Genomic DNA, 143,016 nt, shown 5'->3' with positions numbered 1-143,016 from the left:
TATCCTCTTCTGAGCTGCCTTCCAGAATCTGGAGGCCTCTGCTGCTGAATACCAAAGAGATTCTGAAAGGAGTTTCTTTCCTTCCTTACAATTGTGTTGAAACCCTATCCAAATGTTTGCCTCTGGGTGCCTGGGTGGCTCAGTCATTTAAGTTTTGGACTTTGGCTCAGGTGGTGATCTCGCCGTCTGTGGGTTTGAGCCCTGTGTCCGGCTCTGTGCTGAAGGCTCAGAGCCTGGAGCCGGCTTTGGATTTTGTGTCTCCCTCTCTCTATGCTGGCCCTGCCGCCTGCTCATGCTGTCTCTCTCTCAAAATAAAGAGACATTGAAAAAACAACAAGTGTTTGCCTCAGTTTCACAGAATATCAGGATCTCTCTCTGCTGCTGAATACACTAGAAGCATTTATGTTCCCCTTTGAAGGTGCTTGAGGGCACCCTGGTAATTGCCAGTAAAAGACCATTGCTTAGACCTTCTAAAGCATTGTTAAAATCTTAGGATTATAAAATTCTAACAGTGAGTGCATATTTTAAATGAAAATTGCCAATTATTTATTTATTAAATCAAAGCTGAAACAACTTAATCTAATCCATATGAATTGTTTCCCTCCATGGACTTGGGTGCCTTGTCACTGTACACATTGAAATCTCATATAAAGAGGTTGTTGGTTTAGGCTTCTGTCATCTGTGGAAGAAAAATGAATGGTTTGAATGTTGACTCTTATGCTGTGCTTCAGTGCAAGGAAGTGTCAATGATTGAATGTCTGGACTGATAGGATTCATTGCAGAACTTAGAATGTGATTTTTGAGTCCTTAGCTGCCAGGTCCAGGTCGTCAGGCTTAGTCTGACCACCCCCTGTAGTAGAAAAGATTCTGTGTTCATGGACCCCATCAGTGGAGCCTTTCCAGTTGTTTTTAGTGGTGCTAAATGCCTCAGGTCTTTGGTTACTCATTCCTTTTGAGAATGGCTGGGTGCCCAGACCTACCGTGTGGTTTTTAGGCATTCTCTTGAACTTCAGTTCTCTAACTGGCTTTTGTGGTCCTTGGACAGGAAGGGGAAGGAAATCAAGTTACTGTGTTTCTATTGTCTGCCAGACACTATAATGATTCTCTCTAATCCTCATAACAACTCCCAGAGGTAGGTGGCGCACCCCCTTTTTTAATAGACAGTTGAGCCTAAGAGCGATGCCACTTGCTCAGGAGATACTTGGTAGGTGGCAGAGTTGGGTTTTGATCTCTGCTCTGTCTGGTTTCAAGGCCCAGGCTTTTCCCACCTTTTCATGATGCCACTCCTAGGAAGCCTTGTGTTGTATGAGGGTCTGTGAAAGTAGGCTGTCTCCTTAGTAGGAAACTGCCCCCACTTTAGCAGAGCTGTGTGGAGACATTGAATCTATGTAGCTTTATGCAAAAACACCAGTTGCAGTTTTGTAGTGTGTGAGTGAGGCAACGTTGGGATAAGTGTCCCAAGTTCTGGCTTTCATCCAGTTTGTGAATGCTTTGGTCAAGTTTAATGTTGGGGAAAAAAAATCGTACCTATGGTGTCTTTTTTCCAACACCCACTATTTCTTTGACACTGGCTGGGTGTCCTACAATTCATTTCTGTTCTGACACAACCCAGAGTTAACATCTGTCCAGAGGTTTAAGGACTCCATCCTGCAAGACTGCCCTCCCTTCGGGTGCCAGCTGCAAGTTGGAGGTACATAGAGAACCCCCCCCCATGTTTCTGCCCAATTTGTGTACAAATTCTGGGGTTCCCACAACCCTCCCTCAGGTTAGATAATTTGCTAGAATGACTCCATTTAGGAAGACATTTTACTTGTTTACTGGTTTATTATAAAGGATACGATTCAGGGAAAGCCAAATGGAAGAGATGAATAGGGCAAGGTATGGCAGGTGGAAGGTGGCACAGAGCTTCCATGCCCTCTCCAAGTGTTCAGCAACCTGGAAGTCCCTAGAGCCATGTTGTTTAGGGGCTTTTTGAGGGTTTCATTACCTAGGCATGGTTGATTAAATCACTGACCTTTGGTGATAGAACTCAATCTCTTAACTCCTCTCCTTTGTCTAGAGGTTGGAGGTGGGGCTGAAAGTTCAAACTCCCCTCCCCCATCACTATATTAGCATACGGAAGATACTCTTTATTTTTTTTAAATTTTTTTAATGTTTATTTATTTTTGAGACGGAGGGAGACAGACCATGAGTGGGGGAGGGGCAGAGAGAGAGAGGGAGACACAGAATCTGAAACAACTCCAGGCTCTGAGCTGTCAGCACAGAGCCCAATGCGGGGCTCGAACCCATGAACCGTGAGATCATGACCTGAGCCGAAGTCGGATGCTTAACCGACTGAGCCACCCAGGCGCCCCCAAAAGATACTCTTTAACACTTAGGGGATGCCCCAAGAGTCTTAGGGGCTCTGTGCCTGTATCTAGGGGATAAAGCACCAGGAGCGAAGGGGGTGAGGGAGAGAGAATCTTAAGCACGACACAGGGCTCACATAGGGTTTAATCTCATGACCCTAAGATTGTGACCTGAGCCAAAATCAAGAGTAGGACGCCTAACTGACTGAGCCACCCAGGTGCCCCCTAAAATAACCTTTTTTTTTTTAATTTAAAGTTTATTTTGAGAGAGAAAGAGAGCACAAGTGGGGAAGGGGCAGAGAGAGGGAGAGACAGAATTGCAGGAGGCTCTGTGCTATCAGTGCAGAATCTGATGCCAGGGTTGAACTCCCGAACCATGAGATCATGACCTGAGCTAAGATGAAGTGTGGAACACTTAACCGACTGAGCCACCCAGGCGCCCAACCCCTAAAATAACTTTCTTTTTTCAAATGTTTGTATTTGAGAGACAGACAGAGACAGTGTGTGAGCAGGGGAAGGGCAAAGAATCAGACGGAGACAGAATCTGAAGCAGGCTCCAGGCTCCCAGCTGTCAGCACAGAGCCTGACGTGGGGCTTGAACTCAAGCTGTGAGATCATGACCTGAGCTGAAGTCCGATGCTTAACTGACTAAGCCACCTGGGTGCCCCCCTAAAATAACTTTCTAACTCCAGTTCTATTACCTACTGTGCTCAAGTCCTCTGTATTTTGGAAGAAAAGATAATTATATAACACGTTTGACTATTGAACTAAAACATAAATTCTGATAAGCTTTTAACTATATCCCTCTGTTTGATAAGCAAATATAATCTCATCAGAAAATTATATTTCTGCTTTGAAGGAATGATTGATCCACCAAGATTATATAAAGATTAGGAGATGTTCATGGGACCTGACCTAATACCTTATATTTTGATTAGCGAATATTGTCACATATGCATTCACAACTCATGTCTACTTCATTTGGCTGTTTGTCTGATCTTTAGTATAGCTACAGTCTTGTTGCAAGTAATTTACTGTATTTTTAGAAGTTCTGTATTTACTGTATTTTACAGTATTTACTGTAGTTTTTAGAAGTTCTGGTTAATTACCACATCCTACCTTGGACTTGGCATTAGTAGATGACTGCATGGTATAACTGGTTTGATTAGAATTCGTTATTTAAAAGATTTCCTTACCCTCTTGGATTGGAGAAAGTTCAAGTGAGCTTTGAAGGAAGATGCTAAAATGACGTTTTTCCCGGCACTGGTCTCCAGCTGAGGAGGCCAGCCCACAGTGGGCTTGGCACACAGTCCTTCCAATGCGAACGTTTAATGAGCGTGATGCTTTGTTCTTGCCTGCGCACCTTGGTCTCTGTAGTCTTTGAGGAGCACACATTCAAAGAACTCACCTGCTTGAAAGTGCATGGGAGCCTGCAGATAGGCCACCCAGTGCTGTGAGCTCATTACAGCTTTTCATTTAAGCTGGGTTGTCTGGAGAGAGGAACTCCAGTGGGGTGGCAGGGGCTCCTGCATTGATTTTTCTATCAGCATCTCATCTTAAGGGCAAGGGGACTGCTTATTTAAGGCTTGAAGTTCTTGGCCAAGATCATAATCCCATTACTTGATTCCCTTGGTTTCTGATTTTTTTTCTCTCCTCTGGAGTGTAAGTCCATCTTTAGTTTTTCCCTAGACCACTGTTAAGCTGGGATAATTAGGAAACACTAATGACATTTTCTGGGTAGGCCCATTTAGGGGTTCTCAAGCAGTGGTGATTTTGTCCCCCAGGGGGCATTTGGAAATGTCTGGGACATTTTGGGTGGTCCTGATGGGAGGGGAGTGGGGAGCGCTCCTGGCAGCTGATGGGTAGAGGCTTGGGATGCTGCTAAACATCTTCTAATACATCAGACACATCTCATAACACATTATGATTATCTGGCCCCAAATGTCAGTAATGCTGAGGTTGAGAAACCCCGTAATTTAGTTGCTATCTAGATCAGATTATCTTTTCTCTAAACACACCCCCGTCCAGTTTAGTTGGACAGAATGATCCTGCTTTCTTTTCTGAAAATAAATCTCAGACACACTGGGTAGACCGAGGAGAAACTTCTTTGAAAGAAACCTTTATAAAACAACATGCACCTAGAATAGGAACCTCAGTCAGCTGGAAGTGCTCAGAAACCCCAGGCTTCCCATTTGTCCAGAAGTTGTGGGGTGGTAAATGAAATGTGAATGTACTTGGCCAAGGGCCTGATACAAAGTAGGTGTTTTAGTCAGTGTCATCCTTCCTTGCTTGCTTGTGGTGTTGCAATTTTGTGGTGAGTGGGTAGGTTTAACCACTGTTTGCAGAAGTGAGTTTAAGCAAGACCTTTCAGGCGTGCCTGGCTGGCTCAGTCAGTGGAGCATATGACTCTTGATCTTGGGATCATGAGTTTGAGCCCCACGTTGGATATAGAGTTTACTATAAATAAATAAATAAATAAATAAATAAATAAATAAATAAATAAATAAATAAAGTATAGTAATAAAATAACTTAAAAAAGAAAAGTAAGACCTTTCAAAAACCTTGGAGTTTCAGAAATTGACAGAAACCCAGTGACAGCTATCTCTGTGGTTATCCTTATATTCATTCCCTCCAGGATTTTGCTAGAAACTCCAAATTCTATGTTAGGCTGCCTGTGATTTTATTTCTTTTTATTTTTTAAACATTAATTTTTTTTTTTTTTTTTTTTTTGAGAGAGAGAGAGCAAGCATGGGAGGGGCAGAGGGGATAGAAAGAGAGAATCCTAAACAGGCTCTATGCTCAACACTCACCATGGAGCCTGATGCGGGGATCGATCCCAAGACCCTGGAATCATGACCTGAACCAAAATCAAGAGTCAGCAACTCAACTAACTGAGCCACCCAGATGCCCCAAGTCTGCCTGTGATTTTAACAGTAGTTCACTTGACAAACATTTATTGTTCACTGTATCCGTATTAGGCACTGAAGTCCGTCATTGTCCCTCACTTTATGAAATCTCTTTCTGGGAAGATATACACTGAACATACAATTATGTACAGTTATTAGTTCAATGTTCATAAATGTTACCAAGGAGACATATGAGATGTAGGAGAGAGGTATTCGGATGGGGGGAACCCAGCCTAGTCTGCAAATTCAAAGCAAACATACTTGAAGAAATATTTTAGTATTAGGTTGAATTGGCCAGGTAAAGAGAGAGTGGGTTGGGGTGATGGAAATGTAGGGGATGGAGCAAACACCATGTGAGATATCCAGAGGAAAGGAGCCTTCCAGAAAAAGAGAGGGATGCAGTGTTATGACATAGTGAATGGCCAGGTGTTATGGGTGGGCAGGCAGTGTCACGAGGTGACTGTGGATACAGACTGGACAAATCGTGTAGGGCCTGGTAAGCCATATTGAACATTTTGGATATTAGCTTCAGACTTCTGTGTAGCAGGGTCGTGATGTGATCAGATTTGCATTTAAAATTTTCAGTTTTTAGAGAGGTTTGTTTGGCCACTTAAATTTTCAAACCACTTTTAATTAAAGTGCTATCCACATTTAGATATGTAAATATATGTTAAAAATAACCTTTACTGAGATATGTATAGTTCACATACCATAAAATTCATCCTTTTAAGGTGTATAGTTCAATGTTTTTTAGTACAATATATTTACACAGTTGTGCAACCACCATCACTCTCTAGTTTTAGAACGTTTTCATCACGCCAGAAAGAAACTGCGTATCCATTGGTAGACACTCCCCACTGCCCCCTGCCCCCAAACCCTTGGCAACTGGTCTACTTTCTGTCTCTGAACCTGCCTATTCTGGACACTTTATGTAAGTGAACATATCATTTGCGGCCACTTGTTACTGGCTTCTTTCCCTTAGCATAATGTTTTCACAGTTCATCCATGTTGTCACCTGAATCAGGACTTCACTGCTTTTTATGGTTGAATAATCCATATTCTGTTGTATAGGTCAGTCATATCTTGTTTATCCATCAGTTGATGGACGTTTGGGTTTGTTTCCACTTTTTGATGATTCTGAATAATGCTGTGGAGTTGGCATTTGTATCATGCAAATGGTCAGGAGGAGCATGGGTTTCAACTTTTATATTTATTTATTTTTAATTTATTTTGAGAGAGAGAGAGAGAGCGTGTGCCCGTGAGCTGGGGAGGGGCAGAGAGAGAGGGAGAGAACCCTAAGCAGGCTTGCACTGAAATCTAGAGTCAGACACTCAACCCCCTGGGCCCCCCAGGCACCCCCAACCTTTATATTAAGAATTTTTTCTTTAATATTTATTTATTTTTAAGAGCGAGATGCACGCTCAAACACACACACACACACACACACACACACACACACACACACACACACACAGACACACAGTGTGAGCAGGGGAGGGGCAGAGAGAGAGGGAGACACAGAATCGGAAGCAGGCTCCAGGCTCTGAGCTGTCAGCACAGAGCCTGATGCAGGGCTTGAATTCATGAACTGCGAGATCATGACCTGAGCTAAAGTCAGACGACTGAGCCACCCAGGCTTTCCACCCCCCTCTTATACAAATTTTTTTAATGTTCCAACCTTTGTCTTTAAAGAGAAGGGCTTTACTCCTTCTCATTCCATAGCACATTCTGTTCAGTAAGGAGTTTCTTTTCTGAAGCACTTGTATAGCTGTAAAGGTTCAACCACATGTGTCAGTGAATTGAGAGAAATGCTGTTAAGAACTGGAGTTTTCCTCTTGGCACTTGAAAGCAATATTTGCAGTTAATGATGCCAAGTCTTACTTCGTTCTAGAAGTCAGAGTCCATTGTTGTTCTAGTTGTCCATTTACAAGTGGATGCCAAGGAATTCTTAGCTCCTCTGTTTCACTTGAATGACTTCTTGTCTGCACTAATAGAATGTACCTGATTGCCTATTACTAAGGTGATGGCTTTCATCTTGATTAGTCATTTCAGAAAATAAAAAATAAATAAAAGTCAGAGTAGCCTCAGTATCACAGAGTTCAGAATGTGTACCAGGAGGTTGTGAGTATAATAAAAAATGGTTTATGACCTCTACTGGGGCATAACTTCAGGCACAGTGAATATTAAGAATTAATGATTAAGCAAGAACATTTTCAGACCAAGGAAGAAAGTATAGGCAGTAAATATAAGAAGCGTATCATGTAGAGTGGAAAAAGTAAAAATAGTTATCAAGTCCAAGCAGTTTTGGTAACAGTGTTTAAATGGTAAATGAACACAGGGGCTCCTGGGTGGCTCAGTCATTGAGCATCTGACTCTTGATTGTGACTTGGGTCATGATCTCACCATTAGGTTCGTGAGATGGAGCCCTGCGCTGGGCTTTGTGCTGACAGAGCAGGAGCCTGCTTGGGATTCTCTCTTTCCCTCTTTCTCTGCCCCTCCACTGCTTGGGCAGATGCGCGTGCTCTCTCTTTCTCAAGATAAATAAATAAACCTCAAAAAAAAAAAAAGGTAAATTAACAAATCAATCAACAGATGGGAAATTTGGTATCTAGTTTGGGTATAGGGTTTGTAAAAAAAAGATTAGTTAATCTTTAAATTTTTAATGTGCCTATTTGCTTGCTTGTATTGGATTATAACTGGTTCCTTTCAATGTTAGTGTCAGGAATGTTACCCAAGATTTGTTTTAACATTTAGCAAGCTTAGGATGACTGTAAAATTGGCCCACCAATTGCGTAAGCAGTTACAGGATGCCTGTTGATAAATGGTCATATTTGTCAGGGGGAAGCAAATTACTTTTTTTTTTTAATTGTTTTAAATATTTATTTATTTATGAGAGAGAGACAGAGTGTGAGTGGGGGAGGAGCAGAGAGAGGGGGAGACACAGAATCCAAAGCAGGCTTGAGGCTCTGAGCTGTCAGCACAGAGCCTGACGCAGGACTCACACTCATGAACTGTGAGATCGTGACCTGAGCCAAAGTCGGACGCTTACCGACTGAGCCACCCAGGCGCCCCGGAAGCAAATTACTTTTGACGAAGGCTCTCTTTATTGGGAAAGATTGTTTTTTTAGCAGATAATGGATTAATAATAACTGGTCAACCCTACAGTTTCATCATTGTAATTAATGGGCTTACTCTTATTTATCAGGCCATGTTAGAGGAATCTCGTTGCTATTATTATAGGATTCTTCTGTGTGTCTGGTACTACATTGAGGATTTGCCTGCATTACCTTATTTAATCCTCTCAATACCCTACTAGGATGAATAGATACCAGTGACATCTCTAGTCTACAGATGAATGAACAGAGGCCCAGAGATTAAGTGACTTGTCCAAGCTTACACACGAATGGCAGAGCCAGGACTTGATCATGGAGCAGACTCTAAAGCTGACATACCCTATGATTGACTTCCCTCCCTTCCCTGGTACACTAACTCTAAACGGAAAACATTTATTATAGAAGGTTAAATTTCATCCACAGTTGAAGCTCCTGAATTTTGTTCTGAAAAGTACGTTCAGGTTAGAGCCTGTTCCCAGAAGTCTCGTTCTCAGCATGTTATTACCTTGTCTTCTCATCGATTACGATGTGACCTTAAGTAACTTCTTGATCTTTCTCAAGCACATATTGCCCCCGGTCTGTGAGAATGTTCTATGACCTGGTAAAGCGCACCTCAATAATTCTAAAGGCCTCTATATAGCCTACAAGAAGAAAGGCAGCTTTATCTGGTCACTGGAGTGGTAATTTCTGCTGCTTTACTCTGCCATTGATTTGTTTGCTGGTTTTGAATTAAACCATTGCGTTATGTGACTGTTTCCTTATCTAAAACAAGGTTAGTAATGCTAGTTACTGCCTTCTGATGTTGATTTTCAGTGAAGGAGAGGCCAACTGAGCCTTCCTAGATCTCAGGGTCCTGGGGATATAGTGACTGAAATATTGGGCAGGGGGTCAGAATACAAGGACTGTGTCCTGGCTCTGTCACCTACTAAACTGCCTGACTCAGAAACCTCTTCCCCCTGCGCCCCCTACATTATGAGAATTAGATGAGAAATTATGTATGTGGAAGTATTTTACACTTTATAGGTCATCTGAGTGTAAGAGATGATGATTATCCTCCCAGTGCCATGAGATTATACCATTTAGAAATACTGGATTTGATTGAGTCTTCTGGCTTCTGTTTTTGGACTTCTTAGATGACACTCAAGTTGTGTGTTTTCACTTGTTCTTCTTTTTTTTAGTGGTACGTGTGCAACAGAGAGAAATTATGCGAATCACTCCAGGCTGTCTTTGTTCAGAGCTATCTTGATCAAGGAACACAGATCTTCTTAAACAACAGTATTGAGAAATCTGGCTGGCTATTTATCCAATTATATCACTCTTTTGTGTCATCTGTTTTTAGCCTGTTTATGTCTAGAACATCTATCAATGGGTAAGTGAGTCTTGTGTATTTTTTCTTTCTCCTTAGGTTTAAAAAAAGAAAATGAAAGAGAAAAGCTATTTTGTTAAAGGTATTGATCACCTCAGCTACAATACTTGTGCTCGTCAGAATCCTTGGCAGTGGGTGGGTCCAGTGTCTTAGCCTTCTGCAGCTGTGCCTTTTATATTCATCATAACTTGAGGCATCTGGGTAGCTCCGTTGGTTAAGCGTCTGACTTCGGCTGAGGTCATGATCTAATTGTTCGTGGGTTCAAGCCCCGCATCGGACTCTGTGCTGACAGCTCAGAACCTGGAGCCTGCTTCGGATTCTGTGTCTCCTCTCTCTGCCCCACCCCACTCATGTTCTGTCTCTGTCTCTCTCTCAAAAATAAATAAACGTAAAAAAACTTAAGAAAGTAAATTCACCATAACTTGATAAATAGCCTCATTAGTCTGTATTTCTACGGTGGGAGTTACTTGGAGCAGTGCTTCCCAGCTTCGATGTGCACAAGAAACAACCCGGAGATCTGGTGAAAATGCAGATTGTGAATCAGTAGGTCAGGGACCTAGGATTCTGCATTTTTAAAAAAAATTTTTTTAACATTTATTTATTTTTGAGACAGAGTCAGAGCATGAATGGGGGAGGGTCAGAGAGAGAGGGAGACACAGAATCCGAAACAGGCTCCAGGCTCTGAGCTGTCAGCACAGAGCCCGATCCGGGGCTTAAACTCACGGACTGCGAGATCATGACCTGAGCTGAAGTCGGACGCTTAACCGACTGAGCCACCCAGGTGCCCCAAGGATTCTGCATTTTTAATAAGCTCCCAAGTGATGCCCATGATGCTGCTAGTCCCCTACTGTAGAGAGTAGCAAGAACTAAGCCCTTAACATGTGGTGAAGAGTAAAATCTTTGCTTTAGCACACTTCCCAGGAACAAGTTTTTTTTTTTTTTGAGAGGGGGGGATTTAATCAACCCAGCAATGTGTGATGGCTTGTTTCGAGTGAAGGCCCAACATCTGTTCTTAACATAATGTCTAGGCGCACCAGAATTTTGTAAACTTGCTGTGGAATGCCCATCTCTAGTGTGGTTCTCTCATATAAATCCATGGAGAAAGCTTTAGGAGTACAGATTTTTTTCAGTCTTTTCTTGGCCAAATTTTCAAAAATCCCCAAGGCCCAAGAATCTAGAATGCCAAGGAGAAAATCAGTAGAGTTTAGTGTTTACAAAGCCTTATTGGACTGCTTAAAGCCACTGGTTGGGCCCACTTTTTTTTCCCCCCTTGAGGTTTCGAGCCAGCTTCTCTTGACTGTCTGGATCCCTGGTCTATCATCTGGTCCTTAAATATGTTTTTAGGCACCATGAGCCATTTCTCAAGATTTCTTTCTTGATTTTCTTCATTGTTTATATGAAATTGCCTTAGGTTTGCTTCAGCAGGCAGTTGTTATTTTTGTCTTGGTAGTTGAGTTTATACAACTTGGTCTGACGTTTTGTTTCTAAAATTGACTACACTGAATTTCTGTTCTATACCATTTTATTTATTTTGGAAAGCAGGCAAGTCATTGTAGCAGTGATTCTTATCCTTTATGAGGTCCTTTACCTTTTGAAAATGATGAAAGGTAGGAATCTTCTCTTCAAATAGTATTTTCATTCAACATTTCACATACAGTTTTGGGAGATTTCAAATTCTGAACCACCTCCCCCCTTCATCCCCCACCCCTACTCCCAACCTCTGCCCCATGGGACTCTGGTTAAAATTCCTTGATTTGGAATTTCACGGTTTGGTCAAAGAGAGGCAACGCAATTAATAAATTCCTTTGGATTCCCTTATCTGCAGCTCTTCTGTTGTTTGTTTGGTTTTGTTTAACTCTCACCTCCCACTCTCTCAAAACATGTCCTGTGTCTTATTCTCACCAGAAAGCTTAATTTTGAGCCTGCTGGTACTTTCCATCCATGGTAGATTATTACCATGAATTGCTGTGTCTTAAATAACTATAGGCATCCCTCATTGCACTTCACAGATAATTCCCTTTTTTTTTTAATTGGAACTTTGTGGTAACCCTGTGTCATGCACGTCTATCAGTGCCATTTTTTCCAGTAGCATTTGCTCACTTTGTATCTGTGTGTCATATTTTGGTAATTCTCCCAGTATTCAAACTTTTTCATTACTGTATTCTGGTGATCTCTGATTAGTGGTTATGACTCGCTGAAAACTCAGTTGATGGTTAGCTGTTTTTTCACAATAAAGTATATTTTAACTAAGTTATGTACATTGTTTTTTTAGATATAATGCTGTTGCATACTTTATAGGCCATGGCGTAGTGTAAACAACTTTTACATGCACTGGGAAACCAAAAAATTCATTTGGCCTGCTTGTGATACTTGCTTTATTGTGGTGGTCTGGAACTGGACCTGTGGTATCTCTGAGGCACCCTGCACTGTGGTGCCTTGTTGGACTAAGAAGATACTTACCAGACCTCCTTTATGTTAGAAAGGGAAAGGCTAAATAAGGAGAGACCTGATAGCTGTTTTCAGAGTCTATATTATAAGGAAGATACCTGTAAGGAGACACACCTCCTCTACAGATTCTAAATCTGGAGAGAACTTAGATTGTGGCCAGAGAACCTAGGATGGTTAATAAACACAAACCCCCCACTGCCTATGGACATCACTACCTTTAGAAATTAAAGACAAATTAGAGAGCCATACCTGATGTTTGCTGGAAACTTTGTATTGAGCGAGGTCAGTGTCTTGGTATTTTAAGTGGGATAATTCTTTATCGTGTGGGACTGACCCACTTCTATCTGGAAGTCTAGCGTTTCTGGCCTGATTCACTAACCAGCGGCACTCCCGGGTCATGGGGATGACCCCAGACTCTCCCACCTACTCGCAGTGCCCCCTAGAGGGTGGAGTTGGTCCTGGTTGAGAAACACTGGGCTTGGTGATTTTTTTAAAAATTTTTATTTACTTTTATTTTTTACACTTTTAATCTTTTTTGGAGCCTCTGTTGCTCATGATCTTTGGGGATAGACAGTGCTTCCGTCTTTGATGCCTTTAAATGTAGACAAGTCAGATGACCTCTAGCTCTAGAGTTTTATTATTTATAATGTCAGGAGTCCTTACATCCCAAGAAGGTGGCTAGGGGAAGCGTGATATTTTATAACCGGGAAAGTTTGAGCCAAAAAACTGTTTTGCAACTTACTTTTGATCCTATGGCAAGTCAACACCAACACTGCATCCCCCACACCGTGCTGCCTGTACCCTCTTCCTCCTCTGACGGTGGCTCCTGTGTGAAGTTTTGTAAAGCTCTTTCAGTAAGTTCAGTCTCTTTTCTCATATTTGCTTTCTGTAGCCTATTTTTCCACCAGAAGATTAAAAAATAGTGGTCTTGGAGGAGGTAACACTTTCTCAGTAAGCAGTTTGAGGGATAGCATCATGTTTAGCAATCTGATGTCTATGCCCCCCCCTTCCCTAGTTTTTTAGCATTCTGTGGGGCAGGAGGTTTACTGTAAAGACATTATTAGATCTGCTTAAACTCTCCTAAGGCCTTAATGGGAAAAGTGGAGAGAGAGGGAGCCTGTTATATGAACTCTGCAATTTTAATTCTTTCCTAAAACTGGTCTTACCAGGAGCACCAGGTTGCACACATCTTTCCAGTCACTGTGTGACATACTGTACCATATGCTTATTTCCAGAAAGTAGCAGTACAAACCAGATTTCCCTGCCATTTCCCAGACTGGTGCTTTTCATTAAAAAAAAATTTTTTTTAATGTTTATTTATTTTTGAGAGAGAAAGCGCAGGTGGGGGAGGGCCAGACAGAGAGGAGGACAGGGGATCTGAAGTGGGCTCTGTGCTGACATCAGAGAGCCCACTATGGGGTTTGAATTCACGAACCATGAAATCATGACCTGAGCTGAAGTCGGACGCTTAACCAACTGAGCCACCCAGGTGCCCCCAGAGCGGTGCCTTTCAAACTGTGTTCCAGGGTCTGAAGGAAGTGCCCCAGGAGCTGCTGAGGGGGGAAGGCCCAGAAGTGGCCGCTTCTCCCAGGCTTTCTGCCTTCTTTCTGCAGCAGCTCGCTATTTGTGGTTCTGCGCTATCTCTGAGCTCTGCTTCATTTCAGGAAAGGGACCTGGAGAATCCCTGCCCTGGAGAGAGTAGGATTTGAGAGCTAGAAAACCGAGGTTGAGCAGGGAGTGCATTCTGTTCCCCACCGTGATGCTTCCTTGAGACTTGGTTTGGCCCCAGCCTGTGTCTGTTCAGAGAGTTCTCTCTGATCTCCATTTAACTCCTCTCAAGGTTTTTTTTAAAAGGCGTTACCAGGGGCGCCTGGGTGGCACAGTCGATTAAGCGTCCGACTTCAGCCAGGTCACGATCTCGTGGTCCGTGAGTTCGAACCCCGCGTCGGGCTCTGGGCTGATGGCTCAGAGCCTGGAGCCTGTTTCCGATTCTGTGTCTCCCTCTCTCTCTCTGCCCCTCGCCCGTTCATGCTCTGTCTCTCTCTGTCCCAAAAATAAATAAACGTTGAAAAAAAAAATTAAAAAAAAAAAGGCGTTACTGTGGTTTTGAGTGTTTTTCAGGATCTTTAGAAATAATAAGACCCAGATGATCATGTAATATATAAACTGATGGAAGTATGAATCTACTTTTTTGGTCTAAATTAACTGATATTGCAGGGACCATTTTTTTCTCTAGTGTCTCTTAAAAATCTATGATATTGAAGTTACTTTTTTTCTCACGCATTGTTTAGTTTAATAACAGCTTTTTTTTCCTATTTGATTTTTCTGCTTAGTATTATTGGCTAGTGCTGTAATCGGATTCTGTTGGGCTGTCATCTTTTTTAACTGACAAATATGTTTTCTGTTACTCTATCTCCATCTCTCCTTCCTAGTTTGACATAAATTCTTCACATTAACCTTTTAATCTCTTACTCATTCTTCTTCCCTTCCCTTCCTGTCTCATCCTGTTTCCTTTCTACCTTTTACTCCTCTCCTTTGCCGACTCTTTATGGGGTGTTGTCTGTAAACTCAGCGCCAAATGATATCTGGAGGTATTTTCTTATTTTACTAACTTTGCTTTTAATCCTGTAAATCATATAAAAAGTAGTACATAGGGGCGCCTGGGTGGCTCAGTCGGTTGAGCATCCGACTGCAGCCCGGGTCACGATCTCGCAGTCTGTGAGTTCGAGCCCTGCGTCAGGCTCTGGGCTGATGGCTCAGAGCCTGGAGCCTGCTTCCGATTCTGTGTCTCCCTCTCTCTCTGCCCCTCCCCCGTTCATGCTCTGTCTCTCTCTGTCTCAAGAATAAATAAACGTTAAAAAAAAAAAAAATTAAAAAAAAATTAAAATTAAAAAAAAAATAAAAAGTAGTATATAATTTAACCATATAATCACATAAGATAAATATTTTGTAAGTTCAGGAGGCTATTGGTACTGAGTTACTGCAGTCACTCTGAATGTATGTGGGGGTGCTTAATTTGCATAGACTCTTCTATTTTTGTCTTTTTTTTTCTTCCAGGTTGCTAGGAAGAGGCTCAATGTTTGTGTTTTCACCAGATCAGTTTCAGAGACTGCTAAAAATTAATCCAGACTGGAAAACCCATAGACTTCTTGATTTAGGTGCTGGAGATGGAGAAGTCACAAAAATCATGAGCCCTCATTTTGAAGAGATTTATGCCACTGAGCTGTCTGAAACTATGATATGGCAGCTTCAGAAGAAGAAATACAGGTATAATTTTTAGACATGGTTTGGGGTATATTTCTTGGTTTCGGATGTATTTCTTCTTGAGAGTATATTACTTAAAGGATGTGAATCAGAAACAATTTTCCATGATTAGAATTTTTTAAAAACTTTCCATATTACAGTTAAGTAGAAATTTAGAGAGAAATCATCTTTCCTCATCAGTATGTTTCTGGACTAGAGGAGTTGGCACTGTGGAAGAAGGGTAGGTGAGGAATAACTTGGAAAAGAGGAATCAGATGTAGAGACTTTTTCGGGGCACCTGGGTGGGCTCGGTTGGTTGAGCCACTGTCTCTTGATTTCAGTTCAGGTCATGGTCTCACAGTGGTGAGATTAGGCCTCACATCAGGCTCTGCTGGGTGTGGAGCCTGCCTGAGTTCATCTCTGTCCCTCTCGCTCTGCCCCTCCCCCTCTTACTTGCTTAAAAAAAAAAAAAAGGTGTAGACACTTTTCCTGTTTGGAATCTGGCTTTTGTTTGTTTGTTTGTTTTGTTTGAGAGACAGAGTGTGAGCAGCAGAGAAACAGGGAGAGAAAATCCTAAGCAGGCTCCATGCCCAGTGAGTAGCCAGGCTCAATCTGACAATGGTGAGATCATGACCTGAGCTGAAATCAGGAATCAGGAGACTACTGACTGAACCACCCAGGCACCCCTGGAATCTGGCATTCTTTTTCTTTTTTTTAATGTTTGTTTATTTTTGAGAGAGAGACAGAGCATGAGCGGGGGAGGGGCAGAGAGAGAGGGAGACACAGAATCCGGAGCAGGTTTCAGGCTCTGAGCTGTCAGCACAGAGCCTGACGCAGGGCTCGAACCCACAAACTGTGAGATCATGACCTGAGCCGAAGTCGGATGCTTAACTGACTGATCCACCCAGACGCCCCTGGAATCTGACATTCTTAAAGTTTATTTTTTGGTTTTTTGTTTTTTGTTTTTTTTTCAATTAAAAAAATTATTGTGGTCAACTGCATAACACAGAATTAACCCTTTTAATCATTTTTAAGAGGACAGTTAGTGATATTAAATACATCTACATTGTGTAACCATCACCACTATCCATCTCTAGAATCTTTCTGTTGTCCCCACTGAAACTCTGTAATTAAACACTAATTTTCCACTCCTCCCCCCCACCACCCTGGCCCCTGGCAACCATCATCCTACTTCATGTCTCTAGGAATTTGACCCTTCTAGGAACATGAAATAGGAGGAATTATGCATTAATTGTCTTCTTGTGAATGGCTTATTTCACTAAACATAATGTCTTCAGGGTTTATCCTTGTGGCATGTATCAAAATCACCTTCCTTTAGAAGGCTGAATAATATTCCATTGTATGGATGTACATTCATTCGTCAGTGGACACTTGGGTTGCCTTCATCTTTTAGCTATTGTGAATACTATTGTGAACGCGAGTGTACAAATAACTGTTTGAGTCATTGCTTTTGCTTCTGGGTATATACTCAGAAGTGGAATTGCTGGATTATAATATAGGACCCTGTTTAATTTTTTTAGGAATTGTCATACCATTGTCCACAGCAGCTGCCCCGTTTTACATCCTGGCAGCAGTATACAAGGGCTACAGTTTCCCTGCATCTTCATGAGTACTTGTTATTTGCTTATTTTTTTGGTAATAGCCATCCTAATGGGTATGAACTGTCAAATCTTGGTTTTAAGACCATCTTCTGCTCGAGAGACTTAGAAAGAGAGCTGTTTTTTATTCAGTATGGATTCTATTGAATAGGAGAAGAAGGTGCTGGGTACAGAATGGGCCTGCCTCCTCCTCTGATATTTTGGAAGCCAGGCTTAGCCTTAGAAAGAAGGAAAAAGGAATTATGAACTCACTTTTGTATCCACCTAAGTTTCTGCTTCTACAGACAGTATTAGAGTAGCTCTTGGAGCACGACTTGATTGAACATTGGCAAAACATGGAAATTTTAAGTGTGGAGAAGAGAAGACCAAGTAGGAAGGGGGTGGAAGGGAAGATTACGATCAAATGTAATGGGGTTTTATATGGAAAGAGAGGAGTAAGTGTAGTTTCTGGTATAATCATGCACAGCTAGGTCTCAGAAGTTGAGGTAGAGTTAAGGGACACTCACCTTCCTAACAGCTCAAGTATTCAAGTCCTTGCCCCTCTCAGTGTTTAAATAGCTATTAGGGATGCCATCATAGGAGACTTCTGTCTGTGTGAGGTTCAACTGTGTGATTTGTAAGATCCCCTTTAGCACTAGCAGTCTGTCTCAGATTAGATCCTGGAGGGCCTGTGTAGTGATAACTGAATTCTTCTCTTTTCTTTTTTCTCTCCTCTTTTCTCCTCTTTTCTCCTTTTTTCTCTTCTCCCTTCCCTTCCCTTCCCTTCTCTCTTCTCTCTTCTCTCTTCTCTCTTCTCTCTTCTCTCTTCTCTCTTCTCTCTTCTCTCTTCTCTCTTCTCTTCTCTCCTTTTCCTTCTTTCTGAGAGAATCTTAAGCAGGCTCCATGCCTAGCACAGAGCCCAATGTGGGACTTGATCCCACAAACTAGGAGATGATGACCTCCACCGAAACCAAGAGTCGGACACTCAACCGACTGAGCCACCCAGGCGCCCCATGAATTAATTTCTAATTAAAGAAATACTTAAGTATTTTGGGGTGGTTCAGTTGGTTAAGCATCTGACTCTTGGTTTCAGTGCAGGTCATGATCTCCTGGTTTGTGGGATGGAGCCCCACATTGGGCTCTGTGATGACAGTGCAGAGCCTGCTTGGGATTCTCTCCCTCCCTTTCTCTCTGCCTCTCTCTGTCTCTCAAAAGAAGTAAATAAACTTAAAAGAAATTAACTCATCATTTGAAAACTTCATGCCAAAGTCCTAATCTGACACTCTCCTCCCATGTAAAAAAAAATCTGTTCAAAAGTAGATATGGGGAGGAAGGTGTTTGAAATGTTTTCATTCCCCTCCTACTCACCCCTGCTCCTTCCCTTGCTTGCTTGCCATTGAAGCCCTTCTTAAGACTAAATGCCTAAATGGAATTATCAGTGAAATTTAGATATCTGAATTAATAATTCATTGTATCTAGAGTTTACATGCTGTGTAACCTACTAGTAAACTTACTACCCTATGAAAAATACTTAATTTTTTTCCCCTAATACGTAGCACATATGCCAAAATCTGCAGTTTGACCTAAATAGGGAATTCATACTGGTTGATATTCTCTCCACAATATTATTAGTATTAAATAAGAACATACTCACAAAAATGGTGTTTTTCAGCACAGTCTGAGATGTTTTTTTAATATGAAATTTATTGTCAAATTGGTTTCCATACAACACCCAGTGCTCATCCCAATGGGTGCCCTCCTCAATGCCCATCACCCACTTTCCCCTCCCTCCCATCCCCCCATCAACCCTCAGTTTATTCTCAGTTTTTGAGAGTGTCTTATGGTTGGGCTCCTTCACTCTCTGTAACTTTTTTTTCCCCTTCCCCTCCCCCATGGTCTTCTTTTAAGTTTCTCAGGATCCACATAAGAGTGAAAACACATGGTATCTGTCTCTCTCTGTATGACTCATTTCACTTAGCATAACACTCTCCAGTTCATCCACGTTCCTACAAAAGGCCATATTTCATTCTTTCTCATTGTCATGTAGTCTTCCATTGTGTATATAAACCACAATTTCTTTATCCACTCATCAGTTGATGAACATTTAGGCTCTTTCCATAATTTGGCTATTGTTGAAAGTGCTGCCATGAACATTGGGGTACAAGTACCCCTGTGTATCAGCACTCCTGTGTCCCTTGGGTAAATTCCTAGCAGTGCTATTGCTGGGTCATAGGGTAGCTAGTTTTTTTGAGGAACCTCCACACTGTTTTCCAGAGTGGCTGCACCAGTTTGCATTCCCACCAACAGTGCAGAGGGTTGTTCCTGTTTCTCCATATCCTCTCCAGCATCTACAGTCTCCTGATTTGTTCATTTTAGCCATTCTGATGGCACAATCTGAGATTTTAATGAGGAAGTAATATCTTAGGTTGGGGTTTGTCCAACCTGCTGGCAGGGCAGACTTTTAGCTTAATACCTCGTTTTCTTGGCTTGGGAGCTAACTATTTTTTGTTTCTCTTCAATATCTGAGTTCATGAAAAACACACAGAAAATGGTTGAGTTCTTTTTCTGTGTTGCCAAGGTATTCTTATTTATGCCAAAAAATCCAGTTGTAAAATTTAAGGATCTGGCTTTGATTTCTAAAACAAAACAGCAATTATTTTATACTGTTGGTGTTTTGCTTTTTATTGAGGATTTACCAACATGCCGATTGCTTTGTCACTTCTGTAAGGAAAATATGTTTTAAATCCTCCCGGAAGATAAACTATTACTTAACTTGTTTTCTTGAAAATAGTAATTCCAGGGTTAGAAATACTGTTTTGGAAAAGCCACAGGCACAGGAAAGGATTATATAGTTAATTTTTGATTAGGTGTACTAATGAACAATTCCACAATTCAGGGGACAATAAATTTTTTAAAAAAGATTCTGTGGCAGGAAAAAATTTTGGCAGCATGTTTTCCTTCCTCAGTCTGCTTCACCAAAAGTTAGTGGTAAAATTGGTTGGTCTGAATGGTAGTTAGATGGTAGAGGAAATAAGGGTGTGGGAAGATGCTGAGCTGTAAAGGGTGTGGGTTTAGAATTAAATCTGCATAGACCTTTCACACATGCGTAATCAAAAAGGAATCTTATGGGGCACCTGGGTGGCTCAGTTGGTTAAGTGTCCGACTTCGGCTCAGAGCCTGGAGCCTGTTTCAGATTCTGTGTCTCCCTGTCTCTCTGACCCTCCCCTGTTAATGCTCTGTCTCTCTCTGTCTCAAAAATAAATAAATGTTTAAAAAAAAATTAAAAAAAAAAAACAAAAAGGAATCGTATGTACGTGTTAACACCAGAGAACAGAGATTCTCAATGTAAGTTTGAAAGCTACTTGACTTGAATCCATTATCTGTAGGTTTGGGATCTTTCTTGAAAAGAAATTATTATAGTTTAAGAATTCTATTTCTCTGGGTGCCTGGGTGGCTCAGTTGGTTAAGTATCTGACTTCAGCACAGGTCGTGATCTCATGATTCGTGAGTTCAAGCCCCATGTCGGGGTCTGTGTTGGCAGCTCGGAACCTGGAGCCTGCTTCAAGTACTGTCTGTCTGTCTGTCTCTCTCTCTCTCTGCCCTTCCCCTGTTCGTACTCTGTCTGTCTCTCCCTCTCTCAAAAATAAACATAAAATTAAAAAATTTTCTATTTCTCATGCTAACATCCTTTATTTTCTTAAAAAATTGTTTTAATGTTTATTTTTGAGAAGGTGGGGAGAGATTGAGAGAGACATGGAGCACAAGTAGGGGAGGGGCAGAGAGAGAGGGAGATCAGGTGCCCCTTTATTTTCTTTTTTTAATGAAAAGATGTTGGAGACTGAAGTGCAGACTGCTCTTCACTCACAACCCACCACCCGGAAAGCATCAATTCACGGACCGGTTGTCAGGCTCTTTCTCCCCTTAGCTGGGGAGAGTGGGTTCCTTGGCCTGAATAGCTCATTAGGAGTTTCCAAGTTGCAATTTTTACTCTGCCAGTGACTTACAGTATGATTTGGACAAGTGACTTCTTCCACTGTTCTCATAAATGGAGGAAAGCTTAACCACGGGTCTCAATTCCTGGGCTAATACACAGTTCGATTGGGGCCAGTACATTTGTCTTCATCGGTGGAACTGAGTTTGCAAGTGAAAAGTCACCATACAAAGATGAAGAAGGGCTTCTAAATGTGTAGCTGTAACTGTCCCTTATTAAAGCCATAATTTTTTATTGGAGCATGTTTTTCTTTCAAAATCTGCAAGTAATTCGGAGATGGATTTGGTGAGATTATTCTATATTAAAACATGTTGATAAAAGTTTGGCTTCTGCTTCCTTATAGATGAGCCTAAGACTTTTTTTGTTGTTTTGTTTTTTTAAATCAAGTGTATCATTTGGTTTTTTTGTTTGTTTTTTACAATTTATGAATTTAAATAGGCTGTTTGAGGTATTAATATCTAAAATAGCCCTTTTCAATTGTTCATTTTGGTTTTTAAATTTTTTTTTCAACGTTTATTTATTTTGGGGACAGAGAGAGACAGAGCATGAACGGGGGAGGGGCAGAGAGAGAGGGAGACACAGAATCGGAAACAGGCTCCAGGCTCTGAGCCATCAGCCCAGAGCCCGACGCGGGGCTCGAACGCACGGAGCGCGAGATCGTGACCTGGCTGAAGTCGGACGCTTAACCGACTGCGCCACCCAGGCGCCCCTCATTTTGGTTTTTAAAATGAGAATTGATAGTATTTAAAAAATTTTTCTTAATGTTTATTTATTTTTGAGAGAGAGACAGACAGACAGACAGACAGAGTGCAAGCTGGGGAGGGGCAAAGAGGGAGACACAGAATCTGTAGCAGGTTCCAGGCTCTGAGCTGTCAGCCCAGAGCCCGATGCAGGGCTTGAAACCACAAACCGTGAGATCATGACCTGAGCCGAAGCCCGGCGCTCAGCTGACTGAACCACCCAGGCGCCCTGGAATTGATAGGATTTTTATCCCCAAAGTAGGACCTTTATAGTTTGAATGAACTAAATCCAGTTTCTAAAATAATCATTGCACAATAAAGTGATTTTGTAGCCCTAATGCCCTACTTATTTCAAGCAACAAAGGATTCTGACTAGTCCCTTGAAGTTGGTTAGAGCATTGTTTTGGAGGAGGGTTTAGTTATTACAAAAAACCTAGACTGAAAACAAGATGCAGCTGAGTGGTTTGTGCTCCTTTATTCTATTTGAAAATGCTCTCAAATATCACTATGCTAATGAGTTTTTTAAAACAGCCCTCATTATACTTTCAGAATTTTCTAAGTTAACTCTACTGTATCTACTCAGCATTATCAAAGACTTGTTTACCAAAGATCCTTTTTCCTGCTCCCTTTTCTTCCCTGCCTCTATCATAACATGCCCCATCTGCCACATTCTGATTGTCACAACCAAGCAGGAGTGAGTAATTTACAGAATTGCCTTAATGGTGTGGCTGACAAAGACTCTTGATAAGAGAACTCTTCCTATGGATAAAACATTGTAAAGGACTTAGAAATGTTCTGAGAGAGGGATGGTAGGAGAGAGAGGGGGAGGGCTGAGAGTAGTGTGTTAACTGTGCTCTTCATTGACTCTTTTAATAGGATGCCCCATGCTTCGTCGTTTCTATATAGTTATTCAGATAGGAAATTCTAGAGTATGAATAGTACCTGTCTCCTGGAAACAGAGATGTGTGCTCAAAGGCCATAGGTTGTAAGTGGAAATTACCTTTTTAAGAAGATACCCAGCCATAAGAATACCCCTAGCCATTCTTAAAAATAGAGGGGACTCCAGGAATATAAACCATGAATATGTGATGTATTTTATGATTACATTACAATGAAGTAAAAAGTAGGATTTTTTTTGGTTCATTTTATGTTCAGGAATTTGATGCCCTAGTTGTATAACCATTTTTAGCGCCTTGTAACTCATTCTTATTAAACATATGTTTTGTTCTTATAAAGGAAGTATATGTTTTTAGATTTGGAAATGGGTGAAATGCTAAATTTAAAGAAATAGAGTTGCTGCTTTTCTTTGCCTGGCCATCTTATTATTGCAAATATAAATTATAAATGAAAGATCTTGCGTTTATTTTGATTTAGAAGACAAAGTTAGAGCCTGTGAGGCATCCCAATTATTTTCAAAGATGTCTTTAAGGGCGTTAATATCAATCAAGTTCTTTCTGATGTTTTTAGAGTGCTTGGTATAAATGAATGGCAGAATACAGGGTTCCAGTATGATGTCATCAGCTGCTTGAATTTGCTGGACCGCTGTGATCAGCCCCTGACTTTGTTAAAAGATATCAGAAGCGTCTTGGAGCCCACTAGAGGCAGGGTTATCCTTGCCCTGGTTTTACCCTTTCATCCCTATGTGGAAAACGGTAAGTGTGGTCAAGTCATTTCCTACCCAACATAGATGTCTTTTGGTATTTGTGATTCTGTTTTCTTAGAATAGCCTGGAATTTAAAGGAATATGGTTAACCCATGCACACCATCACCTTGGTTAATGTTCATATTAATGTGGATTTTGTAGAACCTGGTGTCCCCTTTGCAGTGGTAATAGTGAGTACCCAGCTGGGTCTGCTTGCGTGGAATTGAAAACCTAAAATGTGGCCATATTTTCTGTTCTGAAATGGAGCCTCAGCCATTTGTTTATCAGCTTAGAAGCTGAGCCAAGAAATAAGTGATGCCTTTTAATGTACCTGGATATAGTTGTCGAGTGCCACAGCTGTTTTGTGTTTTACATCTCTTATTCCAGACTCGAAAAATGGTAAATGTCGTTACCTGTTTTACCCTCATGAAGACCATTTGTGTTCCAGCATGTGTCATTTCTTTGTATGACATTGGGTTTTTGGTTGCAGAGTCTTGCTCTTCCACAATCCCGAGTGAAGAATGTATTAAAAGAAATGGTTTGATTTCGTATTACTTCATATTTACTGTGATCTGGTAGTAGCCACATTAACTCATGGTTTTAGCTCACGTGGTTTGCATTTCAGGTCTTGTTGGAAGTTATGATTTTAAGCCTCTCCTTTGCATTTTCATTAGTTAATAACGTGCAGTAATACAAAAACTATTTATTAAGTAATACATGGTAATATTTGAAAATCTTTAGTTTTTCCATTTTACTGCCTGGTTCAGCCTTGGGTTCAAAAACTCTAGGAGCCTGCAGACATTTTTAAGACCTGCATTAATATTTCATAAGCTTCATAGTTCTCAAATATCCGTGAAAATCTGTCTTAAGGAATAATATTCATGTTTGCTTATAACCATGGATTTGACTTGCTCCTTTATTTCTTCTTGTCCTTATTTTTAGCCCCCTCAGGTCTTAGTCCCTTCAGATTAAATGCTTGTTTTAACATTTACCAAATGATTTTAGATGTTTGTTGATGATGGGGAAAATGCAGAATTCTTTAGACATAGGAGGGTGGGAAGGAGTGCAGATAGACCAGATCAAGCAATTCCTGTTGGTGAATCACCTGGTCGTGGTAAAGAAAAAAATTGCTTTCAGTGTGAGTGCCCATATAGCGTGTATGCATGTGTAAGTGTGTGTGTGTGTGTGTGTGTGTGTGTGTGTACGTGCAGTACAGTGAAGATCCTAGGAAGTGTCCTTGGTAATTCAGCAACCTGACTTGTCAGTGCTGTTCCCTGTGTAATTAAGCCTTAGCTCCATCTCTGCATTGCAATCACTAGTCATCAGATTATAAGGCCCTGGTTTCCTGTGTCCTGTTGGGCAACCACATGATAGAATTTTAGTGCTATTTCCTGGCATAGCAGGAGGTGGAAGAGAGGGGAAGAAACATTAATCTAACCATGAATTTTATTTCCTTGTGTTTCTCACACTAAAAATTGAGAGGAAATCCAACTGCACAAGAGAGCAGTCCCCAGTAAGGCCTGAAAACAAGCTCCTTGGTTGTGGACATGCAGTTGCCTACTAAGTCCCGGGAATCTGGCACGTGACGTGTAGCAAACCTGAATACAAGAAGCTTTTTTGCTGTGGGTGGCCTTTATTGACCTATCCATTTTGCATATTGCTCCACGGCATTCCGTTATTGCTTCCTTTCTTTAAGTCACTAATTAGATCCTGAAGATTTCCATGTGACACAATGTGAGGACTGTGAGCTGCAAAGTGACCTTGTTGTGTGTGTGAGTTCGTGAATACTGGGCTGTTTTAAGGAAATAGGAGTGTGCTTTGCATACTTGGCCCAATTTATATTTCAACAAAAAGCAATTGTAGATGAAATTATTTTTTGCACTTTTTTGATTTGTCTTTAAGTCCTGTCACTGCAATTTTGTTTCTTAGGTTAATTTGGAAAAAATGTAAAATGCATCTTTCTAATTTCAATTTCCATTTATTTGGTTTCCTGACCCAGTTTTGGTTATGGGGTCATTAAATCTATGTGAGAATTGTTCTAAGCATCAAATAAGGGAAGAGTAGATAAAAAGACAATTAGGGGCGCCTGGGTGGCTCAGTCAGTTAAGCATCCGACTTCAGCTCAGGTCATGATCTCGCGGTCCGTGAGTTCGAGCCCCGTGTCAGGCTCTGGGCTGATGGCCCGGAGCCTGGAGCCTGCTTCCGATTCTGTGACTCCCTCTCTCTCTGCCCCTCCCCCATTCATGCTTTGTCTCTCTCTGTCTCAAAAATAAATAAAACGTTAAAAAAAATTTTTTTTTTAAATTAAAAAAAAAGACAATTATATTGCAAAAATGAAAATTTAGTGGCATGCTTAATTTTTTAAAAAGTATAATTTTATAAAAAAAATAAGTCATGGTAAAAAGAGTTCAAGCAGCTAGCAAGAGGGTATACAATGAGAATTTTCTCATCTGTTCCAGTTCTACAATCTTTCTCAGGTCTCTCGAATATTCTTTTAAAGATCATCTATGTAAATATAACTGCACATGAAAAAAATGATTATATTATTAAACCCCACTGTAAATACTTTTGTTGCCTTTTTCCACTTAAGCGTATCTAGGAAATTGTTCCTTATCAGCACATATGTACCTGCATCATGGTCTGGATATAAGCAATGGTATGTTGGAGTCAGTTTTACTGGCTCATGAGAGCAGATTGTTACATTGTGAATTTAGTGAACTGGTTTTTAAACATGGCTGTTATTGAAAGTGACCACTGAGTGGTCAATGGGAGCACTAAGGTCTTGGAAATTGGCAAATACTATGATAGCCTCTCCTTTCTCCAAGCTGGCTGGTAAACATTTACCAGCACATCACTGGGTGTAGAACTTTCCTTGAGGAGGCCCCTGTTGTACTTTTAGGGACCAGCAGTTTGCTTTATAAATAATAGTGAAATGAACACTCATAGGCAGGTCTTTTCATATGTGTAAGTATGTATCAGAATGCTTTCTGCTTTAAGAAACAGAAGGAGCAACCCAAATTGCTTTTAAAAAATAAGAGTTTATTTTAGAAAAGCAGTTCCATGGTTGCATGGTTGCGTTAATTCTGTGATACAGCTGCTCTGTTGAAATTGAGAGATTGCTTTCTTCATCTTCAGTGTGGTGATAGTCCCCTCAGAATTGCAAAGTGGCAGGGGCGCCTGGGTGGCTCAGTCGATTAAGCGTCAGACTTCGGCTCAGGTCATGATCTCGTGGTCTGTGAGTTCGAGCCCCGCGTCGGGCTCTGTGCTGACAGCTCAGAGCCTGGAACCTGCTTTGGATTCTGTGTCTCCCTCTCTCTGCCCCTCCCCTGCTCATGCGCTCTCTCTCTCTCTCTCTCTCTCTCTCTCGCTCTCTCTCTCGCTCTCTCTCTCGCTCTCTCTCTCTCTCTGTCTCAAAAATAAATAAACATTAAAAAAGAATTGCAAAGTGGCAGATACAGTGCCAAGTGTCCTGTGTAGGCATGACAAAGTCTTGAAAAGAGAGGATCCCCACACATCTTTTTTTTTTTTTAAGTGAGGGAAACCTTCCCCAGAAATCTTCCCATCACTTTAGGGCCCGTTGGCAAGGATGGGGCACATGTTCCTGCTCAGCCAGCAACTGGTCAGGGGCATAGAACAGTCACGATGCACTCTCTGGGTCTGGAAGGGAGTCGTCTGCCCTCAGCCTATTTACATTGTTGGGTAAGCTTGCAAAGAAGGTGGAAGGGAATTGGTGTTGACTGCTCTTATGCCACAAAATATCTTCATTCATTTAGAAAGTGTTTACTGAGTGCCTAGATGCTGGAGATACAGTACGTAGAAAGCATGTAAATATCCTTGCGCTCATGGAGCTTACCTTCTAGTGAGGAAGACAGGAAGCAAATGGCATGCTGTTGGTGATAAATGTTAGGGAGAAAATAATAAAAGCAAGAACGGGGCATCTGGAATTGGGGGTTGGGTTTGGGTGCTATAATTTTAAAGAGGATACTCAGGGAAAGGCCTTACTGAGAGGGTGACATAGAAAAAAAAAAAAAAAAGGAAGTCAGGTGTAAGGTTTTCTGTACAGTCCATTTCTAGGAGTGAAACTGCTTGTGAAAGAGTTGTCCTGATAGCTAGCCTGCAGTCCTAACCCATTTATTGAATAGTCATCTTTTCCCCAGTGCTTTGAAACTCGACCTTTAAAATAGACTGAAGTCCCCTATGGATTTGGTTCTATTAAGATGTATCCTTCCGTGTATGCCAGTACCCAACTATTTTAATTACTGTAGCTTATCATACATTTTTAAAAAATGTTTATTTATTTATTTTGAGAGAGAGCGCACATGTATGAGCAAGCATGAGCGGGGGGGGGGGGGGCGGTGGGCAGAGAGAGAGGGAGAGAGAGAGAATCCCAAACGGGCTCCGCACTTACAGCTAGGAGCCTGACAAGGGGCTCAATTCCACAAACCAAAAGATCATGACCTGAGCAGAAATCAAGAGTTGGATGCTTAACTGACTGAGCCACCCAGGGGGCCCAAGCTTATCCTACACTTTAATGTCACAGCATTAGCCCCCTTTCATTAGTTCCTTTGCAGATTTTTCTTGGCTTATTTATTTAACAGATCAACTTCAGCACTAGTTGGTCTAGTTTAAATTTTATAGATTGATTTAGGGAATATTGAGTCTTCCTAGCTAGTAGTAGGATGTGTCTCTTATTTAAAAAAATTTTTTTTTAATGTTTATTTACTTTTGAGACAGAGACAGAATCTGGGTTGGGGAGGGGCAGAGAGAGAAGAAGATACAGAATCTGAAGCCGGCTCCAGGCTCTGAGCTGTCAGCACAGAGCCTGATGCAGGGCTTGAACTTACGGACCATGAGATCATGACCTGAGCCCAAGTCGGATGCCCAACCAACTGAGCCACCCAGGCACCCTGAATTCTTTAATTTCCTTAGTAACAGAAGTTTTTCTTCATAAACGTCCTGCACAGTTTTTGTTACATTTATTCTAATGGTGTGTTTGTGTGTGTGATACTGTTAAATAGAAATTTTCCTTCTATCATTATTGTAACTCTTAAATTTTTTCCCAGCTTTTTGGGAAATTGACAAATAAAAATTGGATGTTTTTAAGGTGTACAGCATGATAATTTAATATACCTGTATGTTGTGAAGTTATTACTACAAATTAATTAATACATCCATCACCTCACATAGTCTTTTTGTGTGTCATAACACTTAAATGATCAATTCTTTCAGCAAACTTAAGGTGTACATTGTAGTATTATTAACTATAGTTACCATGCTATACATTAGATCCCCAGAGCTTACTCATAACTGGAAGTTGGTGACCGTTGACCAATATCTCCCCATTTTCCCCACCCTCCAGCCCCAGGCAACCATTGTTCTAGTCTCTGGTTCTTCAAGTTTGACTTGTTTAGATTCCACATATAAGTGAGATCAGAGATCATGCAGTATTTGTCTTTCTGTGTCTGGCTTATTTCACTTACCATAATGCCCTCCAGTTTCATCCATGTTGTTGCAAAGGGCTCTTCCATCATATTTTAGAATGAATGGTAGGTGTACATAACATAAGCAATTGAATTTTTGTGTATGTACTAATTTTTTAATCGGTTTAGATTGTTGAATTATTTTAGTGTTTCTAGTAGCTTCTCTATTGATTCTCTTGCGTTTCCTTGATGCATCTACAAATGATTTTGCTACTTCCTTTTCATTTTTAGACTCCCCCCCCCCCCCCCCCCGCCTCAGTGAATTGGTAGTTAATTCCAGAAAATGTTTTTTTAAATGGTGGGCGTTTTTGTCTTGTTTTTGACTTTAATGAGAATATTTCTGCTTTACATGTGATGCTGTCTTTTGGCTTGAGATTGCTGTTGATTGACTTGAAATATATATTCTTTTATTTATTTTTTTTTTTAATTTTTTTTTTCAACGTTTATTTATTTTTGGGACAGAGAGAGACAGAGCATGAACAGGGGAGGGGCAGAGAGAGAGGGAGACACAGAATCGGAAACAGGCTCCAGGCTCTGAGCCATCAGCCCAGAGCCCGACGCGGGGCTCGAACTCACGGACCGCGAGATCGTGACCTGGCTGAAGTCGGACGCTTAACCGACTGCGCCACCCAGGCGCCCCAGAAATATATATTCTTTTAAATCTCGTTTTATTAAGAGCTTAAAAGTCAGGAATTGCTGTTGAATTTTGTTACCTGTATATTCATCATCTGTGGAGATAGTCATTCTGTTTTTTCTCCTTTGACTTGTTAAATTAATAGTACTTGTATAATACATATCCACCCTTGCATTTCTGGGCTTAGATGGGATGGTCTTGTAATGCATCACTGGGTTGTACCTACAAAATTTTTAATTTTTTTTTTCAACGTTTATTTATTTTTGGGACAGAGAGAGACAGAGCATGAATGGGGGAGGGGCAGAGAGAGAGGGAGACACAGAATCGGAAACAGGCTCCAGGCTCTGAGCCATCAGCCCAGAGCCCGACGCGGGGCTCGAACTCACGGAGCGTGAGATCGTGACCTGGCTGAAGTCGGACGCTTAACCGTCTGCGCCACCCAGGCGCCCCCAAAATTTTTAAATAAAAATATTATATCTATCTGATATTTTATTTATTTGGAAAATGTTATCTTTGTCATGTTTTGGTATCCGTGTTCTGCTGACTTTGTAAAAAGTTATTGGGAAGTTTTTTCTTCTGTGCTCTGGCACAGTTTAAATTGCATGTGGCTCTCTGTTCTTGCAAAGTTTGGTAGAATTCTCCTGTGAAAGCAGTTAGGCCTGTGCCTTTGGAGAAGTAGCCTTTGGCAACTTTCTCACTTTCTTTTAGGGTCATTTTTCTGGTTAAATTTGACATTTTTAGTCTTACAACTCCCAAAAGTCTAAATAGAAATCAGCAAGACTGATAGGACTGTTCACAGAAAAAGCCTGGGCTTTGAGGACTGGCCCTGTTTGAAACACGGGCCTCTCATTAAGGTTAGTGTTTCATCTGTGAGAGCGGGGCTAACGCTTATGTTGGGGTTTGTTGTGAGTATTAAATAATCTCATTTATGGGATAGGGCCCCACCGCATCTGTGTCAATGTTGATATTTTATACATGTTAGACTTCTTTCATCCCATTCTGTTCTGTTACTTCATTTTTGTCTGTGGCTTTATTAATCCTATTTGTTCAACAGGCCTTTAGTGTGCAATGTTCATCAGTGTCCTTCAGACCTACTTGAGATCTCTCCCTTTTAAAATAATAATCACAGTTTGATACATTGTAATATTTATTCATTTAACTGCACCCAGGCTTGAACTCACGACTCTGAGATCGAGAGTCTCATGCTCTTCGACTAAGCCAGCCAGGCGCCCCTGATGTCCTCATTGTAACTTTGTCTCAAAGTGTGCATTCTTCATCGCCTCATGTGACTTGACTCCACAGAGACTTAACTATATGCCTGTTAGCCAGCGTCTCCAGTTCACCCAGGTTTTATGTAGTAGAGAAAAAGAAATTACTTATTCTGAAAATCCTGCTGACATCTTTTGGTATGTAGTTTAAGTGCTCTTGTCTAGAGGGTAGTGTGTAGACACTAGAAGCAGGTCTTTGTTGTTTCCCTCTTGTTGGGATTTCTTTCAGTATTATTCTTCTTTCACTGCCATGGGAAACTCAAAGCTGAACAGAAAGCTGTAGCTTAATTTTTTCCAGTGAAAAGCCTGGATGCTCAGCTAGTAGGAAAATTAATATTGCCAGGGATTCAACAAACACTGCTTATGGAGAGGGGTGAGGATCGATGGCCAGGGAGTGAAGTGTGCTTCATATATCAGTTGAGGGGCTGAAAAAATATTTTTCTATAGAAACAGCGTTCAGTTGTTTTCACATAAAGGTGTTGGAGAGCCTAGTTTTTACCAGGCAACGAACACTAGGCAGTGGAAATACAGATAATGTAAAACTTGCTTCTGGTCTTGAGATACTTGAAGAATCATACAGAAGATAAATGTAAGCAGACAATGGCAGGATAATCTGATAAGAAATGTGACAGAGTACTCTGGGTTTAGAGAAGGAAAGACCCATTAAGAGCTAGGTGAGGTTATGGTAGGTTTCATGTAGGAGGTGACATTTGAGCTGTGCTTGTATCTGGGAAGTATTTTACCAGGCAGAGAGAACAGCACATGCAAAAGCAGGAGAGTGTGAGCAAGGTGGGATTAGGGAAGGACAAGGTCAGTGTGATCCAAGGGTGGCATGAAAGAAAGGCCTTTGTATAATAGTGTAGCACCGGGACGCCTGGGTGGCTCAGTCGGTTAAGCGTCCGACTTTGGCTCAGGTCACAATCTCACTGTCTGTGGGTTCGAGCCCCGTGTCGGGCTCTGTGCTGACTGCTCAGAGCCTGGAGCCTGTTTCAGATTCTGTGTCTCCCTCTCTCTCTGACCCTCCCCCGTTCATGCTCTGTCTCTCTCTGTCTCAAAAATAAATAAATGTTTAAAAAAAATTAAAAAAAAATAGTGTAGCACCTAACAGCTGTTGTTGGTTAGATGGGTGAATAAAAGGATGATATTAATATATACATCATTCACTGTGATGTATGACCTGAGGGAATGTAACTACTTTTCCAAAGGAGAACGTATTCTGAATTTGAGCTTCAACAACAATCTTGGAGACACAGCCCTTGCTTGTGTTGGGTAAGGCTCCTTCTAAATCAGATACTGATGTAGCTCAGGGATTTTGTCTTCTCATTAAGTTACACAAAGAACAGCAGATTTTCAGCCCTGGGAGTACCAAAATGTAAGGACTCCCAGAAAGGAAAAGTAAATTCTCTAATCCACCTCTTTCTATTCACCTAGATAATGCTTACCTTTTTTTGCCATGTAGCTTAGAAATTCATTTATTTCATCCAGGTCAGTGGTCTCAAAGTGGGACTATACACCCAGGAGAACACAAGACTGTTTATTTTGGGTTATAGGAAGAAAATATTAACATGTCTATTAATATGACTTTTATGCCATTTTAATTTCTACTTTTGTGTAGAAGTTACACATATATGCACACATACATGTACACACTATACCCAACACACAAGTATACAACATAGGCATTCACACGTACATATACAAACACACAAAAAGAGTTCATGTGTTCCTGCTCGCTTTCCATTTTTTCCTGGCACATGTGATTATGTATGTTGGAGACCACTGATTGAAGCCATCATTGCAAAACATTTTCAAAGGGTTCTTAAAATATTTCATTTATTTATTTTTAATTTATTCTTGAGAGAGAGTGTACACGTGTGTGAGCAGGGGAGGGGCAGAGAGAGAGGGTGAAAGAGAGAATCCCAAGTAGGCTCTGTACTGTCACCATGGAGCCCAATGCTGGGCTCGAATTCACAAACCTTGAGATCATGATCTGAGCCAAAATCAAGAATCGGACGCTTAACCAACTGAGGTACCCAAGTGCTTTTAAGATATTTTAAAATTCTGTCTGGGTTTTAAAAATAGAATACACTTCACTTAATACCACTTTAAAAGAAACACTTTAATGAAATAAAAACAGATCGTAATGCATTTTTAATAACAAATGTACACATGTGGGTACTTAAAATAGATTTCTACAGTGAGGTAGCTTTCAAAGAACCATCCATAGCATGTTTTCTCAGTGAGATGGTAATGATTCCATAAACATCTTTGCTGTACCCAACCCCTTATCGAATCTTTCCCTCCTAAATCAGTTAAAAATCAGTATTGCCTTGCCCACTGCTTCGCTGGTGCTGTTACTTGGCACAACACTGACACCTAGGGTTGGTTGTGGCTTATTTGTTCTGAGGTTCTGAGGTTTTCTGTCTAACCTTCTGCGTTGGATCTTCTATATTTTAGCTCATCTTCTTACTCTGTTCCTTACCAGAAGAAATAATACTTGCTCCAAGGTACTTTTCAAGATGGCTTTTCTTTCTTTTTTTTTTTAAGATGGTTTCTCTAATTACGATTTTGGCATCTCGCTTCCATCTTCTTCCCTCCCTTCCAGCTTAGTCTTAATTGGCCCATCACTGTCACACTCACAAAGACAGTTCTTCCACTCAGGACAGAGGGATGTAGTGTGACCTCTAATCTTTAGTGTAACGGTCATCATGCATCTCGTATGTTGAATGAAACAAATACAGGATATGTGTTATGAAAATGGAAGTTTTTAAAATGTTAGACTTGGGGCGCCTGGGTGGCTCAGTCGGTTAAGCGTCCGACTTCAGCTCAGGTCACGATCTTGCGGTCTGTGAGTTCGAGCCCCGTGTCAGGCTCTGTGCTGACAGCTCAGAGCCCGGAGCCTGCTTCCGATTCTGTGTCTCCCTCTCTCTGCCCCTCCCCCGTTCATGCTCTGTCTCTCTCTGTCTCAAAAATAAATAAACGTTAAAAAAAAAATTTTTTTTTTAAATGTTAGACTACTCAGAATTCTCCTGGCAAATTAGGAAAGTATTTTTCAGTTGTGTTTTGTAGGGTTTTAGTTTTGGTAATTACTGTTAGTGATAATTTTCTTGTACTGTGGCATTCTTCCTTCTAGGTAATTATCTTTTCCATTTACCTGTGATTGTTTTTGTAAAGCCCTGTGTGTCCATTAACACTGCCACGGCGTCTGGATTCGGATTTTCAGTGACTTCATTGAAAATTAAAACATTTCTGTGGCTTTTCATGTTAGAAAGTGCTCTTCTTTATTCATAAGTGTTGCCTTTCTCCTGCAATAGTAAATAATAAGCCATAATTAAGATTATATAACCAATGATGCCCCACTGCAAGCAACACAAACTACTATGCCCTCTTGCATTCTGTGTCCCAAGTACCCTCCAGTAATCTTAAAGGTCCAGTTACTAGTGTCCCTGTATTTAGAGTAAGATTTGGGAACTGAAAATCAAATTTCTTTTCTTTCTTTCTTTTTTTTTAAGCATTTTTCATTCTTTATTATATTTTGTTAAGTGTATTAAGATTCCATTCATCGCATTTTTATTGTCAATGTTGTTGTTGAAGTAACAGGGTTATTTGGCCTGTAGTGTTTTCCAGTCTGGGCTACACTGATGTTCTTCTGTGCTCTGTTGAAAATTAATTTTCTTGTTCACATGCTTTTGTGAGAGCCCTGGCTTACAGTACTCACTTCTAGACTTGTCTTCAGGACACTTATCTTTCCCTGTTTGCAGAAAAAGATGCTCCAGCCTCAGCAAGAAAAGCGTGAACAGGCATTTATAATTATTCAGAGTGGTGTCTTAGGTAATTAGACCATCTCTTTTTTATTTTATTTTATTTTACTTTATTTTATTTTATTTATTTATTTATTTATTTTATTTTTGTTTAATGTTTATTTATTGTTGAGAGAGAGAGAGAGACAGAGTGGGAGTTGGGGAGGGGCAGAGAGAGAGGGAGGCACAGAATCTGAAGCAGGCTTCAGGCTCCGAGCTGTCAACACAGAGCCCAGTGCGGAGCTTGAACTCATGAACTGTGAGATTGTGACCTCAGCTGAAGTCAGATGCTTAACTGACTGAGCCCCCCCAGGTGCCCCTAATGAGACCATTTCTTGATGTATTTGTTTTTTAAAAATTTTTTTTTTCAACGTTTATTTATTTTTGGGATAGAGAGAGACAGAGCATGAACGGGGGAGGGGCAGAGAGAGAGGGAGACACAGAATCAGAAACAGGCTCCAGGCTCTGAGCCATCAGCCCAGAGCCCGACGCGGGGCTCGAACTCACGGACCGCGAGATCGTGACCTGGCTGAAGTCGGACGCTTAACCGACTGCGCCACCCAGGCGCCCCAACTTGATGTATTTGTATACACACTGAAGTATGAAATGACTACTTAGACTATATTCTCTCCTGGATGAAAATCCTTTTTAAAAGTTTGGATAAAAAAAAAAAAAAAACACCTGGTATCAGGCTCTTAATTTGCCCTCTTGGCTCCTGTTTAGGAGGAAAAATCCTTAGTAGTGTATACATTCATTATTTTGTCTACATTTTAATTGAAATCTGAGCAGCCTGACTGTGCATTGTGGAAACTGAGTATGTGCTCTGCTAGCACTCAAACAGCATCTTGTTTGGAAAACCTGTTATATGGGACTTTAAAGGGACCCTGTTGGATGTATTATAGATAACATAAATGCTTGTTCTTGCCACTCCAATCCTTCAGACTGAAGAAATACTTAATTTTTACTTTCATTAGCTCATCTTAAAAAAAATTTTTTTTAATGTTTATTTATTTTTGAGACAGAGACAGAGGCAGAGCATGAGCGGGGAGGGGCAGAGAGAGAGGGAGACACAGAATTCCAGGCAGGCTCCAGGCTCTGAGCTGTCAGCACAGAGCCTGACGCGGGGCTTGAAGTCGTCAACCGCGAGATTGTGACCTGAGCCGAAGTCGGACACTTACCGACTGAGCCACCCAGGCGCCCCTAGCTCATCTTTTCTAATGTGAACTTATTTCTGCCTTACTAGTAGTGTTTTCTGTATAATTTGACCCAAGTTCCAAATGTTTGGAACTTATTGCCCACTACTGCATGCAAGATATTTTACAAAGGGTCTCAGAATCCACAAAAGCATCCTTGTCTGAATCGAAAACACTGCCTGTATCCACTGTGTTTCTGAGAGATTCCATGTTACTAAGATGCCAGCCTGGTCTGTGTTTAATACTGTGGCAAATGTCCTTTGTTATATATTTATCAAAACATGTTCTCTATAAACATGCATCATATGTGAAAGTCCCTTTCAGACTCCTACTTTATAGGAAAACATGATTATTGACAGCTCGTTGGCAGCTTAGCTCTTTTAGCCAAACAGATATATATGCTTTATATCTGCATTACATCTTTGTGATATTTTACACTTATAGATTGTTGTCTTGTTTCCATGCGTCTCTTATTATATAGTTCTTGAGCAATTTCCTGAAAAATACGCCAGGCACTCTTCTTCTATAAACACAAATGAGAAAAAAAATGCCTGTCTCTCTTAGGACTAGAAGTGATTATTATTGTACATCCTCTGAACTTTTTCTTTCATTATTGCCTCCAGTCTGAGGAAATAACCCTCCACCCCCAGCACGTCTATACTTCCCATTAACTTTTGTATTCTGAGTATGTGAGGTAGGGTTTGTGGTTGAGAATAATCTAATTTAAATCCTAGTTTACCACGTGAGATTATCCTCGAGTTTCTCAGTAATAAGAAGTGGTATCTAGGGTGGGGGGCACATGGCTGGCTCAGTTGGTTAAGTGATTGACTTCGGCTCAGGTTGTGATCTCGCTGTCCGTGAATTCGAGCCCCACGTCGGGCTCTGTGCTGACAGCTCAGAGCCTGGGACCTGCTTTGGATTCTGTGTCTCCCTCACATTCTGCCCCTCCTCTGCTCATGCTGTGTCTCTCCCTCTCTCTCAAAGATAAACATTAAAAAAAGAAATTAAAAAAAGAAAGAAGTGGTATCTGGGGTGCCTGGGTGGCTCAGTCGGTTAAACGTCCAACTTCAGCTCAGGTCATTATCTCACACTTGGTGAGTTCAAGCCCCATATCAGTGCAAAGTCTTCTTTGGATCCTCTCTCCCTCTCTCTCTCCCCTCTCAAAAATAAATTAAAATATTAAAAAAAAATAAAAGAAATGGTATCTGTGGTTGAAAGTTACCGTGATGTTCTCTGTATTTAATTATTGTGGGTTTGAAATAGTTACAACCAACCACCATTTTAAAGGCATTTGACAAGCATTGGTCTGTACCTTTTGTGAGTCTTCTGTTTCTTTGTTTCTTAGAGAGTTAGATTTTGACTGTCAAGAGGAAAAGAAAAGTCTTATCAGACACTTTATGCACTCAAAACAGTTGCGGCAGATATCTCATACCATATTAAGATTAAACTAACTTAATATTTAAATGATATACAGTAAGAGTTAACTTCTACAAAGCATTTCTGAGATGCTTTTATTATACTAATAACTCAGACTGATGTTGATTATAGGATTTGTAGTAATCCTAATATAACACATATGTACCCCCTCTTATATGACTAGCCAGCCTCCTCAAAACCTTCAGGCCTTTTAAAAGTATTTTAAGGCAGCTTCTTTGTTAACCCCTTTTTGCTCTTAAAGGCTATTCTTAGGCTTTTTTAAGATAACTGTAATGCTCCGCAGCAGAAAGATAGCATATAAGATAGTTATAAAGAAGGATCTCTTATTCCCATATTACTGGTTGTAAAGAGGAAACATTGTAAGTTGTGTACTCCAGTTAATAATAACTTCAGTGATGAAAATTTACACTTCTATAGACTACTCCTGCAGGTGGTGTTTCCTGCAGATGTACAGGAGGATGTTAATTAATTAGGTAAGCTAATTCTGAGCCTCACGTGTGGAGAGGTGAAAATTATTTCCTTATGATAATATTCAAGGCTACAGGGACATCTAGAGCAAGGAAATTTGACTTACTTTGGAGAGGACCACGAAGATCCCGAGAACAACAGTCATGTAGATAGAGAGCAGTGATAGAACAGCTATCAGGAGACTGTGGAGCCCCTTCATTTCTTTGTTAATTACAAAAACAAAGAACTACAGTTACTATTGAAACTATTGCAAACACATGTATAAAGTACAACTGGAGCTACAAGTGTTAGAGATAAGACATGAACTTGCTCTGACTGTTTGTGTAAAAATTTATTCAGGGTCTCTTAATTCAAAAGATACTCAGGTATATTTAATTAAAACCAGTTCATCAGTTCTTTAAATGTGTTATACCAAAACTGTTTCTCATTTTGAAAACTAAAAAAAAATTTAAATTCAATTAATTACTTGTCATAATGCTAAGAATATAGCATTTTATATAACCCATTATGTGAAGTTAGGTAAACATTTCAGGACAGTTCAAGAGCATTTAACATTTCTTTTGGTAGAAATGTACGAGTGTCACCAACAGTCTGTTCATGGAGTTAAGATATTTTGCTATGCATTTGTTAATGCTGACGTTTATAACCTTGAACTGTTTAGTATACATAACGGAATAGCATAGTCTGCGAAATGACCTGATAAGGCCATTCACTGAGGATCTTAGGGCTTACTACATCCTTAAAAGACACATTGTTATATGTGCCCCTTCTTTCTAATAAAGTTTGGAAGTAGAATTATTGAATTCATTTTCACAATCTGATTTTCTCTCTCCTTGCGAGTATCTCATGCTCTAGGTAGAGAGAGAGTAATCTGCCATGTCTTCAATTACCTGATTATTTGAAGCACAAAATACAATTAGATTTGTAACTTATCTGAATAACCTGCACTTTTTAACTAAATATGCCATAGATGCTCATCCTGTGAACTCGGTTTGTATAACATACATTTTTGTTGTGAAACTAACAAATTAAGCATATCTGTAAAATTTCAAAAAAATGTTTCAAGGGCTAAATTAGGAGCTTGGTAGAAAAGGCAGGAAATTGCCAGGTCTCTCTTAGCAATATTTTCATTTCTTAGCAATACTTTCATTTCTTCCTAGAGAAGAATCTCTTTTCACATGAGCTTGCAGTTTTGAGACCCTCTATCTCTTTACAAACTGTTTTTAGTTTTGGCTAACATTTTTAATAGAAGACTAATGCAGTGAGATATACTACACACACACAAATCTCCAAAGTTGCGTATTTGTTTTAATATCTGTAGCTGACATTTATTGAGTACTTGCTATAAGCCAAGCAACATTGAAAGTGCTTTGTGTTTATTAACTCATTTATAATTTATCTTATAGGTGAGAATAAACTGAGGTTAAATGACAATGGAGATAACCAAAAGCCCATTAGAACACCACTAATTAAAAGCAGGGATTATAATACAGGATGATCTCAGGGTGTCCCTAAAGTCCTATTTTGAAACCATAAGGCTTGTTGATTTTGAGTTAGTATTTTAGTGATCTCAGTGATCATACCAGAGTCCTTTTTAAGGGAAGAGATCAAAAAAGGTCAAGGATTTATTTCCCTTCTCCAGGTGAAACTTTTTTCCTGAAATTTCTTAATATCTTAATTTGTAAGATGTAGCTAGGTTCAGTATCCTCACTTGAAAAAGGAAATGGTCATAGGTTTTTAGCAAATCTCAAGAAGACAGAGTCACACTGATCCCTTTCTGTTCTTCTGTCCTACAGAACGGGTAAGGTCGGAGGTCTCCCCATGGCTCTCCTCAAATTTGTGTTTATTCTCCATATTGCATATTTTTCCCCGGTCCAATTTATTGGTCACTTATGCTTTGTTCTAGATGGCGCAGCGCCAGCCCAGTTCCTGAACAAGCTGTTTGCTAATCACCCCGAGTTTCCCTTTGGTAGATCACGCCCTTCACTGGTTAGTGTACTGAGTTAGCACATTTATCTCTTACTCTCCACATATAAGCAATTTCATGCATTTAAAGAGCCAAGCAAAGCCTCAGCTGACTGACCTCTCACCACCAGCATGGTCCCTTCTCCGGTCCGCTTGGCTCCTGGTTCCTTTGAAAAGGGAAGGACTATTCCACAGATGTAGATGGCACTGTCGTTGAGAGTCACCCTGTTCACAGTGAGGGAAACCTGATTTTGTGTCAGGGCTTCCTTCACTGTGAACTTGCCCGCATCGCTGGTGCATCCATCCAAGCAGAGGTTCTCCGGCTGGTGAGCTCCATAGCGAAACCACAGGCTTCTTGGTTGCTCTGCGGGGCACCCCACATGGGAATAGGAACACTGAATGGTTATGGCTTCTTGGGTGTGGTCCACTTCGAGGTACTGTGGTTGAGAGACCGAGACTAGACAGGCACGAGCAGCACCTGTGGGCAGAAGCAGATGAGCCATGTTTAGTGGGCTTCTCGCTTCCCTTTGCCTGTGCTTTTTTATTTAACTGACATTTTGGGGCTAGGGAACCCCAAACAGATTCCTTTCTTTCCCTGTTCTCAGCACAAGTAAGACTATTAATAAAACCCTGGTGGTCCTCACTTTTCCTGACTCCCCACATTTCCTGACCTTCACCTGCTGGTTTGCTGTGACATCTGATTACTTGAGGACAGAGAGGTGCCAGTGAAATCAGCGTTGCAGGCTGAGGTGGCTGCAGATCCAGAGTCAAAAAAATTGGGGTCCCGTGTTTACTCCTAGTGTGATTACAAGCTTTCCTTTGATCTCTCAGAGCCTGTTTCCTTATCTGTACCCCTGGCCTCACAGTGTTGTAGTCACTGTGGTGATGGGTATCAAAGCCCCTCAATGCAGGTGTCGCTGCTGATGACTGGGCACAGGACACAGGAGCACAAGGGATTTTTTTTTTTTTTTTTGCCTTGTGGGGGTTGGCATTGCTAGGAATTCATGGCAGTTCACAATTGTTCCTTTGTAAAGCCTGGTTGTCCCTACGGAAAACATAAAAGACAATGGTGCACACCTGCCGAAATACATCCCTGGCTTAGCCTACAGGGTATTCGGTTACTGAGCGGAGGCCTAATGAGCTAGCCTGGCCACAGCTAAGCAGACATGATTTCTTCCTGTCACTGATGCCCTGCTTTGTAGTCCCCGGTAGCTTCTATCTTGTTCAGTGAACAGTGTCGTAATAAAGAGCACAGACTTGAGTTTGGATCCTAGCTCTGTGATGTGTAGCAGAGTGAGGACGGTATATGCAGCTCGTGGAGTTAGTATGAAGTCTAAGTGAGACCATTGATGCATAAGCAATGTTTCCTTGGCTAAGCCTTAACAAGTACTTAATGAAAGGAGGCTATTTCTGCTGCCACTGTTCTCACCACTTCAGTTCCCATGGCTTTAGATGCCCATTTTAGAGATAACTGTGGGCGTTTCAGCAGGTGTCAGCAGGGCTAGGACCAGACACACACCCAGTCTACTGCTCTCTGCCATGCGCTTTGGCGAAGTTACGCTGGCTGGGTCCCCACCTTGGCCTTCTGATCTCAGGCCCGTGAGGTGGAAAACCACTCTGGTGTTTATAAATGGGAAGATCTGCCTGAACCCCTTTTGGGGTGAGGGAGGGCCTACATAAAACAGTATTGGTTGAAGCAAATTGGAATTCATGCAGGTTTTTAGCCTGACTTTAACCAGGTCTTTAACCTAACTGGTTATGTGTTCCAGATGATCTTATTTGTCTGAGTTTGTCCTTTCCTGCTGTAAATGAAATAGAAAAGTAATCCAAGTGGTCTGATGGCTTGAATTTCAGACAGGCGTTTTGTTTTGTTTTGTTTTGTTTTGTTTTGTTTTGTTTTGTTTTGTTTTGCTTTGTTTTTTAACTTAACAATTTTCCCATACCCTTAATCCAGAAGAGGAATTAAAATTTGAATCTTGGCATTTGTGATGCAAATATATTCTCACCATGGTTTAATTTCAGTATATGTACAGTTTGAGATGAGCTGGGAGCTTAGGCCAAATGAGAGGGGGAGGTCACCTGGAGAAGCAGCAGGCTTCTCACTGGTCTTCAGCTAAGGGATTGGATTCACTCCTATGTCTGGTAAATGAGCCTCACGTCTCCTATTCAGAGGCGCCCCCTAGAAGTACAAACACTTCACAAGGTATAATCATCAATATGTACTGGGGATTTGACTTGGAGCTGGACCCGCCATGATGTAACAGTTTGAAGTCCTTTCAGGTAGCATTTTAAAAGGGAAGCTGACTTTTAAACATTTTGGAGAACTAAGGCCCCGGGGAAAAAGAAATATTTGCAACTTTGGAGTTGTGTATCTCCAATGATTTCCAACTTCTACACTGTTAGTCTGAGAGCCGAGAGCGGTCAGCCGTTTCCTCTGTCAGCGCCTGACTGGTGAGGAAACTGCCGTCCCTCCCCTGCACCAGTTAAGCAACATCTTTGCAAAAGAGAGAAGTTTGGATAACGGGTCACAGTAAGCCTGGTCCTACGAAGCTCTCTTTAAGAATTCTCATGTTCCATAGGATTCTGTCTCTCTCTCTCTGTCTCTCTCTCAACTCAGGACCCGCTGAAAAGGTTGAAAGTTTATCTTCTTGGTGGAGGGAATAAAAAAATATCACTTTACTGTGATTCAAGCTGGAAAATAAATAGAAAACTGATTTTCGACACTAATTATGGAGAATTTCAAGCTTAGGCAGAAGTAGCAGGCTAGCACACACCCCTGCTGTTCTTTGTCCCAAAGTTGTCTGTCTCTCCCCTGACCTGGTCCTTTGCTCCTACATGATTTTAGGTAAATCTTAGTTATCCTCTCTTCACATCTGTCAGAGGATATCTTTAAAAGATAAGGATTCTTGTTTAAAATAACACTAATGAAGGGAAGCCTGGGTGGCTCAGTTGGTTACACGTCTGACTTCGGCTCAGGTCATGATCTCATGGTTTGTGGGTTCGAGCCCCGCGTCAGGCTCTGTGCTGAAGGCTCGGGGCCTGGAGCCTGCTTCGGATTCTGTGTCTTCTTCTCTCTCTGCCCCTCCCCCGCTCACTTTGTCTCTCAAAAAATGAATAAATGTTAAAAAAATTTCTTTTAAAAAAACACTAATGCGGGGCGCCTGGGTGGCGCAGTCGGTTAAGCGTCCGACTTCAGCCAGGTCATGATCTCGCGGTCCGTGAGTTCGAGCCCCGCGTCAGGCTCTGGGCTGATGGCTCAGAGCCTGGAGCCTGTTTCCGATTCTGTGTCTCCCTCTCTCTCTGCCCCTCCCCCGTTCATGCTCTGTCTCTCTCTGTCCCAAAAATAAATAAACGTTGAAAAAAAAAATTAAAAAAAAAAAAAAAAACACTAATGAAAATAGTTTAGGAAAACCATATATATGGATTAGGGGAAAAAATCAGAATATTATTGAAATCACCCATAGTCCTTTTGCCCAAAATAACCACTGTTAACATTTTGATCTATTTATTTACAGATGAGAAAAAAATTAATTTTAAGAGCTTTGCCACCTTCCCTGTCCTATGACCCAGACTTTGTGAGCAACTGAGATTATTAGCTTTATCACAACTCTGATAAGATAGATTATTAAAGCCACTTTCTCTTTCCTAGACAAAAACCAGTATAGGCAGAATTTTAAAAATAGATATAAGATGGTTATGCTGTATGGAAGGAGCCATGACAGCTTTTTTTTTTTTTTTTTTAAATGACAAGTATTTTTTTAAGTTGCACCGGGTTGGCTTTTCAGAAACATTGTTCTTTGAAAATATTCTCAGCACATATTGTTTAGTGCCTCTCATGTGCGGTGCGAGTTTGCCTGTATGGAAACTACATTGTTGATGACCACATGCAATTAAAAAAATTTTTTTAATGTTTATTTTTTAATATTTTTTAATGTTTATTAATTTTGAGAAAGAGAGAGAGAGCACATGCAAGCTGGGGAAGGGCAGAGAGAGAGGAAGACACAGAATCTAAAGCAGGCTTCCAGGCTCCGAGCTGTCAGCACAGAGCCCCCAGCGGGGCTCAAACCCAGAAACCATGAGATCATGACCTGAGCCAAAGTTGGACACCTAATTGACTAGCCACCCAGGCGCCCCGCAGCACATTCGATTTTAAGAACATTTTCAAGTCTTTTGTTTTTTGAGGTGCTCTTCCCTAAGGCAGCAAAGGGAATTTTCGAGGTTAATCTGAAACTTTTTCTCAGCTGTTCTTTTATTAACCTGTTTCTCTTGGGGGAAAAAGACCATCTCCATAGTGTTAGACATTTAAAAATTAATCTGTAGGGGCTTAAACTATAAATGCATTAGGTGAGAAGTAGCGATTGATTAAATAAAATGGAGGAGGAAAGAAAAGACCTTACCAACATAAAAGAGAATCAGATTGATTTCCAGGCCGAGGACGGTCTTGCCTCTCTTCACAGTCTCCATTTCGTTGTGTGTGAGCGTGTGGTGGTGGGGAGTGTGTGTTTGAAGAGAGTTGGCTTTTTTTTTTCTCTCTCTTTAGAAAGGAAGAACTAAAGAGAGGAACTCTTACTAAGGAACCACAATTGGGAACTTCTTGAAATTGTGTAAAAACTGTTTGTAACCCAGTTTCACCATTGAAAGTTGAGATTTTAGCCTAGAGCACATTTCTGAATGTTTATGTGATAAATTTTTTCTTAGATTTTACAAATCCTCATAGGTGTTAGGTGTTTTGAGTGGGGTTTTGGTTTACATGTAGTGTGTATTCCCAGGAAAGAGCGTTGACAGGTAATTCGTGCTTTAAACTTTGAGTAGTTCAGTCACTGGCCCTGGGGCAACTGCTGTGTGCTCAGTGCTAGGCCAGTAACTGCTGGCAAGCTGGAAGAAGCAGAGGAAGTGTCTTCATACAGAGACAAGCGAAAAATTAGTGAACAATGAGAACTATGTTGTGTGACGGGAACTAGTTGTACCTTAGTTTTGTGTAACTAACCCCTTTGTGCTGTGTTGTTGGAATAAAACGTGGGCCCTGTGTTCGGCTCCCTCTTCCCCCACCTCCTGCCCCGTGGAGGCCTCATCGGTCAGGTTTTCCCTTGGAAGCAGCAGAAACTGACTCTGGCTGATGTAAATGAAAGGGAATTTATTGAAAGGATTCGGCGGGGGGCTCACATAGTCACTGGGAAGACTGGAGAGTTGTGTGGGGTCTACAGCCAAGCAATAGACACCATGGCATGGACCACACTCTGTTGTTCACGCCACTTAATGCTGCCCTAGCTGCTGGGTCTCATGGCCACTGCTCTCCCCCCCCCCCCCCCCCCCCCCCGAGAAGGAGCCTGAGTCCAGCTTTTCTCGGTCACTAGCTCTTCATTTCATGTCTCAGGTGAGTGTGTCTGAGCTTAGGTCATGTGCCAGTGCCTTAGCTGTAGGGAACAGTGGGGAAAGCTGCTTCCCCAGGCTTTGCCTCCTGTAAGACTCTAGGAAGAGGGTGAGGTGCTGGGCCACCAAGAAGAGTGAAAAATGTTTCCACTCTAGTATTTGTACTCTAGGCACCTATTGGTCTTATATTTTCTCACAGAAAGTTATTCTCTATCTGAATTTAGTAATACTTTTAATATGTGTGCATTTTTAAGACCTCACAATACCTTAAAGCACCCCCAGAAATTACATATACCATTACCTGTGTGGGTCTGTGTGTCTGTAGTCACTGCTTAGTGTGTGAGCTTGAAGACCTAAGACCTTACCCAGCCCCCTCCCTCGCCCCCATTCAGGCATCTTAAATGACTGTACAGACTTCAGCCACTATTCCCAGAAATGCTAGGTTGACTCCCCTTTCTAGTGTTCTACATCTCTCTGGTCTTGGAGCTTAACTTTTTTTTTTTTTAATTTTTTTCAACGTTTTTATTTATTTTTGGGACAGAGAGAGACAGAGGATGAACAGGGGAGGGGCAGAGAGAGAGGGAGACACAGAATCGGAAACAGGCTCCAGGCTCTGAGCCATCAGCCCAGAGCCTGACGCGGGGCTCGAACTCACGGACCGCGAGATCGTGACCTGGCTGAAGTCGGACGCTTAACCGACTGCGCCACCCAGGCGCCCCAACTTTTATAAAATTGTTATGAAAAGTTAAGAGAGTGGATCAACTTCCTTAAAAAACACACTGATGATCTTTGTAAATTAAACGCCTTCGTTGGTCTGTTTGCAGCCTGATAAACCTTTCTGGTCAATGCATTTCATACATATATTAGATCAGGAGTGTATTTTCTTGCATTTATCCCAACCCTTCCTTTACATCTTATGGGTAACTCTCTTCTTCCATATTCCAGTACTTAAGGAGCAGTTTTCCAAGACCCATTAACTATTACAACCCAGTTGGTCTAACGGAGGCTAATACCTAAATCTGTCAGGGAAGGTAAATGTATGCGCTCTCGATCGAGATAAACCCGGAATTACATTTCTGCTCTCACCCTCAGTAACCTGGTTCCAGACTTCATCTTTTTGTCCTCATGCCTCAGGAGGAATCCTTCATCGAAGCACCAATTGTTTGGCACATGCCAAGTCCTTGGCCAATACCGTTCTTCCTCCCTTCTCTCTTTAAATAACTTGTTTGTTCAAGAATTTAACTTAATGTTTCTATTTGTTTTAGTAGGTGGCAAGTGGGAGAAGCCATCAGAAATTTTAGAAATCAAGGGACAGAACTGGGAAGAACAAGTGAATAGTCTGCCTGAAGTTTTCAGAAAAGCTGGTTTTGTTATTGAAGCTTTCACCAGACTACCGTACCTGTGCGAAGGCGACATGTACAACGACTACTACGTTCTGGATGATGCCGTCTTTGTTCTCAAACCAGTATAAACACGCGGAGGCCCAAGTCTTCAGAGCCCAACCCAAGAATGTACACTTCAGAAGAGGGTCTGCGTTGGTGATTCTGTAAAGGGAGGACCTCTGGGGACTGCCATTCTAAATATCATGTAGGAATTTAAAGAGCCAAAATACTAATTATTTCTTTGTAGTGTGTAAAAGGAATGTTTTTAAAAAACAAAAACCCAACTCTTTGAGGATTTTTATCAACTCTTTACTCAGTAATACAGGCCACACTCCAATTATGGAAGATATTTTTTATACTTAATTGCAGTAGGGACTCATTCTCAGTCAAAGCAATAGTCATGACTTCACATGGAACCAATAAATATGGATTGTTTTTAATAAAATGAAGACTGGCAATAAAGCTGTCCATTCGATTGCAAATATTTGGTTATAAGGTATAGCCACTGATACTCTTTCATGTTTAGAAATTCTTTCTGTCATTATTCACAAAATGTTTTTAATCATGCTAATAAACTTTTTTGGAGATGACTCTGGCATTCTGTTTGAATTAATGTAAGGCTCCCCCGGGATCTTCTGTTGTTTTGGCTTCAGGGGTGCCCAAACAGTAGCATTGTGTGCAAGGTGTGGTTGACTTGCCGTAGAAAGGCTTCTGACTGGGACTGGGTGGGACTGGGTGGGGGCCTGCGAGGATTATTGCAAATTGTAGTGAACCCTGAGGCAGTCTAACCCTCAAACAACCTCATGCAGGTCACATACTTCAGGGATCACCCCCCACGCCCATGTCCTATTGCTTTGGCAAATGCAAAACACTGGCTTCTGTCTCTGTAATAACTTCCACCCTATACTCAGAATTGTGTTTTCCTAGACAATCTCAGGCTCTCAGAACTGAAACATTCACTCGCCTGCTGACAAAATGCAGTCTGCCTAAAAATGTTTTAATTCAACTTCTCACTCCACACGTGTATACCTCTTTCCCAGAATCTGGTTCTTCCTAAAATCCTTTCCTGACTTTATTGGCCAAGAATATGGATTGATGAAGAAAGACCATGTCAGACTCATACATTCTAGAATCCGTGAGTGCCTCCAACCATATACCCACAAATGTTGCAATAGAGGAACTCATTAGCAAGATCAATAACCATTGTGCACATTCCAAAGAGAGCAGAGCACTTAACCCGGAATCTAAAATCTCAGTAATAACAGAGACGTGGATTTGAGATGGTGGTTATTAACAATATGTTATTCTCATGACTTTGTTCCTTTTTTTGTCAGCCAGGTGTTTCATTAAATATTCTCATTTATATGCTCATAGAAGTCATCAAGTCAACACATTTACTGCAACACCTGGGTATAAAGGAGAATTAAAGCCTTGGGAAGAATTACTTTATTATTCATTAAGAACAGCATTCCCACATCCTCACACCAGTATCTGTCACTGTTATCGTGTTGTCATAAGAAGAGTTGGGTTATGTGACTTATGCAAAATTTTTATTGGTTCATTCTAGTGCTTTTTTCTGTGGAATTCAAATAAGTGAAGTGCAAATACTTAGCACCCTAGATTATAAAAATAGAGGAAATGAGTGAACTTAATGTAGTTATTACATAGTTGAGTTTTGTTTCTTTAGAAATTGTCATAATCTTGCCGTTTAGACTGTCAAGCAAGAGTGCAAGAGTGATGGATATTCAAAGAGGCAGGTTGCTGCAAAGTTTTATAATTTGGAAATCAAGAATTAATTTGATGGTCTACTTAAAAAAAAAAAAACCCTCTCTTTATCCAAAAGAAAGCAGGGCAAGCACATTCATTTATGCATTGCACGGATACAAATCGTTTCTCAAAATCTGAGGTTCTCTGAAGACCAGCGTATTAAAAGTTCCGTTTTATGATGAAAATTTAAATAAGCAAATCCAATCACATTTGTGAACCTGATCTTGAAAGTCTTGCTGGCGTGTGACCACTCCACTAGGTGGCAGTATTGCTTACTGAGTATCCTTGGCTTTCCTCCCCGCCCCCCCCTTCCCCCACCCATGGAATCCTGTTTTTTCCCCAAAGTGCAATAAAGCTGCCTTCTTTTCTGCACCATTCCTTGTGTAAGTGCTTCGTATCAAGTTTAAGATTGTGCTAGAGAAATTAAGAAGAGCCATATTTGTGGTCAAAGCATGTTAACCTATTGACCTGGAAGGTCATGGGGAAAGTTAAGGCAAGCTGCACCTGTGATTCCCAGCTCCTTGTAGCTGCAGTGTAAACCCCTTGAGTGTTCAGGCTGCTGATTACAGAGGAGGGAAGGAGAGAAGATACAATACCCTCAGCCATTGCTCCCTTGTGCAGAGTAGTTAACGATGATAGTATATTTTACCCTTCTGTATGTCTTCCCGGTTTTTAGAGAGTTGACCTTCAACAGAAAAGAAGCTGGGCTGGGAAATAAAGTAAAACTTAGTTGGTTCACGTCCTCTTGCTGATTAAAGCTTTGTTTTCACTTAGATCTGAACACAGTGTTTAAATTGATTCATACTGAAGTTATTTGCATCAGTTGCTTCCCACTACTTGGTTACTGATAGACATGTTTCATGATCCTTTTTTCTAACAACTACAGCACATACTCAACGTGGACCTCCAGTGACTGAAGGTGATCTACCACATTTGTGCGGATAGCTGAGTACCGTCCAAATAAGCTTCTAGCCGGCACATCCATGTTCCGGTTGGAAAACGAAGCACTGAGTCAGGGCCAGTCTGGTCTGACTCGTACCGCCTGGGCACCCACTGAGCACGTACTGGGGCTTCCAGTTGACTTGAAACCAGATGCTCACAAACTTACAACCAACTTATCAAAGATACGCCATCATGAACTGGCAGAAGAAGTTCATACCGTAATCACGCGAAGAAACATTTGTAATCTAAGTGGAAATACACACCCAGAATCATTAAGGAAATATTGCTGCAATATAAAATTCGACAGCCTGCCTTTTTGCAGTTAGTGGATGATGAGACAATAGTTAGGCAACAGGGAACAGCACAATAAAAATTAAAATTTTATATCTACTGTAGCTATGTATAGGCATTCATATTTCACTGCTTCCTTTATCGATTCTAATATACGTGTTGTCTTTGTCTTCTATGTATGAATTAATTTGAAGTTTTTCGAGTTGTCACTTTAAAAAAACTTACTAAAAAAATTTTTTTAATATTTATTTATTTTGGGGAGGCAGAGACAGAGCATGAGTGGGGAAGGGACAGAGAGAGGGAGACACAGAATCCAAAGCAGGTTCCAGAATGTGAGCTGTCAGCACAGAGCCCGACGCTGGGCTTGAACCCACAAACCGCAAGATCACAACTTGAGCCAAAGTCGGACACTTAACTGACTGAGCCACCCAGGTGCTCCTAAAAAATTTATTTTTAAATAAATTTTCTATATTGGTATAACGTTGGATTTAGAGAAATTTTGCAGAGATAGTACAAAGAGTTCCTGTACACCTTTAACCTAATTTCCCTAATGTTAACTTTTTTTTTAATGTTTATTTACTTTTTTTTTAAATTTTTTTTAACGTTTATTTATTTTTGAGACAGAGAGAGAGCATGAACAGGGGAGGGTCAGAGAGAGGGGGAGACATAGAATGCGAAACAGGCTCCAGGCTCTGAACTGTCAGCACAGAGCCCGACACGGGGCTCGAACTCACGGACCGCGAGATCATGACCTGAGCCGAAGTCAGCCGCTTAACTGACTGAGCCACCCAGGCGCCCCAATGTTTATTTACTTTTGAGAGACAGAGACAGAGACAGAGACAGAGTAGGAGCGGGGGAGGGGCAGAGAGAGAGGGAGACACAGAATCGAAGCACGTTCCAGGCTCCGAGCGGGCAGCACAGAGCCCAATGTGGGGCTCAAACCTACGAACTGAGATCATGACCTGAGCCGAAGTTGGACACGTAACCAACTGAGCCATCCAGGCGCCCACCTAATATTAACATTTTATGTAGCTATGGCCTGTTTGCCAACGCTAAGAAATTAGCATTGGCATAATCTACATAAACTACAGAGCATAAACTACAGAGCTTTGGGATTTTGCCCATTTTCCCACTAATGAACCTTTTCTGTTTTAGGAGCCAGTTCAGAATACCGTATCCCATTTAGTTGCTTACTTTAAAAATTATTAGTGTTCCCTGACAACAGTACCATTATTTCTCTTCCAATTTCTTTTAAAGTTTATTTATTTGAGGGGGGAGGGCAGAGAGAGAAGAGAGAGAAGCCTATGCAGACTGTGCTGATGGCTGTCTCACAGCACAGAGCCTTCTGACAGACGTCAGCACAGAGCCCAATGAGGGGCTCAATCCCACGAACTGTGAGATCATGACCTGAGCCTAAACCAAAAGTTGGATGCTTAACCTACTGAACCACCCAGGCACCCCTCTCTTCCAATTTTTTAAGATGTAGTAAAATACACATAACAACATTTACCTCCTTAACCATCTTTAGGTATATAGTGGTATTTAGTACATTCATGCAGTGCAACCATCACCACCGTCTGTCTTTAGAACTCTTCATTTCATAAAACTGAAACTCTGTACCCATTACTTCCCATTTCCCCTTCCTCTAGCCCCTGACAACCACCATTTTGCTTTCTATGAATTTGACTATTCTAGGTTCCTCATGTAAGTGGAATTATACAGTATTTGTCCTGGCAGAGAGAGAGGGAGACACAGAATCCAAAGCAGGCTCCAGGCTCTGAGCTGCCAGCACAAAGCAGGAGAGGGTTTGAACCCACGAACCGTGAGATCATGACCTGAACCGAAGTAGGATGCTCAACTGACTGAGCCACCCAGGCGCCCCTGTTTTTCTTGATAGTAGCCATCCTAATGGATGTGAGGTGTTATCTCCTGGTTTTGATTTGGATTCCCTAATGATTTGTTTTTACAGCACAACTGGTATGGCATTGGGTTTCATTTACTAGTAATTGGTGCTTTGTGGCTTGCTATTTATATTGATATCACTGAATTGGAATCCGTGCTGATACCAAAGTACTTCTTTTTAGCTAGGAAATTGTATACTTTTGGAGAATTAGGAGAGTATTATTACATAACTAGAACTTAAGATTTCCCTCTGGATTTTAGAGTCAATATGCTGTATTCTCATGAATTAAATAGTGCATTGTTGTTACAAGGCCATTTAAGAATCATTTTCAATATTGTATATGTAAAAATGAAAAGATTCCCACCCACCCCCCCACCCCCCGCAAATAAATGACCATGTAAAATTGGAATGTCTTATACACCTGCACTTCTAAAGTCCTAGAAAATAATTAAGAACAGATACAATACCCAGATGCTGTTTTCTTATATCCTGTTTAGGAGTCAATGCAGAATATGTATTTTTTTAATGTTTATGTATTTTTGAGAGAGAGAGAGAGAAAGAGAATGAGCAGGGGAGGGGCAGAGAGAGAGGGAGACACAGAATCCAAAGTAGGCTCCAGGCTCTGAGCTGTCAGCACAGACGTGGGGCTCGAACTCACAAACCACGAGATCATGACCTGAGCTGAAGTCAGACACTTACTTAACTACTGAGCCACCCAAGTGCCCCCAGAATGTTGGTTTTAAATGTCCTTGAACCCTCAAAAATTGTCACATGGTATTAGAGTTGAGGTAGTTGAGAATATACTGCAATCTTTTTTATACTCAGCAGAACAAAACAGTTTTTCCTACACTTGATTTTGCCACCTTTTTCCTTTTTTTTCTTTTTCTTTTTTAACTGTCAGCTGTACACCCAACATGAAGCTTGAACTCACAACCCCAAGATCAAGAGCCACATGCTCTACAGACTGAGCCGGCCAGGCACCCCTGCCACCTTGTTTTTATTATTTATAAGGTGGCTGTGACTGATCATAAAGCCTTTGCTGCTTTTTGTATTATAAGTGACATGTTTGTTACCAAAAAATAAATCTACAGAAGGCGAAATGAAGAAAACACAAATAAACTACCAATCTACAAACCTGAGAGAACAGTATTAACATTTTGGTATGTGCTCTCCTGGACTTTTTTTCTATGCCGTGTATACCCACACATATACACGTTTATAAGCTTTTAACATTAGAAAATGTAAAAATGAAATGTAAAAATGTAAAAATTTTATCCTTGCAGGATGAGTTATGTGAAACTCACAGATAAATCTAAAGTTGACAAAGTTTGTCAAAGTTTGTCAAAAGTTGACAAAGGATGGAAGAGATTTCCCACCATTTAAGGCTTGAGAGTAAGCTTCTTGGTTAAAGGACTAAACCAAGGGATAAAAGGATTTTTTGGACAACGCTGAACACTAGTATTATATCGATATCAACCAGAGAGCAACAGAACAGTACAGGTGGCCATTTCTGAAGAGAAGGTCTAATTTTGCTCTGAGAAAATAATGTCAGCATTAGGCATTTTAGCTATTTAAAAATGTTCATGTATTGAGATGTGTTTCATTAAAGTTGAACGATTGCCAGAAAATCTCTAGAGTTCACAATTATGTTTTCACTAGAAAAGATGTAAAACAGTTCTGTAGAATCCCACCATGCAAACCCAAGACTTCAGTGTACTTCCTCCCAGTTTTAATAAAAGTGCATGCACATGGTACTTAATATTTGGCTTTTTTTAATTATAAAATCATTTCCTTGAATTACTATTACATGGTCTTTGTTAATGCCCATTTAAAAATGTTTTTAACATTTACTTTTTTTGAGAGACAGAGCGCGCGAGCAGGGAAAGGGGCAGGCAGAGAGAGGGAGACACAGAATCCGAAGCAGGCTCCAGACGCTGAGCTGTCAGCACAGAGCCCTACACAGAGCTGGAACCCACAAACCGTGCGATCATGACCTGAGCCGAAGTCAGGTGCTTAACCGACTGAGCCACCCGGGTGCCCCATGGGATTAAAAAAAAAAATTTTTTTAATGTTTATTTATTTTTGAGAGAGTGAGAGAGACAGATTGTGTGTGAGCAGGGGAGGGGCAAAGAGAGAGGGAGACACCAAATCCGAGCCTGCTCCAGGCTCTGAGCCATCCACACAAGTCCCCACATGGGGCTTGAACCCACTAACCAGGAGATCATGCCCTGAGCCAAAGTCAGATGCTTAACTGACTGAGCCACCCAGGCGCCCCCAAAACATAAGGACTTTTAACAGAACCACATTACAATGCTCACAACTAAAAAACGTAGCCTTTACGTATCCAGTGATCACGTTGCTCCGACAGTCTTATAATTTGTTAACAGTCTGTTTGCATCTGGATCCGAATGAAGTCCCTACCTTGCAATTGGTGGCTCTATCTTTAACTTTTCAACCTCCCTCCCTGGCTGCAATCTCAGAGAGGGGCGGGGCAGAGTGCATTTCGCCCGTCCTCAGGCGGCACACCGGAGTCTGGAGAGAAAGCCCCAGACTCCGGCTGTGACCCCGCGGCTGCGGCGTTTCTACTCTCCCCTGCGGGAGTGGAGGTCGAGCCCGGCAGATTGGCACCGCCCCCACCGCTCGCCCCCGCCCCTGGTGAGCCCTGTGGCCACGCCCCTCGCCCCTCACGCGCGAGTCACAGCGGTGGAGCCGGCACCGCAGGTGAGGCGCGCTTGGCGGGCCGGGGCGCAGGGGTCGTGCGCGGGCCGGGGGCGCGCCACGGGGCCTCCCCAGGGAAGGGGCAGAAAAGGGTGCTTGGGGCTGGGGTGGGTTGCAGCCGTGGGGGCCGCGAGAAAGGAGAGCGAGCCAAGGGCAGGCACAGAGCCTTTAAGGGCTCTTGATGGGGTGTGTGTGTGTGTGTGTCTGTGTGTGTAAACTTCCAGGAAAGGGATTCAAACCCACTTAATAATAGTAATAAGAACAGCAATGATGGAAACGTTTGTAATAATGACAGCAGCTGCAAAAATAATAGCACTAATAATAATAGCCATTATTCACTGAGTGTTTATATGTGCCAGTGCTGGCTCAGTTCTTTACCTATTTTCTATACAAGGCTACTCTTTTTTTTTTTTTTTTAATTTTACTTTTTTTAAATTGACATCGAAATTAGTATATAGTGCAACAATGATTTCAGGAGTAGATTCCTTAGTGCCCCTTACCCATTTAGCCCATCCCCCCTCCCACAACCCCTCCAGCAACCCTCAGTTTGTTCTCCATACTTATGAGTCTCTTCTGTTTTGTACTTCTCCCTGTTTTTATATTATTTTTGTTTCCCTTCCCTTATGTTCATCTGTTTTGTCTCTTAAAGTCCTCATATGAGTGAAGTCATATGATATTTGTCTTTCTCTGACTAATTTCACTTAGCATAATACCCTCCAGTTCCATCCACGTAGTTGCAAATGGCAAGATTTCATTCTTTTGGATTGCTGAGTAATACTCCATTGTGTGTGTGTGTGTGTATATATATACATCTTCTTTATCCATTCATCCATTGATGGACATTTGGGCTCTTTCCATACTTTGGGTATTGTTGATAGTGCTGCTATAAACATTGGGGTGCATGTGTCTCTTCGAAACAGCACACTTGTATCCTATACAAGGCAATTCTTTACATATTTCCCATATTTTACCTCTTGGCTGTTGTGAGCAAGAAATGGGAAAATGCACCCAAAGCAAATAGCACCTACACCGACACTGCTTGGTATCAATTGATGAACTTTGCAAATGCTAACAACAGCCTTCCTGAGGGAGGTACTTTCGCCATCCCCATTGTATAGAGGAGGAAATGCAAGCCCAGAGAGGTTAAGGAGTTTGTTCAAGAGCACAAATTGGGTGGTTCAAATTAAAGTGGAGCTCCATCCTTGAGATGGCACTGGCCACCTGGAGTTTTAGGTTCCAGGTGCGGAGCAGAGAGGCTGGGGGGCAGAGCTGGTCAGTGCTTGGGATCTGGGCTCTGGGTTTGGGCACCCACCCTTCCACTCAGTAGCTGTGTGACCTTGGGCCGGTGGTTTGACTTCTTGTAACCAGTTTCCTTCTCTGAGAAGCAGAGATAATGGTAATATTTGCCTCAAAGGTTCTGCAAGTATTCAGTGAGACCGGGTATTTAGAGGGACGCGTACTTAGTTCTCTCTCATTCGGTAGTTGCTGGGATTATGACTAGCCAGGCAGCCCCACATTGGGACTCCCTCTCTGTTATCTGCTTGTTGTGTGACCTCGTGTTTCCATGAACTCATTTGTGAAACCCAGGAAAGTAAACCTTCGGTGTGTTGGAGAGAGTAAGTGGAGGGGAGGGTCTGGCGTGATGCTGGCACATGGTAGGTGCTCAGTGAGACTTTTCTTCCTCTCCTTTTATCTCAGAATCCCAAACCTTCCATTTTGTCCCCCTGAGACTAAAAGAGGAAGGGGAAGGTCTGTCCAGAGTCTTCCCCTCAAAGGCAGAGCTGGGGCAAGAGCTCAGGCCTCCATGCCTCTAGTCCAGAAAGTAAGCAGTCTTTTGACTTGTGTGCCTGCTGTGAGCCTGGCCATTCTAACACCAAATCCAGTTCAATCAGCCTGTTATTCTACAAGCCAGACAAGTCCGCCCACTTTGCATTAATAGCAATGAAAATTGTACCGTGATTTTTTTTTTTCGCTGGAAAATCTCCAAGTTAGTATCTGTATGGCCCATATATATGCACCCATGATGCAGACCTTACATCGGGCTGCTTTGCAGACAGTAAAACTCCATATAATTGTGAATTGTTAGTTTGTGTTTGGGATGGGATGTGCCAAAATTGGGGGAAATTCCCAGCATTTCAGCAAGTTTCATAGAGGATGAAATGTTTCTCATCTGTAGGGTGACCAGCTTATCCTGCTTTGCCTGCTACTTATCCTGTTTTTTTTTATTATTTATCTTTTTTGGGGTGGGGGGGAGTGCAAGCAGGGGAGGAGCAGAGAGAAGGGGACAGAGGATCCCAAGGAGGCTCTGTGCTAACAGGCTGACCCCAGAAAGCACGATCTGGGGCTTGAACTCAGAACCACAGGATCATGACCTGAGCCAAAGTTGGATGTTCAACCGACTGAGCCACCCAGGCGCCCCACAACTTTTCCTGTTTTAAAGCTGAACTGTGTGTCCCAGGAAACCCCTCAGTCCAGGGAAACTAGGATGGTCGGTCTCCCTGTTCATCTAAATTCTCCCTCGTGGTTTCTGGGGAAACTGTGTTCCTTTCTGGTTTGTGGTTGTTGTTGCTGTTTTTCATAGGTTCCACCAAGGCGGCCCTAGCCTGCCTGATTTCCACCAGTCTGCAGGTGGCTGGGCAGTGGTGGGACGGGGTGGGGGTGGGTGGGGAAGGGGAGGGGCCCTTGGAGAAAGCAATCAACTCCCAAATCATTATTGCTCTGCACACTCCATTCAATCCTTTTGGCCAGCCTCCTGAAAGAGAATGGCCCAAAGAGCTTTTAATTAAAACCAAATCCCGTACTGGTGATGCTCTGGGGTTTCCTTGGAACGAAGACATTATGTGCAGCAGAAAGCAGGGCATCTGTTTCAGTAATCATATACCTCTCCGTAGAGTTAATAGGGAGATGCTGGCAATAAGCACAAGAAGGCTCATTGTCTGGGAAACTGGAGAATTGTGAATGAGGCCAATGCCCCAGGGCAGCTGACCAAAAGGGAAGGGAGAAAAAAGGGCCAAAGTTTCCCCAAAGCCCAAAAGACCCAAACCCAGAAAGAGTTATTATGAGAGTTGAATGTACCAGCCTTGGGGGTGGGATTGGTGGGGCAGAACAGGTCTACAAAGTGCTTTGCGATCCTCTTCCCTCCAAACCTGTTGGCAGTTTGCACCTTCTGGTGTTTGTAGGTTTCAAAAGTTTCAGTTTGTTTTTGCCCTGGGCGGTAAAATGAGCATAATTGTTTTCAGAGCTGGTTGTGGAAGTGCCCTTGGGGGTTAAAGAATCTGTTTGCTCAAGAAAGCTAGATAATACCAGGGAAATCTGTATGAAAGAATGCTGGGGGGCCTATAAAATAATCTTAAGAATCCGTGCGTGTGCATTATGGGGGTTCCCTTCAAGTTCCTGTTAGTACCCCCAAGAGGATGGTGTCCTGTAATTGGGGTGTGCGTTGCCTGAGAGTGAGATGAAGCAAAACACAGTTCCCAGTTTTTATCTGATGTGACCTATAAATTTTGAGTGGTTCCCCCTCCTCCTTCCACTTGACCTGAAAGACCCTCCTGTTTTGCTGGTGGTGCCCACCCTATCAGCCCATCCTATCAGCTTCCTTCCCCTTTCCCCCTCATCTGTCCACCCTCTTTTTTTTTTTTTTTTAATTATTTATTTAAGAGAGACAGAGAGCTCCAGAGGGACGGGAAGAGTGAGAATCCCAAGCAGGCTCCACATGGATCAGAGTAGAGCCTGATGTGGGGCTGGAACTCACAAACCATGCCCTGAGCTGAAACCAAGAGTCAGAGGCTTAAGTGACTGAGCCACCTAGGCGCCCTGCTCTCCACCTTCTTTCACTAACATCACACAGTCTCCTCTGTTGCTTTCTCTTTTAAAAATCATTTACACGGGGGGCGCCTGGGTGGCTCAGTCGGTTGAGCGTCCAACTTCGGCTCAGGTCGTGATCTCACAGTCTGTGAGTTCGAGCCCTGCGTCGGGCTCTGTGCTGACAGCTCAGAGCCTGGAGCCTGTTTTGGATTCTGTGTCTCCCTCTCTCTCTGACCCTCCCCGCTTCATGCTCTGTCTCTCTCGGTCTCAAAAAAGTAAATAAAGGTTAAAAAAAAAATTAAAAAAAATCATTTACATGGAAAATTTCAAACACCTACAAAAGGAGACATAAGAATTTAACGAACCTCATGTACTCATCACTCAGCTTCAGTTGGCAACCCATAACCACCTCCCACCTACTTCCTCCCCTATTATTTTAAAGCCATCTCCAACACCACATTTCTTCTGTAAATATGTAAGTGTGTAGCTCTGAACGCGGGCTTGGCAGACTTTTCAGCATAGGAACAGAGAATAAATATTTTCGGCTTTGTAGATCGCACAGTCTCTGTGGCAGTGTGCAAGTGGCCGTAGACAATACAGAAATGAACGGGCATGGCCCTGTTCCAATAAAACTTTACTTATGGACGCTAGCATTTCAATTTCACACGTGAAATTGTCGTGGGTCAAGAAATACTGCTCTTTTGTTTTTTTTTTTAATTTTTGTTTTACATTTTATTTATTTTTGAGAGAGAGAGAGAGAGAGAGTGAGCACAAGTGGGGGAGGGGCAGAGAGAGAGGGAGACACAGAATCCGAAGGAGGCTCCAGGCTCCCAGCTGTCAGCGTAGAGCCTGATGTGGGGCTCGAACCCACAAACCATGAGATCATGACCTGAACCGAAGTCAATTGCTTAATTGACTGAGCCACCCAGGCGCCCCTCTTTTGTTTTTTTTAAACACTATTTAAAGATACAAACACCAGGGGCGCTTGGGTGGCTCAGGAGGTTGTGTCCAACTTCAGCTTCGGTCATGATCTCACAGTTTGTGAGTTCGAGGCCCACATAGGGGCTCTCTGCTGTCCGCATAGAGCCTGCTTCACATCCTCTGCCCACCCCCCCTCTGCCTCTCCCCCTCTTGCTCTCTCTCTGTGTCTCAAAAATAAATATTTAAAAAATATATATAAAAGCCACTTTTAGCTTGTGAGCCACGCAAAACCAGGCAGCTTGTTTGAATTGGGGTGTGGTTTGGTGACCCCTTGTTGGAGAGGATCATTTGAGAGATGACATGACTGTCGGTGGACCTGTGAGCTGGTGCCAGGTAATCGGAGGCCCCGCATCCCCTGCCCGCTCCTTGGAGTGTCCTCTGTGGCCCCCTTTCCTGCACTAGGAGCCATTTCAAGGAAGCCGACTCCAGGCAGCTGCCTGCAGCACTTCGAGGGCCCAGCATGTTTGTGTTTGTATAAGGGGGAACCTCAGTTTTCACTCCTGAGTAGGGAAACCCAGTTCTCCACCTCCTTTTTTGTTCTTTTTCTTGTGAGTCTTCGAAACCCAGTGTCTCCTTTACCACCCGCACAAAGCACGAGACACGAACACTTCTGACGCTTCTGGTCACGAAAGATGCGGATGTTTTCCTTACACCACGCGATTCCGTAATGCCAGCTGGGTGTCCTGCAGTTTAACTCCGTTCTGACACCATCCACCTGGAGGTACAGTCCTATCCCACAGGTTAAAGGCTCAGTCCCAAAAGACTGGTCCCCTCCTGTTCCACTTCAATACCAGCTGCACGTAGTAGGTCTCCAGGTTACCTACAACTTCTGTGTGATGTGGCTACATTGCCAGGTGAACTGGGGAGACCCCGGGCCCCTGGGATGTCAGCCCAGCCAGACCTGGGTCTAGTCTTGTCGGGACACCTGGGTGGCTCCGTTGGTTAAGCATCCGACCCTTGATTTTGGCTCAGGTCGTGATCTCATTGTTCCTGAGATGGAGCCCCAGGTAGGGCTTCATTCTAACAGCTCAGAGCCTGCTTGGGATTCTCTCTCTCTCTGTCCCTCCCCCACTTTTGCATGCACGCGCTCTCTCGAAATGAACAAATAAGCTTAGAAAAAAAGAGGTTCTTGTTCTTGTCATGAGAATGAATTCAGGGACAGACACGCAGCACGGCAGATGAGCAACACAAGCGGGAAAGTTTATTAAGGCGAAAGCACACTCGTGAGAAATGAGAGCTGGGAAGCTCAGAGAGCAGTACGGCTGGCGGGTTGGGTTTCTATCTTCAATTGGCAGTTGCTAATTTGTGGTGGGGGAGGGGACATATTCATTTCTTGGGGTGGGAAGCAGGGTTTCCCGCTTTTTCTTCCTAATTTGGCCAGGGGTTTCCTGTCATGGCTTCTGCCATCTTGGGCCTGTCTGGTTGGATCCGGTTTCTTGTGGAGTGCTGCCTGGACGGGGCTCTGACCTTCCCCATGGCTGGCCAGGACTTCCTTGTTGCTGGCCTCCAGGCGTCCTGTCCCAACCTAACTAAGCCTGTTCGAACAGCTACAAATTGGAGGTTCCCACAGCTGCTTCCTCGGGTTTGGTCAATTTGCTAGAGCAGCTCACAGAACTCAGGGAAACACTGACTTTCACCAGTTTATGGAAAGATCAGACAAAGGATGCACATAAACAGCTAGATGAAGAGATACGTAGGACAAGGTCTGGGAGGGTCCCAAGAGCAAGAGCTTCTGTCCCTGTGGAGTTGGGATGTGTCACCCTCCTGGTGTGGATGTGTTCATCAACCTCAAAGCTTCCAGACCCTCTACTGTTGAGATCTTATGGAGGCTTCCTCACATAGGCACCATCAATTATTAAGTCCCTTTTCAGCCCTTCTCTCTTCTCTGGAGGATGGGGGTGGGGCTAGAAAATTCCAAGCTTCTAATCATGGCTTGGTTTTTTTTTCTGGTGACCAGTTCCTGGCCAGGAGCCAACCAGGAGCCCACCCAAAGGTGCCTCAATGGAACAAAAGATGCTACTATTACTTTTTCCACTTAGGAATTTACCAAGGTTTTAGGAGCTCTGTGCCAGGAACACAGGGCAGAGACTGATTTTTTTTTTTATAATCTCAGTTTCCCTTCTCTTAGGATCTCAGCCTTGTTGTTGGGCAATGTCTGAAAACCTTTGCTTCATTATTTTGATTGGTTTTCGAATTATTTAAGGCAGGAGGGTTTAGCTACTGCCAATTACTTCCACCTGGAAGCAAAAGTCCCAACTTCCTACTTATTGGTGAGTGATTTTCCACTGAATGGTATTTGTTGAAAGTTTCACCTGTGCTTGGACATTTGGGTTGCTTCCAGTTTTTGGCTATTATGAATGAAACTGTACAAGTATTTGTGTAGACATAAGTTTTAATTTCTCTTGGGTAGATACCTAGCAGTGGAATTCCTGGATCAGAGTATTGCATGTTTAACTTTATAAGACACTGCTGAACAATTTTCCAAAGTGGCTGTATTAGCAGTGCATGAGTTCTGGTTGCTCCATCATCATCGACCCTTGGTATTGTCAGTCTTTTAAACTTTTAGCCATTCTAGTGTATGGAGTGGTATCTTTAAAGAGATATTTTATTTTTTTAATGTTTATTTTTGAGAGAGAGAGAGAGAGGGAGACAGAGTTCAAGCAGGGGAGGGGCAGAGAGAGAGGGAGACACAGAATCTGAGGCAGGCTCCAGGCTCTGGGCTGTCAACACGGAGCCAGGCACGGGGCTCAAACTCACGAACCGAGAGTTCGTGACCCAGGTTGAAGTCAGTCGCTTAACTAACTGAGCCACCTAGGAGCCCCTAAGATTTTGTTTTTAAGCAATCTCTACATCCAGTATGGGGCTTGAACTCACAACCCCGAGATCAGGAGTCTCATGCTCTATTGACTGATCCAGCCAGGCGCCCCTATGTAGTGGTATCTAATTGTGAATGTAATTTACATATTCCTGATAACTAATGATGCTGATCATCTTTTATGAGTTTACTGGCCTTTTGTTGTTGTTGTTGTTTAAAATGAAGTTTAGGTTTGTATCTTTTCTTCCCTCTGGCTTATCTTCTAGTTACTGAATTGTAAGAGTTCTTCTTTATAGTCTAGATATAAACCCCTTGTCAGATATAACAGAGCCCACTCCTCTGCTGGATTGAGGAGAAAGGAGCAGGTATAAGAATATAAACAGGCCACTGTTGTCATCAAGGAGAGAGATGATCATGTCTTCAACGAGCATAGGGGTTTAGATGGAACAAGGTACATGGAATTTAAATTTTATTTTTATTTATTTTAGTTTATTTGTTTATTTTGAGAGAGTGTGAGTGAGGGAGGGGCAGAGAGAGAGAAAGAGAGGGAGAGAATCCCAAGCAGGCTCCTTGCTGCCAACGTGGAGTCTACGCTGGGCTCAAACCCATGAAGTACAAGATCCTGACCTGAGCCAAAATCAAGAGTCAGATGCCCAACTGACTGAGCCACTCAGGCACCCCTAAAATTAGTTAATTAATTAATATTACTACTATTATTTTAATGTTTTTTTGAGAGTGGGGAGGGACGGAGAGAGAGGGGGATAGAGGATCCAAAGTGGGCTCTGCACTGACAGCAGAGAGCCTGATGGGGGGCTTGAACTCACGAACTGAACTCACAAGCTTTGAGATCATGACCTGAGCTGAAGTCGCACACTCAACCTACTGAGCCACCCAGGCGGCCCCCGACTAAAATTTGTTAAAAAGAACCTCAAGAGGGGCGCCTGGGTGGCGCAGTCGGTTAAGCGTCCGACTTCAACCAGGTCACGATCTCGCGCTCCGTGAGTTCGAGCCCCGCGTCAGGCTCTGGGCTGATGGCTCAGAGCCTGGAGCCTGTTTCCGATTCTGTGTCTCCCTCTCTCTGCCCCTCCCCCGTTCATGCTCTGTCTCTCTCTGTCCCAAAAATAAATAAACTTTGAAAAAAAAAAAAATTAAAAAAAAAAAAAAAGAACCTCAAGAGATTCTGGATCTATTTGTTTTTCCCTTTTGTCTTCTGAACATTCTTAATTATATTTAAAAAATACAAACCTGAATTACCTCTGTGCTTGCATTAACTACAGGAGGATGTCCCGGGAACCTAGGACATACATTCTTTTCCTGTTCCTTTTTCTGAGCCATGGAATGGCAAGTCATAGAGTTCCAGATTCCAGGCAGGGTAAGTCCTGAGGGAGGAACAATCTGTCATAGTTTCCACACATTTTAGGGAATGTAGTGGGGGTAGATCAACGTAGGTACATGATACTGTGAAGTGTTTTGGGAAGTGTGCATATGTGTGAGTGTGTGTCCATCCACATATATATGTAGGATTTTCAGGATTATTCTAAAAGGGTTTTTCTTTTTTTAAAGTTTATACTTTATTTTGAGAGAGAGAGAGAGAGAGAGAGAGAGAGAGCAAGCAAGCAGGGAAGGGTCAGGGAAAGAGGGAGACAGAATCCCAAGCAGGCTCTGCACTAATAGCTCAGAGCCCGACTCAGGGCGCGAACTCATGAACCATGAGATCATGACCTAAGCTGAAGTCAAGAGTCCGATGCTTAACTGACTGAGCCACCCAGGCTCCCCTAAAAGGGTTTATCAAACCAGAGTTTTCTCACACTGGGCATATATTGGCACAGGTAAAATTAAAATTCACTAAAATTTTCCCTCATGAGTGGCTCTTTTTTTTTGGGGAGGGGGGCTCTTTTCCTAACCCATGTTTATATTTCTGAAGATTATACCATTCAGTTCTAGTTATACCTCCAATGGCTTTCTTACAGATTTGTATCCCCTGTTGCAAAAAATGGCGGTGAGTATCCCGTTTTCTTTGAATCAAACTCTCCTTTACTGGAACTGCCAACTTTGGGTGTTTTACTTGACATTATTTCTTTGCCTTTTAGGAAGAAATAATAGATGGAAGCTATCTGAATGGTAATGTCCCTAATCTGTCCCCACTTTGCTGCTTCTAGAAATTTCAGACAGAATGTGCCTGTGATCTCTCTGGAATGATTCTTTTAAAGTTGTCTTTTCATTTTATTCCCATGTAGCCTTACTGGATCTCATACAGTTTCAAAGGTAACCCACCCTAGAGGGGAGGGGAAGGGATGGAATAGATACTTTATAAAAATTCTTAAATGGAAGTCTGTTAATTGTAAAAAGTAATACCTACATACTTATTACAAAAAACATAGCAACCAGTGCACAGGTGTTTGAAAGTAGATATGTTTGCTTCACAAACTTTTATTCCTCTCTGCTCTGGCACAAGTGCTAACCTTTATTGAGGGTTTACTATGTGGCAACAACATTCTTAGTGCTTTGTGCATAGAAACATGTCCAATCCTCACAAGCACCCCCAGGGAGGGTCCTGTTGTTTCTCATTGAACAGAGCAGTGAAAGGGAGGCACAGGAAGGGTGAATCAAGGTCACGTAGCTGGGCAGTGTGGTGGAGCTGAGTTGTACATCCAGCAGTGGGGCTCCAGGATGCGTTGCCCTGTCATGTTTTATACTGCATGTGGGCTGGTGTTAGATACTGAGGTTGTGGGACAGGGCACTAGAGAGTGTTGTGAAAAGACAAATATTAGCAGATAATTCTAATATGATGAGTACTGTGAAGGAGAAGAAATGGGGCTTGGGAGCCCATGAGAGGAGCACTCAATTATATTAAAGAGGAGGAGTGCCCATAAACACTCTTCTTCCTAATGTAGCTTTAACTTCAGTTGATAGTTTTGGATATATTCTTTCAGGCTAAAATCTATCTATCTATCTATCTATCTATCTATCTATCTATCTATCTTTGTATTCACTTATTCATTCATCTACTTATTTAATAACAAAAATTTACCAATTGTTTAAGGCAGAAGGATTTATGTGCTGCCCATGACTCCATTACAGCCGGAAGCTGAAGTCCAGCTCATTCCTTTTATATGGTTGGGTGACACTCCATTGAATGGATGTACCATACCATTTCTAAATTTTTTTTAACGTTTATTTATTTTTGAGATAAAGAGACCATGAGTGAGAGAGGGGGAGAGGGAGAGGAAGAGAGAGAGAGACAGACAGACAGACAGACACACAGAATTAGAAGGAGGCTCCAGGCTCTGAGCTGTTAGCACAGAGCCCAACATGGGGCTCAAACCCACGAGCGGTGAGATCATGACCCGAGCTGAAGTTGGATGCCCAACTGACTAAGCCACACAGGTGCCCCTGGATGTACCATAACATTTAACAAATGTTAAAACATTTGTGTAACCTTTTACTTGTTGGACATTTGAGTCATTTCCAGTTTTTGGATGTTATGAACAAAATTATGCATTTTCTATGTGTTGGGCACTGTTTTAAGCACTTAAGATGTGTGAACAAGTAGAATCCTCACTATTTTTATCTATATTGCATAGAAAGGGAAACTGAGGCAAAGGAAAATTCAGTAAACTGCCTAAGACCACACAATTAAGTGACAGAGCCAGGATTCAAGTCCCAGTTTTGAGCTCACACTCTTAAATTGTGCTATTCCAACCTCTCATGGTATACACTGTTTCTGCTCTTTAAGTTTTATATAGTAAGGACATCTTTCCAAGTGAGTCTGTTTGGAGTGTAGATAACACACGTGGAATGTTATGGGAATTAGAATATTGCACTTAGCTCAGAAATTGATAATTGTCTTTGAGAGAATGGGATCCAGGAGGATTCTTAGAATTGGAAACTCCCCCACCAGTGTGCCAGGTTAACAAATCTCCTACCTCCTCCAAACACAAAGTTCCTAGCATTCCTGGCCCATTCCCCACATCCTCTCTTAACTCTGGTCCCCTGGCCTCTTGGCAAGTAGGGAAACTGCTCATCAGGGGAACCTATCATTGTGACCTTCTCCTGCCTGTCTTCAAATGAAGCTCCCATGGGTGGACAGCAGACCTGTCCCACAGAGTCCTGGAGTATCTGAATTCACGGAACGTTGCCTTCACCATCCCCAGCCTGCAGGTGCGTACCTGAGACTCATCCCTATCATATATTCACCTCTCAGTGCTCAGTCAGGAGTTGTAAACTCAAGGGCCTGGTAAGATGGAGAAGTGGGCCAGGTATGGAGATAGTCTTCACTTCTGCAAAGAAACATGTTCTGTCCAGTTGTTTTGAAACTTTTGTGTTTTTCCACCCTTCCACCTTTGATGGAGACTTGGCGTATTAGGGTGTAGGGCGGACCTACTGTAACAAAGAGATCCCAGATTCTAGCAGCGTGAACAGTTTTGTTTGTTTCTTTTTTTTATTTAATTTTTTAAAAGTAATCGCAGCACTCTGGTAGCGCAATCAGTTAGCATGCGGTACTTATAAAAGTAATCTCTACATGCAACACGGGACTTGAACTCATGACCCTGAACTCAGGAGTTGCATGCTCTACGGAGCCAGTCAGGCACCCCCAATTTAGTTTCTTTCTATCTCGTGTTATAATTCAGAGCTAGGTGGGAGATCCAGAGAGGAGAGGAAGCTCTATTTCAGAAGACCATCCAGGGGCCCAGGTTCCTTCTGTCTTGTTGCTTTGTCATCCTCTAGGGAGTTGTTGCCCACGTGACTGAAACATCACATCCATTCTCCGACCTAGGAGGTGGGGTGGTGGGAAAGAGGAAGTGAAGGGCAAGCATCTTCTCTTTCAAGGACATGAGCTGCAAGTTGCACACTTTGTGCTGCTCCCATTCTGTAGGGCTCACAGTCCACAGTCATGCGTTACTGCAGAGAAGTAAGAAGAGAGGCCTTTCTGAGAAGCCATGTAGTCAGCTAAAACTTGTGGGATTCTGTTGCTAAATGGAATTACAGGAGACTGGATCTTTGGGCATAATTATCAGTCTCTTGATCGTGGGTCCAAGAAATGTTTTTCTTCCCTTTTAACTCTATTGTAAGAGAAACAGTAGCACAGGTATGTTAATAGATGGTAATGATATTTGTAGAGCAGTAGGGCATGGTGGGGACTGTGGCAAACTGGACAGCATACCTCATCAGCATGAGCATCAGCCCAGTGTGGTATGTCATATCTTTGCCATTATACTGTGAATAGCACAGAAAATTGAGAAAATATTCTTTTGGTATTCAAAAACTATTTGATTTAGGAAAGAAGTTGGTCATTGATGAATGAAGTCCTGATGTCTTTATTGTTTCACTTTTTATTTATTTAATTTTTTTAATGTTTATTTTTGAGAGAGAGAGAGAGAGAGAGAGAGAGAGAGACAGAGACAGAGCACAAGTTGGGGAGGGGCAGAGAGAGAGGGAGACACAGAATCAGAAGCAGGCTCCAGGCTCTAAGCTGTCAGCACAGAGCCCGATGCGGGGCTCAGACTCACGAACCGTGAGATCATGACCTGAGCTGAAGTCAGACGCTTACCCAACTGAGCCACCCAGGTACACCTTATTTACTTTATAATGAAATGAAAATATCAACCAACATTCACAATGAGAACTACATTCAGAGAGCTGGTTGCTAACTAGTTACCAGGACACCCATTAGCTGGAGGTGGCTGTTGACTTCATGGCATTTGTTTTATTCTGTTCATCAGTCTGTGGCAACCTGAAGGGAATTAATGCCTGCCCCTTTTCTGGCTAGTAGTAAGTTTTCTCATGAGATGTGTGTGTGTGTGTGTGTGTGTGTGTGTGTGTGTGTGTGTGTACATACACATGTATATATACAGTTATATATACATACAGTTATATATATATATACACATATACAGTTATATATACATATATATATGTACAGTTTATTTATGTTGAGAGAGTGTGCACACACATGCAGGAGAGGGGCAGAGAGCAAGAAAGAGAATCCTACGCAGGCTCCACACTGCCTGCGCAGAGCCTGATTCAGGGCTTGAACGCAAGAACCGTGAGATCATGACCTGAGCCGAAATCAAGAGTTTGGATGCTCAACAAGCTGAGCCACCCAGATGCCCCAAGATGTGTATATTTTAACCTGATTAAAATTGTCTCTCTTGCTATGTATAAATTTATTTATTCATTCAACATCTACTTATCTAGCCTCTATTCTCTTCCAGGCATAGTTCTAGACATTGGAGACGCAGGAGAACAAGGCAGTCACATTACTACCGACATGGGCCTTTCATTCTAGAGGGACAGTCACAGAGTAAATAATTATTCAACTCATTCAGGATAGGGAATGATGGGTGGCACAAATTGACCACTTACTGTGTGCTAGCCAATATTGAAACTGCTTTACACACACTAATTTAATCCTCATAACAAACCTACATAGTAAGTCTCTATTGTCTCTGTTTTTCAGCTGACAAAATTGAGGTCCCAAAGTACTGTTGCTCATTTAGCAAATAAAAATACAGTGTTCCTGGAGTGCCTGGCTGGCTCAGTCGGTGGTACATGCAACTCTTGAGTTCGGGGTTGTGAGTATAATTCCCATGTTGGGTGTAGAGATTACTTTTAAAAAATATGGTATTTCCCATTAAATTTGATTTGCAGATGAACAATGAATTTTTTTTTTTTTAGTATATGTCTGTCCCATGCAATATTTGGGACATACTTGGGCTCAAAAATTATTCACTATTTAACTCCAATTCAAATTTAACTGGGCATTCTGTATTTTATCTACCAATGCTAGGTAAGTAACTTGTCCAAGGCCACACAACTGGTTGGTGGCAAAGTGGGGATGTGCACATGGGTTGTCTGGTTTTAGAGCCCACCTTTTGCCCATGACATCACAGTATGCTGCCCTTGTAGAGCACCTTTGTTTAAGAGAGATTTAGAAAATAATTCCCCAGACAGCAGAGTAATCTCTTTTAGGAAAGGCTGCAGACCTCTGCTTCTCACTTTAGAAAGGATACCAAGGGGGAGTTTTTACATGCTGCCTGAATTTTGCTTTTTCTCTGATAGCTTGCAGCGTGGGAGAGGGTTTGAGCAGTGCCAGTCTGGGGGTGGTAAACTTCCTGGACAGAGGCCAGCGGCTCTGGACTTGAAACCTCAAGCACCTATAGGAACCTGGCAGGGCATGGGGAGATCGGCTGGCTGGGTGGGTGGTGAGCAGGAGTGTAATTACAGGGAGCAGCTGGCCCTTGGCTTGCTGATTATCACCAGGAAGAGGATGCATGCCTAGCGTTGCCAAATCTTTGTGTTTTCCAAGAGAAGTTGGAAGTCTGGATTTTTGTGGGGAATCCCTGGACTTCAAAATGTTGGCAGCTAATGAAAAATTTTGGAGCCAGCCAAACCAAACATGGCTGCAAGCTGCCAGCTTGTGGTCTCTGCAGGGAAGTAGGTGGCCTGGCTGGGCTGCTGGCCGTGGTGCTGATCAGATGCTCCGGTCCCATCCTCACTGTATCTCTCAACACTCCCTATCAAGGCAGCCATGGAAAACCACCTGGAGCAGCGTCTGTACCAGCCCCAGAAGCTGCTGGAGGACCTGAAGGAAACAGATGCTCAGCAGTTCCGCACCGCCATGAAATGCCTCTTGGAAGACAAGAAGGACCGCCTGGTGAGGCATTCTTGGCACCCCGGGAGTAGGGGAAGTCCAGGGCCAGTTGACATTTGTTGAGTTGAATCCAACTGAGCCTGACTTAGACCCTTGGCCCTTCTTTATGTCTTCCTTCCACCTTCTCCCTTCGCAACCCCTCCAGGAGCTTGGAGACCTTGGTTTTCTCACTTCCTTTCTCCAAAGTTCAAGTGAAGAGCCTTATAGCTTGTACTTTTATAGGTACTAAGAAATGAGGGGTACTGAGGAGGTTCAATTTATTTGGCCTGATAAACACCCATGAATAATTACTCTGCATCAGTGGACACTGGGTTCAGAGACAAAGGACTAGCCCTGCCCTGAAGGAATTCACAGTCTGGGAGAGGGGGCGGGAGACAAAAAACAGAAATAGATACATTTCCAAAAAAACAAAGTTGGTGATCTAAGAGCATCACAAAGTAAGGCCTGTGAGACCCAGGAAATCTTGGGACACAGATGAGGTTTTGAGTTTTCCTTATCAGACCATTTAGTGCACAACAGTGTTTCCCAAAAGGAGTTGACCCATGTAAACATTTTAATAGTCACATTTTATTTTATAGTGTCTGTTATTAAAATAGAATGGATACATCATTCTATTGAGTGAGTTTGGGAGAGATGTGATGTTTCCTTTTTTGAAATGCATTTAAGTTTAAAAGAAAGAGTCCGTTTAAAAAAAATCCTATGAGGTAAATAATAGTAAAGGCAGCACAAAGATGGCAAAAATGAGGATGGTGGTCTATGAAAATGATACATATTTTTAATATTTATTTATTTACTTATTTTTTTTAAGTTTATTTATTTTGAGAGAGAGAGAGAGAGCGTGTGCGCCAGTGGGGAGGGGGGTTGGGGTGGGGTGCAGAGAGAGAGAGAGAGAGAGAGAGAGAGAGAGTGAGAGAGAGAGAGAATCCCAAGCAGACTCTGCACTGTCAGTGTGGAGCCTGATACAGGGCTTGAGCTCACAAACCACGAGATCATGACCTGAGTCGAAATCAAGAGTCAGCTGCTTAACCAACTGAGCCACCCAGGTGCCCCCTAAGCTGCACTCTTACTCACTGTACTGTTTTAGCCCCAGACAGTAAATTACCAAAGTTAAAGAAACATTTGGTCATGGTTAGAAGTATGGGCTTGAATGCAGATACACCTGTTACAGAACCTAGCTCTGTGTAATTTGGGCAGGTTGCTTATTCTATCTTTTATTTTCATCCCCTGCAATATTGGGATAATAATAGCATGTAACATTTGTTGAGCGTTCACTAGGTGCCAGCCAGTCTACACTCATTATCTTCTTTAATTCTTATGCAAACCTAAGAGATAGGCACTGGTTTTATCTCCATTTTACAGAGAGGGAAACTGAGACTTTAAAAAGGTAAGTGACTTGCTTGGGGACACACAGATAATAAGGGGACGACCTGGGATTTGAACCTAGGAATGTCTGGCCTTCGGATCTATGGGGCTTAACCTGTAGGACTGTCATGAGAATTACATGAAAAGAGACATGTTTGCTTCATGCCTGGTATGGTGCCTAGTATGTGGTCATTGTTCAATAAATGTTATGTTTGCAGGGTGTGCTGGCTGAAAGACTGAGTGCCAATCAAATTGGGACCAAGCTCTGTCAGCATTCTTGGATTCTGTGGTTCAGAAGAGCCATTCATTCATCCATCCATCCATCCATCCCAATATGCTTTCTCAATATCTTCTGGGTACCAGGCATTCCACTAGGCACATGGCTTGGGCCTCGAGGACTTTCCTGGCTCAATCCCAGCTGCACACTGCAGTCAGGTGCCTGGGCTCCACCACAGACCAGTTAAATCACTCTGTATGGTGGTGCTGGGATCACTCCCCCAGTGATTCTCATGTGCAGCCAGGGTTGAGAACCATTGTTGTGGAGGAAAGAAAGATAGGCCCATAAGCATCTTTAATGCATCATAGAGTTGGGCTCAAGGTGATTTGACCAAAGTAGAAGGGCATTCAGGAAGACTTCACCAAGAAGGTGATGACAATTGAGCTTACCCTTGAGGGATGAGCTGGATTTCGCTAGGGGAAGGAGGTGGGGAGAGAATTCCAGCTTGAGCGATTGCCTGAGGTGTGAGTCACATGGTATATCTGGAAAGTGAGAAGTTGCCTAGTGTGGGTGAAGCAAGTGAAGGCTTCAACTTTGTTCTGTAGGAGAAGTTCTAGAAGGTTTGACATAGCAGCGTGGTGTTAAACGGTGGTCTTGAAGTTCCCCACTGTTAAGTGTGGTCCCTCTCAGGGCTTCCAAATCCAGAGGCTGCTCTCAAGACAACCCTAGCTTCTTTCTTTACTTTAGGAGCTGGAGGATGTCGTTATTGACTTGGGAGAGATTCGGAAACAAGCCTTGCAGAGCCCTGGCGTGAACCGCAGCCTATTTCTCGTCACACTGGAGAGGTGTTTCCAGGTGCTGAACTCCCTGGAGTGTGTGGAGATCCTGGGCAGGGTACTGAAGGGCTCCTCAGGCAGCTTTCTCCAGCCAGACATCCCAGGGAAGCTCCCCCGGCACCTGCAAGAGGATGCTTTCAAGAACCTGTGAGTGCTTCTCCCAGCCCTTGAACCCCACTTCCCATTCCTCAGAGGTGATGCATGGCAGAGGGGAGAAGGCAGGGGGAACAGGTTAACATCTGTGGAGTTTAGAGATGGATGATTAAAACAGTGCCTCCCAAATGTTAGTCATTCTGGTACCATCCTCACAACTTTTGCCCTATGTGTACACCACTTGTACTATTTTTTTTTTTTTTTTGCTTATTTGTTTTTGAGAGAGAGAGAGAGATGGGGAGAGAAAGAGAAAATGGGGGAGAGGCAGAGAGAGAGAGGGAGACAGAGGATCCAAAGCAGGCTCTGCGCTGACCGCAGAGAGCCTGATGCGGGGCTTGAACTCACAAACCATGAGATTATGACCTGAGCCCAAGTTGGATGCTCAACGGACTGAGCCACCCAGGCACCCCCTCCACCCACTGGCACTGTTCTTCATGTTTTTTCTTTATAGTGACTCATTCTTTTTAATTAACATTTATTTAAAAAGTAACTTTGATATCATTACTATAAGATCAAGTCTTATTTGGACCAAATGGGACTGCTGCATATGACAACAAGGAAGTCGTTGTTGACTGGGGCCACGAGGAGATGTGTGGTGGGGAGGGGACCAGGCTATAGTGGTTAAACGTGACCAAGACACTTCACACCCAGCAGAGTGTCTATAATCAAAATGTCAGATAAATATTTGCAAATGATATATCTGAGAAAAGGTTAGTATCCAAAATATATAAAAAACTTATAAAACTCAATACCCCCAAACCAAAAGATTCAATTAAAAATGGGCAGAAGAGGGGCTCCTGGGTGGCTCAGTTGGTTAAGCATCCAATTCTTGGTTTAGGCTCGGGTCATGATGTTAAGGTTTCATGGGTTCAAGCCCCCTGTCGGGCGCTTTGCTGGCGGCATGGAGCTTGCTTGGGATTCTCTCTCTCTCCCTCTCTCTCTGTCCCTCCCCGACTTGCGCTGTCTCGGTCTCTCTCAAATAAACTTAAAAAAAAAAATAGCAGAAGACATGAATAGACATTTTTTCAAAGAAGACATACAGATGGCCAAAATACTGACACATGAAAACATGCTCGACATCACTTATCATCAGGGAAATACAAGTCAAAACCATAATGAGCCATCACCTCACACGTGTCAGAGTGGCTGAAATCAACAACACAAGAAACACTAAGTGTTGGTGAGGATGCAGAGAAAGAGGAACCCTCTTGCACTGTTGGTGGGAATACAAACTGATATAGCCACTCTGGAAAATGGTATGGAGGTTCTTCAAAAAGTTAAAACTAGAACTACCCTATGATCCAACAATTGCACTGCTAAGTATTTGCCCAAAGAATACAAAAATACTAATTCAAAGGGATATGGGCACCTGATGTTTATATTTATAGCAGCATTATCTACAATAGCCAAATTATGGAAACAGCTGGTGTCCATCAATTGATGAATGAATAAAGAAAATGTGTGATATATGTATATATCTCTATCTATCTATAATGGAATATTACTCAGCCATAAAAAATGAAATCTTGCCATTTTCTTTTTTTAAGTATATTTATCTATTTTGAGAAAGAGAGAGAGAAAGAATCCAAAGCAGGGCTTGATCTCATGATCTGTGAGATTGTTACCTGAGCCAAAATCAAGAGTCAGATGCTCAACTGACTGAGCCACCAAGGTGCCCTGAAATCTTAACCATTTTCAGTGGTGTGGATGGAGCTAGAGAGTATTATGCTGAGTGAAATAAGTTAGTCAAATAAGGCAAATACCATACGATTTCACTCATATGTGGAATTTAAGAAATAAAACAAATGAGCAAAAGGAAAAAAAAGAGAGAGGGGCAAACCAAGAAACAGACTCTTAAATATAGAGAACACACATAGTTACCAGAGGGCAGGTGAGTGGGGTACGGGTTAAATAGATGATAGGAATTAAGGAGAGCACTTGTGATGAGCACTGGGTGTTGTATGGAAGTGTTGAATCACTATATTGTACACCTTGAAACTAATATTACACTGTATGTTAGCTAACTGGAATTTAAATACCTGCCCCCCCCCCCCCCGCCTGCCGAATGTCAGATACTAACCAGTGTTGGTGAGGATGTGGAGAAATCAGCACCCTCATACACTGTTGGTCAGAGCATGAAATTGTGTAGCCTCTTTGGACAACAGTCTGGCAGTTCCTAGAAAGGCCAATCACAGATTTGCCATGTAACCCAGCAATTCCACTCCTGGGTTATCTACCCAAGAGAAATGAAAATGTCTGTCCATACAAAAACTAGTACATGAATGTTTACAATAGCATTATTCATAATAGACAAAAGATGGACACAACTCAGAGGTCTGTCAACTGATGAAGAGATAAACAAAATGGGGTGGGATATGGGCAATGGAATAGTATTTGGCAGTAAAAAGGAACGGACCTTGGAAACATCACACAAAGTGAAAGAAGCCAGACACAAAGCTGGCGTATTACATGCTTCCACTTGTCTGAAATGCCCACAACAGGCAAACTTTGGAGGCAGAAAGTAAATTGTGGTTTCTAGGATTTGAGGTGACTGACTAATGGTTGGGAGGTGGTAGCCTGAGGATATAGGGTTTCTTTTCGAGATGCTTAAAATGTTCCAAAATTGACCGTGGTGACAGTTGCGCAGTTTGGGAACAACGCCATTGAACTTTACATTTTCAGTGGGTGAATTGTATGGTGTATGAAGTGTATCTCCATAAAACTGTTAGAAAAGAAGAAGAGGAGGAGGAGGAGGAGGAGGAGGAGGAAGAAGGGGAAGAAGAAGTAGCAATAGCAGGAGCAGTAACAGTGGTATCAGTATAGTAGTCGTAGAGTAGTGACCAAGAGTTGAGGAAGTGGAGAGCACTCTTTGGAAGGAAGGCGTTTAGTTGTGAAGGAGAAAGAGAAATGCGAAAATAGCCGAACACAGCAAGGGAATGAGAAGGCTTGTTAACACAAGACAGACAGTTTTGGGGACACTTGCTGCTTTGACCCATCTCAAGGCCTCCACCTGTTTGTTCCTTAGCTGACGTCCACATTTGTCATTTAGATCTGCGGTGTTCAGAGATCTCTACGACCAGACCTCGGCTCATTCCCAGAGAGCTCTCTACACCTGGATGACTGGGATTTTGCAGACATCCTCCAATGCTACTGGTGAGCCCGGGCTTTGAGGTGGGATCACTTGTCAGGGGGAGCCCATCCTCAAAAGTGGTGCTTCCTCTCTGAAGATAGATTGATTTCATTGTCATGTATGATTTTTCCTCACCCTTCCCACCTTCCAAAAAGGGTTTGATGTGAGTTTTGGAATAAAACACATACCCCATTTCATCAATTCACTTTTCACATGCTGAAGGGGTGTCTTGGTTTGCAGGTGGAACAGAAATAATGACTGTATCTTAGCTTCGAAGAGAACCTTTACAGTAGAGTCACGAGTTCAAAATCTGTATCATAAATCTGTATTAAAGTGGGACATGATAAATTTTTAAAAGGAAATCTAAGCAATAAAGCACAGAAATTTAGTGCCGAGTTTCCTGGGAACCAAAGCAGAAATAGGTCAAGATTCATTTATTTTACAGATGTGTATTAGAGGAGTCAAATTCGTGGAGATGGAACGTGGAATGGTGGTTGCCAGGGGCTGGGGTGGGAGGGAGGAATAAGGAGTCGTTGTTTCATGGGGACAGAGTTTCGGTTTTGTGAAATGAAAAAGTTCTAGAAATAGGTAGTGTCAATGGCTGCCAGCAAAGTGAATGCACTTAATGTCACTGAACCATACACTTAAAAATGGTGAAGTTAGTAAATTTTAGGTTATGTTTATTTTACTACAATTGAAAAAAAAAAGACAAAAAGGATGGTTATATAGGTTAGTAATGCAGACAGAAACAGTATTTTTTTGCTGAGTATTTTTTTTAAAAAATTTTTAATGTTTATTGATTTTTGACAGAGAGAGAGAGACAGAGCATGAACGGAGGAGGTTCAGAGAGAGATGGAGACACAGAATCTGAAGCAGGCTCCAGGCTCCGAGCTGTCAGCACAGAGCCCGACGCGGGGCTCGAACTCACGGACCGCGAGATCATGACCTGAGCCGAAGTCGGACGCTCAACCCACTGAGCCAGCCAGGCGCCCCAATTTGCTGAATATTGTTAAAAGTTTGTTAAAAATTTATTTTGAGAGGGGCACCTGGGTGGCTCAGTGGGTTGAGCGTCCGACTTCGGCTCAGGTCATGATCTCGCGGTCCGTGAGTTCGAGCCCCGCGTCGGGCTCTGTGCTGACAGCTCGGAGCCTGGAGCCTGCTTCAGATTCTGTGTCTCCATCTCTCTCTGAACCTCCTCCGTTCATGCTCTCTCTCTCTGTCTCAAAAATCAATAAAGGTTAAAAAAAATTAAAAATAAATTTATTTTGAGAGAGAGAGAGAGAGAGAGAGAGAGAGATGAGTTGGGTAGGGGCAGAGAGAGAAGAGAGAGCAAGAATCCCAGTGCAGAACCCAACGTGGGGCTCCATCCCATGAACTGTGAGATCATGACCTAAGCTGAAACTAAGAGTTGGATGCTTAACCAACTGAGCCACGCAGGTGCCCAATTTAACAGAAGTAATGTAAACAAAATAAACTTTTTAAACACTTACCAAATTGTATTATGTGTCAGCCACTGGAGATACAAGAGGAAAATAAGACAAAGTCTCTGCTCTCATAGAGCTCTTGTTTTATTGGGGGAGAGTAGGTGGAGAAAAGTTTTAAACCAGCAAATTAAAAAGAGAGAGAGAGAGAGGAGAGAGAGAGAGAGAGAGAGAGAGAGAGAGAGAGAGAGAGAGAGAGAGAACTCAGGTACCAGTAGCTGCTATGAAGAAAATAAAATGGATAAATGCTATAGAGAGGCTGAGTGTTTTCGACCAGAACAGGACTTGGCAAACGTTTTCTTTAAAGGGTCAGAGTAAATATTTTAGGGTTTGTGGGCCTGTAGTCTGGCTGGATTATTCAACTCTGATGTTCTGGTGCTAAAGCAAACATTGACAACAGATGAGCAGGAGTGGCCGTGTCCCAGCAAAGCCTTATTTATGGACACTGAAATTGGAATTTCAAAATTGTCACATGTCACAAAACAATCTTCTTCTTTTGATTTTACTTCCAACTATTTTAAAGTGTAAAAACCAAGCTTGCAGCCTTTATAAGAACAAGTGATGGGCCAGATTTGACCTGTGGGCTGTAGTTTGCCAGCCTCTGAACTAAGAAATCAGAGTTGACATCTGAATTGAGACCAAAATGAGACATGGAATCAGTCAGGTGAGGCACTGGATGAAGGGCATGGCAGGCAGGGGAACCAGCAAATACAGAGGCCCCGAGCCAGGAATGAGCTTTGCGATTTGGAGAAACGTAAAGGAAGCCTGTGGGGTTGGAGTGTGCTGAGGGCCAATCAATCCTCTTCCTGGAATTAAGCTCTGAGATTTGTACATAAGGAGCATTCAACAACAGAATAATCAATGTCTTCAGTGCGTAGCAGAATTCCCTCTGCCTGATGCATAATTACGGCCTCTAAATCTCACACTGTGTAACCCTAAGACAGCCACTCAACTCTAGACTTCCAGAATCCTTATTGCCAAAATTTAATTAGAGACAGACTTTCTTCTAAAATTCCTCGACGTTATGTTTCATTATTATACTAAAGTGAATTAAAACAAATTCTGTTTAGACTTCAAGCTTTTTATTTTTCATGAAGTTCCTTGAGGTACCTGGAAATACTTTGAGTGTGAAAAATACTCAAAGTATTTGAGGGGGCACCTGGGTGGCTCAGTCGGTTAAGTGTCTGACTCTTGGTTTTGGCTCAGGTCATGGTCTCATGGTGCATGAGTTCGGGCCCTACATCAGGCTCTGTGCTGACAGTGCAGAGCCTGCTTGGGATTCTCTCTCTCTACCCGTCCCCTGCTAGCTCTCTCTCTCTCAAAATAAATAAATAAACTTAAAAAAAAAAAAAAAAAGTCTGCCTCTAAAAAAAGAAAATCCAATCTTGGAGATCCTTGGACTTCAGAAATACAGTTTATGCTTTATAATTAATTTAAAATTAACAACTCACCTTGGTTCTTGATGAATTTAGTGGTTCCCCCCTCTCCCAAACTCTCTAGTCTTCTGGGACCACCCTTCTAATAACCAATTCAGATGTCCAGAGTCTTTATCTCATCTAGGGAATCCTAGGGTGTTTACCTGTGCTCACCCCAACAGCTCTGATTCCTGGGTTGGGGAGACACCCTGTTGTTCTTGTGACCCAGCCCAAGCAGCGGCCGACTTCACCATCTCATCTGGGCATGTGAGTCATTGCCCATGGCTTTTCGCAACAGCTCTTGGTAATGGATTCACTGTGCCTTGAAAATGCTCCCCTGCTTCTTCCATTTCTCCGAAGTGCCACCAACACAATGTTGTTGTGTGTAAAAGTCTTTTACTGGAGGATTAGAGGTAATGGGGGCCGATTCTAGCTTAGTGAAACTTGAAGTCCAGATAGATCCTGAACATGATTGTTCTTGAAGTCCCACTGACATCCCACTGATGAGCAATTTCAAATGCCTGAACAGAGTGACAGAGGGAGTCTTCCGGGATTTCAGAGGGAGAAATTACTGATGACTGAGGAGACAAGACAAGGCGTTAAGAAAGAGGAAATATTTGAGGTCGTTTTTGAAGGTAGGATTTCAGAGCGGAAGAGTTAGGGCAGAGGCATTCTGGCTGATAAGAAGGGCGCACGTGAGAGAAGATTTGGAGAACGTTTGGGGTGCATATGAGGAAGGAGAAGTAGTTGGTTTGGCTCAAGTACAGGAACCTGGTGCTAATCAATATGGCTGAATAATGATTGTTACCGGTAGTAAGAAAAGAGAGTCAAATATATTTCAAGTTGTGAGACTATTTAGTAACTAAGTGAACTGGAAGAAAAGCTTATTTTGTGACCTTAACTATTAAAGAATAACCTGCATTTTTAATAAGTTCCCAGGTGATGCTGGTGCTGTTGGTCTGGGGACCACACTGATGACTTACAAACAAAGCCTCAGATGGCTGGCATCTGTGATTTGCCTGCGTGTAGCATAGCATCTCATAGGTAGGAGGTGCTTCATGAATGGTTATTGAATGAATTAATGAACACAGGAAGGAGGTCCTGACATCAAAGATACTTTTGACTATCACATACCAGTGCAAAAGCTTTTATTTGTTTATTTATTTACTGATTTATTTGTTTATCATATTTCGTCATTTATTTTTTGCAGATGACTCTGTTTCATGGGTCAGTGCAGAAAACTTATGGATTTTGGGCAGATATATGGTTCACCTATCATTTGAAGAAATTACGAAAATTAGTCCTGTAGAAGTAAGTTGGAAAAGTACATTTACATGTCCCCATCACCAAGCCATCTGGGGAAAGGTGTGTTCTAAACCTGTCGTGTTTAGCCAGCTAGTCCAGGTGCCCTGGAAGATTGGGTACCCACCTCAGCCAATATATCTTGAGCCTCTAGAGAAAACTCTCATGTGGTTGGTCATCAGATTGTGTTTAGTGCAGAAGGGCCAAGAAAAGAATTGCAGACAACCAAGATAGCTCTGATGTGAACAAACATGGTATAAAAAAAATGTTGGCTGTGAACCAAAAGTCATTTTAGGGTATTTAAAGGCCAAGGACGACAGCTATAGAGTTTCCAGTTCTTGGAAGCGTGAACTCCAATCAAATGAAACATAGATTACTAGCAACTTGTATTTATAGCTACTTCTACTGATTGCTACTTCAGCATGAGCAATGATTGGATTTTAACTATAGACTTTACAGTTGAGAAATATGTAAGTTCTAAGGTTACTTAACTCACTGGTCAGCCTGTCTCTGTCTTCCTGATGTTAACCCAATGACACTAAAACCCCTGGACATCATGATTTTGGAAAGCAGTCTCCAAAACACGCTGCCAACAGAGAGGCATTCATAAAGACTTTGGGGCTTGCCTCCAGTTTTTATCTTGTGTGCCTTGACTTTCTTCTGGCCAGTGAGAGAAGTGTTTGTATCAGATGGCTGGCTTGTTCAAGGGCCAGTTGACCCAACGATGTCTGGTTATTATGAAACTGGAGGCAGAGCCAAGTTTTTCTTTTCAAAAATTTTTGAAAAATTTTTTAACTGCAGTGTGGTTGACATATGTAGGTTCCTCTTTTTACCTAGGAGGCTGAGAATACTTCACATAAATTTTTATTTATTTATTTACTTATTTGTTTATTATTTTTGAGAGAGAGACACAGAGTGTGAGCAGGGAGGGGCAGAGAGAGAGGGAGACACAGAATCTGAAGCAGGCTCCAGGCTTGGAGCTGTCAGCACGGAGCCCGACGTGGGGCTCAAACCCACGAACTATGAGATCATGACTGGAGCTGAAATCGGATGCTCAACCAACTGAGCCACCCAGGTGCCCCTAACTTTCAATTTATAATCCTCAGTTATCAAATGGATTAAACCTCGCTTTTACTCTCCCAATATTGAGTGAATTTCCAGAAGTTAGATAGAGATTAAATTTTTATGGAAGCTGGGCCCCTGGGGAGGAATTTCTAAGATCAAGAGGCCATTTGCAACTTTTCTTCATCATCTAAAAGTGTAGAGAAGAGAGGCAAAGCCACAGAGGACCAGCACGAAGGGGGAATTTATCTGGAGAAAGAGTAGAATCCTCAAAGGAGAGACAACTTTATAAGCACAGAGTAGCAGTGCATAGAAAGATAAGACTTCAGCTTGACACCCTTGGACACATAGGCAGAAAATGAACAAGAACAGAAAGAATCTGAATGGTATACGTAATAAAGTTGAATCTATTTATCTGTATCTTTCTATATATTTGTATCTTACCGTGGGAACACACACTCTTTTTCATCACCTGAGGCCCATTTGTAAACTCATCTACTTAAAAAAAACCTGATTCCCCAAAGTGAAACATTTGTGGACCACATTCTCTGACCTCCATATAACAAATCTACAAATAAGGGTGCAAATATTAGCTTTCAAAGAGTTCAACTGCTCCGATATTAAAATATAATACTTTCCTAAATAGCATTTGGGTTGAAGAGGAAACCAAAACAGTTGTTACAGACTGTTGAGAAATCAATGACCACAGGAACTGGGCATCTTGGAATCTCTGAGATGGGGTGCAGTGTGGACCGCAAGGGTGGGGCTGTTTGGGGTGACGTCAACCCCCTTCCTGTCCTTGTCTACCAGATTGGGCTGTTTATCAGCTATGACAATGCCACCAAGCAGCTGGACACAGTTTATGACATCACCCCTGACCTGGCCCAGGCGTTTCTGGAGAGGATCAGCTCCTCCAGCTTTGACATGAGGAATACCTCCACCATCCACAGGCAAGGGGTGGGGGCTCTGGGTCCTCGCAGCTCTTTCCCAAGATGTGATCTAAGCACCAACTTCCTCTGAGCAGCAGAAGACCCTGGGAGGGAAGGGAGGTGGCTGGTCTATCTCTTTATATAGCCCCATGTCTTTGTGCATGTGACGGGAGGCGTTTCCCCAAAGAAACACCCTTTGAAAGGGTTGGGAGGTGGGGTGAGGTAGAACAAATGCTTTCTGAGCATCTCCTGTGCCAGGCGTTTAATGCAACCTTATCAAGTGCTAAGATTCCAGCTGTGGGCATAGAAATAGAATATTTTAAATACTCAGTACTTGGTCTATTCCAAGGTAAATGTGTGGTTTCCATTAGGGTGGGTAAAGTATTAGAAATAGCTTTTGGCTCCCCATATTTGTGAACCTCTTGTTATCCAGCTTCTCGGGTGGGGAGTCCACAGATGATGTCGGCTCTAGAATTTAGTGATTGTAACATGATCCTCCAGGAATGCTTTCCAGCAGAGGCAGGCCTGGAGCTATGTACTTGGTGACCCCAGAAAGGATTTGAATGTTAGCCAGAGGGAGCATGCAATGGGGAGTGCTGTTCAACCATCTCTCCGTCTCTCAAGGACACATGTCACAGTGCTTTCCCTGACGTCACTGTATTATGTTAAATTTTATCAGAGTCGCTTATAGGGAATGTTCTTATATGAAACTATTACACCTTCTTCCCCCATCCTTACTAATTTTTATCCATTAGCTTGGGTCCCCTTTTTAGGGGTACACAAAAATAGCTTACTGGTTAAGAACATGAGAGTCTGGAGCCAGACTTCCTGGGTTTAATTCTGGCTCTGCCACTTACGAGTTGCGTGATTTTGGCTGTGTTACTTTACCTCTCTGTGCCTCCACTCCCCCATCTGTAAAATGGGAGATAATAACCTGCCTCCCTTTTCAAGGTCCTTGTAAGGCTTATGCACACCTGACACATAGTAAGTGCTCAGGATAGTAGTTCTTCAGCCTTCACTTCCCTTGAGTATTCTTTTTCTCATCTGACACATTTTCAAATCCTTCCTGACCCGGTTGCTCTTCTGTGGACATGTCTGAGCATGTCGCTGTCTTTCTAAGAGGGTGGATCCAGGTTGAGCATGGTCAACCAGGTGGTCCAGCCATGCTGAATTGAATAGATTTAATACTAACTCTACGAGCATCCATTAATGAATCAGTGCCTGGTGTCTACCGGGAAGGATGCTAATCAAGTGGTATGGCTCTTCCCATTGAACTCTCACAGTACTCCTGATGCCTACATTCATCATATTTATTGTGATGTGCTGTGATGAACAAAGCCAACCTTCCTTTTATTAAAGGCTCAGAGAGACAGGTCCACCCTGTACAGTAGTGCACCATGTGCACTGTTCAACTGTGCAGCAGCCTTGCAGAGAAGTTAAGTAATTTGTTGGCTCAAACATCCCATACAGCTGTGCTTCAAACTCTTGTTGGCCTAAATCTATGCTCTTAACCACAAAATACAGCACCCCCAGCTAGACCAGGGTTCACATCCCCCTTCCGCCCTTACATTGTTATGCTTCCTTTTTCTTTCCTTTCTGGCGGTGTAGGTCATAAACCATCTTGGAAATACATCTGCCTCAGAGAATCCCTCAGGGTGGACAAACCCTTTATCTCCGTGTGGAAAATGGGGAGTTTTCTGTGGCTAACTCAGGACCACACTTTCCTTGTGCCCCTTACTGCCTCGGGAAGAGAGAGCATAGTTGGATGGGTCTCGATTTAAGTCCTGGGGCCACGTCTGGTCTTGGGCCAGTCACTTGACCATGCTGAGTCTGTCTGCCTTTCTGTGAAATGGGGCTCAGAGCATCTGCCTTGTAGGGTTGCTGTTATGGGGTAATCCGGGTACAGGGTTCAGCACAGTCCCTGGCATGTGATAGCTGCTCTGACCGTGACTCTTGGCTCTGTGTGGGAGAGGGCTGTGGTTGTGACCCCCAGCTCTGAGCCCCCTGCCAGCACCCTTATCTTCCCACACAGGCTGGGGCTGCTGGTCTGTTTCTACCATGACCTGGATTTGCTGGATGCCGCAGTGGCTCAAGTCCTCCTTCACCAGATGATCAAGTGCAGCCATCTGAGGGGCTTCCAGGCTGGGGTTCAGAAGGTGCGGATGGGGCAGGCTGGGGAAATGGCCGGAGAATTGGGGAGCACAGTCCTGCCTGGCCTTCGAGAAAAAATATGTGGGGTTAATCGGGATCTGGGTCCACCCACAGCAGATGGCATCCCATCCCAAATCCTGGGATGAGCTTCAACAGTATCGGGGAAAACCCAGAATAGATCAGAATTCAGAGTGGCCACCTCGAGCTTAACTGTGCATAAGGATCGCCTGGGGATCCTAAATGGGCTTGTGATTCAGTGGGTCTGAGCGGAGCCCTAAGTGGAGGGAGACTGCACGTCTAACAAGCTTCCAGGCGATGCTGAAGCAGCTGGTCCGGTGACCGCGCTTAGAACAGCAAGGAGATAAAAGCAAGGTTCTCAAACCTGGCTCTGCATTAGCACTCGGCCAGCTCCGTCCCTGGAGATTCTCCAGGTACTGGTCAGAGGTGTGGCCTGGGAATGGTATGTTTTAAAAGTTCCTCACATGATTCTAGTGCAGCCTTGTTTGAGATGCCTGGATTAGAATGTGTTTGTTGAGTTCCTAGACCAAAGCTCTGCACAAACTGACACAGGCTGTTTCTCATGTCCTCTCACCCTCCATCTCTCCTTTTTTCCCTTAAAGTCTCAATTCTGCCCTGCTTCTCTCACTTTTTTGGCCCTTCTCATTTTTTTTTTTTAATGGAAAAGATGACGTGAGAACAACATTAAAGAAAAGGTTGATAAAACCATCAATAATTCCACAGCAGGTTTTCACATGTAACTATAAAATCCCCAATCCCATTTGACATTTGACAACAGTCATCATTATCTTGATCAGAGCATATTTTTTTTTTAATTTTTTTTTTTAACGTTTATTTATTTTTAAGACAGAGAGAGACAGAGCATGAACAGGGGAGGGGCAGAGAGAGAGGGAGACACAGAATCAGAAGCAGGCTCCGGGCTCTGAGCCATCAGCCCAGAGCCCAACGCGGGACTCGAACTCACGGACCGCGAGATCGTGACCTGGCTGAAGTCGGACGTTTAACCGACTGCGCCACCCAGGCGCCCCAATCAGAGCATATTTTTAAAATTAATTAATTAGTTTTTTTAATCTTTATTTTTGAGAGAGAGACACACACACACACAGAGTGCGAGTGGGGGAGGGGCAGAGACAGAGGGAAACACAGAATCCGAAATAGGCTTCAGGCTCTGAGCTGTCAGCACAAAGCCCCATGCGGGGCTGGAACTCACGAACTGCGAGATCATAACCTGAGCCGAAGTCAGACACTTAACTGACTGAGCCACTCAGGTGCCCCTTTAATTTATTTTTTTAATGTTTGTTTATTTTTGAGAGAGAGAGAGAGAAGAGAGAATGAGCGGGGGAGGGGCAGAGAGAGAGGGAGACACAGAATCTGAAGCAGGCTCCAGGCTCTGAGCTGTCAGCACAGAGCCTGACGTGGGGCTTGAACCCACGAGCCGTGAGATCATGATCTGAGCTGAAGTCAGACGCTTAACTGACTGAAACATCCAGGTGCCTCACATATTTTTATTTCGAAGGAAAAGAATCCCTCCCAAGCAAGCTCAAAGCAAACATAAAAGAAATGTATTTTAAGGCCACAGGTTGCATGTGTAGCCATGGCTGCAAAAAAAGTCCGAGCAAATGAAGATAGCAGTGTTCCCTTTGGGATCACCTAGCTCAGTACTGCTCAAACCAGAGCGTGCATCAGAGTCATCTGGAGGACTTGTTAAAATACAGGTTGCTGGGCTTCTTGCCCAGGGTCTCTGGTTCAGGAGGGCGGGAGTAGGGCCTAAGAATCTGCATTTCTAGCAAGCATCCAGGTGACACTGCTCGTCAAGGACCACAGGGCTTTGAGAAGCGCTGCTGTACCACATGCCTCCGTCTTAACAGACTGGGAAGCTGAATCCTGAGGTAGGACAGCTGCGGATTTTGAAGAACCCAGGGGCTGTGACAGCTGTTTCTTTCACTTCGCTCTGCTGCCCCCAAGTGGCCATTTCAGTATTGCCTGGTGCAGTTGTCTGTGATGAATATATTCCTACAACTTCAGGTGTTAAAACATGGACGGTTCTTTTTTTTTTTTTTTTTTTTTTTTTGGTACAGAGCTCATGTTACAATAGATAATTTTATCACCTTTACTGGAAGCAGTTACTGTATCACTAAACAGGTATATTATAATAAAATAATTGTTAAGGATATCCCAGAAATGTGAAAACATGTATAAAAACAGTTTTCAGTAAAAAGCGTAGAACATTGCACTTCCATTCGTATTACAACTATGTGAAAACTACATGCTGTAGTTTACTTATAATGCATATATTTATAAAGGCGTCAGAAATCTTAGACACAAACATGCCCTATTACTTTAATTAATCATAGTTATTTTTATGAGGTAGGATTTTTAGGAGACTTTTACTTTCTTGTTACTGTTGAGAATTATTTTTATGTGGATTACATATTATCATGAAAAACACCATGGATATTTCATGAAAGAAAAACAGACGTGTATGGATGCAGGGTTCAAGGTCACAGAAAGAAAATAGATGCTATGAGAGTGTGGTGGAATTATGGATAAAGTGAACAAAATTTCCTTCTGCCATGTGTTAAGTTTGATTTAATAGCAAATTAATATTTAAATGAAGCACAAAGTGAATTTGCGGCATGTTAAGGTCAAGGCCAGAGGAGGTGGTGTTCTCAGTGGGCGACTCATTGTCTGGCCAGGGCTTGACGACAGGGTGGAGGGGGTGGGAAGGTAGGGTGGTGGTGGTGTTGTGACAACCCCAGGGTGTAGGCAGAGGGAGCCACTGTCCTGCTTGTTATCGAGCCTCATTTCAGCCTGCTTCCCTTCTAGCTCAAAGCCAACCTCCTGGACATTGCCACGGAGAACCAGACCCTCAATGAGACTCTGGGCTCTTTGTCGGATGCGGTTGTGGGCTTGACCCACAGTCAGCTGGAATCCCTCTCTCCCGAGGCTGTGCATGGCGCCATCTCAACTCTCAACCAGGTCTCAGGCTGGGCCAAGAGCCAGGTCATCATCTTGTCTGCCAAATACTTGGCCCATGAGAAGGTCAGTTGGAGCTTTGAACTCTTTTTTTAATGCTCTGAGACCCAAGGGCCAGTGATACACAGGGAGGGTGGCCAATCAGTAAGAAAATAGTGCCGAGGGGGACTTGCTCTGCCATTTACTAGCCGTGGGACACTGGACGATTGGCTTAAATTCTCTTTGCCTCAGTTTCCCTGTTTGTAAGATGGGGATAACAGTAGCACCTCTGCAGCAGGATGGCTGTAAGGATTCTGAGTCCGTACACAGGAAGGGGTTGGAACATGTGACCTTGAGTATGAGCTCAGGGAGTAGCAGTAGCTACTGTTGTGCTGTTTGCAAAGCGTGGGATCCATCCCAGGATTTCCTTGCTTGTTGTTGAGGCTGCGAACACATCCCTCATCTTGAGATGAGAGATAATGCTATTTTATTCATCTTGGGCTGCAGGGAGGGAATTGTCCTCAGAGGAGATTTTGCTTGGGGGGGACAGGATCCTTTAGTCACGCTCTAGATGCTCCTGGGGTGGGAAATGAGTCTTTTTCCTGGGGAAGCTGTCTCTCTGCCCTGCGCTTGGTAGAAGGAGCTCCAGAGACCTGAGCCCCTAAACATTTTGGTGTCCTGCTTTTTCTGTGTCATAGCCATGTCCCAGGATGCAACTAGTTCATGAGGATTGGATCGGGACCAATTCCAAAATGACAACAATTACAAATATTCATTAAGTACTTACTGTGTGCCAGGTTCGGGTCTAAGTGAGTTAGTTGTTTAGTGTTTCCAACGACTCTGTGAAGTCAGGAGTGTGTTATAACCTTCATTTTCCATATCATTCGTGAGAGGCACAGAATGTATAAGGGAATTGCCAAGGTCACATAAAGGGACACAGGATGTCTGGCTTCAGAGTCCACTTGCTTAACTCCCATGCTAACTACCTCCAACATGGCACCATGACCGTTGTCCGCCCATTGTTACTTCCTGACTCAAGGCCAAGGCTAGCCCATTCTTCTTGTGCCCTCTAGCCTCATGGCATCTTTAGTTTGACATCTTTGCAGCCCTTCTCTGTTTTGACTAGGGCCACCTGAGTCTATCTGGACAGTTCTCTGTGAATGTGATTTTAGGGAGCTGAGGGAGACTGTCTTGTTCCTCCCAACCCTGGACGAAGTGGCTTGTCTTTTTCCTAGTGTCCATCTCTTCCTACAGAGAGGTCAGGCCACTTACGAAGAAGCCAAGAGCTCGAAAGGTCTTGCTTTCCTTGAGGACAGTAGAGACTATCCATTCTACAGAGCATAACAGGGAAACCATTCAACTGGCTTTTTTGTAGACCTAAGGAATGAATGTCCCTGTTTGTATAGAAAACCATCTGGCATCTTTACTCTAAAGGAGGGAGAAAAAACAAGCATCGTTTCTGATGGGGCAGACAGCTACAATCCTATTTGTCATAAAATATCAGACCCAGATCCTGAAACATTTCTTTTTTTTTTTTAATTTTTTAAATGTTTATTTATTTTTTGAGAGAGAGTAGGGGGAGGGGCAGAGAGAGAGGGAGACACAGAATCCAAAGCAGGCTCCAGGCTCTGAGCTGTCAGCACAGAGCCCAACGCGGGGCTCGAACCCACGGACCGTGAGATCATGACCTGAGCTGAAGTCAGACACTTAACCTACTGAGCTACCAGGCGCCCCCCCAAAACATTTCTTTATTTCAACTCAGAGCTTCTGCATGGAGATAGACGAACATGGGGCTTTGCTATGTCAGGTGACGTAATGAGAAAAATGGGTACAAGTGGGTGGGGCTGGGTAAACTGATAGCCCCACGACCCAACCTCAAGGGGCACCTGCTGGTCAGTTCTTGCCAATTTGTTGCCAACATGGACCCAGTATTGCTTGGCATTCAGATTTTTTAAAAAATCAGACTCAAACCTGGATTTTAATGAAAATTTACCCAATTAAAAAAATTGTTTTAAGTTTATTTATTTATTTTGAGAGAGAGAAAGAGAGAGAGGAGAGAGAGGGGTGGGGAGGGGCAGAGAGAGAGAGAAAGAGAGAGAGAGAGAGAGAAACCTAAGTGGCTCCGCACTGTCAGTGGAGAGCCCAACTTGGGGTTCCAACTCATGAACCGAGGGATATGATCTGAGCCGAAATCAAGAGCTGAATGCTTAACCAACTGAGCCACCCAGGTGCCTCCAAATTTCCTCAGTTTAAAAAAAATTTTTTTAAATGTTTATTTGTTTTTGAAAGAGAGAGAGAGTGAGACGGAGTGTGAGCGGGGGAGGGGCTGAGAGAGAGGGGGACACAGAATCTGAAGCGGGCTCAAGACTCCGAGCTGTCAGACCCTGATGCAGGGCTTGAACTCACGAACCATGAGATCATGACCTGAGCCGAAGTCGGGTGCTTAACCGACTGAGCCACCCAGGTGCCCCAGTTTCCTCAGTTTTTAAGTGTTGTCAGCCAGCTCAAATTAAACACACACACAAAAGCCTATTGCCTGCTCAGCTGTGGTGCACGGATCATCACTTTCTGATATTTGTGCTGTGGCCTCGGACAGCAGGGTACTTCCCCCGGCAGAGCACTTGCCTTCTGTGTTGTGTTTTGATATCACCTCTCTTTTCTGATAGAAGGAAGGAAGGAAGGTCTGGGAGGGCAGCATGTGTCTGTTCACCGTGGTGCCCCTGTACCCATCCCAGATACCCAACATGCAGAGGGGCAAGTGTCGGCCAGGTGAGAAACCACAACAGAACCTCACGCTCCTCGCGGCCCATCTTGCCAGGTGCTGTCTTTCTACAACGTCAGCCAGATGGGCGTGCTGCTGGCTGGGGTTGGCACCCAGGCCTTCTACAGCATGGATCGCAGGGACCTCTTGCAGGTCCTGAGAAGCACGATCTCCCTGCATGTGTCCGACTTGTCACCTGCCCAGCAGCAAGGCGTCCTCAGCAAGGTGAGAGAAAGACATCTCGTCCTCAGCCGTGTGGCTCACAGAGTATGTGGTTTTGGGGTGTTGTGCGTGGGCTATGACTTTGGGCTGTCGACTCAGGGCTGCGGTTAGCTCAGCCTTTGGCGAGGGAGCATTCTGAACCTAGATGATGCCTTCTCCTGGTGCCCACCTTTCCTCCTTTCCAGAAGGAGCTCCTTGGGTCACACTATATTTCTTCCCAGACCCTGGTGCTTTCCTTCACCAGTTGACTCCGGAAGACTTTAGTTAAATTAGGTTTCTTGATATAATAATTTTTGAAAGTTTTTCAAATCTAAAAACGAATCCTGAAGGTCCCAGAGTGCTTCTGAAAGCCCCTTCCATGATCCAAAGTCACACCTATATTCTCACTTGGCAGTGGGTCTTTGGGTATCCTGTTCTATCAGACCTGCGATGTCCAGTTACAAAATCTGTTAGGAGACCAAACTTAAGGAGTTTGGCTTAAAATATCAACACCTTGCCGAGAGCAATAGCACGTTTGGTTAAAATTGTATGCGTTCCTGAATAAGACAGACTTGTGCTTGAATCTTTGAATCTTACTTATCAACTTCCAACCAATTATTTATGAAGCCTCAGTTTTCTTACCTGCAAAATGGGGTAAGGGAAGTCCCCCACCTCACAGGGTTGCTGAGCAGATAATGCTGGATCTTATGGCCTGTGAATCACTGACACAGTCCCTGGGCCTTGTGCAAAGTTCAGTGCACCTTCTACAAGGTTGTCATTATGCTTATTCTCACTCTTGGCAGATGATTGAAGCAGGAGACACTGTCTCAGGCATTGTGGAAATACAGGGGGCTTTCTTTAAAGAAGTATCTCTCTTCAATTTACGGAGGGAACCCGGATTTAACACAACAGTCCTAAAGGAAAAGGAACTTCGGAGGAGTCAGGTATGACCACTAAGGATTCTGACGCCAATTTGGATGTGTGTGTATGTGTGTGTGTTGGGGGTTGGAGACTCCCACACCAACAAGGAATTCTCCAACATAGCGGAGAATCGTGGGTGTTCCACAGTTCAGCTCCATTCTGACACTGTATACTGGCGATAGCATCAGATCCCACAGGGTAAGGGTTCAATCCTGCAATACTATACCCCCTGCCCCTCAACTGCAAGTGCCAGTCACCAGTCTTGGCTGTCCCCTGTGCTTCTGACCTCCCAGTTTTAGATTGAAGGTTCCAATGACCCTGCTGCCCCCACCTTGGTTTGATTAATTTGGTAGAGTGGCTCACAGAATTCAAACATGTTACTTACTAGCTCATCGGCTTATTATAAAAGGATATAACCCAGGAACAGCCAGATTGAAGAGATGCATCGGACAAGGTATATGGGGGAAAGGGTACAGGGCTTCCACGCCCTCTCCAGATGCGCCACCCTCCCAACACCTACACATGGTCACCAACTGAAAGCTCTCTGAACTTGGTGCTTTTGGATTTTTATGGAGGCATTATTATGTAAGCATGGTTGATTAAAACATTGGCCATTGATGATTGGTTCAACATCTAGCCCTTCTCCCCTCCCTGCAGGTTGGGGGTGGGACTGAAAGTTCCAACCCTCCAATCCCGTGTTTGGTTCTTTCTGCAACATCCCTCCTTCCTCAGGTGTTTTCCTGAAGTCATCATTCACATAACAAAAGACACCTTGATGGCTCTCCTCACTTTGGAAATTCCTCGGGTTTTAAGCTAAATGCAGTAGCGGTGACTGAGTGGCTCAGTTGTTTAAGCATCCAGCTTTGGCTCAGGTCATGATTTCGTGGTTCATGGGTTTGAGCCCTGCATTGTTGGTCTCTGTGCTGACAGCTCAGCCTGCTTCAGATTCTTTATCTCCCTCTCTCTGCCCCTCCTCTGCTCGCAGCGGGAGCATTTCTCAAAAATAAAAATAAAACATTAAAAAAAATTAAAAACCAAAACAAAACTAAATACAGTAGAACCTTGGGTTGTGAGTAACTTGTTCTATGAGGGTCCTGCAAGATGAGCAAACATTTCTAATAAATTTTAACTTGGTAAAAGAGTAATGTCTTATAATACAAGTAGCACGTGACGCTGAATGTCACATGATCACAACTGAGCCAGTGGTTCTTGAAATTCGCTTAGATATACAAGTGCTTTGGATTACAACCATGTTTCTGGAACAAATTATGCTCGCAAACTAAGACTTTACTGTATATATTTTTTATTAGTAATAAGATGCCCAGATCACTCCTGAATTTTTGAGTCTGCGTTGTGGGAAAGTTCTGTTTAAGGTTAATTTGGTAAAAGAAATTTATTTCCGTGTAATTAAACTCAGGAGGCAAAACAGTGTAGTGTTAAGAAATTGGACAAGACCTGAGTGTGTATTTGGGTGTGGCTATCAGTTAATTTTGGGGTGCTTCTTCTCACTCGGCCTCAGTTTTCTCATGTGCGAAATGGGGATGATTTCATGAGAATCAGTGATGCAAGATGTATCTTTATACCACCGGGCACATGGCAGTGGGCTCTAACTATTAGCGGTTATCACACATATTATTAAGGGCTGCTGGTGCTGAGGCTGCTTGGGGAGGACTGCGCTTTGGAGGCTGAAGCCTCTTCGAGCTCTCTGGACTTTCATTCAATCAACTCTGCATTTTATCCACTCATCGAAAGTTGATGCCAGGAGCTGTTCACGTTGCTGGGGATGCAGCCGTGAACAAAGTAGACAAAACGACCTGCCGTCCCAGAATTTCCATCCTGTGAAGGAGGGAGACAGACGAGATACAAGATTAGTGGGTAAAACCCAAGCTGTGCTAGATGATGATGCATGCTAAGGAGAACCTAAATCAAAATGGGAAAGGGTAGACAGTGGGCTCTTTTTGACGGGGGTAGCTGGAGACGACCTCCCTGTGCTCAGAGAGGTTATGGGAGGGGCTGATCTTCAGGACCCCTAGGGACACCGTGAGGACTGCCTTCTACTGTGGGTGACATGAGGAGCTGTTGGGAGGGTTTGAGAAGGGTTGTTCTCTGACTTTCGTTTGCATCGAATCCCACAGCTGCTGCACGGGGACTGAATTGAGAGCAAGAGTGGAAGCAAGGGGACCAGTCAGGAGGCTATTGTGTATTCCAGATAAGACACGTGGCTTGGACTAGGTGGTGGCAACGCGGGTGGTTACCAGTGGTCGCATTCTGGACGCATTCTCAAAGGGCTGGGGGCGTCTCTCTCCACCTGTGTATGTTCCTCCATGTCGTGGGCTGAACGGTGCCCCCGCCAAATATACGTCCACCCACAACGTGTGCGTGGGAATGTGGCCTTATTTGGGAAGAAGAGTTTTTGCAGATTTAACTAAGGATCTCAAGATGAGACCAGTCTCAGTTATCTGAGCAGGCCCTAAATCCAGTGACAAGAGCCCTTATGAGAGGCGACAACCCGGATGGTAGAGAGATGCAGACAAAAGGGATTGGATGCGCATACAGAAGGCCATGTGAAGACGAAGGCAGAAACCCGAGTGATGTAGCCATAAGCCGGAACCGCTTGGAGCCACCAGAAGCTAGAAGAGGGGAGGAAGGATTCTCCCCTACAGCCTTTGGCGGGAGCTCAGCTCTGCTGACTCCTTGATTTCTGACTTCTGGCTTCCAGAACTCTGAACGAATGATTTGTATTGTTTTCAGCCACCAAGTTCATGGTAATTTGTTACTGCAGCCCTAGGAACTGCATGCATTCCCATGCAGGGTGGCTGGCCTTCTGTGGGTGGTTTGGGACTCCCAGGGGAGAGATCCATGAGAAGCTGTGTCACCTTGGTGACCTCGCCTTGGGGAAGTCACATAGCATCACTTTTGCTTTGCTCTATCTGTGGAGGCAGTCACCCAGCCCTGCCCCCAGCTTCATGCAGAGAGGACAAAGATTCTACCTCTTGGTGGGATAGTGGTTCTGGAAGGTTCTAGAAGAGCATAATTTGTGGCCACTTTGGAAAACACATCCTGCCACAGATGTCTTCCAGCCATTTTTTCTCAGCAACCGCGTTGATGGAGTGGCCGTTTCCTGTGATGGGGAAGACTGTGGGAGGGTCCCAGAACTTGATTCGACCTGAGGAGATAACTGGGGCTACACACAGAGCTTCAGGAACTTACCTCCCTAGCTGTTCCTTTCTCCTGGGCCTGGCTGCCCTGTCACAGATGCCTCTGCCTAATGCTGGCTCACAATTTATTCTGTTTGGGGAATTACATTCAAAGTTCCAGAGTCTATAAAATAGATGAATGTCATACTTGATCGCATCTGCAAGTTAGGTGTTCTGTAAAATTACGTTCCTTAAAACAAACGGCTCCCCTGCCTGCTAGATATTGTTCTTCTAGAGTGCCCATCTGGGAGGGTTGGAGGGGAGTGAGTGCTGCAAGCAGGAGTTACTTTATTCATGGTACTTTCTAGACTGTCCTGGTCTATTCATCTGTCTCTTCCACTTTTACTTCCTGGGAGCTAGCAGGTGGGCGTGGAAATAGGGGCTACGGAGGGTGCTCACCTGGTCAGCGGCTTCGTAAAGCATAGAAAGTAAAGTTCCAGCCTGCCGTCTGATGGCTTTGCCCTTCATTCGGGTCCTAGAGCATAGGGAATCCCCGGGGTGTGGGAGCATGGGTTCTGCAATTACTCTGGCCCCAGTTCACATCCCAGCTCTACCACCTGGCAATTGTGTGGGCCTGGGTAATAACATAGCCTGTTAAGCCTAAGCCTTCCCCATCTGGAAAATGGGATCATTGTGTGTCTTCCTCCAAGGGCCTCATGGTACTAGGCACACAGTGCTCAGCAGTGACTGAGTGACTGCTTCATCCATGCTGGCAACCATTCTCTTCCCTCAGGCCTTGTTCCTGTTTGAGCTTCTGTCAAAGACAACCAGAAGGCCTGAGGAGCTGCTGAGGTAGGCGGGTGTACTTGGTCTGGGGGCTGACAGGCCCTCTGGAGCCTGATTTCTCAGGAGGGAAAGTTGGCTGTCTGCAGCCTGTGTCCCATCAGACCTGCCTTCTCTAGTCCTTTCCTCTCTCTCCCCAACCCCTTCCTTTTTTTTTCCTTGAGAGAGGGAGAGAGTGCACATGTGCAAGCATGCACACGAGCAGGGGAGGGGCAGAGGGAGAGGGAGAGAGAGAGAGAGAGAGAGAGAGAGAGAGAGAGAGAGAGAATCCCAAGCAGGCTCCATGCTCAACGCAGAGACTGACTCGGGCTTGATCCCACGACCCTGGGATCATGACCTGAGCCAAAATCAAGAGTCACATGCTTAACTGACTGAGCCACTCAGGCACCCCAGCCCCACCCCCTCTTCTCCCGGGTCCCTTGTTTTGTTTTCCAGCACAGGGCAGCTGGTCAAAGGCGTGACGTGCTCGCACATTGATGCCATGAATGCGGACTCCTTTCTGGCCCATTTCCACTATTTTGAGAACAACCTCTCCCTGCTCTCACCGTATCAGGTACCGTCGTAGCACATTCATGCCTCTCGTTCTCTCTTCTTTTTTTTTTTTTTTTAATTTATTTTTTATTTTTTTATTTTTATTTATTTATTTATTTTTTTTCTCGTTCTCTCTTCTTGCCCCAGTCGTGGGCCTTGATGGACTGTGGTGGCTTAAGATATTTGTGCCAAGATATATATTCCCATGCAGGTGATGACGTGGGGCCAAATACTGAGCCAGGTTTTTCTCCAGTTCTCTTTTAAAAGTTCCAGATAACCCATCTCTACAGCCAGAGCTTCAACAGATGGGTTATTCCATACTCAGATCTGAACCTTAAAATCCAGTGGTAGGGTATACAATTTCTCATATTCCTAATTATGTCCTCCTGAGACCGAAGGTCGTTCCCTCCTTCCCAGCCTTTCCAGGGGTAACCTGGAATAGGAACAATACTCCAAGGAGAGTACTTTCCTTCTTCATTTAATACTTCATTTTCCAAATGGCTAGGGAGGCTCGTTAACTCTTTGGGGAGACCAGAGGCAGACACTGACTTTTTAGTGGATCTAAGCAAGTAAAGGTAGGCCTTGGGAACAGCATTTGGACTTGGAAGTGTAAACTGTTGGTGATACGGGATCCAGAGAGGGTGAGCGGGCAGATGTACAAGGCATCTTCCCAACTCAGGCCCGAGTGTTGCAGATCTGAATGAAAAGTTTCCAACCAACGAATTCTCTTCCCAAGAGCCAGGAAGTAAGAGTAAAGCTTGGTGTATAATCCTTTGAGGTCATTGGTGGACTATGCAAAAATTTCACAAAGCTCTGCCATTCCATTGGATTGTCCATTGTGTCAGTGGTTCCCAAATGTGAGCATCAGCATTACCTGGAAGGCTGGAGTTGTTTGATGGGTATAAAGTTTCAGTGTTGCTAGATGAATAAGTTCTAGAAATCTGCTGTGCAGCGCTGTGCCTGGAATTAACAATATGATATTGTGCACTTCAGAATTTGTTAAGAGGGTAGCTCTCACGTTAAGTGCTCTTACCACAAAAACAGAAACAGAGACACAAGGAAACTGGGAGGTGTTGGATGTGTCTGTTACCTTGCTTTTCATAATGGCATCACGGTGTTTGCATGTGTCCAAACTCATCACAGTGTACCCGTTAAATACGTGCAGGTCTTTGCATATCAGTATTCCTCAGTAAAGTTGTTAAAAACACACAGAATAAAAAAAGCAAAGCCAACGCAGATTACAGAGCCTCACTGGCAGTTTTCCTTCCCTTACAGTAAGCCTGGGGTGAAGCCTCCTAATTGACATTTCCAGCAGTTCCCTAGTGAGAACTATTGACCCAGGCAGGGAGGAAAGCAAATTATTTCTGGAACCTGGACCCCGGCATGGTTGTGTCCTTTATACTCATCACACTGATCCAATGGATGGAGGTCAGACCCACTTTGAGGAAGACCTACACGTTCAAAGAGGAAGAATTGTCCTGACAAAGCTCCTGACCTAGAATCCTCCCATTCTCAGGACGTTCAAATACCAGTTAATTAGAAAATTTGCCTTTATTGCTTACATTTTTGCTGAAAATACATAATTATCATCAAAAAATAAGACAATATAGAGAGAGCAAATGTTCCCCCCATTTCCCCTGGAGCAGTGATTCTCAGAGCACTGTTTGGCCAAATCTGGAGACACTTTGGGTTGTTACTCCTGGGGGAGATGCCACCGGCATCCGTTGAGTAGAGGCCAGGGATGCTGCTTCCTAACTACAATGCAGCCCCACACACAAGGACTCTCCAACCCAAAATGGCAAAGGATCTAAGATTGAGAGTCCCTGCTCTTAAGGTAACCACAAGGAAAAGTTTGTTATCAACTTTGAGAGGTTTTTTTTTTTTTTTGGTGTGTATAAAACATATGCACGTGTAATTAAAAAAAAAACACAAATGAGTTCATACTATATACACTGTTCTGTTTCGCTCTGTAACACGGGTGTATGTATATAAAATAGGACCTGGCCATCATTCCGGTGTTCACAGATACAAGTCTACCTTATTGAAACAAAACAGTTGCACAGCATTCGGTTATGTGGATATACCACAGTTTATGTCACCAATCCCAAACCCAGAGACAGTCAAGTTGTATCTCTGTTAAAAGGTAAACTGAGGAGTATTAAAAATTTTAAGAGTTAATTTGAGCAAAAAATCGATGAGAATCAGGCAGCACCAAACAGGAAGTGGTTTGGAGCGCTCTGGAAAGACTTATAGAGAGAAAGGTGCAGACGCAGAGAAAGGAAATTATTTGACTGGCTGTCGCTTAAAGCCCAGTTGGCTCTTTGTGATGGTTGTCGTCAGTGCTTTGATTTCATAACCTCGAGGCATTTACAGACTTAGATTTTGGTGTGCTCACTGAGGGCACCGTGTCATTAGGGCCACATTAGTCTAATGGCCTCCTTCTTTAAAAAAAAAAAATTTTTTTTTAACGTTTATTTATTTTTGAGAGAGACAGAGACAGAATGCGAGTGGGTTAGGGGCAGAGAGAGAGGGAGACACAGAAACCGAAATAGGCTCCAGGCTCTGAGCTGTCAGCACAGAGCCCGACGCGGGGCTCGAACTTGCAAGCCGCGAGATCTTGACCTGACCGAAGTTGGCCGCTCAACCGACTGAGCCACCCAAGTGCCCCTAATGGCCTCCTTCTTTAATTAATCTAATATCTTACTTCCTTGCAGTTATAAGCAAAACAGGGGAGCATTCTCAGACTTAAATTTTTGTATTCCCTTTGTGATTGCCTCAGTTTTCTCATCCATAAACTGGGCACAGTAGCAGTACCTACGTCGTAGGGTGTTTTATTAAATAGAAAGTAAGCGTATACAGAGCACTTAGCACAGTGCCTGGCCCACAGAAAGCACAGTCTGTGTTTGCTCTTATTACTACAGGACTAGATTCCTAGAACTGCTTTAATCTTTCAGGTTAATTGTTTGGCGTGGAAATACTGGGAGGTCTCCAGATCCTCTCTGCCGCCCTTCCTCTTGGCTGCCCTCCCGTAAGTGAACATTGGCTCCCCTCTCTGGCCCAAGAGTGAGATTGGTGGGAGCCATCCAAGTCATCTACCCCCGGGTTTTTGTGAGGAACCAGAGACAGAGTGGAGAGTGTCTTCCACGGTTAAGCCCTTGCAAATCAGGATTTAAATTCTGAGTCCCACGTAAACGTTTCAGACAGACACTCTTGCTTTTTTTCGGTTATTTAAAAACCAAAGCCAAAGCAACCCAAGCCTGAGTGAATGTCCTTGACACAGGTCCCATCTGGGCTGGCCTCTCAGCTGTGCCAGGCTCCAAAGTGATCAGGGCTGATGTAAGTCATGGGGATTTCTCCTGGTATGTGTGGGCATTCAGACGTGGGAGGGCGCAGCCCTGCTTTTCATAGTCTGGACACTCTTTCCTCTTCTCTTTATTTCCCTCTTCCTTCTCTTGCTGTTAATTGCCCTCATTTCTTCAAAAAATATTTACTGAGTGCTTACTGTGTCCTCAAAGGTAATTTATTTTCCCCTGTACGTGAGCTTACAATCTTGGGGAGGAGGAATAGACAAGCATGAAGTCAATTACAACGTCAAGTTGCTCTTTGGTTGAAAGTGATAAAGCCTTAGCTCAAACTGGCTTAGACAGTAAAAGGCAGTTTTGGTTCCAGGTAACTGGAAAATCCAGGGATAGACTTCAGGCATGGCTGGATCCAGGGTCTCAGTGGTCATCTATCTGTCTTTTAACCCAGCTTTCCTCTGTAGGCTTCTCTATTAGACAACTTCTTTCTCCGTGGTTGTGTCTGGCCGATTCAAGGTTATATCTTCCTGGTTAAAAGACTTTTTCCCCTCATCCTTCTCAATAAGTTTTGAGTCTGACTGAGATTAGGGGAGATGGGTAACTTTGACTGGCTTAGTTTGGTATTACATCCCCGGAGCCAAGAGTGAAGCGGGGTCCACTCCAAACCGCAAGGTTTTCGAGTGAAGCAGGTGGTTCTCTAAGAGAGCCAGGTGCTGCTACCATGGGAAGGAGTGAAAGGCACAGGGCACGGAGGGGGACTTGTCTCCTTCCGACTGGAGAGTCGGAGGAGACTAAAGTAAAGCTCAGAGAAGGAGCTGGCGTTTTGGAGTTCGAGATGGACACTCCAGGCAGGGGCACAAGGGATGTTTGGTTCAGTGAAGCACTCTGGGGAATGCATGGTGTGTGTCTGCAGAGTAGCTGGAAGAGAGAAGGCCAGAGAGGTAAGGGACAGTCCAATCAGGGAGGGCCTCTGTGACACCCTGAGGTATTCCTCCTGTATTCCTGGCACGATCCTCAGGTTTATGTTTCAGAGAGATGGTTACCTCTGTCCATGCAGTGGATGGACAGGGGGCCTGGCTGGAAGGAGGGAGACAGTGAAAGCTTGTTTCTACAGCCTGGCCCTTGGCATGGCTGTTTCTTTCCACTCATCCACATCCCAGCTTAAATACCTCTGTCTTAGAACGGGCCCCCCAGCTGTCCTTACCATCATTCTCCACTGGAGAACCATTTTCATTTATCACTGGCTGAAATGGCCTGTTTTATTCACTGGTTTCTGTTGTCTTTACTCTACTAGGATGAAGTATCCTGAGAGCGAGCACCTGCCCCTCATGTCGTGTTCATGCCCAGTACAGTGCCTGGCAGGCAGCAGAGATTTTCTGAATGAATGAAGAGATAAATAAAACCCCAGTACTGTGAATGGAGAGGGGAGAACAGATTTGAGTAATACTAAGTTGGTAGCAATGACAGATTTGGGGTTAAAGGGAAAAAGACATCTGGGATGGCATAGAGGAAGAAGAACCTGTAGAATTTGGTTTTGGAACAGTCTAGTGATCATGATGAGTAGGCCGTATGGGTCTAGAGCAGTCTTTCTCAACTTTTGTTTCATTATTGCCTCCCTAAAGGGAACAATTTAATTTCTCTGGAATGAGAGAATTTATCAGGAATAAGATTTTGTTGAATAGAGTTGAGCTTTAGTGGGTCACAAATCATTGTAATAACTAAGATTTTTTTTTTCACTCCCTCTCTCTACCTGAACCGGTTTTTCCCCCTTGGGGACCATATTGCCTCTGTTAAGAATACATGGTCAAGAGTTTGGGGGATTCTACCCCGGAGATGCCAGAATTGGGTGTCATTTCTCTTACTTTCTCTGCTCTCTCCTTGTCTTTCTTACTTTCTATTTCATTCTCTCTTCTTTGTCTCTTCTACTTTTTCTCTTTCTTTCCCTTCATCTCCCCTCAGCCAGTCCATCAGTCAACATATGTTTATGGAGACCCCATTCCCTGATCATTGCTACTGGGGCATAGAAGAGAAGCATGATGGGAGTTTGCTTCCTGATCATAGGAGAGGGGCATGGGGAAGAGGAGCGTGATGGGTGGGAGGCTTGCTACCTGCCAAGGGGAGTCACATCACTGGGGAGAACAAACGTTTAAAGAATGGTCCTGGGATAAGCTCTTGGGCATGTGAAGGCTGATTTCAGGGGCAAATGCAGAACAGCCACTGTTCCCTCCTCTCTCATTCTTCTGTCTCTTTCCAGGGCTCACTACCTGGCTTCTGTCCCAGCTTCCCAGTGTGTGCCCTTTCTGATCAGCCTGGGGAAAAGTCGGTTGGACTCCTTGGTTTTAGATACCCACAAGAAGAATTCAGTCCTTAGGAAGGTACAGCAGTGCCTGGTAAGGAAACTCTTTCTGGTTGGCACTTTCCCTGGGGTCCCTTCCCCTCTGCATATCTTGGCCATCCTGGGGAGCCCTCAGGGAATCTGGCTGGGATCTTGAGCTTGTGGTGATGGCCAGAAGTCTGACTTGTGGGTCTCAAAGCTGGTCCTGGAGCCCTGGGTGGGACAGTCTTGGCCATTGGTTTTGAGGACTGTCATCCTGGGACTTGAATGATGGGAGGCTGGTGTGGGGACTAGAAAGATCACAGTACACAGAGTCTGGGATCTAGACTGGCCTCTGGCAGTGATTGTTTGTGTGGCTTCCAGCAAGCCACTTCCTCTCTCTGAGCCTCAGTCTTCTCATCCCTAAGATGGGTGCAAGAGCACTTCCTGCACAAAGTTATTAAGGGCATGAAATAGGCAATATATTCAGTGCCAAGGCCCAAAGGGTGGACTGTCTGAGTGTAAATCTCAGCCTTGCCACTGGCTGGCAGTTTGTCTTTTTTTTTTTTTTTTTTTCAACGTTTATTTATTTTTGGGACAGAGAGAGACAGAGCATGAACGGGGGAGGAGCAGAGAGAGAGGGAGACACAGAATCGGAAACAGGCTCCAGGCTCTGAGCCATCAGCCCAGAGCCTGATGCGGGGCTCGAACTCACGGACCGCAAGATCGTGACCTGGCTGAAGTCGGACGCTTAACCGACTGCGCCACCCAGGCGCCCCTGGCAGTTTGTCTTTAAAAAAGTGAATAATACAGGGGCACCTGGGCGTCTCAGTCGGTTAAGCATCCGACTTTGGCTCAGGTCATGATCTTGCCATTTGTGAGTTCGAGCCCCATGTCGGGTTCTGTGCTGACAGCTCAGAGCCTGGAGGCTGCTTTGGATTCTGTGTCTCCCTCTCTCTGCTCCTCCCCTGCTTCCACTTTGTCTCTCAAAAATGAATACATGTTAAAAGAATTTTTAAAAAGTGGGTGATATTAGTACTTATCCCTTACAGTTACTTTGAAGGTGGAGATTAAGACCTGGCATGTATTAAGCACTCAAATGTTACCTACTTTGGTCATTTGGGGAAAGAGCCTTAGAGGCTTTCTAGTCCCATCCACAGTTTGAGATGCTGTTTTTATTATTGTTGTAGTATTAGAATGGTTGTTGAACTCTGGGGTAACCTCCCAGCAGTGGCACCAGTGACGACATCAGCCCTCATTTATGGAGTGTCCACCATGTGCCGAGTCTTCTGCCCTCACCGGCCCCTTGGTGGGGCCTTCTAGCTCCCGAAGCCTGCATCCCTGGGGTAAAATCAGACCCTGTGCTGTCATTACTAGTCCATGGTGGGGCGGGTGATTCAGATCCTGGAACCTTGACAAGGTTTGGGATCGGGATGGGTTGTTGAGGGGTCACGGTCTTGAACCCTGCTGGATCTTCCCATCAGCTCCACTTGTCGGTTTCAGAACAACTCCATTGCCGACGAGTTCATGGTAGACATCGTGGGAGACCTGCTCTGCCACTTGCCGGCAGCCACCATCCACCACGGGGTCTCCCCCCGGGCCTGGGCCACAGCCCTGCATAGACTCCAAGACTGCCCGCACCTCAGCCCGGAGCAGAAGGCTGCAGTGAGGCTCAGGCTCCTGGAACAGCAGGGGTGAGGAGGGGCTGGGGCTTGCTTTGGGGTGGGGTGCAGGCTCTGGGGCACCGAGCCCTGGTGCTCCTGCCCTTAAAACAGAGACAGTCTTGGGGCCCTTGGGTGGCTCAGTCGGTTAAGCCTCTGACTTCAGCTCAGGTCATGATCTCACGGCTCGTGGGTTCGAGCCCCACGTCGGGCTCTGTGCTGACAGCTCAGAGCCTGGAGCCTGCTTCGGGTTCTGTGTCTCCCTCTCTCTCTGCCCCTCCCCAGCTCACACTCTGTCTCTCTCTCTCTCTCTCTCTCTCTCTCTCAAATAAGTACCATTAAAAAAATTTAAAAATACCCCGAAAAACCCAGAGAGAGTCTCTAGTTTAGGGCAAGGTTAGATGCTTATGTTTATTCTAGAAGGGTCTGGCTTACATTTATTCTAGAAATGTGACCTTTTTTTGGCCTCAGATGCCCTGTAAAATGACAGTAACAGTGGCCACTCATGTGGTTGTCACCAACACATCTTGGCTTATGTAAAGTTTTTGGAACGATGGCACTTTACAATTGCAGAGAGGTGGCATTATTGTTCTTGTGAAATAACAATGGCAATAGTAATAATGCAACTAATTGAACTACTGTCAGCTCAGTGGGGGAGCTCTCTGGGGGAACACAGAACTGTTGTCTCTCATGTAGAGTCTTCTGAAGTTAGGGCAGATATTTGAGTAGGGCCTAACCATCAGTCAGCGGTTAAACAGCAAATGTTTGTGGAGCAATTACCATGTCCCAGGCACTGCCCTTTTATATACAGTTTAAGATCATGGACTCAGAAGGCCGACTCCTTGGGTTAAAATTTTGTTTGTATCATTTATTGTGTGTGTGACCTGGGAAAACCTACTTAATCTTTTTGCACTTTAATTTCCTTTCTTTTAACATTTTTTTAAAAAGTTTATTTTTATTTATTTTGAGAGAGAGATAAAGAGCAAGCAGGGGAGGGGCAGAGAGAGAAGGAGACAGAATCCCAAGCAGGCTCTGTGCTGTCAGCTCAGAGCCTGATGCGGGGGCTCAAACTCACGAACCGTGAGATCATGACTTGAGCTGAAGTCAAGAGTCGGACGCTTAACCGACTGAGCCACCCAGGCACCCCATGCACTTTAATTTCTACACCTGTAGGACGGGGACAGTAGTGGAAGAAGAAGGGGAGGAAGGAAAGGTTGTGATATAAATGACAGAAACCCAACAATTCAATTCAGGCTAACAAAAGGGAATTTACTGAGTTCAGAAATAGAATGTAACTAAAAACTGCAGGGGTATACTTCACACATGACTGGATCCAGAGGCTCAAGCGATGTTGTCGGGAATATGCTCCTCCCATCCCTCAGCTCTGTGTTCCTTGGTGTGGCCTTTATTTTCTGCACTTGGTAACAGGAACCGCTTCCAATGTCCTCTTTACTGCTGGGGATACCAGAAGAAAGAGAGTCTAGTTCCAACAAAATCCCCAAGGGTGGCTCGGTGTCCTGCATGTGATATCCTGCATCACGTGCCTGTTTTCTTGGTCGGGGAAGTGGGACTTGTCCACGTATGAAATCTGTTCCTGCAAGAAAAGATTGCTGGGAGGGGCACCTGGGTGCCTCAGTTGGTTGAGCGTCTGACTTCAGCTCAGGTTATGATCTCACAGTTTGTGGGTTTGAGCCCCACGTCGGGCTCTGTGCTGACAGCTCAGAGCCTGGAGCCTGCTTCAGAGTCTGTGTCTCCCTCTGTCTCTGCCCCTCCCCCACTCACGCTCTGTGTCTCTGTCTCAAAAATAATAGACATTAAAACACATTTTTTAAAAATTAAAAAAAAAAAAAGAAAAGGATGCTGCGAGCCAGGGACAACAGCATGGTTTTTCAGTTCACTTCTTATCATCTCTTCGTAGACTCCCCGGGAACTGGACAGCTGAGACTACGAAGGACTTGGGACCCTTTCTAGTACTTTTCTCAGGAGATGAATTAAGCTCTATTGCCACAAAGGTACTTCTGTGGGGTTTACTGCCCCTTTGCTTTCTGGAACCTATCCTCCCTGCTTCACAGGGCTCAGATGTTTCCAGCTCCACTCCAGGATGTCTGAGGTTTGGGGAAAGGGAGTGAGGCAACAGCGAATCCAACTCTGGGCTTTTCACATGGCCCTTCAGACAGATGTGCACAGATGGGAGCTGTTAGCTACCACTCTGCTATCCATGAGCTTCCCACATGCATGCCTGTTCAAGGGCTTACACCTTCCAGTGCCATAGGCACATGCACACTTCTGTCCAGTGTGTATAATCACGTGCACAAACACATTTAATCCAGAACCAGAACCTCATGGGGCATTGCCTTTGGGCACACGCTTTGCTTGGAGCAAGTCTCCAAAATTAGACGGTCTAGACTAAGAGTCATGCCAGATAAGCATAAATGCCTCATCTTTTGCTACATAATGAAGCCACACAATCTCACTGGCATACAGCAATAAGCATTAATTTCTTGCTGACTGGTCTGTGGGTCACCAGGACAGTTCTGCTTCTGGGGCCCAGGCTCCCTGGGGCTCGTTCTTCTCACCACGAAGGTCTGAAACTCCAGAAAAGGGAGCACCGAAGTGCAGTTTTTCTAAAGCCTACACAGGGAAATGGCACACTGTCACTTTCCATTGGTCAAAGCAAGTCACATGACTGAGCCCAACCTCAGGGCGGGGATAGGAAGTAGTCTCCTTCATGCACAAGTGGAGGGTGGGGAGGGAGTGAATGTTTCCTGGACAAGACTCAGATGGACTGCAAGGCACGTCCACGTGCTCTCATCCCTGTACACGCACCTGCAAGATGTACATTGTCACCTGTGCTCAGAAGGACCTGAACGTGGCCTATCACCCAGGTTCACACATATGCACAGCACACATTCCAGTGTCCATGCATGGTAAAATCATCTTCTGGTGTGTCCAAACATAGAGTCATAAGCAGCAGATATATACATACATATATATATTATACACACACACACACACACAGACATATACATATATATGATATACTTATATGCGATATACTTACATATTATATACTTATTTTCTAAAGATCAACTTTTGAAATGGAAAAAGTTTTGTCTCCAGATGGTTACATCTCAAAAACACAGTGTAAGGTAGGGTTAAAAAAAGGCAAGTTGCAAAAGAATATGTATAGTAGGATACTAAGTAAATTAGCAGATACTAGTTAAATTTTGTTTTCACTGTGAAAATGCTTTAATGGTGGGTTTTTTTTTCCCACTGTGGAAATAGTTACATTAATTTTAAGTACATGCAAAACAGTTCTACATGTAAGACAAGTTTAGGAGTGCATGAGGATGGTTAGTGCTCAATTCAGGGTGATGGTTCGTTCCTTCTCTGGAAGGAAGGAGACCAAAGAGTGAGGCAAGGACCCATCAATTATATTTGTGATGTTTAATTTTTAAGCTAGGTTGTGGGTACATGGGTATTGTGTTGTATTATTCTCTCTACCTTTTTTTTAATGACAGAAATGTTTAATAAAACAAGTAGTACATACTCCTGTTAAGAAATTTCAACTGTACCAGAAGCTACAAGATGACAGGACGTCTCCCTCCCACTCCCCAGCCTGCCTCCCCAAAGACGATTGCTTTTCCTAGATTCTTCTGCATCCTTCCATAAAAACCCTCCTCCTGCTTATATGTGTTCTTCCTTTAAAAAACGCAAAATGGAAAATACCATTCACTCTACTGTGCATGTTGCTGTTTAACAGTTAACCATGTCTCTTGTGAGTTGCATGTGACCTTAGCTGCCCATGAGAATCACTGGAGAGATTCTAAAAGGACACATACATGGCCTCCACCCCAGGCCAGTTGTCTTAGAATCTCTGGAGTGGGGCCTGAGTATATGTAGATTTCCCAGGTGATTGTCACCTACAGCCAAGATGGAACTACTGGCTTAGAATGTGACTCAAATTCTGAAGGTTAGAACAGAAAGAGGAACTCTCGAAACCTGAGGTGCATTCTCTTTGGACCGAGTGGGACACAGTGATGCACAGCTGTGTGAGCGAGTTTGACGAATGCTCTGGGCTCATGAACACGTCTACCTGAGTCTTGACAAAGATCCTGAGTCTTGACAAATTGCATTGGTTCTAGATTAGAAATGGTACCTTCTCCAGGGTACCTCTGGAAGCCGCTTCATTGCTGGTTTCCACCCAGAATCAGACATAACCCTCTTTTCCTCTTTTTTGATGATAAATAGAAAGTTTAGTAAAAATTTAAAAACAGTACCAGATCAAAATGGGGTAGGCTCACCTACATTTTTTACAGAAATTATCAGGTTGCTCCAGTAATGATGCACCATTTAACAGTCCCATAGAAAAATAAATGTGTGTATTTACTGCATTTGTTCAGCATTAAGTAATAGCTTTTTTTTTTTTTTTTTTTTTTAGGTAATATCACTTTATTTTATTTTTGGCAGTCTGATAGGTAAAAAACAATATATACTCGTGTTATTGAACATTTATTGGATGCTATTGAGGTTAAGTATTATTTTATATGATTCTTCGTAGAGAACAAATTAGTTGAGCTAGGAGATAAATTTATATAAGAAGCTGCTATAAAAGAAAAACAACCCCTGAGGGAGTAAGTAGTATCACAGTTTAAGTCTGTGTTTAATGTGCTTTAATTATTATTCATTCCTCCTCCTTCCTCTTCTCCCCCCCACACAGTTTCCTGATATCCTTCAACAAGCAGCTTCCAAGATGGCCGGGACTTTGCTCCCCAAAGAATTCCTCTGGGCTGTCTTTGAATCTGTCCGGAACAGCAGTGAGAAGAGCCTCAGCTCTGACCCCAGCCCTGGTGAGTGTTTCCGGGGTGTCTGAGCTGGAGCTATGGCGGCAATGTTTGGGCTGAGTCCCTGGCACGAAGAGGCCTCCTCGTCCAGGGGGCTGGTTGAAACGTTTGCAAGGCAGTGGCATGGCAAAAAGCCGTAGACCAAAGAACTACACCTTTGGAAAAGTGATTTGGAATCACGTCTTCCACTCCTTCCCCAGGCCAGTGGGTTAAATGGTGAATGCGTGCAACACACATTTCAAAAAGATTGACTTAAAGGGTCTAAATGGCTGAGTGACTGGGCATTGCAGTGCTGGGGCCAGGCTGGCCAGTGTGAACCTTGGATCTGCTGCTTACTGGCTGTGTGCCTTTGGGTAAGCCCTTTAACCTCTCTGTGCCTCAGTGTTCATCGTCTGTAAGATGGGGACAATGAAAGTCTCTACCTTATTAGGTTATTATGAGAGTTAATGGATTTGAACCTGTAAATGTGTTCACAACATTGCCTGGCATGTAGGAAGTGCTCAGTAAGTGTGAGATACTTTTATGACTTTTGTGCACCCACGAAGCACAGACTTGTGCCAGGCAGGAGGAGGCAAGGTTAATCGGACCCAATCATAATTGTAATAATAATCATTGGCAGCCAGTGCTCCCTTGCTTTCCTGCAACAAATAATTACTGAGCGCCGGCTCTGTGAACAAAACAGACAAAAATCCCTGTCCTGGCAGAGCTTACTTTCAAGGGACCTGGGGGGGAGGGCAGGTGCCAGACAGTATAAATCACACACACAGTAAGTAAAAGACGTAGTAGATGGTATGATGATGAGTGCCAAGAAGGAAGATAAAGCAAGGGAAGGAAGGGGGTCAGGGGGTGTGGGGTGGGGGATTATAATTTGAAAAAAGATTTCAGATTCTGTGTCTCCCTCTCTCTCTGCCCCTCCCCTGTTCATGCTCTGTCTCTCTCTGTCTCAAAAATAAATAAACGTTAAAAAAAATTTTTTTTTAAATAATAATTTGAAAAAAGAACGGTGGATGCGGGTTTCACTGAGAAGGTGACCTTTCAGTAGACTCCGGGAGTGTGGGCGTGGACTGTGTGGACATGTAGTGTTGGGCTCTTACGGGCAAATAGAAGTGTAACAGGAACGAGAAGGGATGGAAAATGAGAGGCCAGTGTGGCTGGAGCACACGAGAGGCAAGGCCACGTGGGGCCGTATAAAGGAAGTCCTAAGGACTTTGTCTTTGTCCTTGGGTTGGGGTGTCATGGGGGAATCGAGCAAAGAAGTGTCACAGTCTGATGTAGGTTTACCTCGGGTGGTCCTCTCCCCATGCCCTGTCTCACCTCACCTCTGTACTATGATGTGGGTGCTGTGCTTGCTCCCATTTTCTTGACATGGGAAACTGAGGTTTAGAGGGGATTAAGAGACTTGGCCAAAGTCACTGAGTGAGTAATGGCAGCTCTTGGATTCGTACCAGAGCCGGTGGTGATCTCCGTTAGCTCCTCCTGCCCTCACGACCTAGCAGTGCCCTTGTCAGACGGCAGTGCTCCTACTCTGTGCATGTGGGTGTGCGAAGGTAAGACATGTCACATGCTGGGGAGGAGCCTCTGTTACCAGCACACCATTGGGATTTTCTTTGGTGGTTCTGGGTATTAGTTACTGCCGCGCTTATAGTAATTAATGGATTAGCAGGCTTACAACTTGGTTTCATTTTAGTTAATTTATATGTATGTGTTGATTCATTCAACAAATATTTGCCAAACACCTACTATGTGCCGGGCCTGGAACACAGCAGTGATAATACCAAGTCCCTGCTGCACTATTTAACCATTCTGTTCCTCTCTAATTCTTTATCACTGGATCCTGTTTTCCTGGGAAAGTGGGGTGGAGTGGGGGAGTCTAGGAAGGAGGTGTCTTTTGTGATAAAGATGCTTGAGGACCACACGTGGTGCCCTTGATCTGGTCTGATTTCCCCTCTTGACCAGAGTCCAGTGAGTTGCCATTGGTAAGGGAATGGCCACAGAGCTTGGGAATGCCCTGGCCTAGGTGGTGCTGGTGAGTCTGCGAGCCTCAGGGATAGACAGCTGCTAAGACGGGAAAGCCAGGATTGCTGTCAAGATAAGGAGCCCTGGTGGCTCTGGGTGGCTCAGTCGGTTGGGTGTCCCACTCTGGATTTCAGCTCGGGTCATGGTCTCACAGTTCATGGCTTTGAGCCCCTCATTGGACTTGCTGCTGGTAGTGTGGAGCCTGCTTCAGATTCTCTCTCTCTTGCTCCGTCCCTCTCCACCTCACTGTGTTTCTCAAAGTAAATGAATAAACTTAAAAAAAAAAGAGAGAGAGAGAGAGAGAGAGAGATGGTATCCTTAAAAAAAAAAAAAAAAAGACAAGGAGCGTTTGGTTTTCTCCTTGGGCATATCTGGGAGAAACATTTCGTTTGCGTGTTGATGCTGTGAGCTCATTTGACCAGATGAGGTTCAACTTATTCCGAGACTGAAATGGACGGGTTTCTCCTGTTGCGAAGAAAACGCAACAGGTCCATTTCTCCTCTCCCTGAGGCAGTGGGAAGGCCATAGCCTCCCCGATGATTTTCATGGACGGCACATCATTCATCCTCCCTTCCTACACCGAGAACTGAATGCTCCTTCCTCGTAATTCTGGGAGCTTTAACTCTGGGTTGCAAACTCAAATGTATGCAGGGGGGCTGCGGGTACATAGCTAATAAAGATAGCTAACACGTATTGAGCACTTACTGTATACCTGGCATTGTTCTAAGTGCCTCAGATGTAATAATACATTTAGCCTTCACAGAAGTTCCATGAGGTAATTTTATCCTTATTTTATTGACGAGGGAACTGAGGCAGACAGGGGTTATATAGTTTTGGATTTGAATCTGAAGCCGGAACTGTTCACCACTAGCTCCTACTGTCCTCCAGGCAATTTGGAGCCCCAGTGAAACGTTGCAGAGCTCCTGCGGTGTGCATGTGGTGTGCAAAAAGTTGGCATTTCCGCAATTTCATTACCAGGTAATTAGCAAGAAGTTCCAGAAGTGGGATTTAGGCTGCTCCATGTGTCCCTGCTCTCAACGTCGACGCTAAGCTGCCTCTCGTGCATAAATCCAACTGGAGAAGGTTACTCGTTTCAATAAAGAAACAGACTAACGTGCCTGAAGCCCTCTTTCTTCTGTTCCTCCCCATTCTTCAGGTTGCCATGGAGTCGTGGCTCCTTCCTCTGGTGACATCTTCACGCTGGCTGAAGCCAATGCCTGCTGGGCCCCCGAGGACCTGCTCTGCATGGAGGAGCACACGTTCATCAGGAACGTGGAACTTCTGGGGGCTGTCAGGGGTTTCGACCAACCTCAGCTGATGACCCTGAAGGAGAAGGCAGTACAGGTAAAGCCCACGTCAGGGTGGGAGCTTTCAACAGAGAGAAAACCCCAGAAGGACGGTCCCAGCATTTCTGTGGGCAGAGCCCACCCCAGGGGGTTTTCACTTGGTGTTACTGTGTTGCAGTTTCTCTGGATGAACCCAGTGCCGTAGGCGTGCTCTTCGCATCTGACAAATTTCTAGTTCCTCTCTCTTAGGGCTGTGGCAGAGAACAGACATGTGTCTTGGCATCTAATGGATGTTCAGTAAAAAGTTCTGTGGATGTTCTGGTGCCTCTGACTGAGACGGTTTCTAGGAACTGTGCCTTTTCTTTCTCCACATGGAGGACCTCAGTTGCTGCTTACAGCAGGTTTTCTCAGAGGGTGTTGCGATTTTGTCGGGAAACATAGCAGAAAAAAGTGAAAAGAAGACTAGAAGTCATTTTTCATCTTTATAAAAGGGTCCCTTTGAGTGGCTCATTTCAGCCATTAGGATAGTTGTGGAATATCTAGTTACCTTTGTGGGGTTAAGGCATTAAATTTCTTAAAATTATATTTATAACTCTTTTTTATATAGATGACCCAAGTTTATTGTAGAAAGGTGGGAAAATAATAAAAAAGAAAATCGGTCATAATCTTCTACCTAGAGATAAGCACTGTTAACATTTTGGTATATTCACCTGAAGCTCCCCAGACTTCTGTATATGTGTATAAAATATATTTATATATTTCATGCGTGTATTTCGTGTATACTTACACATATATGTTTCAAAAAATAATATCGTGCTCACTCACTATTCAATAACTTGCTGTCCACACCCAACAGTATAAATGCATATTTTTCTTTATCAGAAATATAAATTTATATCAGCATTTTAAATAGCTATATAATATTTTGTTTTATGGCTGGTCCTTTTTTTTCCTGTCCTTATTTATTTAGCAAATTGGTAGACTTTTAGGTTGCTTATATTTTTTTAATGCCTCAAAGTACGTATTTGTACATATTTCTTTGGATACTTGTCTCATTATTTACTTAGGATAAATTCCTAAGGTGGAATTTTGGGGTCAAAGAGTGTAAATATTTGAAAAGCTATTGATACATATGACCAAATTCCTCTCCAAAAAGTACGTACCAATTATATTCTCAACATCCACAAATGAGGGTATCCTTTATCCCATATCTCTTCAACACCATAAATGATCATTCTGTTTATTCCTTGTCAATATGATCAGCTAACATGGTATCCTTTGATTGTTGTTAATGTACAATTTAAAAAGTTATGACTAAGACTGAACTTTTTTCCATGTTTCTTTTGTGAATTTCTTATTCACGTCTTTTTTTTTTCGAAAATCAGTAAAACTTTGCTTCTGTTCTTTCACCATTAACAGAAAACTAGGGAAAGCAAAAATGTTTGTGTTTACAAGATAAATGGCCTCTTTACCCAGAAAACATCAAACCCTCAAACTACAACAGGGAAGATAAGAGCACCCTCCCCCACTTCCCCTGAGCTGTCTTTGTCATCTTAGACAAAGCCTTAGTCCACTGGCCAGGGACCCGAGATGTGGCCAATTCAAGACGAGGGCCAAGAAATCAGACCAGTCCATTCCTGTGATACAAAGTTGTTCTGTTCATGTCTTTTGTATATATATATTTAAGTAAAAACAAGTGTAGTCATATTTTTCTTGTTGATTTTTAAGAGAATTTTATATATTAAAGAGATTTACCCTGTGTCTGTTTAAAATACTATTGGTAATGGTCAGTCTAATCTGGATTTTTTTTTTTTTTTTTGGCTTGAAGTTTTGGGACATGCCTTCTTACTGGAAAGAGTACCATATTGTCTCCCTGGGGCGCATTGCTCTGGCTCTTAATGAGAGTGAGCTGGAGCAGCTGGATCTCAGCTCCATTGACACTGTGGCTTCCCTCAGCCAGCAGACAGAATGGACCCCAGGACAGGTAGGTAGATGTTGCTGGATCTTTTAAATATCCCATTTTGGTCTTAATTTTCTGTATATTTTCCTTTATATCTTGAACATACAGTATTTATAATAACTGTTTTAAAATCTTTGCTGCCAGGGTTTCCTAGGTGGCTGGGTCAGTTAAGCGTCTGACTTCAGCTCAGGTATGATCTCACGGTTTATGGGTTTGAGCCCCATGTTGGGCTCTGTGCTGACAGCTCAGAGCCTAAAGCCTACTTCAGATTCTGTGTCTCCCTCTTTCTCTGCGTCTCCCTTGTTCTCTCTCTCTCTCTCTCTCTCTCTGAAAAATAAATAAACATTAAAAAAAATTTAGGGGCGCCAGTATGGCTCAGTCAGTTGGGCATCTGACTTTGGCTCGGGTCATGATCTCACGATCTGTGAGTTCGAGCCCCATGTTGTGCTCTGTGCTGACAGCTCAGAGACTGGAGCCTGCTTCGGATTTGGTGTCTCCCTCTCTCTCTGCCCCTCCCCTGCTCACACTCTGTCTCTGTCAAAAATAAATGTTAAAAAAAAATTTTTTTTAAATAAAAAAAATTTTTAAATCTTTGCTGCTAAATTTCCATCATCAGTCATTTCTGAGTTTGTTTCTATGGGCTAATTTTTCTCCTAGTTATGGGTCATGTATGGGTCATGGCTAGTAGTTTTGACTGGCTGATAGGCATTGTGAATTTTATCTTTTTGAGTGCTTGATTTAGTTATACTCCTTTGAAGAGTATTTGGCTTTGTTCTGACATACATTTAAATTACTTTCAAATCAGTTTGGTCCTTCTGAGGCTTCTTTTTGAGTGTAATTAGGGTGAGTCCAGAGTGACCTTAATTCTCTAGTTAATTTGTCCCCATTACTCAGACATGATTCTTCTGGGGACTCTGTCTAATGTGTATGTATTTCAAGACCTTTCTGCTTTGGCTGGTGGGAATGTGTGTTCTCTTTCTAACTCCATACAAGCTCTGAGAATTGTTCAGCCTGCTGCTTTCTGATGCCTCTTCCTGGTATTTATGTGGATTTCACTTCTGGCCTGTGTAGATAGGTCAATACTGAGCCAGACCGGAGAAGACCTCTCTCTTCTGTGAAGTTTCTCTTCTGGTGTTCTGTCTCTCTCTCTCTGAACTTTCTTATTTTCCAGTACTTTCCCCCACAAATTACTGGTGCCCTGGCCTCCCTGACCTTGGATCTCTGTATTTCCAACTCAGATGGACCACTGGGGTTTTGGGGTCCCTTCCCTGCTCCCTGGACTGCAAGCTGCTTCTGGGCCATAAGCAAGGGTGATTTTCGGACTCTTCTTATTTTCCCTCTTTCAGGATTATAGTCCTATGTTCTCCATTGTTCAGTGTCTGAATACAATTGTTTCTGTATTTTGTTCAGTGTTCTCGTTGTTTACGGTGGGAGGGTGATTCCTGTGTCACTTAATCCTTCATGGTTTAAAGAAGAACTCCCCAGAATTTAATTACTTCAACTGGGAGGGAAGTTAACCCACTGGATTGCTAGAAAGGGGAGTCTTAGCTGCTTCGTGGTATCTTCATTCTCAGGCAGCCCTCCCTCAGTGGTCATTTTCAACACCAGGTTTATATATTATCTACTTAGTAACCCCATAAAAAGAGTGCCTCTTTTGCATTAATTTTTTTTTACATTTTTTTAATGTTTATTTTTGAGAGAGAGAGAGAGACAGACAGACAGACAGAGCACGAGTGGGGGAGGGGCAGAGAGAGAGGGAGACACAGAATCTGAAGCAGGTTCCAGCTCTGAGTTGTCAGCACAGAGCCCGACATGGGGCTCAAACCCATGGACTGGGACATCATGACCTGAGCCAAAGTTGGACACCTAACCGACTGAGCCGCCCAGGCGCCCCTTTTTGCACTAATTTTTGAAAAAATTGCAGCATTGGCTGTAATTGCCCACTGCAAACCATCACTGTAGTCAGGAGTAGAGCAAGTTGGGTGGCCAGGCATGTGTCAGGGAGCGGAGTCCGTCTCAACATGACCCTGTGAACTGACAGTGGAGAATGGGAATGTGGGGGCTGCCTAAAGGCCCCCAAAGACATCTATGCCCCAATCCCTGGAACCTTGGAAGATGTTCCCTTATATGGCAAAAGAGATTTTTCAGAGATGATTAATTTAAGGATTTTGAGGTGGGAAGATTCTCCTGATGAGCCCGATGTAATCACAAGGGTCCTTATGAGAAGGAGGCAGGAGGCCACAGATACACAAGGACACAGAGAAAGATTCGAAGGCCCCAGGCTGCTGGTTCTGAAGGGGGAGGGTGCAGCTACAGGCACCCTGTGGAAGCTAGAAGAGGCAAGGAAACAACATTCTCTCGAGTTTCCAGGAGGAACACACCCTGCCGACCCATTTTAGGACTTAGGGCCTCCAGAAACGTAAGAGAATACATTTGTGTTGTGTGAAACCACTGACTCTGTGGCAATTTGTTACAGCAGCAAGAGGAAACAAATACAGGGGGGTTCACCAAAAGAAAAGCATGGTGTTCTCAAACACAGGGGGCCAAGGGGCGCCTGGGTGGCGCAGTCGGTTAAGCGTCCGACTTCAGCCAGGTCACAATCTCGCGGTCCGTGAGTTCGAGCCCCGCGTCAGGCTCTGGGCTGATGGCTCGGAGCCTGGAGCCTGTTTCCGATTCTGTGTCTCCCTCTCTCTCTGCCCCTCCCCTGTTCATGCTCTGTCTCTCTCTGTCCCAAAAAAATAAAAAAAAAACCAAAAAAACAAAAAAAAAACGTTGGAAAAAAAAAAAAAAACACGGGGGGCCGGGGGCACGGGTGCTGGGCAGGCAAAACCACTGCATGTCCCCCAGTTGTGTGAGCTTTTTGGAATCAGGATTCCATGATTCCAGGCAGGAATCCAGGATTCCAGGCAGCCATTCCACAGCCATGACTGTGAGGGTTACACCAGTCAATACATGGGAAACATTTTGAACAATGCCTGGCACATAGTGTTCAGTAAAAAGTACTTTTTTTTTTTTTAATTTTTTTTTTAACGTTTATTTATTTTTGAGACAGAGAGAGACAGAGCATGAACGGGGGAGGGGCAGAGAGAGAGGGAGGCACAGAATCGGAAGCAGGCTCCAGGCTCTGAGCCATCAGCCCAGAGCCCGACGCGGGGCTCGAGCTCACGGACCGTGAGATCGTGACCTGAGCTGAAGTCGGAGGCTTAACCGACTGAGCCACCCAGGAGCCCCTATACTTTTTTTTTTTTAATGTTTATGTATTTATTTTGAGAGAGAGTGAACGTGAACAAGGGAGGGGCAGAGAGAGGGGGAGAGAGAGAATGCCAAGCAGGCTCTGCACTGTCATGGGGCTCGAACCCCAGAACTGTGAGATCATGACTTGAGTCAAAATCAAGAGTCGGACACTTAACCGACTAAGCCACCCAGGCGGCCCAGAAAGTAATTGTTTTCATTGTCATGGCCATCATCATCATCATCATCACCACACTTCCTCTCTCTGGAAGTTTAAAAGTTGCCTCAAAAAAAGAAAAGAAAAAAATAAGTTGCTTCATTTCCAAGATGGTCTAAACCAAGCAATTGGAGGTTCCTTCTATCCTGACATTCCATAATGACTGGTTTTGACTGGTTTGGGAAGTGCCACCTCAGCCTTCAGATATTAAAATCCTTCTATTTACAGTCCTGGAGGAAACAAATATATATCCAACTTAGAAACTGGAGTATCTCTTTCCCTTTGCACCAGTTTTAATTCCCATGGATGCCAGTGAGATTTATCAATATGTTTGAAGAGGATATGAAAACCTAACATTTGCATAGATCATTTGCAGTCAGTCCCTCAACTTTCGCTCCCAATCAAACCCTTAAATGCATGCTTCTAGATTAATAGACAGACCTGGCGGAACTATATTAACGGAGTTCAGTTTAAAAACCAATATAAGGGGGGGAGGAAACTATTAGAGAAGCCAGAGGGATGAACAGGGAGATTGAAATCTTAGAGCTATTCATTTTTCAGAGGGTTAATATTGCCTCAAAGTGTTAGTATTAATTGTCTGGGAATCATTACAGATACACTGGTCCAGTCATTCAAGTAAATATATTTTGGCTTATCACCTCGCAAGCTGAGCTTGCGTTTTCCGGGTTCCAGTGGTGAGGACAATTTAACACCGCGTCCTCAAAGTAATTTTATTTGATTGTATTTTTGCGCTTTCATTTTAAAATGGGCACGCCTGATAGTTGAGGAGCACACATTGTTACGAGTCATCTAGTGAAACCTGATTTGGGAAGCCTTGATAGGAAATGTTCAAAAGCTACCTCGAATCTCTATGTTCTCGTCATACCCAGACATCTTCACAGGCTACGAGTACAGGCTCTGGAGTCAGACTGTGAGCTTTGTAATCACTGAGGGAAGTTTCATGGAGAACCTGATCAGTCTGATTTGCAGGAACATGGGAAATCTTCCTGAAGCCAGTCCATGTGAAGGCAGCAATCCGATGCCATTTCTTTTGTTTGTTTGTTTGTTTGTTTTTGACATTTTTAAATGCTTTTTTTTAAATTTGTATTTGAGAGAGAGAGAGAGACAGAGTGCAAGCAGGGGAGGGGGCAGAGAGAGGAGGAGACGCAGAATCCGAAGCCGGCTCCAGGCTCTGAGCTGTCAGCATAGAGCCCGACGTGGGGCTCAAACTCACAGACCGTGAGATCATGACCAGAGCTGAAGTTGGACGCTTAACCGACTGAGCCACCAGGCGCCCCAATCCAATGCCATTTCAAAGGGGGTACCTGTTGCCTACAACTTCTGTAGATCACTCACTCAGATATTCATTCATTCATTTAAAAAGTACTTACTGAACCAAACTGTGTGTCAGGCGTTGTACCAAGCAGTAGGGATTCAGTAGCTAGCTGGATATTCTGTGCGTCTTGGGATTCTATGGTGGCACAGACAAAAAAGTGAGCACAGTGACAAGTGTTTCGAAATTGTGATGGGGCGCCTGGGTGGCGCAGTCGGTTGAGCGTCCGACTTCAGCCAGGTCACGATCTCGCGGTCCGGGAGTTCGAGCCCCGCGTCAGGCTCTGGGCTGATGGCTCGGAGCCTGGAGCCTGTTTCCGATTCTGTGTCTCCCTCTCTCTCTGCCCCTCCCCCGTTCATGCTCTGTCTCTCTCTGTCCCAAAAATAAATAAACGTTGAAAAAAAAAATTAAAAAAAAAAAAAAAAAGAAATTGTGATAATTGATGGAGCACCTGGGTGGCTCAGTTAGTTAAGCGTCTGACTTTGGTCCTAATCTCCTGGTTCGTGGGTTTGAGCCCCATGTCGGGCTCAGCACTGATAGCTCAGAGCCTGGAGCCTGCTTCAGATTCTGCGTCTCCCTTTCTTTCTGCCCCTTCCCTGCTTGTGTACTCTCACTCTCTCTCTCTCTCTCTCTCTCAAAAATAAAATAAACATTAAAAAAATAAAATGACGATAATTGATAACAGAAAATGGGCAAGGTGCTCATAGAAATAGTCAAGGAAGGAGGCTATTTAAGATAGGTGAATCAGGGGAAGAGGTAGCGTGTAAGCAGACCTGAGGAGGGGTGCCTGAGTGGCTCAATGGGTTAAGCATCCAACTCTTGATTTCAGCTCACGTCATGATCTTGGGGTTTGTGGGTTTCAGCCCTGTGCTGAACACAGAGCCTGCTTGGGATTCTCTCTCTCCCTCTCTCTCTGCCCCTTCTCAGCTTGCGCTTTCTCTGTCTCTCTCAAAATAAATAAAGTAAATAAACAGACCTGAGGAATGGGGAGGCAGCAGACATGAAAAGTAGAAACCCAGTGCAACATTTCACAGTCTTTGTCAACGCTTTCTCTTAACACTGTAATGATTCTTATTGTGTGATAAGGATGAACTAACTATTCTTATTGTGTGATAGGGATGAATTAAAAAGGGATGGTGGGGGTGTCTGGGTGGCTCAGTTGGTTAAGTGTCCAACTCATGATCTCAGCTCAGGTCTTGATCTCAGGGTCGTGAGTTCAAGCTCTACATTGGGCTCCAGGCTGGGTGTGAAGTCTACTTTAAAAAGAAGTAAAAGTAAAGGAGATGGGAAGACTCACTATATCCGTGTGACCCTCACTCCCATTCAGATGTTTGTCCTTGGATGTCTCCTGCCTTTCTTTGCCTTGGGAGCTCTTGTCCTCTTGTAATCTTTTGCACCTACCTGTATGAGCACTGAGGGATCCAGACTTTATTATACAGAGAATCTCCAAAGGCTTGACTTGAATCCTTCCTCAGGTCTGACATAAGTAGATCAAATGAATCAGGGTTCATTTAGTTACAAGTGGCAGAAAAAAACAACCCAAAGTGGCTTGACCAAGCAAAGGAATTTATTGGCTCCCTTAACTGAAAAGTTCAAGTAAAGAGTTCAGGTATGGCTGGATTCTGAGTCTTCAACACTATTGTAAAGAATCTGTCTCTCACCATCTTTTGACCCTACTTTCCTTTGCGTTGGCTTCAGTCAGAGGCAGGTTCTTTCCATGCAGTGAATTCTAGCAGGTTCAGGTGTTTATCCTTCCAAGGTCAGTCCAGAGAAAGACTGTCTTATTCCTCTATTTCAATTAGGACACCCCTAATTATTCCAGCTAACGTCCTGGTTGGTTTTGACTGGATCACATGCCCAGTCTAGAACAAATCATGGCAGCCAAGCTGAGGGAAAACTTGACTAGTCGGGACTGGGCCATAGCATCACTTCTGGAACTCAGCAGGCAGTTACTCCAGCTGAACCACATGAAGTAAGAGTGTGGGAGGGGTGGCTCTCCAGGGAAAGTCGTGCACAATGAATGGCTACTGTGGAAGAATTTCAGGGAACCCTACACATCCACACCAACCCCCTTGAATCAAAGCTCACTGAAGAGATTCCTCTGTGATTTTCTACACCAAAGCATTTGATATACTACTCTCTGGAATTGAAGAGAGAAGGACAAACCTATTTCTGTAGGACTTTAGAGAAAGAAAAATTCACTGTGGCCAAGATAGCCAGGGAAGACTTCATGAAGAAAGTGACATTTGACTTGAACCACTGCCCCTCCACCCCCCCACCGTCCCGCCCAAATAAAAAGCTGGTTGGATTATAACAGTTGGGGATGTAGGAAGTACATTTCAGATGGAGGGAATGATTTGAGCAAAGGCAAAGGAGCAGAATATTACAAGGTTTGTGAGACAGTGCTGGAAACAGATGCTGGAAAAGTTTGGATTCTGACGCAGGAGAACTTAAGTGAGCAAACTATCTGAAGGTCATGAGTGACTGAGGAAAATACGCCAGCAGACACAGGCACAGGCACAGGACACCGTTCCTTTCATGCTGGTGAAGGATACAAGAGTTTCACTGCCAGAAGACACCTCCCTGGATCAGGGGACACACTCAATGGAAGCAGCACCTTAGGGACACGAACATGGAGGCGGGGGCTAGGATGCTTCGGAATGGGAGTGTGTCCAGAGGAGTATGGGTGAGGGATTGGTCCAGAGGCTACTGATCTAGCTCTGTTACTCCCTCCTAGTCTCTGGATGGTTCATCTTTATTCTTCCTTATTTTTTATAGGCTAAATCCATTCTGCAAGGATTCCTGGAGGATGCAGGCTATCGTATCCAGGATCTGAAGAGTTTCCACTTAGTAGGACTTGGTACAACCTTGTGTGCTATGAACATCACTGAAGTCTCACTTATAAAAATCTCAGAATTCAGGTAACCAAACCAGTTGTGTGCACAATGGCAAATGATTGACCAGCTCATTCGTCCAGCAACATGTTCTCCGCTTCCTGATGCTTTGCCGCCTTTCTGGGCTAAGATAAGGAGTGGAGTCAGCTGGATCCTTTCTGGATGCTGAGCCTACCTACCTTCTTCTTTTTTTTTTTTTTAATGTTTGTTATTTATTTGAGAGAGAGCAAGCATGGGAAGGGCAGAGAGAGAATCCCAAGCAGGCCCCATGCTGTCATCACAGAGCCTGACGCAGGGCTTGATCCCACGAACCATGAGATCATGACCTGAGCTGAAACCAAGAGTCAGATGCTTATTAACTGAGCCGCTCAGGCCCCGAGCCTGCCTACTTTCTGCACACCAGTTGTGTCTGAAGAGTCTCCCAGGCTCACACTATATTCTTCCCTCTTACTTAGGGTGGTCGTGGCCAGAATCGGAACCCTGCTCTGCAGCACCCATGTCTTGGCTGAGTTTAAGAGGAAGGCAGAAGTTGTATTTGGGGATCCCGCCAAGTGGTCCGGCCCTGTCTTGCAGGAGCTCGGGACCATTGCAGGTAAGAGGCACCTTGAGCATGCCTTCTCTCCCTTTCCAACCTTTGTCCTGGGGACAAAAGCAAATAATAATAATAATAATAATAATAATAATAATAATAATAATAGAATCCTTGGCTGTGTGTAGTGAACATCTCTAAGGTTACAGTGGAACCTAGATTCATGACTTGAAGGTGAAGAGGGTGGGGTCTACAAATCTCCCCTTGGTGATTCCTGTGCTCACTAAAGCAGTTTAGGATGTGATTTAATTGGCTCCTAACTAGTTTCATACACAATCTGAAATTGCGTAAAGTTCCTTCTGGGCGTACATTTCCTTGTAGGAGACCAATCAGGGCTGCTATGACCCACTTTTTTTTTTTTTTTTTTTTTTTTGAGTTGATTAAGGAACTTGATTCTCCAGTGTGATTTTCAGGGCCTTTGGTAAGGAATGCGGCTTGCCTAGAACAGACAGATCTGTACATTAGGCAGCACCATTAATAAAACAAGTAGAGTTCTGATGGCTGGATCTAAACCCTCATGATTCCTTTTCCTCCTCAGCTGGATTAACTAAGGAAGAGCTCCAAATGCTGGACAAGGATTTGATGCCGTATTTCCAGCCATCAGCAATCAAATGCCTTCCTGATGAGATATTCAAAGTAGGTACCCAGTTCTTCAAGGAGAATAGGAGTTGACCCCATTTCAAATCACATAGGGGAACAGATGGCAGGCCTCGGATTCTAGAAGCTTGCAACCAGCCTTCTCGGAAAGGGCCAGGGGGGAGCTGTATGCCAACAATGAATGGGTCACATGATAATTCTGGGTTAAAATTTTTTTTTCTTAAAACTTTATGTTTTAATTGTAGTTATTTTTATGGTTGTCTTCCCTTCATAGCAGGTGGTATTGATTTTCTATTTATGATGGTAGGACAGGTTCATATTTCTTTATCCAGAACCTTTGGGGACAGATATATTTCAGAGTTTAGAATTTTCCAGATTATAAAAAGATCACTCTGTGAATCTACAGTATGTAACTTAACACCCCCAGCAGTGTCTGGGGAAGCACCTTACGCATTAATATTTCTGTGAAGTAATCAATGACGTCACATTAATTGGAATAAATAGAGACTCTGAATGGCCTTCAATCAATTCAGGTTTTGCAGGCAAAGAAGTTTGTCTTATACTTTGGAAAACACTTTCAGCTTTGAGACGTTTCTGGATTTCAGAATTGCCAATGAGGGATTGTAGACCTATATAACATTTCCTTATTATTTTTATTTTTTAAATTATTTATTTATTTTTAAAAATGGTTATTTACTTATTTTTGAGAGAGAGAGAGGTCGCAAGCTGGGGAGGGGCAGAGAGAGAGGGAGACAGAGAATCCCAAGCAGGCTCTGCATTGTCAACACAGAGCCCGATACGGGGCTTGAACTTACAAACTGTGAGATCATGACCTGAACCACAATCAAGAATCGGATGCTTAACCAGCTGAGCTCCCAAGGTGCCCCATAACATTTCCCTTTTTTTCTTTTTTTTTTTTTAATTTTCTTTTTTCTTTTTTAAAATTTACCTCCAAATTAGTTAGCATAGAGTGCAACAATGATTTCAGGAGTAGATTCCTTAGTGCCCCTTATCCACTTAGCCCATCCCCCCTCCCACAACCCCTCCTGTAACCTTCAGTTTATTCTCCATATTTACGAGTCTCTTCTGTTTTGTCCCCCTCCCTGTTTTTATAGTATTTTTGTTTCCCTTCCCTTATATTCATCTGTTTTGTCTCTTAAAGTCCTCATATAAGTGAAGTCATAGGATTTTTGTCTTTCTCTGACTAATTTCACTTAGCATATTACCCTCCAGTTCCATCCACGTAGTTGCAAATGGCAAGATTTCATTCTTTTTGATTGCCGAGTAATACTCCATTGCATATATATACCACATCTTCTTTATCCATTCATCCATGGATGGACATTTGGGCTCTCTCCATACTTTGGCTATTGTTGATAGTGCTGCTATAAACATGGGGGTGCACGTGTCCCTTCGAAACAGCACACCTGTATCCCTTGGATAAATGCCTAGTAGCGCAATTGCTGGGTCGTAGGGTAGTTCTGTTTTTAGTTTTTTGAGGAAACTCCATACTGTTTTCCAGAGTGGCTGCACCAGCTTGCATTCCCACATAACATTTCCCTTTTAAATGAATTTAAGTAAAAATATTTTAGTTGGTTTAAGGAAAAGTGGTAAGAAAACATCAAAGGAGTATGTTAGCTAACGTGACAATAAATTATTAAGGGAAAAAAAAAAAGAAAACCTCAAAGGACAGGTGACGATGCAATGGAAAAAAATTGACAGGGTGGCTTTGGGTCAACTGTAGTGGGGTAGTCAGTGAGGGGTCCTTGCTTCGTGTCCCCGTACAAGACTAGTGTTTGGTGGGGACGGTGTGCTCTGATGAGGAGTGGCCCTGGTACTCTTGCTTGCTGGGTAACTTGGAAATACATTCCGTCCACCACAACCATGTAAGACACACAAACGAGGCCGGACAGACTCCCGCGATGCCACATCACTGGTTCATTTCAAGACAGGCGGCAGACCTCGAATGACTTCAGAAGACAGGACAGATGCCAGCACAGACAGTTCCCCAGCTGTTTCTGGGAGATAAATCGTAGTCCTTGAGGCTACAGAGCTTCCCCTCTGGGGGGCTCTGCATGGGATAGGCAGCTTGGTTCTGGATGCTGCACACTGCTGAGCACTTTCTCCTGGTCTTGTTTGGGATGCACTTTGTGGTTGCTTCCTTGTTTGGGTATTTATGTCAGAAATCCCTACTGACCACTCCCCTGTGGTGGGCTCCAGGAGAGATGCCCCTGGGGTGTAACCCAGTGCATGCTGGGCCTCAGAAGGTAACATGAAAGAGCGCAGTGGCCTGGGTGGAGTCTCAGGTGAACTGTGTAAACTTAGCCCTCTCTAAACGGGGAAGCTGCGTCTCGTCTCTGGCACCTCAATGCAGTGTGACAATCTGGGATCACTATTACTGGATCTCCCTTTTTTTAAATTTTATTTTACAGATTCCAGAGGTCTCCATTTTCATGTGAAACCTCCTGATAATTAAATGTTGGCAACCACTTTTAAATTTATTTATTTTTTTAAAACAGAGTCCGGTAGGCCTAGAGATTCAGCCTGGCCTCTGGGCTGCAAGCCAGCCCCATTGGAAAGATAGATAATTTTTATAGTACAGACTCCATTAATGGTAGATGTAAGGTGTAAGCCAGAAGAGTACCTGTGTTGGGTGTGTCTGTGTGTCTGAGGGAGGAGGTGATGCTGACCTTGTGCGGCAGGTCAGCTAGGCCAGCTAGGTGTGGCACACGGAAGGGCAGGGCAAAGGTGCTGCCTCTCCTGAGGGCTACAAATACGGGCACTCATTCTCCTGCAGTGAAGAGTCCTGGGGGGAGGCAGCTGCGGAGGTGGGCTTGGCCCAGAGTACGAAGTCCCCATTGCCCCATTCAGGAGCCGGAACTGTGTCCTGAAAGCGGGGGGCAGGGAAGGGTTCCAAGCAGGGGAACAACACGATTCCAGGGAAGCATCTCCTTATGGAATAAGAAGAGGGTGAAGGAAAGAAGAGGGGCGGGTGAGGGGGCGTAACCCCTTTCCCAGAATCTTTGGGGTCCTTAGAAAATAAGCAACATAACTTTAAAAGCCCCTCTACAAATTCAGAATCCTGCCATCCCATCTCATTCCAGACCCACTGAAACTAGCCACCAAGTCCTCTGAGCTAGAAGCGACTTCAGAAAACATCTTCGTCAGGGTCCTCAAAGACCCTAGTGTCCTTGGCAGAATTTCCCACTTCCAGTGCCCATGGCAGACGTCACTTTCCTCCACTGAGCCCTCACAGGACCCACCCGCATGGTGTGCAGGCAGTCATCAGAATCCACACAGGAGATGAGTTCTCTGTGCCATTCCACATCTAGTCTAGAGCCCAGAGAGGCTGTGAAACTTGCCTAAGGTCACACAGCAAGTATATGGCAGACATAGATACTAGCCATATGATATTGGCTGGGACACAGATTCAGATCTTTAGCCTTTAGGCTTGTGTTTTCTTCTCTAAATCAGTGTTTCTCAGGTGGGGGACCTGGAGCCTGGAGAAGGAGGTACCTTGTGCTGAATTAAACAACATTAAGTCACACAGTGAGAAAATCGTGACTCTCTTTTCAACTCTCTGTTAATGCTGATTACTTCAAGGAGGAAGTCTCAGTTTGGAGCTAAAACGTCTTTAACACCTCTATAACGCTTAAAGCCTCCTTTTTATTACATTTTAAGAGATGTGGGTTCAGAAATTGTTGGCCCACAACTCTAGCTAGAATTCAGGAAGGTTGTTTCATTTCTTTTGGCCTATTGTTAATGGTTACTGATGGCAAGTCACTCTGGTCTTCCATTTTTGGAAATTTCCACTTAAAATTTTCCATTTATTTAATTTATTTATTTATTTATTTATTTATTTATTTATTTATTTATTTTTCTTTTATTTTTATAAATATTTATTTATTTTTGAGAGACAGAGTGAGACAAAGTGAGACTGGGGGAGGGGCAGAGAGAGGGAGACACAGGATTGGGAACAGGCTCCAGGCTCTGAGCTGTCAGCACAGAGCCTGACGCGGGGCTCGAACCCACAGACTGTGAGATCATGACCTGAGCCGAAGTCGGACGCTCCAACCGACTGAGCCACCCAGGCGCCCCAAAATTTTCCATTTTAAAAATAAATTTATTCTAGCAGTGAAAGAGCGAGGAGATTTTAGGGAAAGATCCTCAAGAGGAGCAGAAAGGGTACACGGGTGTGGCAAAGTTGTGCGCGGCCCTGGACGGGTGACCGAGGTTTGGGTAACCCGCGGAGGAGACCCACTGAGGGCGCTGTCCCTCCCCCCATCCTCTGCAGGAGCTGTCCGCGGAGCAGATAGCCTCCTTGGGTCCCGAGAACGCAGCGGCGGTGACCCCAGCCCAGCGCAGGCAGCTCAGCGTGTTGCAGCTGCAGAGCCTCCAGCGGGCGCTAGATGGCGCCAAGACTCGCTCCTGGCTGGACACGCCCCCGAGCGCCAGCCCCACCAGGACCGTCTCCTCCGCTTCTACTCTAGGTGAGGGGGGGGACACTCTCCCTGGTCCTCCTTAGCCGTGTTCCCTGTTCTTGGGCGGGGACCTTCCTAAGATTAAAAGTGGGGTCTCTCATAGTCATCCGAGACTGCATTCAGAGAAAAATCTAAAGTCCGTAGCAAGCGTCTGTAAATGACCCTCAACTCTGCCTGTACTTTGAAGTCACCTGGGGGAACTTAAAAAATTAAAAGAAAAAAATTTTAAGTTTATTTATTTAGAGAGAGAGGGAGAGAGAGAGAGAATGAGAATGAGAATCCCAGTCCCAAGCAGGCTCCACACGGCCAGCCCAGACCGGAGCCGAAAGCAGGAGTTGGACTCTTAACCTGCCGAGCCACCCCAGGTGCCCTGGGGGAACTTTTAAAACAGCCAGTTTCTGGGACCCCATCCAGAACTCGTTGAATCAGAATCTCTCGAGTGTAAATGCATTTCACCGGTTCCTTTGCATCCTACCTCCTTCTCACTGAGCACTATTAACTAATAAATTCGACCAGTATATATTGGGCACCTACTATGCATCAAGCCTGCAGCAGGGGCTGGGCATATGGGGGTGAGCAAGACAGGTGAGGCTGTCTTGTAAATGAACAAGATGATTTCACGTCCAGGAAGACCAGGGACGGAAGGAGGCAGAGGGAGGTGGGGGTGACTAGGGCTCAGCTAGGATGAGGGGTTCAGGGATGTGTGGCTTTCCTTGCCTTTCTTTTCTCTTCTCTTCCTTCCCCCTCGGTCTGTCACTTCTTTGTGGCCCCTCCTATCTTTAGTGAGCACCATCTCTGGACAAAGCATGGTGTTGGACGCTGGGGAGATAGCAGAGAGCAAGCCAGATGTGTTCTCCATGCTCACTCAGCTACCAGTTGAGCCTGGGGTTGAGGGAGGGCCCACGTAGCCAGGCGACCATGAGGCAGTATGACAGGTGCTGTGATGGGGAACACACGGGTGAAGCAGCTGACGTGGGCTTGGGGGGATCTGGGAGTGCCCATGGCAACCTCCCAAAGATGGTAATGTCTAAACTGGAGCCCAAGCTGGGGAGAAGATAGACTCAGCCCCATGGACAGTGTCCCAGGTAGAGGGAGCAGCGTCAGCAAATACCCAGGGAGCGAGGAGAACTTGGTGCTCAAAACCTCCACTCTGCCTTTTCCTGACCTGAATGTCTCCCTCCGTCTGCCCCAGCCTTCCCTTGGCGGGGGGATGGAGGACTGGGGGAATTCCCAATTTCTGCAACCCCAAGTGGCCACAGACGGCACTCACAAACAGGAGCCATGACCTTTGATACACTACTATTATTTTTAAAACTTTTCATTGAAATAGAATATGCATACATTTAAAAATTACTTTTATTTATTTATTTATTATTTTTTTTTTTTAATTTTTTTTTTCAACGTTTATTTATTTTTGGGACAGAGAGAGACAGAGCATGAACGGGGGAGGGGCAGAGAGAGAGGGAGACACAGAATCGGAAGCAGGCTTCAGGCTCTGAGCCATCAGCCCAGAGCCCGACGCGGGGCTCAAACTCACGGACCGCGAGATCGTGACCTGGCTGAAGTCGGACGCTTAACCGACTGCGCCACCCAGGCGCCCCTAAAAATTACTTTTAAACATCGTGTTTTGTGTGTTTTATATACTACACACAAGAGTTAGTACACAGGGTTCAAAACAGGTAAGTAAGGTCTGACAAGGAATACAGTGAAATGTCTCCCTCTGTCTCCTGTCCCATCATCACCTTCCCTTCCCCAGAGGCAAGTGATGTTACCAGCTTCTTGTGTATCTGTCCAGAGATAGTCAGCCTGTGCATGTCCATAGATTATCTCTGCACTTTTCTAAAGGGTAGTTGTACCCTTTGTTATGTGTCTGTACATAGGAGCCCGGCAATGGTTGGTTTTCTAGTTGCATCATAACTGCATTTAACCAGATCTCTACAGACGGATAGGTCAGTGTTTTCTTTAAAAAAACAAAAAACAAAAAACAAAAAACTTACAAGGCTGCAGGGAATAACCTTTTATCCTTTGCATCTGTTCAAGTATATCTCCAGGATAAAGTCTTCAAAGTGGTATTGCTAGGTCAGAGGGTATGTACATTGGTAATTTTGACGGATATTGCAAAATCCCCTGTAGAGAGGCAGGACTAGTTTTTCCTTGAACCAACAGTGTCAGAAAGTGGTGTCCCTGTGGGACCTTAGATGCCCTACTCCTTGCATTCATCCCACAGGCCCTTCCTGAGGGGAAGACCCTTACTCTCTTGTTTCTTAAACTCGCTTCATTATCAGGACCACCTGGGAGGGATCCTTAAAATACAGATTCCTGGGCCTCGTGTCAGACTTGCTCAATCACAATCTCCGGGGGGGAGGAGCCTGGGATTTGCATTTTTAACCATCTCCCCAGGTGACTCTTAGGATTAAGGCAGCTCTGGTACCAGCTGATTCACATAATGACATTGAATTCTCACTTCTCGGGCCCTGCATTCGGGTCATGATTCCCACGTAAGAGAAAAGAGCAAACAAACGGCGTTCCGGGGGGAATCACGTGAATGGGCCAGAGGGAGACTCAGGGAACTGGGCATGATGCATCTGCCCACGACCACCCCTCCTTCCCCCGCGGGTTGCTGAGGCCTCCTGTGCATCCCTGTTTCCTTTTAGGAGCCCCCAGCGCCTGGGGTCTTTGGCTCTGCTGTCCTTTGCTGGTTCTTATGGCCGAGACCGTGTGGTGAGCAGCGTGTGTGCATCGCCCTTCAGTACCCAAGCAGCCGGCCCAGGGTGTGTGGAAACAGAGGCACTTCAGACTGTGAGACCCCCTACCCCAATCCACAGCCTCCGCTGGGGCGGGGAGACCCCAGGGCCTTGAAATTTCAAAGGCACCAAAAGGAAGAATAATTGTTAAAAATGATTTTAAAAGTTCTTCAGCTGGCTTGTGTCCTCAGCAGAGAGACGTTCTCTGCCCTGTTTCAGCCTCTCTTGCTTTCCAGCTTGGAGACAGAGAAACTGTGGGTGGGAAGGGTGTTTTCTGTCAAGGGCATGAGGACCTGACGCCCGAGTTCCTGGCATCTCTCTCTGAAGAGAGGGCAGTAACTTGTGCGTAAGGATTGGCGGGTGCTGGCAGTGGTACCATTTTATCCAGGACCTGATCTGGCTTCTTCTCTGGCTTAATGTCTCTTCCTCGGAGCTATAGGCTACATTGGATTTCTCCTTCTTAGGTATTTAGCAGAGCCGAAATAAATGAATCCCTCAACAGAAGCCAATATTCCTGCCTGATTGCTGGGACTAATTGATGTTTTGGTGGGCATTGCATTGCCTGGAAATTAAAACATTTAACATGGCTCAACGTTAAATCAATTTTTAAATACATTTTCCAGATGCCTTCCATTTCTTTGGGAGTCAGCTGAATGAATGGCTGTGGAGTTATCTGTTAAGCTTTTAAAACAGTCCTTTTTTGACGAAGGTGGTGGCTCTTCCGGTTTTAAGTTGCCCTGGGCTTTGGGGATGGGTTGAAATAAAAAGGAAATACATAGTGCAAGTCAGTCACCCATGTGATTATAGCACAGCAGGGCAAAGTCAGCCCACTGGCCCAATCCTTTTGGAGGCTGGGATGGAGTTACTTCTGGAAATTTGCAGGATGCTCTTGGCCTCGGGCTCAGGAAAGGGCAACGGCAGTGTGGTTTGCCACCTCCCAGGTGTTAATGCCGTCTCAAAAATAGCAATCAGAGTCATTTCTCATGACATCCCTTAGGGAGCAAGTTAGACATCCTGGGCACTTCTCTTCTGCCACCAGCACGCCCTGCGTTCTCTTCCTGGTCACGCATCCACAGTAGATGTCTCATCTGGAGATAGGAAGAAAAGCCTGCCTGAGTTTCCAAATATCTCTGGTGTTCCATAAGAGGTGGGTGGATTTTAAAAAGCAGCATGGGTAGGTGTTGTAGAGACTGGTGTATTTTCAGATGTCACATGCAGTTATGATAGAAAATTAAAAGGCTGGCATATGGAAGGTGTGGCCCTGCAGGTGTTGTTTAGGGTCTGATTTGGTTCTTCTCTCATCCTGGCGGGGAAGTGGCAGCTCATGTTCCTTCTCAGTCACAGATCATCAATCTTGTTACCAACAGCACCAGCCCCCGGTTTAGCGGGGCCAGACTGGCTGATCTGAGAGGGGCGTTGTGTGAGAATGGGTCTGTGGGTTCCAGTTGGGTCCAAGCAGGCTTGGATCCAGCTCAGGACCCACTTTCCTTCGGCCTTGGATTTTCCTGGGGAACAGCAATTAAAACAACTTTCCTTTGGGTCAGGCGTCACGCTGCCAATGTCGTGGAGCTTTTGTGTCTCACCTTCCCTTCTGATCATTTGGTTTTGATTGACTTCCTGGACCCTGCCTGCCATGTTGGATGGCGACAGTGACTCCTGGAGGGCCAGCTCTGCATCAGGCACTGCTGAAGGGGCTTTGCCTATATCATTAGCTCACTTGGTTGTCATCACAACTCTGCTACGTGGGTGCAGTTGTGATTCCCATTTTCAGATAACCAAGAGGTTAAAGAACTGTGGTCTAAGGCCCCTCAGGTAGGAAGGATTTTTGGATCTTGACTTTTTACCTCGCACTGTGCTGCCTCCTAGATGAGTATCTTTTAACTTCTCCAATAAGTTAGATCAGAGAGAGATTCTGTAACTCCCTTCACCTCCTCCTCTGGCGGGAGGCCAGCTTGCCTCACAGCACTTATAATTGGTGATTGCCTCAGGCAGAAAGACAAATCCAGCTTATGCCCCGCAGGACCCCTGGGGTCTCAGGTTGAGATGCGCAGGGAAGCAGCGGGTCACACTGATAGGTGTTGTTCCTGTTCACCTTTCAGTGTCAACCCGGCCGTTGCATTCCCAGCCTCCATCTTCTACAACTGGCCCCCCAGGTGGCTGCAGGGATCATGGTCACTAGCACACAGGTCGCAGTGTCATGGTCCTGATTGGTTGGGACCTGCTCCATATAGGTTGTCAGATATCTGAATATCACCCCCAGCTGGATCCTTTGGCGGAACCCCCACCTTCAGGCCCCGTCCAGATGCTGAGCGTAGCTTGTGGGGGCTGGAAGTGCTTGTGGGGGCTGGAAGTAGCTTGTGGGGGCTGCAACTTCAATGAGACCTAGAAATACATTATTCTCTCTAGTCCTGGTGCCCAGGGAGTCACCACAGTTGCTGGAGATGGGTTGCATTACCAAGGAGAGGTGGCTGCGTCTTGGGGTGTGTGTGTGTGTGTTTCCCTGGCTTTACTAAAGGAATGCTGAGAGTGACAACACAGTAAAGAGCTTAGTATTAAATATTCAATATTCCTTTGTCCTTAAGTCTGTTGCCCATTCTTACCTTTAAAAACATCTATATTGTTTCTAAGGAAAACATATATGTAATAAAAAAAATAAAATTAAACACTGCAGAATTACCAGGTCGTAGAGTGAACAGGTGCGACATCTACAAAGTATGTCTTGGGGTGAGTACCCTCTCTATAAATCCATCCCAGCCATCCAGTGATTCCTGGGATTTTCAGCCACCATAGGAGATTCATTTTATACTTCTCTGCCTTTACTGCTTATTGTTACTGATTATTTCAGAAAGGGGTATGGGCTTGTCTGACCTATGGGGAGAGATCTGCATAGGTCTTGCCCACAGGTGAAGACCTTACTGGCCTTCACCTCCATCCTGGCCTTTGATGACTCAGACTGGACATATGCTGATGAAATCTGGAGGGAGGGGCTGTGCTTAGGAGAAGACTGAGGAATTGCTTTCAGTCTCTGAAATCCTCTGGAACATTCCCATGTGTGTGGTGGACTAGATGACCATCCCCAACTCCTTTGGTTACTTCCTTTATTAGGCTTATACATCCATGCATCTCAACACCGCTGACTTTGGGCTTTGGTTGTTGGAACGTGAGCAGAAATGGTAGATTCCACAGCAGTAGTCTTACATGTGCTCACATGATTTGGCCTGACCTGTTGGTAGTTGCTTCTCCACGTGAGGCAATGTGTAGATGAGGAGACATAGGGAACAGACATGAACACATCCTGCAGCTTACAGCCAAGCTGAGATCAGCAGAACCCAGCAGAGCCACAGCCAACCTGAATACTCAGGAGCAAGAAATAAATACTTGTTATGGGAAGCCATTGAGACTTTGGGGTTATTTGTCACTGCAGCCAAAGCTGACTTATACACCGTGTCTTCAGCATGCCCTCCTTTGCACAGTGCTTGTCCCATGCTGTGGATTGGAAGATGATACACTTTACCCCAAGTCACACTGACTTAAAAGGAAATGGATCATTCCAGAAGAGTTCAGTTACTAAACTGTGGTAGACAGAATTCTAAGGTGGCGCTAAGCTCCTCGGTGTACACACCCTGTGTAATCTCTTCCCCCCAAGTCCAGGCAGAATCTGTGGGTGTGATGGAGTGCCACTCCTATGACTATAGTCTTACGCTATTAGCTTTTACTAATTTTTTGACTTAATAAAAAGGTAGATTGGGGTGTCTAAGTGGCTCAGTTCCGACTTCAGCTCAGGTCATGATTTTGTGGTTCATGAGTTTAAGCCCTGCATTGGGCTCTGTGCTGACAGCTCAGAGCCCGGAGCCTGCTTTGGATTCTTTCCCCCTTCCCCCCGCCCCCTCTGCCCCTCCCAACTCATGCTCTGTCTCTGGCTCTCTCCTCTCTCAAAAACAAATAAGCATTGGGGCACCTGGGTGGCTCAGTTGGTTAAGCATCCAACTTTGGCTCAGGTCATGATCTCACAGTCTCATGAGTTCAAGCCCCACATCAGCCTCTGTGCACTGACCGCATGGAGCCTGCTTGGGATTCTCTGTCTCTCTGCCCCTTCCCCACTCACACTCTCTCTGTCTCTCTCGAAATAAATAAATACTTTAAAATTAAAAATAAATAAACACTAAAAAAAAGGCAGATCGTCCGAGTGAGTCATACTTAAACTAGCTGTACCATTCAAAGGAACTACCTTCCTGAAGTCAGAGGTATTCAGTGTGAGAGAGCCTATGGAGGGGACCACGTGGCAAGGACCTAGCGTGGACCTTGGAAGCTTAGAGGTCCCTGGCTGACCGCCAGCAAGAGAATGGGGAGACCTCATCATACAATCATAAGGAACTAAAGTTTGAAAACAGCCTGCAATCTTAGAAGGGGACCCAAGCCTCAGATGGGACCCCAGCCCCAGCATGCTCTCAGCCAGGTGAGACCCTGAGCAGAGAATCCAGCCGAGCCACGCTCCGACTTGTGACCTCCTGAATTGAATACACAGAATAAGGGGAAGTGAGTGCAGGGTAGGCAAATGCCAGCCATGTGCAAGGAGCTGAGAAACAGGCAGCCATCTCTGGCTGAAACAGTCTAGCTCTGGAATGTAAGCTTAGCCCGGAAACCTAACATTGCTGTGGGTGGGCATCCTATTCCTTTTCAGTTCTCCCTCAGGGATCTTTTACTTCTTGTGAAGATGGAGGCCTGGTATGTTTATTTATCTTTAGCACTTACCATTTATAATGACTCAGCATCAATTCCTCCTTCCCCACAAGACTGAATTTCGTTTGGGGAAGCATTCCTCTGGGACTGTCACTCATGGATTAGGTGAGATGAATCCCACCTTCAGCTCCAGGGTGGGCTCTGATTCTCTTAAATCAATCCGCATATCACATTCCTTAAACCATAGGGATTGATTCAGGGATGGACCAGTGACAGCCAGGATGTGGATTTAAAAAAATTTTTTTTTCTTAATGTTTATTTATTTGTGAGAAGAGACAGAGCATGAGCTGGGGAGGAGAGAGAAAGAGGGAGACACAGAATCTGAAACAGGCTCCAGGCTCTGAGCTGTCAGCACAGAGCCCAACGCGAGGCTCGAACTCACGGACCGCGAGATTGTGACCTGAGCCGAAGTTGGATACATCCGAAGTCGGACGTGCCCCGGATTTTTTTTTTTTTTTTAACGTTTATTTACTTTGAGAGAGAAAGAGAGCATGCACACTGGTACACGTGAGCAGGGGAGGGGCAAAGAGAGGGGGAGAGAGAATATTCCAAGCAGGCTGTCTGCTGTCAGTGCAGAACCTGATGTGGGGCTCAAACTCAGGAACCCTGACATCATGACCTGAGCCAAAATCAAGAGTTGGGGGCGCCTGGGTGGCTCAGTCGGTTAAGCGTCCGACTTCAGCTCAGGTCACGATCTCGCGGTCAGTGAGTTCGAGCCCCGCGTCGGGCTCTGGGCTGATGGCTCAGAGCCTGGAGCCTGCTTCCCATTCTGTGTCTCCCTCTTTCTCTGTCCCTCCCCCATTCATATTCTGTCTCTCTCTGTCTCAAAAATAAATAAACGTTAAAAAAAATTAAAAACAAAAAAAACAAAAAAAAAAAATCAAGAGTTGGACACTTAACTGACTAAGCCACCCAGGCACCCCCAGACCATGGATTTTTATTCAACTATTGGAGGGGAAAAGGAGAGAGATGGACAGAAAGACAGAGAGGCAGAAATAAGAGGAAGCGAGGGAGAAAGATTTGCTTTCCTTCTGGACATGAACTGTCCAGCCATCTTGAAATCGTAGGAAGAGAAGCTGTGAAGGAATGGAACTAAGAATTGGTGTGAGCAGGGGCACCTGGGTGGCTCAGTTGGTTAAGCGTCTGACTTCGGCTCAGGTCATGATCTCATGGTTGGTGGGTTTGTGTGCTGACAGCCTAGAGCCTGCTTCAAATTATGTGTCTCCCTTTCTCTCTCTGCCCCTCCCCTCCTTGTGTACTCTCTCTCAAAAATAAATAACATTAAAAAAAAAAAAAAGGTGTGAGCAAAACCAGGTTCTGGTAAAAGGTTTTAGAGCCTGGATCAAATCATACCTGTAGATCTGCCCCTGGTCCATTCAGTTACGTGAACAAGTTTGGGTTGGATTTTCTGATAACCTTCACCTGGTTAGAATGGCTTCTCTTCCCTGCTTGTCTTAATTTTTGGACATCTGAATATTGTTTTTTATTGTAGGTGCAACTGATCACACAGCGCTATTTTCTCTGTAACAAGTAGAGTGTGGAGATTCTGGCTTTACAGGGCCCCAGAGAGCACCAAGCTTTACCCTGAATTGAGCTCAGATGCACCTGAGCACCTGACAGGTTACAGGGACCCTGTTTTTGAAAACTGTTTTTACACAGATGACAAAATAGCACAATAATATTTAAGGCTTTTTCCTTGAGCCCTGGGCTTGTTCTGGAAGTGACTCTCAACCGGGGGTGAGAGGTTTGCTTCTCTGGCCCTCCAGGGGCCTTCCTTGTTTGGGAATTTGGCCTCAGGGAGACTGAGTCATATCCAACTGACTCCAGGTACCCAAGCCTGCTTGTCCAACTGGGCCTATGCCTCCTGTCCCCCAAGGGCAGCCAGTACGGGCTCCTGCTTTTCTTCCTCCTGATTTAGCATCATGCAGGGCAAGAATTCTGGAGTGTGGGGAGGGACCTGTAGTCCCCTTGTATAGTCTGGTGTTGCTCACACAGCAACATGCTCTTTCCAAGTCTCATTTTCTAAGTGGCACCCAGAATCGCCTTGTCACATGACTTCTTGTGAAGGCCCTTCTGATCTCTGTACAGATGCAGGGGCTTTTCTCTTTGTTGGTGTCTAGTCCATGGCCGTTCCCATATTCAAACACCCACACTGGTCTTGTCAATTACTTAGCTATAGAAATGAAAGAACAGAAGCTTGAAGATGATATACAATGATGCTGAACCCCAATACTGATCCCTGTAAACATGCTTTTAAGGTTCTGGCATCCCAGTTCTCCCCAAGGCCTGACACTCTTGTGACCAGCTAATCCAGGCTCAGATTTCTGACCCATAGAAACTGTGAGGTAATAAACATGGTCATTTTAAGCCACTGCATTTTGGGGTAACATGTTACGCAGCAATAGATAGCTGATACAGCAGTCTAGACTTCACTGATGATTCCAGTGGGGGGATCAAAGTGGGATTGGCATTGCACGCCTCACAACAAATCACTAACCTATCCAGCAGGCATTCCTGTACATCCTCAGGTCTCGCAGTGCTCGGGAGAGGGATCCTGTCTCTTGCTCTTTCTTTTTTCTTTTAATTTTTTTTTTAACGTTTATTCATTTTTTGATAGAGAGAGTGAGTGGGGGAGGGCCAGAGAGAGCGGGAGACACAGAATCCGAAGCAAGCTCCAGGCTCTGAACTGACAGCACAGAGCCCGACGTGGGGCTTGAACTCACGGACCGTGAGATCATGACCTAAGCTGAAGTGGGACCCTTAACTGACTGAGCCACCCGGGTGCCCCGATTGCTCCTGTTCTTTCTTGATTTCACTCTTCAATTTTGTGATGCCCAGTCTCATTGGCTCTTATCTTCCTCTGGGTTTTCGATTCTTTTTCTGTCCATTTTGCAAAGAATTCTAGCTCTTTCTGACTTCCACCCCCAAACTTGTTGACAAACTTGTCCAGATGCCCCCCAGAATAAGGTCTTCTCTGTTATCACAGACCAACTTTCTCAGGGAGCTGTGCTATTTTTGGACATACAAAATATTGATTACATAAGTCTCTCAGCTTCTTTTATATATTGCTATCCAATAGCTGAAAGCTATCGAAAAATGCATGCAAACAAAATTTTAATGTAACCAAGAAAATGCCCTTATAACATTGTTCGAATCAAGTTACCATGTCACATATGAAGGAGTATATTCTGTTGGAGAAAAGCTTTTTAAACCCTGTGCTTTTTGACATTTCAACTAGTACATTAGACAAGAAGGCTGCTACAGAAACATCATTAGCAAAATTGTTGGAAAAAATGGGCTAGCAAAGAATTGAACACCTATCCATTGAACTTGATGAAATAATTTTAGAGGCTGAGGCCATGAAATCTTTATAGCGAAACTGTAGAGACACTGGAAAGTTCTCATTTTGCAGATTTTGATTTGGTTGGTTCATGCAGGCAAACCCTGGGAGAGCTAAGATTTTGTTAAATTCTAACACATACCCAGCAAGAAAGATAATCGTAGGTGTTTACATCAAGGTGTTATATCTGTAATCCAATAAGTCGGCAAAAATGCAGTGAAGTAAGTGTAGTGATGGTTTAAAAAAGAAAAAGAAGCAGGGGAAGCTTCAGAAGCAGGTTATATAAAAATACATCAGAAAGTGGCCATTTTTGACATGTTTACCCAAGCGTGAGCTGCCAACCACTCTCACCCGCATCCCTGCAAGAACTCCTTGCTGTTCTCCTTGTCTCAGATGCACCATTCTATTCTATTTTCAACACAGCAATCAGAACATGCCTTTACAAAGGTAAGTCAGAGTATTATTTATAATAGTCAAAAGGTGGAAACAACCCACATGCCCATCAACTGAAGAATGGATGAACAAATGGGGTACATCCATATGATGCAATGAAATACTGGCACCTGTTACAACATGGATGAATCTTGAAAACGCTACGTTGAATGAATGAAAGGAACCAGTCACGAAAGACCACCTAGTGTACGAATCCATTCATATGAAATGTTTAGAACACAGAGACAGAAAGTAAATTAGTGACTACCAGGATTTGGGGGGGAGGACAGAATGGGGAGTGACTATTAATGGGTACAGAGTTTCTTTTTGGGCTGATGGAAATGCACTAACCTTGATCATAGTGATGGTTGCACAACTCTTAATACACTAAAAACATTGACTTACATACTTTAAATGGGTAAGTTCTATGGGGTGCTAATTGTATTTCGGTGATGGCCATTAAAAAAGAAGGCATGTATGGAAAAACTTGAATTTTGTAGAGTTGCCAGATTAGCCAGGCACTATCCAGTTTTGAGTAAGAATAAATTTAGTTTACTGATACTGAGGTTCTTTGGGGTTCATCTGTGATGCAACATTTAATATCCATGAAATAGCATTATGCACTTTATAAAATAATCTGTTGAGGGTTGAGTATTCCAGGAAGCATCTGTACTTTAATTTCTTGGTAAAATTAAGAAAATTAAGAAATCAGAAATAATGGGTCTTGTACTTGACTTTATGGAAATGGAATAAGGGTGAAGCGGGGCACCTGGGTGGCTCAGTTGGTTGAGCTCTTGATTTTGGCTCGGGTCATGATCCCAACGGTTCGTGAGTTGGAGTCCCGTATCAGTCTCTGTGCTGATGGCTCAGAGCCTGCTTGGGATTCTCTCTCTCTCTCTCTCTCTCTCTCTCTCTCTCTCTGCCCCTCCCTCGCTTGTTCTCTCTCTCTTTCTCTCTCTCTTTCTCTCTCTCTCTCTCTCTCTCTCAATCTCTCTCTCGAAATAAACTTTAAGAAAAGGGCACCTGGGTGGCTCAGTCGGTTAGGCGTCTGACTTTGGCTCAAGTCATGATCTCATGGCTAGTGAGTTTGAGTCCTGCATCGGGTTCTGTGCTGATAATTCAGAGCCTGGAGCCTGCTTTGGATTCTGTCTCCGTCTTTCTCTCTCCCTCTCCCGCTTGCGTAATCTCTCTCTCTCTCTCTCTGTCTCTCTGTCTCTCTCAAATATAAATAAACATTAAAAATAGATGGAAAAAAAAAAAAGAGTGAAGCCTGGGGATAAGAGTAGGGAAGGGCTGGAGCTGAGAGCTGAGGAATTCTGTGGACAAAAGCCTGGTTCGGGGCGCCTGGGTGGCGCAGTCGGTTAAGCGTCCGACTTCAGCCAGGTCACGATCTCGCGGTCCGTGAGTTCGAGCCCCGCGTCGGGCTCTGGGCTGATGGCTCAGAGCCTGGAGCCTGTTTCCGATTCTGTGTCTCCCTCTCTCTCTGCCCCTCCCCCATTCATGCTCTGTCTCTCTCTGTCCCAAAAATAAATAAACATTGAAAAAAAAAAATTTTAAAAAAGCCTGGTTCTACCTACAAGTCATATGTAGATCATCTTAAGGATACAGCCCACAGGTGGGTGATGTCTAGGGCCACAACTGGCACTTATAGTTTTTTTTAGGTGGCTTACAAAGAAGTGCCACTTCCATAAAAAGTGCTTTCTCAGAGTGGTGGGGGAGGGCAAATTACCAAAAAGCATTCCTTCCTTTGTCTAAAGGCCTTTGGACCCAGCCAGATGGCTTAGCTAGTGATCAGAGGGAGGACTGCCTTTGTCTCCACTCATCGCCTTGGCCAAGTGCCTTTGTGCAGTGCACACACAGCCCAACTGTCCTTGGAGGCCCTGAGGATACCTGCTATTCCTCCTCATTACAAAATTCAGCAACTCAGGTGAAAGAAGAATTTTAAAATTTAAATGAAGTAAGGTAAATTTGTATATGAATTCTAAGGAATGCCATCCAGGGGAAAGAGGTTATATGTCACTGGTAATAGCTACCTGAATTAGGGTGTAGATGCTTTACCTGAGGTTTGCTTCTCTGGCGACCTGGTTCCTTCCTCAGAGAAAGAATTAAATTGTTTAACTGATTGAATGGGGGCTTGTATGACATTTCAGCAGAATGCGAATGCATGTGTGGATAGTTTAAGGCTGATTTGGAAATTAACATTTGAATATATGTAAGAGGGGCCTACTTGGTTTGAAATAGTCTCTTTTTCTTTTTGGTTTATTGGTAACTATGAGTTGATTTATCTCTAAATGGTTCAAAGCCTTTTCTGTTTTAGCTCTCAGAATAATGTTGTTGTTTCTTTTTTCTTTTCAAAGATGTAATATTTCTGCTACCAGAACAGAAAGATAAGGATGAGAACCTTCAGGGCTCTTTGAAGACAAAATGGTATTCTGAATTGGACATTCATTAGAGCAAGGGGATACATCTCTAAATCTGGGTTTCATGATTTTAGGTTTGTTGAATGGATTTCTTTGCTTAAACTTCAGGTGCAAGCACTATAATTTTGAAGAGCAGAGAGATGGACAAATGCTATTTGATTTGCATGTCTTTTCAAAGGCATAAAAAAGTTTGTCTCAGGTTTGGTGATGCTTTTTTTTTCCACACTTTTGGATGAAGGTGGCTGTGATTATTTTCTCCCTCCACACTTGGCTCAGGTCATGATCTCACGGCTCGTGAGTTAGAGCTCTGTGTCAGGCTCTGTGCTGACATCTTCAGCCTGGAGCTTGCTTCGGATTCTGTGTTTCTTCAGTCTCTCCCTGCCCCTCCCCCACTTGTGCACTCTCTCTCTCTTTCTCAAAAAAAAAACAACAACAAAACAAAACATTAAGAAAAGAGAAGTATCCAGTCACTGTTAGCCACTGTTGTTATTGTTAGTATGGCACACAAGCTGATTGGGCATATTTGGGGACATTTGTGCCAGGGCTTATGGGTGGATAAATATGTGGTTGACCTTTTGGCCCAGTGAGCTTTTCAGGATTTAGGCTAAGGAAGGTGGGGAGGGCCCAAGGGCTGGATGGCTTGGTGGAACCAAGGTAGGGGATAACCTTGTCACAAGAGCTGGGGAGCATCACTACCACTCGGAATTCTGGGGTAACTGTCTGGAAACTCAGACTCTGTCAATGGAGGTATATTTGTAGTGTTGTGTCTACCTGACTTTTCACATGACTTGCATTCTGCTTCTGCAGCTTTGATGACTTGTGAAGCATTTTGTTCTTCCTTAAAGCACGTAGAAGTACAATCATAAGAGCGTTTCAAAACTGATTGCCATAATTAACTTTTGAGTTGCATTTGATTTTAAAAATTATAACGTCTTATTTTGAAATAGTGTAAGATGAACAACACTTACACAGATTTTCTCTATACCCATCACCCATCTTCCCTCAGTGATATTTACATAACCGTATCACACTGTTAAAACCAGCAGATTGATGTTGGCATGATACCATTCCAATTGATTTTTAAGCCTCATTTACTTATTAAATCCTTAATTGATTTAGTTGGGATGTTATCTGGAAGCAGCTACCACAAACTTTGGAATTCCTAGCCCAAGAAGTTGCAGTTAGTTTCTAGGAGAACAGCTAGCCGCTTATACTTTAGAAATTTCCACGATGACATCACCTTGTTGGGGGGACACAACCTGAGTTTCCCTATCATGGCTTTTCTTTCTTGAGAACCATGTGTATGGGTGACGAGCACATCCACAAGATCTTGTTGGAGGGCATTTTATTCTTCATCTGTTGGAGAAAATGCTTTAGCAACCATGTTGGAGACCGGGAAAACCATATCTAGCTGACTCTGTTGCCCTGCAAAATAATAAAATCTGAGGGACTGTACCTAAGGGACCTGCGGTAGTGGAAGAGACCCCAGCTTCTTGCTCAGCATTGCAGAAGAAATTGCCATGGACCTGAAAGTTGATGGCTGGGAGAGTTCACGGACTGAGAAGGGGTAACCTCTGTTTTGCTCAAAAGGAAGAGAGAGGAAATTTAGATGGAGGTGAGTGGATGAGCAAAGAGAGGACAATATCTGGTCCACCTGAAGAATAGCAGTATTACCAAAGGGCAAAGATGAAGATACGGGGCAAAAAGGGGATAATCATAGGAGGGCCGTTTCGAGCATTGCCCATTGACGCTTTCCATGCATTGACCCTTTCAATCGGCACAACAACCTGAAAAGGTAAGTAGCAAGGAGCAGTGTTCCTGTTTCATAGAGGAGGAAATTGGGGCTTGCATATGTTGGAGATGGTCAGTGAAGACTGGGTTTCTAACTGGGAGTGTGGTTAGCTGTCCTGCTGACATTCTTTTTTTTTTTTAATTTTTAAAAATTTATCTTGAGAGAGAGACAGAGACAGCACAAGCAGGGGACGTGGAGAGAGAGAAGGAGAGAGAGAATCCGAAGCAGGCTCTTCACTGTCAGTGCAGGGCCCAATGTGGGGCTCGAGCTCACGAACCCCAAGAACACGACCTGAGCCAAAATCAAGAGTTGGATGCTTAACCGACTTAGTCACCCAGGTACCCCTGTTCTACTGATATTCTTGACATTCTCCCTCTCTTCCTCTGCTCTGAACCAGCCACACTCTTTCCAAATGTTGTCTGTTCTACCTTCAAAACAGGCCCCTAATTCATCCACTTCTTTCCATCCCCTTGTCCTCACTCTAGGTCACCATCATGTCTCAACTGTACCCCCTCACTTCCTTCTTTGCTGCCCGCCTCGTCTGTCCTTTCAACAAAAGCCAGAAGAACCTCAAACAAACACATGTCCACTAAAGTGAGTCCCTCCGTTACAACTTTCAAAGGCTTCCTTAAAAGTTACCATTGTGGTCCACATCCCCCACACAGTCTGGTCTCTGCCATCCTCTCCGGTAGTGTCTTCTTCACCCTCCTCAGTCATTGTATCCCCGCCATGTTGACCTTCCTCCAGTTCTTTGACTACATCCTCTCTTTCATTCCCCAGGGTCTTCACTTGTGTTGTTTCCTCTGCTTAAAACACTTTTCCTTCCACTTCGCACCTGTGAGATTACTTATCTGTTGTGGACTGAATGCGTCCACCACCCCCAAAATCCGCATGTTAAAACCCTACCCTCCAGTGTGATGGTATTAGGAGGAGGAGGTGGGGCCTTTGGGAGGTGGCTAGAATTAGATGAGGTCATGAAGACGGGGCTTGCCTCCTCTCCGGCTTTTTGCCATGTGACGACACGAGAAGTTGGCTGTGTCTAACCTGGAAGAAGATCCTCCTCAGAACATGACCATGCTGGCACCCTGATCTTGGACTTCCAATTTCCAGAACTATGAGAAATAAATTTCTGTTGTTTATAAGCCACCCAGTGTCTGGTGATCTGTTACAGCAGCTCAAACAGACCAAGACAAGGTCTTGCCTTAAATGTCCCTTCTCTACTGCTCCAAATTAAAGTAGGTCTCCTATATTCATTTAGAGTAGCATACTTTTCTTCAGAACACTTTTCACAATATATAATTATATGTTTGATGATTTATCTAGCATCTGTATCTCCTATTAAATCATAAGCTCCGTGTGGTCAGGGACTTGTTCTTATGGCTCACCACTGTGTTTCCAGGGCCCTGCACAGTGCCTAACATGCAGATAGGCACTCAATAAATATTTGCTGAATGGGTGAATGAGTGAATGAATGAATGAAATATATATATATATATATACCTATTAAGGTTGCTGACAATTCTGACTTTTTGGATTTTAGTATTAGTTTTCATTTACTTTTCTTTGCCCAATATTTATTTTTGAGAGACAGAGCATGAGCAGGGGAGGGGCAGAGAGAGAGGGAGACACAGAATCCGAAACAGGCTCCAGGCTCTGAGCTGTCAGCACAGAGCCCGACGCGGGGCCGAACTCACAGACCACGAGATCATGGCCTGAGCCGAAGTCGGAGCCCAAACAGACTGAGCCATCCAGGTGCCCCTCATTTACTTTCTTAAAGAGCAGTAAGCTTACAGTTGTACGTCAGCTAAAAGGTTTAAAAATCTGAAGCAAAAGCTTGAAATCAGGGACATGTGCCACCTAATGAATGGATCCCATAGAACCCAAAGTCCTTTAGCTATGAAATGGCATTGCCTCTGAGTTTGCCACAGTGAACTTGACCACGAAGACACTGCATGAACTGCCAGCCACAAGTAGCAATTGAGTAGTGTGAGCAGTGGTGTCAATCTTAAAAGCGTAAGATATTCTTAGATGCTTATTTTTGTAATTGGTTTTATTACGGAGTTGCTAAAATGGGCCCGACCATATGTCTCTCCATCAAGAAAAATCTGAGCCCTGATTGCATGCAACAAAACACTCGCAGAAGCATTTGAAAGC

The 143,016-nt window shown here is 43.8% G+C and overlaps 3 protein-coding genes and 1 long non-coding RNA gene across 8 annotated transcripts in view; 3 read left to right on the top strand and 1 right to left on the bottom strand.

Annotated features, from left to right (window-relative positions):
* Window positions 1-46,982, top strand: part of METTL9 (methyltransferase 9, His-X-His N1(pi)-histidine) — a 53,286-nt gene extending 6,304 nt beyond the window's left edge. For 2 of the 3 annotated variants that reach the window (XM_025916915.2, XM_025916913.2), the window contains exons 2-5: window positions 9,546-9,736; window positions 15,239-15,448; window positions 23,221-23,405; window positions 46,276-46,982. In XM_025916915.2, the coding sequence (XP_025772700.1) occupies window positions 9,546-9,736; window positions 15,239-15,448; window positions 23,221-23,405; window positions 46,276-46,481 (792 nt within the window). In that variant the 3' untranslated portion in view covers window positions 46,482-46,982. The remainder of the gene's footprint in view (window positions 1-9,545; window positions 9,737-15,238; window positions 15,449-23,220; window positions 23,406-46,275) is intronic. The other variant, XM_025916914.2, reaches the window with a different exon arrangement.
* Window positions 29,555-33,518, top strand: LOC147573069 (uncharacterized). Its single transcript, XR_015245671.1, has 2 exons — window positions 29,555-29,727; window positions 29,953-33,518. It is a non-coding gene; the product is annotated as an uncharacterized LOC147573069 (long non-coding RNA).
* On the bottom strand, window positions 32,876-44,186 carry IGSF6 (immunoglobulin superfamily member 6). The gene is made up of 5 exons (XM_086692785.1): window positions 44,038-44,186; window positions 39,759-40,118; window positions 37,782-37,876; window positions 37,083-37,130; window positions 32,876-34,082 (listed from the first exon to the last, which is right to left on the bottom strand). Exons 1-5 carry the CDS (start codon window positions 44,102-44,104, stop codon window positions 34,059-34,061), a joined length of 594 nt encoding a protein of 197 aa, XP_086548911.1. The 5' UTR covers window positions 44,105-44,186; the 3' UTR covers window positions 32,876-34,058.
* A 6,853-nt stretch (window positions 46,983-53,835) lies between the features above and the next one.
* On the top strand, window positions 53,836-128,726 carry OTOA (otoancorin). 3 transcript variants are annotated; one of them, XM_086692780.1, is made up of 29 exons: window positions 53,836-54,016; window positions 62,891-62,985; window positions 63,584-63,612; window positions 63,704-63,734; window positions 63,851-63,878; window positions 65,687-65,774; window positions 69,139-69,270; window positions 71,594-71,829; window positions 74,885-74,988; window positions 79,072-79,172; window positions 81,036-81,175; window positions 83,187-83,310; window positions 86,150-86,365; window positions 89,097-89,264; window positions 90,044-90,184; window positions 94,092-94,150; window positions 94,577-94,694; window positions 97,627-97,700; window positions 100,226-100,361; window positions 101,789-101,979; window positions 103,865-103,958; window positions 106,667-106,796; window positions 109,963-110,150; window positions 111,921-112,076; window positions 119,612-119,754; window positions 120,183-120,319; window positions 120,855-120,952; window positions 125,208-125,403; window positions 128,049-128,726. In XM_086692780.1, exons 2-29 carry the CDS (start codon window positions 62,895-62,897, stop codon window positions 128,117-128,119), a joined length of 3,420 nt encoding a protein of 1,139 aa, XP_086548906.1. In that variant the 5' UTR covers window positions 53,836-54,016; window positions 62,891-62,894; the 3' UTR covers window positions 128,120-128,726. The 3 variants fall into 3 exon arrangements, with proteins under 3 accessions (XP_086548906.1, XP_086548908.1, XP_086548907.1); XM_086692782.1 differs by lacking the exons at window positions 53,836-54,016; window positions 63,851-63,878 and having other exon boundaries at window positions 62,952-62,985; window positions 69,143-69,270; XM_086692781.1 differs by lacking the exons at window positions 53,836-54,016; window positions 62,891-62,985; window positions 63,584-63,612; window positions 63,704-63,734; window positions 63,851-63,878 and having other exon boundaries at window positions 63,926-65,774; window positions 69,143-69,270.
* The last annotated feature ends 14,290 nt before the right edge of the window (window positions 128,727-143,016 follow it).

This window comes from Puma concolor, chromosome E3 (assembly GCF_028749965.1).
Source record: "Puma concolor isolate L17-30 chromosome E3, mPumCon1.1.hap2, whole genome shotgun sequence".
NCBI classification, from domain to species: Eukaryota; Metazoa; Chordata; class Mammalia; order Carnivora; family Felidae; genus Puma; species Puma concolor.
This window is presented reverse-complemented; position numbering and strand designations above follow the sequence as displayed.

Excerpts from the sequence above, each read along its gene's own strand:
- IGSF6 (XM_086692785.1), bottom strand. The coding sequence starts at position 44,104 with ATGGAGACTGTGAAGAGAGGCAAGACCGTCCTCGGCCTGGAAATCAAT. Across the intron at positions 37,131-37,781 it reads TCTTCGTGGTCCTCTCCAAA|TCAAAATCTAACTCTCTAAG; the intron begins GTAAGTCAAATT and ends TCCTCTTGACAG. Across the intron at positions 34,083-37,082 it reads AAACAGAAGACTCACAAAAG|GAGAAAGGCAACACTTATGA; the intron begins GTACAGACCAAT and ends TTACTATTGCAG.
- OTOA (XM_086692780.1), top strand. The coding sequence starts at position 62,895 with ATGTCCCGGGAACCTAGGACATACATTCTTTTCCTGTTCCTTTTTCTG. Across the intron at positions 63,735-63,850 it reads AGATGGAAGCTATCTGAATG|CCTTACTGGATCTCATACAG; the intron begins GTAATGTCCCTA and ends ATTCCCATGTAG. Across the intron at positions 103,959-106,666 it reads TAAGCTCTATTGCCACAAAG|TTTCCTGATATCCTTCAACA; the intron begins GTACTTCTGTGG and ends CCCCCCACACAG.